The sequence below is a fragment of the Enhydra lutris genome, unplaced genomic scaffold (assembly GCF_002288905.1).
Source record: "Enhydra lutris kenyoni isolate GAN:26980312 unplaced genomic scaffold, ASM228890v2 scaffoldscaffold6, whole genome shotgun sequence".
NCBI lineage: Eukaryota > Metazoa > Chordata > Mammalia > Carnivora > Mustelidae > Enhydra > Enhydra lutris.
Genome location: NW_019154090.1, coordinates 38,341,758 through 38,485,936, shown reverse-complemented (window position 1 = coordinate 38,485,936; position 144,179 = coordinate 38,341,758). Strand labels below are relative to the sequence as shown.

The window sequence follows — 144,179 nt, the reverse complement described above, 5'->3', positions numbered from 1 at the left end:
AGGGTTTTGCCTCATTCTTGATCCCTGTCATAGCTGCATGACTGTGTTCATGACCAAAGAGGATGAGATTAGGGATGAAATTGACTGAGGGACTTCTACTCTTTCAGGGATTTTTTTGTCTGTTTAGAAGAATTAAAAAAAACAAAACAAAACTGATGAATGATACCTGGGGGGAAAAATTCTCTTTTGCCTCATGTTAAGGAATTCCTGGAAGAATAACAGCTCCATCAACATTGAGCCCTGGGAATTGTGAGAATTGAGATTCTTGTGCCTGATGTGACAAAGACTGCTGGGTAGTGGAATTAACGCACTCTGTTCTAACTCCTGCTAGGTTAATGATGTATCACAAGAAACAAAAGAGCCACAGCTTTTCTACTGTGGACTCCTCAGGTGCAATATTTCCATATGGTGAGATCCAAGTTTGGCCCTCAGATGTAATAATAAGCCCAGATTCTGGGACACAGTTCCCAAAAGCATGAGCCTTGTGAGTGAACTCACTGGTACTTGTATCCCAGGAGATACCACAGAGACTGCCTCACCCAGCTCGCTACCTGAGGCAACAGACTTCACCCTTGTAGGTTACAGGTTGCTTCCTGCCTTGCACATGGAAAAACTCAGTGCCCAGAAAATGTTTGCTATTCTCTAGAACTTTCCAAATTCTTGACTTATGTCAGCTCCTCTAACAGGACTTGGGGATTGAGGTTCAAGAATATTGTCTACCCTCAAACTACAAATCAGTTAGCTTAGCTGTCATTCCATCTAAAACATAGGCTTGTTTCATATTTGGTTACATGAGAGGACATCATTCCCATTCTAGGCTTGTCCACTAGAGAGGATTACCTAAGGGATATGCAGTCCTTCTGTTCTTCTTAGAAGCTCCCAGCATTTATCTATCCCTGGATTAAGCCAGATCATCAAAAAAAGGAATTCCTGACTGACGTTGTCCTGACTCCTTATGGAACAGCTTTTACTGTTTTCTATCAGAGGCAGCGTCCTTTGAGTAAAGCTAACACTCAAAAACTCCTTGTTGTACAACTGATGTCTTCACTCACCCACTAATCGTGGTACCTTCTGTGTATAAAGCCCCGTAAGAGAAATAGTTCCCAGGCCTTGTACCAGGAATAGTTGTTCCCTTGTGAGCAGTTGGTTTGTTGTGATTCTGGACACACATGAACCACCTCTCTGGTTATGGAATGAGGAAGCTGAGAGACGGGGCAGCAGGCTGCCTCCAGCATGGATACACAAGTCAGGCGAGAGTTTGTGTGTTAATCTCATGCCTGTCTTTACCTTATTTTGTAAGGTCCTATTTTTCTTTCAGTCTCATTGCCTCACTTTTGAGGTTGTTGAATTATTGGAATTTTTGCAATCTATTCCGATCCCTTAGGGAGTAAAACGTAAATGTGAATCAGGTATTCTCAGTTGCTTTGGAGGACAAAATGTATATAAATTACTGCTTTTCAGAGAACTAGAATATGATCAATAAAATTGACCTTAAAACCATTAATTACTGTTCTGAATATGATGAAAATGTAAGTTCTGTGCCCTCAGGAGCCTTTGCTATCTTGTTCATTCTGTACTTGCCATTGCTAGTGCTATGTTTAGCAGGAGTAGATGCTCACTAAACATCTCCTGCAAGATTTGACCAAACAGGATCTCTCTGCACTGAACAGTTACCACCGTCACGGTCTGGAGATCCTGAGATGCAAAGAGAGTCTGTGGCATTCTAGTACTTCCTCTGCCCTCGTCACTTATGGGAGGACACAATTGGCCCTTCTAATGCTCTCCTGTCTCCCTCTCTGCAGACTCACATTTCAAGACTCCCTCCCGGTGCAGTGGCCGGACAGTCCGTGGCAATCGAAGGTGGGGTTTGCCGCCTGGAGAGCCCGGTGAACTGACTCTTCAGGCCGAGCGTGAAGCGTCCAAGAGACATTTCAGAGCCTGAGCATTTCGGGGGTTTTAAACTGAAGTTGGATGTTTTATCTTTGCCATTTTATAATCCCTCTTGCAGCCTCGTGAACCGCTTGCGACACTAGTGCTGCTGTAGTTAGCGCTCAGTGACCTGCGGGCCTGAGTGTGTGCGTGTGTGTGCGTGTGTGCAGTGCGTGCGCTTGCTTCTCCCTCGATGAAATACAAACTCCTTATCGTGTAACCTAAGACCAGGAATGATTAAATCACCTTTACAAAACGTGTGCTTTACTGTTTACAAGTAAAACCTAAAGTTGCAAAGGAAATGTTTTTGATTTCATACAGAGGTACCAGCTGTCGTTGGTGTAATGTGTCTGAGCTGAAGAGTAAATCTCCTTGTTTAAATGAGTTGACAGTGGTAGTGCTCCATTTAATAACAGTACTAAGTGATAAAGTGTTTTTATTTGTTAACCAGTTTAAGTGGATCCTGTGCTAACTTAAACTGTTATTCTCATCCCTCATATGGGGCATTTTTCTTTAACAAAGAATGGTTTCAGTGAAACAATCTAGCAGAGAATTAAGGTCAGAACCTTTTTAAATAATAGTCTTATTGATAAAGTTTGTACTTCTTTCCTCAAGCTTTTCTAAGCTTAAATACTGCATATCTTCGAGCTATATGTACTATATTATGAGAGAATATGTAAAGAGAACATACAGGAATGCACAGTCCTTAATTTGTGTATAATGGAATGTTATTTACAATGTAACACTGTAAATAAGAAAGCAAAATTTATGGGAAAATTCAATATTATCTTTGTTTCTTGTTTAAATATATTTTTAAGATAAAGGCACAAAAATAAAAGAAGCGTATTACTGAGTGTAGTGTGTGATTCCTCTTCTCAGACTAATAAATTATCTTTTGAATCCTAGATTGGAGAGCCATTTTTTATTTTATTTGTAAAAAGTTACTTCTTGCAGAAATCATACCTTTATATATTTATTTTTTTGCTATGGTTTTGATCGTTCAAAACCAGTCTTTATGCAAGTTAGGCTGGACACTAACAAGATGAAAGTTGAGCTTTGTTCATGATTGAGAGGTCAGTATCAAGATCCTAAAGTTTTTATTGCAGGTTGATAAAGAACATAAAGGGGAGGAATAAGAACTCTCTGCTTTGGAAAATTGTAGTGGCAGCTGAAAACCCAAGGGTTTCAGTTGATAAATTGTTTCTAAATGTTATATTTAGTGATTCTGGAGCCACATAAGGAAACCAAGACTTTTCTTTTGATTTTGTGTGTAAGAAGTGGCTATCAAGAAGATACTAAAGATAGCCTCCCTCAGGGAGAGGAAGTTCCCTGCACCATATAATCATGGCCCTGGGCGGTAACTGATAAAGCCCCAGATGAAATTATACACTCGACATCGATGTATGGCCAAATTATAAAGGAAAGACAACCAAAATGGAGTGGGTGTAAATATGAATGATTTGGGAGTTGCTGATTTATATTCCTTGTACAGGCAATTACATTTGTCTCGCTGTGTTCCTGTAGACAGGTTGGTGCCGTGGTATCTGTTTCTCATTCTTAATGAGGCTGAGAACTTAGTAAGCGATGGGCTGGCTGGTGGGGAGCCTTTGGCTTCAAAAGCTTTCAAAAAGACCTGTTACCTGTTGGCAGGGTTTTTTGAGGAACTGGACTGGATCACATAAAACTATCAGGACACTTTGGAGTCTGAAAATCATCTGACCTACTTCACCAGGAATGCCATTTCTTTTCATCTTCTTTTGACTTTATTCTACTCATATTTAAAAGTTTGGGCTTGTTTAAGACCGCTTTATGAAGAGTTTAAAAACTGGTCAGTGTAAAAGAGGCTTTATTCTCCAATTCCTAATTTTTTTTTTTTTTTAATTTAAGGAATAGTGTCAAATCAGGAGGCAGAAAAAAAAAAGTGATAGAATCATGGAGGCAAAAACGTAATGGGTGGTGTAAGTTCCTTAGTGATCAGTTCAGATATTAAAGAGCAGATTCTGGAACCAGAGGATAATCTACCTCATTTCACACAAGAGTAGAAAGGGTTGAAAGATAAGAAAGTAATTTCATTCCCTAGTCTGCCTTATATCATCAAGATGCTGAAGCAGTATTTTAACATGGATGATCTTTACTATAGGCCTATTTTCTGCTTCTCTTTAAGCTCTAATGGTTGGATGCTTGGTTCTCTTGAGTATAAGTAAGCCTGGTCTGGATTCCTCAAGGCTAACCCTGTGATCCTGCTCTGGGTTTGGCAACGGGAGTTTTCTGGAAGTGGCCAGGAAATGGAAGGCATGTGCTCTACCTGCAGGAACCCGCAGCACCCGTGCTGAGTGCCGAGGCTGAAGGCCTTGCCTGGGCCCATCCTCCTCTCTTGTCAGCTCTGCCTCTTCTGTCTGCCTCCTGTGTGTCTGATGAGGGCAGGCCCTTCCTCCTCTTTTCCTTGCTGCTTTGAATTATGAAGTTGAAGTCTGACAGCAATGTCTGTTAGAATTGTGGACAAAGTATGTATAAATAAGTCCTAAATTCTAGTCTGTGGCACTTGTCTATGAGCAAAATAGATGACTTTTAGCTCATAGCTGTGGGGACCTCTCTTTAGCTGCTCAAAAGTCTTTTTTGCCTAATTGCTCACTGTGTCCCATGTTTGAGAGTGATGATGGTACATTGTTCACCTGCAAATAAGTGGGGTTATTATTCTGTTCTGAAGCACAGGTAAGAGGGGGGAGGGAGGAAAGGATGTTGTGAAGAAGGGAACATTTAGAAAAGTCCTGAAATTATTCTTGAATCTTGAGATTGTATTAAATTATTGTAGAATTTTAAAAAAAATCTGGAGCACTGGGTGTTAGTATACAAACAATTATGGAATACTACATTAAAAACTAAATGATGCACTGTATGGTGACTAACATAATAAAAAAAAGAAAATAAATTTAAAAATCTGGTCATTGTTTTAAAAGCAATTCATGCTCACTACAAAAAATCAAAATAGATAAGGAAAGAAAAAAAAAACAAAACAAAAAACCAGCCCAACAAAAATGAACTCAACCCCACTTTCCTAGAGACAATATTTAATAACACTTTATCTTGTATCCCTAGACTTTTTATGCATGAATTTTCTATGTTTTTAACACCAAAATGGGGTTACATAACCTGCTGTTTTCACTTAAGACTATCCTAGAAGGATGTCCAGACTTATAAGAATTACCTCATTTATTATTGGTTCGGCTACTGCTGTTCAGTACATATATTCTATCCTTAGTGTTCTATAGAAACCTATCCCAGGGCTAACCGTATAGTCAGCTTCTGTTTTTTTCGGCCACAGGTCCACACAGTGAGCACCGTGCCAAGGTCTGATTTGCCAATGAAAGCCAGCTGAGCAGGGGTCCTAAAGCAGACCACTGTCATTGTCCATCAATCCTCCAGTTCAGAGTGCCCCAGAAAACATTCAGTGGCTAACATCTGCACCTCTATGCCTGAGGACTTGTTCTGGAACTATAGAAACCTGCACTGTCCCTGCACACAGCAGACCAGAAATGCCCAGGAATTAGCATGCCCCAGAAGCAACTCTCAACCAGTGATGAAAAGGAGTTGTATTAATATGCTCACTCCCTTGCTTTGTGGGTGGCATAAGTCTGGGGTACGTGTTTTACCTTGTTTTTGAGAGATTTCCCACAGAAATTAAGCTTCAGTTCCCCTCTGTGGTAGTTGACTTATTAATACACCTCATGTTGGCCTTCTTCCCTTCCTTGTACCCTTCTTCGTTCCCCTATTTGTGTGTCCAGTGGTCATCTCCCAGACAAACTACTTGCACTTGCCACCTTGTCACAGGGTTGCTTCTTAAGGACTTGAAGCTAAGAAACATTCCATTCTCCTTGGCCAGGAGGCCTTGATGGGCCTTTATACCCTCTTCTGCTGAGAGGGTGGACTCACCTGTCTGCTTGGGCCCGGTCTGGGAAGAAGATGTGTTCCTGATGAACCATCTTTATCCCTCATATCTGATTGAACATTCTCCAAGTGATAAGACTGGATGTGGCACAGAAGTGGAAGGAAGTTCACAGGTTGGTCAGTGATGCCAGGCACCAGACAGCTGGAGACAGGTGCATACTTTTAAGGAGGTGGGGAAAAAACAAGCTGAAGAGCAGCAGTCCATCAAGGATTGAGGGACTCCTTCAGGGAAGGAATCTGGAATTGTGTTAATGGTACTCGGAAGAAACCATAGCCAAAGGTGTGTGATGACTTTAAGAGATCTGAAGAAACAAAACAGTGGTAGCCAGTGTCCCCACGTCATGAACACATCTCCAGGATGACCACACTGTAACAACCAATATGGCACCCACTTTCAGAATATCGTCTCTCAAGCCTGGGTATCCCCAACATAATTTTATGGTGAAATTTTAAAAAAATGCCTCCCAACATTTTTCGAAAACAAAATGCTTATTAAGTCAAGCACATCAACTTTTTTTTTTTAAACATAAACCCTACAATTGTTCAACATTGTGAATCCCTTTGTGCCAAGAAGCCCAGTCTCCCATCCAACTTAAGGTTCCAGTGGTTAGTCGTGGTGTGGAGGACTGAAGGGGGACTATGAGTGGAGCTACTCCTCCCTCCCAGGAACACTTGCCCAAGAAAAGGTTGAGCCCAGAAGAAATGAGTCCATGTGAATATGATTAAGTTGTTTTACTTCAGCTACATCCTAAACCGTTCCCAAATCCTGATTAAGCAGGGATGGAGATGAGTGGGTAAACGCAGTAGGCTGCACAGGTTGGGAATGAGTGAGCAGGAGGTTGACAGCATAAAAGTAATCCTTTCACATTAATATTTGCTCTGGAGCATTAAGAATTCTTAAGGAGTACACACTGCTTTTCCCCAATACTTAATTTGGGTTCAAGTTTATGAGGTATTAGTCCAAATACCTATCATCAGAGACCTACAGGCTGACGAAAGTGACCAGGCAGTTTTTCTTTGGCCACATAGTGCTGCCTCTGAAGTGTATGGCCACAGGAAGGATTAAATCTAAAACTGGTCTAAAACCTCCGAGGCTGTGCACTCAGCTTCCAGAAGCCCATCAGCCAAGCCCAAGGTGGTTGGTTCATTGTGACCAGTTGTGGAAAGCAGCCGAGAGAGCAAGCACAGTGGTTTCTCCTTTACATGGTCGATCCCCGAGCCTTGAAACCACAGTGGCGAAGCTGGAAACACTGGGCTAGTGTTTCTCGGCCCTGATGGGGATTTCACTGATTGTCAGCAGAGCTTCAGAACCCGGACAGAAAAAAATAATCAGTTCCTTTAATCACTGCTGTTGCTGTTACGTCAGGGGTCCAAAAGGTTGCTCCTCAAATGGAGGAGCCTTGGAAAATCCAGCAATGCTTACATGATAGAAGATCTTGTTTTTCTCATAGATTAAGAAAAATATGTTCTTTTTTTAAAATATAATTTTTTCAGTGTTCCAAGAATCATTGTTTATGCACCACACCCAGAAAAATATGTTCTTTTTCATTGATAAGCATAGTTAGATTTTAATCTGTCCACCCAAGTTTTCCCCCAAAACCTATTAACTAGTAACCTTTTCCATCTAGTTAATGGTAACTCTATCCTTCTGGGTGCTCAGGCCCAAATTCTTGGGGTCATTTTTTTTTTTTTTTTTTGATGTATCTATTGTTGCATAACCTCCCTAAATCTTAGTAGTTTTGACAAGTATTTTGTTTTCTCACAGTTGTGTCAATTAGGCTGGGCTTCACCTAGTGGGTTTTCTGTGACTCTTGTCGGTAGTCACAGGTGTGCTGTGTTCAGCTGGAGTGTGAGCTGGGAGCTGGGCTCGATGAGCTTCCTTCCTTTTCTATGCAAGCTCAAGGTCTTTCCTTCTGCTTGTGGCCGCTCTACATGGTCTTTGCATGCTGCTTCTCCCATAAGACGTGGCAGCTCAAGTTCCCAGGAGCATTGAAAACAAAAGCTACCAGGCCCTTTTAAGGTTTAAATGGTCAGAACTGGCCCAGCCTTACTTTTGCCACATGTATTGCTCAAATCAAGTCACTGGGCTCAACCCAGATTCACGAGGGGACTGCATCAATGTATTAATACAGAGACAAGGCTCTTTGGGGGGCCACCAAATTGAACTTCTTGAATCTGCTTTTTCTCCTATTTTGGAACAAATCCATTATGAAATGCTATTGTCCTGAATTCAACCACTTCTCCCCCTCTCCACCCCTACCATCCAGATCATCTCTTCCCCAAGTTACAACAACAGCAGCCTCCCCACAGCCGCAGTTACATGCCCACTCAGCAGCCAGGAAGGAGTCTGATCATGGTGCTCCTCTGCTCAAAACCTGACAGTACACCTTGCCCCACAGTCCTTACAAGACCCTGGGATCTGCTCCCTGTCATTCTCCAACCCACTTCCCGTTATAACCCTTGCTCACTCTGCTCCAGCCATCCTGGCCTCCTTGCCCTTCCAGCAGCCCAGACCACCTCCCATCTCAGAGCCACTGCACGTGCCTTTACCTCTCCTCCTTTCCAGATGGATCCACATGGCTTGCCCCTCCCTTATTTCCTTCAACTCTTTGCTGAAATGTTACTGTTTCTCTCTTTTTTAAAATATTTTATTTAGTTAGTTAGCTAGTTAATTGTCAGAGAGAGAGTGCACACACAAGCAGGGGGGGTGGCAGGCAGAGAAAGAAGCAGTATCCCCACTGAGCAAGGGGCCTGATGCTGGACTTGATCCCAGGATCCCGGGATCATGACCTGAGCCCAAGGCAAATGCTTAACTGACTGAGCAACCCAGGTGTCCCTATATGTTACCTTCTCAATGAGCACCCTTCTCACCACACTCCTCCCACCACTCTGTGTCCTGTCCCCTTTCTGCTTTATTTTTTCCTTCTGGCACTGGCGTTTCCAGTCTACCATATCATTGACACATTTGTTTGGTTTAGGTGTCTCCCTCCATTTGCAGGTACACTTCCTGTTGAAAACAGGGATTTTTCTGTTGTTCATACTATACTTCCAGGACCAAGGACAGTGCCTGGTACATCATAGGTCCTCACTAAATATTTGTTGAATGAATAAATATTTGTTGAGTAAATAAATGGTTCTTCATGGTGACATGGAAGAGGCACTATGGAACAGTGTATTAGTTTTCTATTCCTGCCATAACAAATTGTTATAAACTTAACAGCTTAGAACAACACATATGTATTATCTAACAATTTTGTAAGTCAGAAGTCCTCAGCTGGATTATTTGCTCCAGCACCTGAAAGGCTAAAATCAAGGTGTTGGCAGGGCTGCATTCCTTCTGGGAGGCACTAGGGGAGAATTTGTTTCCAGCTCATTCAGGTTGTTGGCAGAATTTAGTTTCATGAGGTTGTAAGAATGAGATCCCCCTTTCCTTGCTGGCTGTTGGCTGAAGAAAGTAAATATAGGGGCGCCTGGGTGGCTCAGTGGGTTAAAGCCTCTGCCTTCGGCTCAGGTCATGATCTCAGGGTCCTGGGATCAAGCCCAGCATCGGGCTCTCTGCTCAGCAGGGAGCCTGCTTCCCTTCCTCTCTCACTGCCTGCCTCTCTGCCTACTTGTGATCTCTGTCTGTCAAATGAATAAATAAAATCTTTTAAAAAAAGAAAGTAAATATAGCAAACCTACATATATATGCTTGCTCTTTCTTATCTTGACTTCTTTGACATAAAAATTATATTAAGTAATAATGATAATGATTTATCATTGCATTTGCAACATTTATAGATGTAATATGTGTGACAATAATAGCACAAAAAGAAAATCATGAGTAGGGCTATATAAGAGTAACATTTCTGCCTCTTGCTGGAATTGTATAAATATAAATCTGAAGTTCATTCTGATAAAGTGATACATATGGGAATCCCTATAGCAACCACTAAGAAAATAACTAAATAGTGGAAAAATTATTAAAGGAATCAAATGACACTAGAAATAATCACTTAGTGCAAAATAAGCAGTAAAGGAATAGGAACAAAATAGAAATGGAACAAGATAGACATATAGAAAACAAAAAGTTAATCTACACTCTAATAACATTAGATGTTGTACTAGTCAGGGTTCTCCAGAGAAATAGAACCAATAGGATCTGTAAGTGTGCTTGTATATAAATGATTTTTCATAAGGAACTGGATTGTACAATTATGGAGCCTGGCAAAGCCAAATCTGCAATGTGGGCCAGCAGGCTTGAGCCCCAGGAGCCCCAGTGGTGCAGTGCCAGTGTGAAGGTCAGCAGTTTGGAGACCCTGGAAAGTCAATGGTGCAGAGGAAGTCTGAAGGAAGTTTCTTGGAGGGCTCCTTCTTGCTCAGGGATTCATTCAGGATTTTAACTGATTGGATGAGGTCAACCCACATTCTGGTGGGCCATCTACTTTATTCAGTGTTCACTAATTTAAATGTTAATCTCATCCCCAAACACCCACTAAATTGACACATAAAGTCAACCATTACAGATGTGAATGAATTAAACAATCCAATCAAAAGGCTGAGAGTGTCAGAATGGATTAAAAAACAAATTTCAATTATATGCTGTCTACAGGAGACACACTTTAGACTCAAATATACAAATAGGTTGAAAGTAAAAGAATGGAAAAATATATCATGCAAACAGCAACCATAAAAAATCTGAAGAGGCTATACTAATATTAGACAAAATAGACTTGAACACAACAGGTATTGCTAGAGATAAAAGGGGAATTTTATAATGATAAAAGGATCAATCCATGAGGAATTCATAACAGTTATAAACACATACACATTTAACAGCACAGCCCCAAAGTCCATGAAGCAAAGGCTGATGCAGTTGAGGGGAAGAATAAACAAGTCAGCAATAATGGAGACTTCAATACCTCACTCTATATTGGATAGAACAATTGGGCAAGAGGTCAACAAGGAAATGAAATACTTGCACACCATATACACAAGGCACACCTGACAGACACCCACAGAAGGCCTTACCCATCAACAGCAGAGTACACATTCTTCTAGGATGTACATGAAGCATTCTTCAAGATGGCCCTTAGACTAGGCTATAACACAAACTTCAAGTTTAAAAGGATTGAAATCAAAGCAAGTATGTTCTCTGATCACAATAGAATAAACTTAGAAATTACTAAAGGACAGAAACAGAACAAACTCAGCAATATGTGGAAGTTAGACAAGGGGCTACAATAATCAATAATCAAATGACAGGCTCAGTTGGTGGAGTGTACAACTCTTTATCTTAGGGTTGTGAGTTTGAGTCCCACATTGGGTATAGTGATTACTTAGAAATAAAATCTTAAAAAAACACACACAGGTAAAATAGAAAATACTTCAAAATGAATTCAAGACATAACATACAAAAAACTTATGGGATTCAGCTAAAGCAGTTCTTAGAGGGAAATTTATAGCTGTAAGTGCCTACATTAAAAAAGAAGAAAGATATCAGATCAACAACCAAACACTCCACTTTTAGACATGAGAAAAAGAAGAGCAAACTCAACCCAAAGCAAGTAGAAGGAGGAAATAATGAGGATTAATTAATAGAGAATAGAAAGACAATAAAGAAAATCAATAAAGCTGAAGTTGGTTCTTCAAAAAGATCAGCAAAATTGACAGATTGTTAACTATACAGACTAAGAAAAAAGAAATGACTCAGATTAATAAAATCATAAATAAAAGAGGAGATAGTGTTATGTAACTGACAGAGATAGGACATAAAGGGAATGTCATAAACAACTAAATGCCAACAAGTTACATAGCTTAGATAAAATTGACAAATGCCTAGAAAGATACGCACTACCACAACTGACCCAAAAAGAAATAGAAATTCAAATAAACCAATAACAAGTAAAAATATTAAATTAGTAAGCCAAGTCTTCCCAGAAGGAAAGTCTGGGACTAGATGCTATGTCAGTTAATTCTACCAAACATTTAGAGAATTAATACCAATTCTACACAGACTTTTCCAAAAAACAGAAGAGGATGGGAACCTCCTTAATTATTCCATGAGGTGCAGTCACTCAGCCAGGCAGCTCTCCTCAAATGGTTAAACACTGAGTTTTTTCCCCTCTTGGTATATAAATACCCAGGAGAAATAAAAAATATATCACACAAAAACATGGACATGAATGTTCACAGCAGCATTTTTTTTTAGTAATTTTATTTTTTTTTAAATTCATTTGACAGAAATCACAAGTAGGCAGAGAGGCAGGCAGAGAGAGAGGGGGAGGCAGACTCCCTGCTGAGCAGAGAGCCGATGCGGGGCTCCATCCCAGGATCCCGGGGATCATGACCTGAGCCAAAGGCAGAGGCTTTTAACCCACTGAGCCACCCAGCACCCCCATAGCAGCATTATTTAATAGTCACAAAGTGAAAATAACACTAATGTTCACCAACTGATAAATAAACAAAAATGTAGTATATATCCATATAATGGAATATTATTTGGCAATAAATATAATAAAATACTGATAAATACAACAACATGAATGGACTTGGAAAGCATTATGCTACACAAAAGAAGCCAGTCACAAAGGACCACATATTGTATGATCCCATTTATTGGAAATGCCCAGTATAGATAAATTTATAGAAACAATCTATAGACTAGTAGTTTTTTAGAGCTGGGAAGGATGGGGGATGGGGAAGGTAAAGTGGTGATAAATTAAGAGTGTGGGGTTTCTTTTAGGATTAATTAATGATGTGCTTTAATTATGATGCTGAATGCATACCTGTGTGACTATAATAAAAGCCATTGAATTGTATACTTTAAATGGGTGAATTTAAATTCACCCATTATTTCATTAAATTTATGATAATGTAAGTCATATCTCAGTAAGTTGCTAAAAAAACAAAAAAAAATAGATATAATTCAGGAATAAATACTGGTAAAGAATACCATACCCTATCAAATTCTTCACTTTCTTGGTGGATCACTTCCAGTTTTTCCAAACATTTTTCACATGTATAATTAGAAATTAAGGTGCTTTTAATCTTTAAAAAAATTTTTAAAGATTTTATTTATTTATTTGAGAGAGAGAGAACACAAGTGGGGAAGGGGAGAAGCAGAGGAAGAGGGAGAAACAGGCTCCCCACCAAGCTGGGAGCCTGATGCAGGGCTTGATCCCATGACCCTGAGATCATGACCTGAGCCAAAGGCAAATGTTTAACCAACTGAGCCACCCAGGTGTCCCCCAAATTAAGGTGTTTTTAAATAACCACAATAACTGGGCCATATTATTACATCTGAAACATTTTACAATAATCCTTTCATATCATTAAAACTCTGTTAAGTGATCAAATTTCTAACTGCAGTATATAGTAGTTTGGGCTCAGTCATCCATAACAAAGTACGGTAGCCTGGGTGGCTTAACCAATAGAAATTTATTTTCCTCACAGTTCTGGAAGTGACAAGTCTGAGATCCAGGTGTTGATGGGTTTGATTTTTTCTGAGGCCTCCCTCCCTGGCTCGTAGGCGGCCATCCCTATCTGTTTTGTTTGGACGTTGTCTTCCCTCTGTGCATGTCTGTATCCTAAGCTCCTCTTCCTATAAGGACACCAGTCATGTCAGATTAAGGCCCATTCACATCACCTCATTTTACGTTAATTGCCTCTTTAAGGGCTATATCTCCCAAAACAGTCACATTCTGAGGTACTGGAGCTTAGGATTTCAACAAATGAATTTTGGTGGGGAAGGCACAATTTACCCATAACACATTGTAAATGTCATTTAAAACATATTTTCTTGTTTGAACGAGGGACTCTCATAAAGGAAAAATGAAAACCCCACAGTTTCCTATTGTTAACATAAATTACTTCCAACTATTGCCACTTCAAAGTGTACAAATATAAAACTAAATTTGAACTTCTTCCGCGTATAGCTCATTTACAATTATAAATCCAAGTAGACTTCCAAGTGAACACAACAAAATCTAAAATCAGAGTTTATGTTAACAATGATATGATGGTTATATTACACTGTTTTGGTTACTGTTTTACCTTAAATCATTATGAGATTTTATTTTGGTTATTGTTTTTCTCAGTCCTAAAATTTCTATGTGATATTTCTTTGTACCTTAAATTTCTTTGCTGAAACTTTCTATTTTTTATTCATTGGTTTCAAGCATGTTCATAATTGTTTATCAAAGCATTTTTATAATGGCTGCTTTAAATTCTTTTTCAGCTAATTCTAACATCTTGGTGTTGACATCTATTGATTGTCTTTTGTCATTCTAGTTGAGATCTTCTTTGTTCTTGGTATGAGTGGCATTCCACTGAAACCTGGATATTTTGGTTATCATTTTATGAGTCTCTGGATCTTACTTAAATCTTGTGTTTTAACAGGATTCCTCTTTAACAGGTCGCCATTTTGGTGGGAGAAGTGGGGTGTTCCCTTGTTACTTGCCAGTTGGAAGTAGAGAAGTCTGTTTTCTCTACTCAGCTCCTTTGACCCCTCTAGGGGAGTGGTTCCTCATTACCCCTTGGTGGAGGTGGGAGTTCAGGCTCCCACTAGGGCTTTTGCTGGCATCCTGCCTACTGGGAGGGGAAGGGGCTCTTTACTCCCTGGAGGAGATGAAAGTCTCCTTTCTCCTTTGGCCTTCTATGATTCCACTTGGCAGAGGGGGTCCTGGGATGCTTGTAACTGCCTAATGAGGGTAAAAGTCTAGATTCTCCCCATGACCTTCACTGGAAGGAGTGGGGGTGCAGTTGCAGCCTTTTTGTTTCTCATGGTGTTTGGCTGGAAGTAGAGCCATTCTTGTCTAAAAGTTTTCTGTTCTGATAGGCTGCCCCTTTCTTGGTCCATTGGCCTGAGAGAGCAGACTTTTCCTGGGGCTCTTTTGTCTGTGTCCATTGGTATTTCTGGGTTGCTGGCTTCTCCAGTAACCAGTCTGGGATAGATGAGGCAAAACAAAACCTCAGGGAATTCATCACCATGTTCCTCAGGACTCACGGTCCCAAACTGGCCTGCCTTATTTTCTCCATCTTCCAACTTTTCCCATGTAAAATGCCCCATGTTTTTAGCTGTGCTTAATGGAAGGAATAAGGGAAAGTGACTCTACTCCATCCTTCCAGAAGCAGAAATCCTGATTTTTATTATAGAAGCCTTTATTTGGAAGCTGAGTATTTCACTAGTTGACTTGATTCTTTTGATTTTGAACTTGACAGCCCTCACTTGAGTTGCTAATACGCATTATACTTCCGTTTTGACAATAAACTTGTTTTAGCTATCTATCCATTATTTTTCTAGCCAATCTACTTAATAGATAACCTGGGAATTTGCAATGTATCCATTTCATGAAAAATTCCTGGTTGAGGGTTTACCACTACATTTACTGTTGGCAGAGGTTGGTGTGTACATAGATTGACCCGTGCACCACCTCTGCTCAACCCTGAACAGAAAGATAAGACCACAAAGTTTATTTTACTTTCAGCAATTTCAATTCAGAAATTGATCACGACTCAATTTCTCTCACTTACTCTTTTCCAGCTACCTGTAATCTTCATTTGGCATCAACATTACTACAATCACAAATACAAATACAAATACAAATGAAACTGCCCAGCATAAATCAGTTGCAAGTTGACCCTGACTGAATATGTTTGTATTCACTCATTTTAGTTTGTCACCAGAATGAAAAATTCTTGAACTGCAAAATCCATTGAATTCATGCATTCTGGAGGCTCCATCTATATGGACTGGTAAACTCCACTTTGAGAAACTTAAATCTACACTATTTCCACATCAAGCTGGTTAATAAGAGTTACTAATGTACTACAGGCTAGCCTGAATGTGGTTGTTAAATATTGAGGCACATGGTTGGGGACAGAGAGGAGCCATCTGACTGGTAGAGTAATGATGATAATGATGATAATAGGTTCATTCTTTACTCATCTGTATCATTCACTGATAGTCCCCCTCCATATTCCTGGACACTACCATGTCCAGTGTGATCCAGCTGATTTCCTGTTGCCATATTCTACAGTTACCATACTGTGCATCTCTGTACCTGGGAGTTTCCTCCAAAATCACAGAAGACTACTCTGTCCATGACACACCAGAAGTGTGAGGACATTAACACATCACAATAACACAAATGAGCAGCCTTCAATTCATGATTCTTAGGAACTGGTGTACAAAGAACCCAACTCCTTCACCTTTGGCGTGGGATATCACTGAGGCTTGTGTTTGCACCACTTCCCAGAATTTCCCTCTGGTATTTCCAGCTCCCAATAGTGGTGACTGCCTTGCTAATGCATCCTTTATTGGCTGCATTCCCCTTCCTCATCTCCTAGCAGCACTATCAGTGTTTCTTGTACCTTCCAAATAAAGCCCTTGCACTCAGATTCTTATCTCAGGATTTGCTGCTGGGTGGAAAGCACCTTATTAAGTGCTTTTACTTATGATATCTTATTTGACCCATTTGACCCATACAATTCTGGAAGAGAGGAAGTTATATTCATCAGGGCCAGCAATTGAATGTGAGCCCCGTGTTCTGTTACCTTCTCTCCTGTATCCTGAGAACAGTACCTGGAGCATTATAGAAGTTTAACAAAGAATTGATGAATAAAAGAAGAAACTGATGCTCCTATAAGTAATTTTTATCAAATTACCAACTAGGGAGCCAGGGCTTGGTCTTTTGACTCCAAGCACAGCGCTCTACCCACTACACACTCACATCCTGTTCTTAACCCTGCTGTCTCAGACCTGGTTTGCAGAGGAACTTAAAGATGACTTAAATATGTCAGTATCATTAGCAGCTCTAAACCATAGCGATGTCAGTGGTTTCAGAGTTGGTGGAATAGAAAGATCTGTGAAGACATTAAAGATATTTATGGGACAAATGGCCAAGTCTGCTTGTTTGTATCACACAGATATTGGGGGTCACATCATTCCCATGGTGACCATCTGGAGATGTAGGGCCCCATAAAATAGAGGCAACTAGTTTTCTCTGCTCCAAGGTAGTTAAACACATTCTAGCCCAGCCATATTTTTATTTTGTTTTCCTCATCAGCAGTGTGAACATATAAAAGTCACTTTGCTTGGAAGAACCTTGTTTGATATTCTATCTTATGCTTTAAAAAAATTATTTCATATCTCCTTTAAGAATTCTAGTGAGTTCTACAATAAATGGACACTTGTAGATAAAACCATGTTCAGCAATATGAACAAAGAAATAATATCTATTGCAGTTAGCTATCAGATTAGATATTAACTCATTAATCCATTTTTACTTAAATCATGCATCTTCCCCCAAGTGAATGGTTATGCTGTGAAGCCATTTTGATTCCTGAGCACTGCTTTCCCTAAACTCCTTAAAGTCATCAGGCACATTAAAGGATATCCAATTTCATTGGTCTAAGCTGAGTGATCGCAATTCATCAAGGCATGAAAAGTCTGTCCAGTCTTGTGGAATATCATTAAATGGTTCAAGGATGTTTCTAATCTTAATGATGGCCAAGGGGGAGCAACTATTACGATGATGAATGGGAATGAATATCTGGAGAAAGTTCAAGGCATGTTGTACTTACAAAGACTAATACACGTTGTTTATCTAAATCATCCAACTGATTAAAGAAACACACAAAGCCCAAGACAGTTAAAAGCAGAGAACCAAATAGGGTTTGACCTACCCTGGTATATTTATCGCTGACCATGTCATGCGTGTAAAATGTATTGCTCCACCAAGATGCTGTGTATATAAATCGGGAGGGTCTTTTGAGGCTGATGTTGAGTAATATAGGCTGTCCAGTTTATTGCCTGGCTAAATATTTATATAAAATGAGTTCATTGATGGTGCGGAAGCCTCCATAAAAGGAGTCTTTCAATGTTACTAACTGATTAGCTACAATGCCTAAGGCTTAGGAACAGCTAGGTGGTGGTGACTTTGGTACTTCCGCTCCCCAAACCAATTCCTGAGTTGCTCAGTGTTTTGAACCCCTGAGCTGAGTTGGATTTTGTGTGTGTGTGTGTGTTTAGCCAAATAAGGCAACACCCTCTTGGTACCAAGACCAGTGTGGAGTCTGCAAGGAAAGAGGAAATGCTTTTTGGTATACACCTAGAAGAAGGCTCTTTGGAACCATCTTTCATTGGGAGAACATATCTATTCAATGCACACTTAGCTCAGGGTAGTTAATGCTGGGATAAATGGAGGAAGCCTCACTTTATATCATAAAGGCCAGAGAATGAATCTCTTGTTCAGGGGATTGCTTTTGGCTGATCTTTCCCCGGGCAGGAGGAGGAAAAATCAACCACATAGGTGACTGGGAGAATATTGGGCCATGGTCCAAAGGCTTAATCATAGTAGATATCTTTAGTAGGTCTGGGAGTTGTAGGTCATTGGGCTGAAATAGGGCATCCATTGCTTAAAGGATTATTTAAAGATAAGAAGCTGGAGTTGTTGAAGATTTAGAATTAAAGACACTCTTTACTTGGATTCTGAAACACCTAATGTTTCTGGTTTTCCTCATACCTCCCTGGCTTCTCCTCAGTATCCTTTTATGGCTCCTCTTCTTTCCCACTGAACATTGGTGGTCCCAGGGCTTGGTCCTAAGCCCTTTTGTCTCCATAGATCATTTTATCTCATCTGATGGCTTTAAGTATCGTGCCTCCCAAACCACCAGCTTGAACTGCACTTAAACTGCAAACTACTGACTTGGTATGTCCACTGTGCCACCTAATAGAGCATTTCATAATATGTCTAACACAGAGCCCTTAGTTTTTTTCTCCCCATCCCGTGACCCCCAAGCCTCCTCCTTCCCCAGAATTCACCATTTCAACTGATGTTCTCATTTACTCATTAGCTCATATACAAAATCTACAAGTTACCTTTGAGTTCTCTCTTCCTCCTCTGCACCACACACATACCCTTGAGCTACAGCATGAGGAGCTGGCTGACTCAGAAGGATGCCTTCTTATCTGGTCTTGGAAGATGCAGGAGGTAGGGCACCCGATGAACAGTGAACTACTCCAGGTCACTTCACGTTATTTTTTTCTCTCAATGGGCACAGGTATTTCAGTGGAGATACCAGTTTGGCCCATCTCAAGGGTCAGATATGTAGACTTCAAATCCTGCGTCTTTGTTTACAAAATTAGGCGTCTCAGCCTGGCTCATAATCCCATGGACAGGAGCTCAGGGCAAGCTGCTGTGTGTCAGGTGCACCTTTGTTATCTGTCCATCTTTGGCCACTAGAGGCACAAAGGATGGGAGGAGAACTGACAAGACCAAATCAGCTCCTGCCCCTCCCCTGACGGGCGTGGCACCATTTATCTCCATCTTCTGGCATCTTTCTTTCCCTAAGGAATGTCTTCCCTTCCTAACCTTGCTCCACTCCTCAGCTTAGTGCTATTGAGAAAACATGGCTTGTCCTCCCTCCACAGATCCCAGGCCAGCACTTTCATATTTCTTACTTCATTTTTCATAATCAAACATGTTATAATGAAGAATGGAATTCTTTATTGAAAGGATGGTGAAAAACATTTCTTTCTTATTATTGGAACTACAAAAGTGATATACTTGAAATACTAGACTTTTTTTAAAAAAATCAGATGAGGAAGAAAATTAAATTCCTTTACAATCCCATCACTGAGAAATAATCACAACACTTAATGTTTTAAAATGTTTTCCTTCCATTTCTTTTTTAGTGAATTCATTTTTGGGAGGGAAAAATGTACCAAAATTTATATGGAATTGGACCTTTTTGTGAGTCATTATGCACAAACCTCCTCTTAGAAAGAAATTGGCTTTCCTGATAAATGCAGAAGGAATTTTCTGATGAATTCTTTTTTTCTTCTCCTCTTCTCTCCTCTCTTCTCCTCTCCTTTCTTCTCTTCTCCCCTCCTCTCCCCTCTCCTCCCCTCTTCTCTTCTTTCCTCTCTTCTTCTCTTTTCTTCTCTTTCTTTTGAAAGGGAGAGAGAGAGGAGTGAGTGTCAGAAGGAGAGGGAGAAAATCTTAATTATGCAGACTCCATGCCCAGTGCAGAGCCCACTGCAGGCTTGATTTCACAACCCTGAGATCATGACTTGAGCTAAAATCAAGAGTCGGATGTTTAACTGACTGAACTACCCAGGCGCCCCAGTTTTCTGATGAATTCTGATGGGATTAAGACCATGTCTGAGAAAGCAGTTATTCATCCTCCCAGGTGACTCTCAGCTGACATTTCTTTCTTTTGGTATCTAGTCTAACAATGATTATCTAACCATTTCTTTTCCGCACTGAAAGGAAGTCTTTGGACTAACCTGATGTATATAGTTCTTTTCCCTGCAGCAAGATTGCCATAAAACTCTGACTCTTAATCACATTTGGAGCTGAGTTCACCAGTTGCATTTGGAAACAAATTTCTTCCACCTTCATTTCATTGAAAAAAAAAAGGTCAATTTCATGGAGCTAAAATTTATATATGATAAAATATACCCACTTCAAATGTACAGTTCAATGATTTTTGGCAAACATATATTCCTATGTAACTGCCACCACAAGCAAGATGTAAAACATTTTTATCACCCCCAAAAGTTCCCTAATGCCCCTTTGGAGTCAGTCCCCCTTCACTTCTGGCTCTTAGTAACCACTGATCTGTTTTCTGTTTCTGTTACTACAGATTAATGGAGTTTTTCTTTTTCTTTTCTTTTCTTTTCTTTTCCTTTTTTTTTTTTTTTTGGTCTTTTATAGAATTTCATATAAATGGAATCACCTGGTATGTATTCATTTGCATCCAGCCTTTAAAATGTGTTTGAGAAATGCACCCATGTTTTTGTGTATAGCAGGAAGGCACCTATTTTCTCTGCTGTAGAGTATTCCACTAAATGCGAATACACAAAAAATTTATTTCTCTGATCTATTGGTAAGCACCAGGTTGTTTTCAGTTCCAGGCTATTAAGAATAGTGCTGCAGGGTGCCTGACTGTCTCAGTCAGTTAAGCATCCCACTCTTGATTTTGACTCAGGTCGTGATCTTGTGGTCATGGGATCCAGCCTATGTTGGGTTCCTTGTCCAGCTTGGAGTCTGTTTGTCTCTCTCCCTCTGTTCCTGCTTGCTTGTTGTCTTTCCCTCTCTCAAATAAATAAACACATAGATAAATTCTTAAAAAAGTAGTGCTGCTAAGGATATTCATATTTAAATCTTTGTGTAGGTGTATATTTTCCTTTCTCCTGGATGAATACCTAGGAGTGAAAATCCTGAGTTATATGGTATTTTACCCTTATGTAAGAATATAAGTATAAGAAGTTGCCAGACAATTTTTCAGAATGGTTGGGATCTTCCATTTTTACCATGACTACTTCTTACCAGTGAAAAGGGAGTTTAACAATGAAAAACATGGATATGTTGTCTTTTCTCTTTGGTTCCCTTCCTTTTGAAACATATTTGTCTTTCTTTTTCATTTCTGTGAAAGAGAAATATCCAGAAGAAACAAAATGGTTATCTGATCCTGAAGATAAAGGAATTGAAGAGAATGCTAACGAATTCCTAACCTAAGAGGGGTGAATTTTCCCTTCAGCCTGCAAAATGGTCCTTCAGACTACATTTGAGACCCATTTTCAGATGTGGAGATTACTCAGTCCTCCTAGCTCAGCCCCAGGTGACTAATCCTTTGCAGATTTCCCTTGGTAGGCCTATTAAATGTTTCTTTGGCACCACACTCCCTTTCTTTAGAACACTTAGCATGGTTTATAGTCATTTATATTTGTGGAATTCATTGATTAGTGTCTTTTTTTCCTTACTTCATGAAACAAGGAACCAAGCCTCTTTAATTCCCCTGACTCACAGTAGAGCTCAAATAAATATTTTTTAAATGAATGCACAAGCGAATGAAAGAAATGGAAAATAGGCTAACAGAATAAGCCTGCCGAGCTAACAGTTGTTACTGTACAAAAAATGGTTAAAATGCATGGATTCATTGACCGCCAACTCCCTAAAAAAGACCATAGCTATATTCTGCTGATCAAGCAAAGCTGTTTGTTACTTACTGCAGTAAGGTAGAGCACCACCTTGACAAAGTCTCAGTAGTACTTTCAAAGGGACAGGTCCAGGCTGATACGTGTAGGGTTTTAGATCTGGGTTTGAGCAGTTTCAGGCAGACCTTTCAATGTGGGTATTCCAACTGGACAAAGTTCACAGGAAGGTAAGGGTTCTAAGAAGTAAGGTATGCTTTGATAACCAAGTAGGTCTGTCCCACAGAGCAACTTGTTGGCCTGAAAAAGGGGGCTGGTTGAGTAGTCCATTGTTTGAAAATAAGTGGATGTTGGGGAAGCTCCTGGAGCAAATATTGAGGTTATTTACTGACAAGAATTTCCTGGAACAAATAGTAAAGTCTTCTTGATGTAGGCTTAGTTCTGTTAAGTTATGGGGCTGCTGGCAGCTCCCAAAACCCAGTTCCCTACGACTAAGTATAGAAAGGCAGATTACTTCTCTGACTTTTGTATGCTGAATGAGGAGACTATGCTTCACAACAATTGCTCATTGTTAAATCTGGAAAAATCTGTAGGCATGACTGGAATACTAACTGCTGCATTCCCACCTCTTGAATTTAAGCCATGAAACTTGTCATTATATAAAATACTAACATCTCAACAGCACATCCTGGAACCAAGATATGGATTTGTGAGGCTTCGCTCTTTTTGTCCTTTCTCTAACTTTCCTTTATTTTTTTGATTTACAATTGCTTTATGAAACAACACTTTAGTTTCCCTGTCAAGAATCTGGTGGGAATGAGGAGTGAGAGGACATACCAAGAGCATGTTAGTATAATATCAGATGATTCTAATGAGCTTTGAACATTTAGGAAGCTGTAGCAGTTAAGGTATGAGTAAGGTTGCCCATAATATCAACATAACTATTTTGCTGCAAAGTGGGGAACAGCGAGCTCTCTATAAGACTCTTTGGGGATTGGGGTAGAGGGTCTCCTTGACCAAGAGCTTAGGAGGAAGGAGAGCAGAATGAGTTACACAGAGGCATTTAAGAATAGCTGAGTTAAGTTGCCATATCCCCACCAATCAGATCCCTTGCTATATCACAAACCATTCACCTAGTCAAAATGGAAGACAGATGGCAGTCTATAAAGCATTCCAAAGGCACCATCACCATCACGTTACACATAATTCGTAACCAAGTCTCCATGCAGTGTTGGAGGAAGCATGCTAGGGCTTGTGCGATTCCCCAGCCACATGTATGGTAGGGTAAGGATGTAGGAAAGTTTTTGGCCATGGAAAGTAAACATCTCACCTCCAAAAGGGCAGAGTCCTGTAAACACTATGAAACAAAGACTCACTATTGTGAACAGAGCCAAGAAGTTCCCAAAAGGGAGGGTGGAGTTTGGGCATGGCTTTCCTTCTCTTTCCTGGTGTAATATTGTCACATCATCTGGGGGTAGTGTGTGCAGAAGGGAGCCTTTAGAAAGTTGGCTGTGCTATAATTTATAGCACCCCTCAGCAACTAAATCTTTGCTCTCTGCTCTACAGCCTAGCAGCTGTAATTCTTCTCTCCCTTTTTAAGTTTTGTTTCTTATAAAATATACGTACATAATCTAAAAATTAAATAAGCCCCCAAATAGCAAGGGCCTTACCACTCCTACCCCCAAGTTCTGCTGCCCAAGACCCACTTGCTTTCAACCATTTTTTCTTTTTTGTATTTATCTGTTTGCTTATACTCTTTCTGGATTATTCATATTAGGCTCTATGTGTTGACTTCCTGCTATGTTAAATTAGGACACAGTACCTTTGCACACTCCCTCCCCTTTTCCTCTCTCCCTATTCTCATAATGACATCACAGTTTTTAGCTAAATCAGTTGTCACTATTTATGTTGCTATGGTTGATAAATATGGTTTCCCCCAGAACCAAGTAGGGAATTGTGATTATCTTTCTTGCCCACTGCTTAATTTTATTGTTTTCCACCTGCAGAGTTTTCTGGGTCCTACCTTTATTTTTCCCATCTGATCTGTCAAACCACACCCCCCCCAAAAAAGGATAGCTTTTCCAAAAGCTCAAACGTATCAGATAATTTGTTCTACCTTCTTTTTCTGAAGTCTTCCCTGCTGAACCCTTCTGTTCTCCTGTTTTGATGCAGTCTTTAGGGCTGCTGCAGGGTTGTCATCCTGGAGTATTTTTCACCATTACCCTGTGACTTCCCTTTTTGGCTGCCTTGTTTTTTGGATCCCCACATCTCCCACTTTCTTGGCTTACTCTCTCCTTTTGTAGGATCATCTTCTCTAGTGGTTTCCTAAAACAGAGCACATGGGAGGCACTTATATTTTCAGTCCAAGGATGCATCTGAACTGTCTTTATCCTCCCTCTTATAATAATTTATAATTTGGATATATGTAGATTCCTGTTTGAAACGCAGTTGCTTTACTAGCACACATATTGCTGTGACTAGTACAATGCAAATTTCATCTCCAATCTTTTGTAAGTGATGTCTTTTTCCCTTCTCTCTCTCTTTCTCTCTGGGATAGTTTTCAGGATCTTCTCTTTATTTCCATGAGTCTCACAGTACTGGCCACTCAGTGAGCCCTTTCAATCTCAAGACACACTCTTTAGTTATGGAATTTTTCTTTTGTTGTTTCCTTAATAATTTCTTTCTGTCTCCATTCTCTAAGTCTTTGGAATAACTCTTATTTGGAACTTGGATTTCCTAGATTGGTTCCCCAAGATTCTAATCAACCTTTATAAAAAATATTTTTCTATTTGTTCTACTTCCACGCACTTTATTTTCCAAGTCTTCTGATTTTTAAAAATTTTAACCACGCTATTTTAAATTTATAAGAGTTCTTTCTTATTATTTCATTCATATTTTTTTTAAATTTCTTTTCAGTGTTCCAGAATTCACTGTTTATGCACCACACCCAGTGCTCCATGCAATATGTTCCCTCCATAATACCCACCACCAGGCTCACCCAACCCCCCACTCCCCTCCCCTCCAAAACCTTCAGTTTGTTTCTCAGAGTCCACAGTCTCTCATGGCTTGTTTCCCCCTCCAATTTCCCCCAACTCACTTCTCCTGTTCATCTCCCAATGTCCTCCATGTTATTCCTTGTGCTCCACAAGTAAGTGAAACCACATGATAATTGATTCTTTCTCCTTGATTTATTTCACTCAGCATAATCTCTTCCAGTCCCATCCATGTTGATACAAAAGTTGGATATTCATCCTTTCTGATGGAGGCATAATACTCCATAGTGTATATGGACCATATCTTCTTTATCCATTTGTCTGTTGAAGGGCATCTTGGTTCTTTCCACAGTTTGGCAACTGTGGCCATTGCTACTATGAACACTGGGGTACAGATGGCCCTTCTTTTCACTATAACAGTATCTTCGGGGTAAATACCCAGTAATGCAATTCCAAGGTCATAGGGAAGCTCTATTTTTAATTTCTTAAGGAATCTCCGCACTGTTTTCCAATGTGGCTGCACCAGCTTTTATTCCCACCAACAGTGTAGGAGGGTTCCTCTTTCTCCACATCCTCTCCAACATATGTTCTATAGACCAGTGGAATGGAGTAGAGAGCCCAGATATGAACCCTCAACTCATGGTCAAATAATCTTTGATAAAGCAGGAAAAAATATACAGTGGGGAAAGACAGTCTCTTCAGTAAGTGGTGCTGGGAAAATTGGACAGCTATGTGTAGAAGAATGAAACCCGACCATTCTCTTATACCATACACAAAGATAAACTCAAAATGGATAAAAGACATCAATGTGAGGCAGGAATCTATCAAAATCCTAGAGGAGAACATAGGCAGTAACCTCTTCGACACTGGCCACAGCAACTTCTTTCAAGATGAAGAGGTGGGGGGGTGGGAGGTTGGGGGAACCAGGTGGTGGGTATTAGAGAGGGCATGGATTGCATGGAGCACTGGGTGTGGTACAAAAACAATGAATACTGTTATATTGAAAAAAAAAAAAAAAGATATGTCTCCAAAGGCAAAGACAAAAGCAAAAGCAAAAACAAAAACAAAACAAACAAAAACCAAAAACAAAAGCAAAAATGAACTTTTGGGACTTCATCAAGATCAAAAGCTTGTGCACAGCAAAGGAAACAGTCAACAAAACAAAGAGGCAACCCATGGAATGGGAAAAGATATTCGCAAATGCCATTACAGACAAAGGGCTGATATCCAAGATCTATAAAAAACTTCTCAAGCTCAACACACACACAAAAATAATCATGTCAAAAAAAATGCGCAGAAGACATGAACAGACGCTTCTCCAAAGAAGACATACAAATCGCTAACAGACACATGAAAAAATGTTCATCATCATTATCAATCAGATTTGAATCAAAACCACATTGAGATACCTTACACAGAATGGCCAGAATTAACACGGCATTCATAATTTTTTATAGTTTCCTCTTCTTATCTCATGGATGCAGCATCTCTCTCTTTTTAAAAGATTTTACTTATTTATTTGAGAGAGAAAGAGAGAGTGAGAGAGAGAGAGTGCATCAGATGAGGAGAGAGGGAAAAACAGGCTCTCCACTGAGCAAGGAGCAAGATGTGAAAGCCACATTACCCAAAGTGCTGAGTGTGGCACTGGTGGTACATGAGTTGGTTTTAGGGCACAAATGGGCAAACATTTTCCTTATAAGTGAGAGTGAGTCATGTTCCAAGTATTAAGATCAATAATAGTACAGGAGGGATAGAGACAAGGCAAAAACTCCAAAAAAAAAAAAGTACTCAAATGATTGATGTTTGGGAGACAGTATAATAAAGAAAAGGAAGGCATCTTTTATTACATTAGGAGAGAGAGTAGAAAGGGGACTCCGTGTGGAATTGATGGACAAAGTAAAGGGGCGGAGATGTAAGGTGGGGAAATTAGAAGTCCCTCTCTGTGTGTTTGGAGGGTGGTCAGGGGCTAGATTATAAAGAACCATGTATTTTCCTAAGTATTATTTTAAAACACTGGTTCCATGGTTGTACAGTGTCAGTAAGAAATGATTTGCATTTGAATTATTTACAACAACTAAGAAAGGATATAGACTGCCTTTCTGCTGTCACCCAGGAAGCTACTGGTGTGTCTCCTGCTCCAACCATCTGCTCCCATCCAGCCCACATGGATGCTGGATGTGGTATGCTGAATGAATGTAAATTTATTTTAACCCAAATCTCAGAAAAACCTTAATCAGGTTATAAAATCTAAGTTAATACATTCTCAATGAGTATGCACGTGATAAATTTTAGATATCTTATCATTCTAGATATCCCTGTGTTTTCAGCATCTACACAAGTTAGGTAAACTCTGGAACACAACATAGCAATTCAAGTGTTCTATAACTGCACTGCCCAATGCAGTAGCTACTATGTGACTATGTAAAGTTAAAATAATTAAATAAAAAAATGCAGTCTCTCAAACTAGCCACATTTCAAGTGCCTTCTGGTCTCATGTGACAAGTGACTGCAGTATGGCATATCAAGATATAGAACATTTTTATTACCAAAAGTTCTCTTAGATAGCACTATCCCAAGGTTGCACAAAGCCTATTGTTTTTCATTGAGCTAGAATGGATATATATAACATATTAGATTCAGGTGTACAACATAATAATTACATATTTGTACAAAGCCTACTTTTAAATTTAAAAAAAATCTGAAAAGTAACCACCACCACAATCATGACACAGAACATCTCCATAACCCCTCAGATTCCCTCATACTACTCCTTCAGAGGCACAATCCCTCACCACCCCAACGCAGAGCTTGAACTCACAACTCTGAGATTAAAACCTGAGCTGAGATCAAGAGTTGGACACCTAACCAGCTGAGCCACTTAGGCGCCGCAATATATAACCTTTTGAGACTAGATTCTTCTACACAACTTAATGCCTTCAAGTTGTATCCAATTTGTTGCACGGACCCAAGTCTTCAGTGCTGAAAATATTCCATTATACGGTGATTTCACAGCTTTTGATTCTACTCACTGAACGACATCTTGGTCATTTCCATTTTGGAATTTACGAATAAAGCTGCTAAAACATTTGCGATTAGGTTTCTGTGTGAATATAGGTTTTTATTTCTTTAAGGTAAATATCCAGGAGTAGGTTTGCTGGGTTGTATGGTAAGTATAGGCTGAATTTTACAAGAAACTGCCAAACTTTTTCAGAGTGGCTATACTATTTTTATTTTTTAAAAAAAGTTTTAAAAAAATATTTTATTTTATTTTATGTATTTTCAGTGATCCAGAATTCATTGTTTATGCACCACACCCAGTGCTCCATGCAATAAGTGCCCTCCTTAATACCTACCACCAGGCTCACCCATTGCCCCATCCTCCTCCCCTCCAAAACCCTCAGATTGTTTCTCAGAGTCCACAGTCTCTCATGGCTTGTGTCCCTCTCTGATTTCCCCCAACTCACTTCTCTCCATCTCCCAAAGTCCTCCGTGTTATTCCTTATACTCCACAAGTAAGTGAGACCATATGATAATTGACTTTCTATGCTTGACTTACTTCACTCAGCATAATCTCCTCCAGTACCACCCACGTTGATACAAAAGTTGGGTATTCATCCTTTCTGATGGAGGCATAATACTCCATTGTATATATGGACTATATCTTCTTTATCGATTCATCTGTTGAAGGGCATCTTGGCTCTTTCCACAGTTTGGCTACTGTAGCCATTGCTGCTATGAACCTTGGGGTACAGATGGCTACTATTTTTCATTCCCAACAGCAGAGTGTGAGAATTCCAGGAGCTCTGTGTCTTTGTTAACATTGATGTTGTCTCTCTCTCTCTCTCTCTTTTTTGCCATTCAAATACATATATGGTAGTTTATTATGGTATTAATTTGCAGTTCCTTAATGGCTGATTCTGTTTTGGTTACTTACCACCTTTATATTTTCTTTGGAGAGAGGCCTATTCAAATATTTTGCCCATTTAAAAATTAGATTGTTTTCATATCGTTGAGTTTTGAGCATTATTTATATATTCTGGTTATAAGTTCTTTGTCAGATACATGATTTGAAAGTATTTTTCTGTATCCTTCTTTTCTTTTTTTCCCCCTTTCTTTTAATAGAGTTTTTTATGGAACAAAATTTTAAATTTTGATGATTCTGATTACTATTGCTTTATAATAAATCTTCAAATTAGATAGCATAGTTTCTCCAAATTTATTCTTTTTCAAAATGGCTTTGGCTGTTCTAGTTGCTTTTCCATATGAATATTAGAGCCAGTGTTACTCTGTCTACAAAATAAAATCCTACTGGGATTGGGATTGGAATTTAGTCAAATCCTTAGATCATTTGGGGTGAAAATCAGCATCTTGACTATGTTGAATCTTCACATTCATGGATGTGGTATATATTTCTTTTTTTAAAAAATATTTTATTTATTTATTTGAGAGGGAACACAAGCAGAGAGAGGGGCAGAAGGAGAGGTACAAGCAGACTCCCCACTGTGTGAGGAGCCTGACACAGGGCTGGATCCCAGGACCGGGTTCATGACCTGAGCTGAAGTCAGATGCTTAACCAACTGAGCCACCCAGACACCCCTGTGGTGTATCTTTCTATGTATTTAGATCTTTGTTGCTTTCTTTCATTAATGTTTTGTAACTTTTCTCGTATATATTCTGCACATATTTTTTACCTTTCTACATAATTATGTCAGTTTGGAGCTATTATAAATGATACTTTTATCTTTTTATTTCTAATTTTTGATTGCTAGGATGAAGTAGTATGATTGATTGGGGTTTATTTCTTTCTTTTTAAAAATTTTGTTATATTATTATTGTTGTTTTTAAGTAAACTCTTCCCCCAATATGGGGCTCAAACTCACAACCCTGAAATCAAGATTTGAGTGCTCTACAGACTGAGCCAGCCAGGTACTGCTGATTGTTTGTTTTTAAATGTTGACCTTGTATCCTGTGACCTTGGTAAGTTCATTATTAGTTCTAGATCTTCTCTTGTAGACTATTTGCATATTTCAATATGCACTATCATACTACATGTGAATGGGCGAGCCTTCTTTCTAATATCAGGATTTTGGCAACATTCTGAGGGATCAGATGAAAATTTCACGTCATGTAAAACAAAGCTGAGTTTTCTGATCTCTTTCTTTTTCATTTCTATTTTTTGATTAAAATTCCTTTTAGATTATCTATATGCTTTTCCTCCCATGCCCCTAATGATAGGAATAAATATTCTCTCAATAAAATGGTCTCATGGTAAGAGTGGTTTTGGTGACATAGTCTTCATACCAAAATCAACTTTTCTAGATGTTCTCAAGGATTTATAACTTCATACCCAGACACCCCCTTGAATAAGTTATTCCATAGAGTTACTTAGGGGTAAATATTGCAACTTTAGCACTAGTAATGAGAACATGAAACTAGAACCGGACATCCAGGTGACCCAGAGGCCTCCTCAGGGGCCTCTGATAATGGGATGGAAGAGTATCAGTCCCAGGAATGAGACAGTCTGAGGAGCCAAGAAGGAAGGGGGATGGCATTGCTGTCCCCTCAAAAGGCATCTGGCACCAAACCACGGCTGGTATCTTCCAGACATAGAGGTTCCATCATTTGTTTATAGGAAAATGGTCCTCCCACCACTGGCTGACCCCTGCTGACCCCAGGATTTTTCAAACAGCTTAGCCCACACAAATGACAGGCTGAAGTTAACTGTACCATGCTAATTGAGGACTGTCAAAAATACCAACAGGCAGGAGGTGGCAGGACATGGGTGTTTAGCACGTCAGAGTTGCTGGCTCTCGTATGATGCACTTGATCTGTTGTGGGTCCAGAATTGTCCCAGGGAATAAGGAGGAAGGTGAGAGAACTATTTCTCTTGGGGGCCTTAGCTCACATGCTGTATGTCATTAATCTGGCAACAAAACAGGAAACAACATTGGTGCTCAGAGCCAAGAATAAAGCTCAGGCGCCATGTCCAGAAGCCCTGAAGACAAGACAAAGGGAGTCTTTTAATTAGGACTGACCAGCCGTAATAAACCTATGGAAACAGAACTACATGCTTTCTGGCACGCACACACTACACCACCCATACAGCAGTATCGGTAGCTAAAAATTCACATCGTTTGAGTGAAAGAGAAAAAAATAAGCCAACTTGAAATTTATTAGGTCCCTAGGGATGGGTTGACTTACCGTATTTCTTTTTTAGCAATGCATAGCTATGACTAGACTCTACCAAATTTAATCTCTCTACCTCTTAGGCCCTATTTCCATCATGGGGTGGGGAGTGGGGAGGTGGGGCTTTCAAAGAGGGCCAGGGGTTGTTGGTAGGAACCAGGTTTTATGTTTTTTCAATAAATACTAACCACCATGGGGCCATACCTGAACTTTTAACAAGCTACAGCCACTTTACCATTTTTTTCCCTATGCTTTCCCAGGCTTATTGAGATATAATTGACATGTAACATTGTTTAAAGTATACAACATGATGATTTGATGATACAAGTGTATATTGCAAAATGATTACCATAAGACATTTAAGTGTTCTTGATGATACTGAGGCTGGCCCAATCCATCCACCTATCCACCCATCCACACATCATCCATCCATCCACCCATCCACACACCCATCCACTCACCCATCCACCCATCCATCCATCCACACACCCATCCACCCATCCATCCATCCACACACCCATCCACCACCCAAGCACCCATCCATCCATCCACACACCCATCTACCCACCCAAGCACCCATCCACCCAGCAACCCAGCCACCCACCCATCCATCCACCCATCCACCCACCCATGCACCCATCCACACACCCACCCACCCATCCATCCACCCATCCACACACCCACCCACCCATCCATCCACCCATCCACACATCCATCCATCCATCCATCCATCCATCCATCCATCCATCCATCCACCCATCCATTCATCTACAATTGCCCAGTACCTACCATGTGCCTGCCACCTGATATAGGTGCTCAGAACACAAAGTTGTACAAAAGACAAGCATTCCTGCCCCAAGAAATTCATAGTCTTAGCTACCCATTTTTTTAGAAGCCATGTTATTTTCTTCCTTCTTTCCTTCATTTGACAAATCCTAGTTATAGTACAGCCACTTTGTCTTAAAGTTTAAAGTAATTTTTATTTTTTCTTTATTACTAAGAAAATACAAGACAAATTGCTGTCAACCCTTCTGTATATATCCTTCAGACCAAGATTTCTCAATATCAGCACTACCGATATTTTGGGCCAGAAGAATCTTTATTGTGGAGGGCTGCCTTGTGTATTGTAGGGTGTTTAGTGGCATCTCTGGCCTCTTACCCTCTACCTCTTAGACGCCAGTAGCAACTCCCTTCCTACTTCCCATTTGTGTTATAATAATAACACAAGGAATAATAACACAAGGAATAATGAAAAATGGCTCCTGATCATTGCCAAATGTCTTCTAGGCCCTCACTGCCTTAGGCCATTCTGGATTCAGGGTGAGGTTTATTGACTGAAACTTATCATCTATTCCCTTTCCCCTTCAGGAGTCTAGATGACACTTATAAGTTATCAGCTTTATTAACTATTCAGTTTGAGGCAACTGGAGCCTGAGTGAGCCTGACTGGTTTCATTCATCCAAAGTAAACTGAGGAGCTGGAAGCAGAAAGAAGAAGCCTGGTTGGACCTGTCTGAGGTAAGAAAAACCCTACAGTCCTGCCAGAGCAGGTCTGAGAGGACAGGAAAGGGAGGGGCTCTGTTTTGGGGTTCTGAGAGAGAATGACCCTAATTGGCTGCTACTGATATGGTCAGTTAAGATAAGCTGGTCTCTCCGGGTTGGAAGGTCATTCCACAGCTAGGAACCTCCTCTGAGAAAGCCACACAGTGGGGAGGGAGTTCCTGCTTTAGGAGTCAAGGCGGGAGTTTGGGGTCATGACAAGAGGGGCTCCCCACATGGAGATTTTTTTCCTATGACTATATAGATACACATACACATTTTAAGTAAAGGCTGTTTTGAAGGCTGTTTTGTACCCTGTTTTGTGGCCTTTTTGGTATCACACCATGCGTGTGATAACAAAGGGTTTTATAACCCTTTTTCAGTTCCCATATCAACCCACATTAAATTATTGAAGAAGCATTTGAAACGGCTATTATTTGCTTGTACATAATGTAGTTTCGCCCGTTCACTTTTGACCATTGTTGTTTTCAAATTTCTTCTAATATGAACAGAGTTAAGCATCTGAGAGATTAGGACTGCAGTTTGTCACTGATTCTTGCCTATGGGCAAATTATTAGACATGGAATCATTGGTTTCGTGGTGTGTATTGCTATGCCCTTCTTTTGGAATCTGGAGCCCCAAATTATATGTAGCTTGAGGAGCTAAAGTAAGTAGGCATAATTGAAGAAAGAGTAATTTAACAGCTGCATTGCATATTTTTCTGCCTTCTCTAAAGCCCAGATGACTGCTTAAAGTCTGGGGACCCCAGTTTGAAAGACTTGAGCCCTGGGTTTTGATTCCTCCCCTCCCCAACAGCAGCCAACAGCTCCTGGGGCCCTGAGAAAGCTCTCCTCTCCTGTCTCTGGGCCACTTAACTTTTGGCATACCATAGTACTTTGCCCCTGGAACCGTGCTGTGGCCAGAACCACAGTTGTCTTCTGGATTTGGCATCCTTGATGAGGTTAGGTACATTTTCATAGACTTGGGCCCATCTGGAGAAGGCTATGCATATTGTAAATATTTTCAGTTTTCCATATATCATGATGTTTCGCCATCTGAGAAAGATCTTTCTCACAGCCCCTCCTTTGGTTAGAAAACTCTTAGAGACAGCAAAGGATAGGGCCAGGAACCTGTCCTTGACGTGCAAGCTAACCAGTCCAGAGTAACCCACCTACCCTACTTGGCCTGTGTATCCCAGGAGGCAGTATTTCTCTTCCTTAATCATCCCAGGGCCACTGCCATGGCCAGACAACTGGTGACCTCTTCTCAAGGTTTCAAACTAGCAACCCTAAACTGTTTACCTTGCTTTGCCTTGCCTTTCACAAGGAAACTCCAATAAAGGCTATGGTCAAAGCACACCCTTCATTCCTGTTTTCTGCCTTCTGACCTTTCTATCTTTCCTCTGTGACCTGGCAAGGTGTGCTGTGCCTCTCGTCTCTAGGATTTGTGAGTATAAGAAACTTTGGTGTTCCCTGAACTTCTCTAATGTCTCCTGTTGTGGCCACACCTGCTGACAGTCTCATAAAATATAAATCACTGTGGTGTAGGACCTGTCTTTAGGCTTTATGAAGCTGATTCTCTAGGCTTCTGGTCTTGAGTTGTGGGGACTGGCTGTTACTTGTGTGCTTTTGCAACAAGGAATCACAGCCTTAATATTTCCATTTTTGTGTTTTCAGCCTGAGGACCCCATAAGAAAGAGCTGCTGGGATTCACTCTTCTGCTCTAGAAGTTCCTAGAAAAGTAGTCTTTCAACAGGGGCAGATTTTTAAACACTAGTACCATTGAAATACTGTCTAGAAATCAAAAGCTCACTTTGTTCCAGGAGACTTCATCTTTTTTCTTTCTTCATCTCTCTCTTCCCCAACTTAAACATGACCCCAAAAAAGTGCCGTCTAAGTCGTGAAGCAGGAGACAGACAGATGGCCAAGGTTAATATTTGTGTTTGGAAGCATGGTCCCCATGGAATGGGCAGTAGCCCTTGAGCTGCCTCCAAGGTTTCTCTTAGCCAGTGTGTTGGCCAAACAGTCCTGCTCTTCATACGCATTTTATGGTTTGGGAGGGAGCTGCGTGTTTTCATGGGAAGAGACCGACTAGGCTTTGAGGAGGCTGTGGCAGTGGTGGGGGTCAGCCCCTGGGGTCCTGCTCCACAACCCCAGCTGCCCCCTTCCAACCCCTGGCAGGGTTAGGAGAACCCATTGGGTCTGGGGAAGCAGTGGAACTGATGGGGTTGGCTCAGAGAACAAACGCCCAGTGTTCCATCCACTCTGCATCCAGTGCCAAGGTCCATTCTCCGGAGACACTGATGGCTCTGTTCTGTGAGACAGCAGCCTTGCGTCACTCCACAGGGGAAAGGTGCGTGCTAGACCTCCCTCTTGCAAAACCTGGGTCCACCGGGAGCAGTGCCAGAACTCTGCCATTGGATCCATGCAGGGCTGCTCAGCTCAGGGAGGGAGCTCATTTTTCCAGTGGTGCTCTATGGAGGTCAAGGACACCTTAGATTCTTTTGGGGAAGAATGAAGTGGTGTGGTGTCAGCCCTTTGACATTGCCTCATGAGTGGCACTGTGGGCTCCCCACCATAACCATTGGTGGATTCCAGTGCCCAAAGGCATCATGGGTCAGAAAATGTAACTAAAGTAGAGAAAAAGTTGGCCAACAGAATTCTCTACGTTCTGCTTACTGCTTTAAAAACAAAAACAATCAAACAATCAAAACAACAAAAAAGGAAAACCTGTATGCATATGTATAAAGACTAAACAGAAATAAAAACAAAAATATTAACTCCTGTTTCTTCTTTTTCTGTATGGTAGTTCTATGGTCTTTATAATAAAAAAGAAAAGTGGAAAGGAAACAATCCTAAAGTTTCACCAATTTTTCAAAGGTTGAATCAGGAAGGTTATGTTTCTAGGAGTCCAGCCCGGCGAGTATGTATTGTAAACATGCATGAGCCTGCTGAAGGTGGTGGTGGGTTAGGAGTGGGTGGGAGCAGTTGGATTGGGCATGCTTACCTGTGTGGGGTCTAACCTCCTTACATGGAACTGAGTACAGTAGAATCCTGGAAGACTGAGGGCCTCTGCTATGCCTCAAGCCAAAGAAATCTTGGAGGCCTCTGGGGCTCTTTCCTGGGCCTGCCATGGCTCATTAATCATGTCTGTCCTGAGTGAGCCTGGAGTGGGGTGAATCCAGGGCCAGCACAGATGGAGAAGGGCCAGCACAGTGGACTAGGGGTGTGGGGCACAGGGAGCAGACAAAGCCCTAGGAAGACGGAAGGAAAACAATGGATGCTTGAGAACTTCTTGAGAACTTCTAAGAAATCTTTTCTTACATGGGGTATCAACCCCATAGTCTAATCTTAACTTTACTTCCCAAGAAGGCGGATGTTTCCAACTATAGCAAGGAGATCACTGAGAGAATAAAGCTTCATTCCAGAAAACACCCCATGAGCACTGAGATCTCTACTAGCAGATCTTTTTCTTAAATTCTGAGAATCTTTGATTCTAAATGAAGGATCTCTCTCTGATCTCTTCTGACCCAGCATCCCATCCCATTATGTAGACAACTATACCCTTCCCTTTGCCGCCATTTGCTTAAATTAATTGTACTAGTATGTCAGGGTCTGAAAAGTCTGATTCTAAATGTTTTATTGAAGGAAACTTTGGGTTTGAAAATCCAGTCTGGGCAGGTGTGTGTGTGTGTGTGTGTGTGAATATTTTAGATACTGTAAACTTGAGACCATCCCAAGACCTGTCTCCCCTGCCCCCCACAATGATTCTGATTCCAATGCCAATGTGCGGGGACTTTCCCCATAAACCAGCAAGTAATTCTCTGACACGAGTTGGGTGTCCTGCCATTCAACTCAATTCTAACACTGTCTACCCTGAGATGGCTTCAGATCCTACAGGCTGAGTCCCCTGACACTGTCACTTCGCCTAACTTCAGATAGGAATTACAAGTCCAGGGTGTTACCTGTATTTCTACTGATTGGCTATAAACCAGAGGCTCATATGACCCCCTCCTTGGGTTCTATTAATTTGCTAGAGTAGCTCACAGAACTCAGGAAACATTTTACTCACTAGATTACTATTTTATTACTACCTAACTCAGACACAGATGGGAGAGATGTGTAGGGCAATATATAAGGGAAAAGGTATGGAGCTTGCAAGCCCTCTCTGAGTGTGCCTCTCTCCCCAAATCTCCATTATTCACATACCCAGAAATTCTCTGAATCCCATTTTTTTTACTTTTTAATGGAGGTTTTATTACATAGTCATGATTGATTAAATCATTAGCCATTGGTGATTGATTGAATCTCCCGCCCCTCTCCCCTTTCCCTATGGGTGAGGGGGATGAGACTGAAAGTCCCAGCCCTCTAATTACCTGGCTGGTTCTGGCAACCATCCCTCAGCCTTATGTAAGGGTCCAAAAGTCACTTCATTAACTTAATAAAGGCAACTCATTACTTAGGAAATTCTAAGAGTTTTAGCAGCTCTGTGCCAGAAATGGGGACAAAGTCCAAATATATATTTCTTATTATAAATCATACCTCCAGAACCTGGAGATCAAGACCAAATGTACTTCCTGGCCTTCATAGATCTTGCTTCTCCCCCTTAAGATGAGATTCCTGCTAGTAACCCACAACCAAAAAGTCCACTGAATACCAGAGAAGAGAATATTAAACAAAGAAAGAATCAGCGTGGGGTTGGAGCAAGAGAGAAAGGAGGAGTAGAACATCTACAAGCAGAAGGGCTGAAAATGAGATCATTCCTGAGTGGAGTAACCACATGGGAACGTGCAGAGGCTGATGGGCTAAGGGGACCAACCCCAAGGCTGGTCCGGCTCTCGTGGCAGTTCTGTGGACACAGGGCTGCCCAGATGAGCTTGGGAACCCTCCCAGGTTCTGGATTCTGCAGAAACGGACTCTGTTGGTTGGGATCCCTGATGCTTTTCATCCTACAAGTGGGCAGTAACCACTGGCTGTGGGATCTGATCAGATGCTCTCCAGTAAAGGAAAAGGATGTCAAGTGGAAGGAGCTGGAGGCACAATTCACTGAGGCCTGAGAAGAGCTAGAAGCCTGACTGGGGAGCCCTGCATCTCAGAACAGGGTTGGGCCATCTTTAGAATAGGAGGACTTTCCTACTATCGAAGGAGGCCAGGGACCACAGTTGCTTGGCCCAGTTCTGCTGCCCCCAGTCCAGTAGGGAGAAACACATTCAAAGAGAGTAGATGGATTTCTTTTGTTTGTCCCCTGGTCCAAGTGTGGTCTGAGGAGGCTCCTTGACTTTTGGATTCAGAAACTCTCACGTCGGCACGCACTGAATTTAGCCTTGTCTCTTGAGCCAGAAAGCAAGTACCTGAGGAATGAAGCCCAACAAGGCCGGTTTCCCAAAAGCCAAACTGTGCCTCCCTCAGGCACTGCTGAGCCTCTGCTCTCCCAGGAGAATGGTAGATGAGCATGGCCCCAGCCTGTCTGGGTGCAAGTTCTGGCTTCCCCACGTGGGCCTCCAGGCATATCTGATACTGGCCTCCTGCCGGACCTCATTTAAGACCTCTGTGTGGGCGGAGAGGACTGGAAATGGAATTTCTCACTTTCCCCACTCACATGGGAATGCCACCAAGCAGGACTCTGCGGGAGGTAAGGGAGGCCAGCAAAGGGGCCTTCACCCCCATGGGTTGGGACCCTTCAGCAGCTCAGCATGTTGCAATATTTCCTCAGGAAAAGGCTCCATCCTTGGAGGCTTGGCTCAAGCAAAGCGCATGAAAGCAATTTTTCACTCTTCTCGAGACATTCCTTCCTGCATCTCTGCCAGCCACGTCCTCTAGCGTCTCCTTGTCCATGCCCCAGATGGCCAAAAGTGACCCAAGCCGGGCAGGCACCCGCCTTCAACACACACATATCATCAGAGGGCACCCTGTCAGAAGTATTTGACCCCTCCTTGTCCCTGTGTGTGATTTTATCAAGCAGGACATTCCAAGGGCCTCTGCAACCTTACATGTCACTTGTGCAATCTCCAAACTTGAAAGCAGAGAAAGCACGAGCCAGATATTGTCAACCCAGGGCCAGGAGTTCCACAAATTTGTCAGGCTGGAGTGCTTCTGATGTGCTGGTGAGGTGAACTTGCCTTGTCACCCCTGGCAGGGCTGGGTAACACTGGTCATGCCCTTGACTTGCACAATCCTGGCTGTCAGGCAGCTCCAGGCAGCACCGCAGGAAGAAGACTGTCTCCTTATTCTGGAAGGGTGGACTCTGGTGCCCCGAGGATCTGTCACAGACTCTGCTGCCTCTGTTCCAGGTTCCAGGTCCCCTCACCACAAAACAATGCTCTGTCACAGCTCATCTTTGATACACATGGCAGACATGACTAAGGCTTCTCTGCTCTGAAAAAAAAATCCTGGAAATAGCTTGAAGTCAAAATAACAAAAACAAACAACCCATCCAGACCTGCAATCCATGCCCCACTGGAAAAACAAACTCTGTCTGTGTTTTTGGGCAGTGAAGATTTGGGAAGGCCAGCCCGTGTGTGTGGTTCCAGAATACTGGTGGAGTATTGTAACTGATTGCCAAAATGGCCGCAAATTCTTCCTAACTTTGCCTGTTACTTTGAAGCTCCTCCCCGTCATGAGGCGAAGTCTGTTTCCTCACCTCTTGAACCTGGACTGGCCTGTGACTTGCTTCCACTAAGAGAACGCGGCAGAAGCGAGCATTTGTCAGTTCTACGTCTGAACCTCAAGGAGTGTTGAACACTTTCTCTCACTCTGGTGACCACCACGTGAACAAGCCCAAGCGAGCCTATTGGAGGATGACAGACATGTGGCTAGTCACCCTATTGCCTCACTGACAGCCGTTTGGCCACAAGACATGTGTCTGTGGTCATTGTAAAGCCAGCCATCAGCGGACCCTCTCCCCACCCCACCATGGGATCACAGACACGTGAGAGAATTTGCCAAGTCAGCTCAGAGGAGAAGAACCACTGAGCACATCCATAGCATTTTGAAAAATAATAAATGGCAATTGTTTTAAACTACTGTGTTTTGGGGTGGTTTGTTATGTAGCAAAAGCTAACTGATAAACCAGCTCAGTCCATCCTCAGGAAAACAGTGGAGAGAAGAGGAGAGAAAGGGACTTCAGAAGGGGGACTTGTCATGCCTCTGTGCTCAACCTTCCCATAGACACATTCTAATTCTACAAAGTTCAAATATGAGCCCTTAAGGTGCACAAGGGACTTTGCCGGACTCCATAGCAGAGATAACCCATGAGGAAATACTTGGGAATGTCTTGGTCTAATTAACCAATAGTTACTCTATAGGGGAAATTTGAGTTGGTTTTTTTTTTTTTTTTTTTTTTTTTTTTTTTACTTTTTGCATGCTTGTACTCCCTGATATTTTGGTAACAGATACGTTTTGTGTTTTTGTTTTTTTTTTTTTTTTTATAACAAGAAAGATGCTGATTAAGGGCTATTATTTTAAAACTGATCAAATAAAAACCCACAGCCTACTGTTTTCATATTGAGCATGATTCAAGAATGGCTCGATTACCCATGTGTTGCCTGGTTGTGGTGCCTTCTTCTGCAGTCTCCCGAACTAAGCAGAATATTAATGTTCAACCATTTGTAAGTGGTTGACAAGCTGCCACTTGTGACTTTGGGGAAACAAAGTTACTTTGGCGAGTTATTCTATATCATACCCTCTGTAGATTACTTTTGAGGCTGTTGTTCTCTGCCAAAAGATCACATCTAAGAAAAGAACGAAGTTCTGAGATACATGGAAACTAGTTCAACATGGGCAATGGTCAAATGTCGAACTTCAGTAGGGACGAGGTATGCAGGCAAAGTTTGAAATCAGGATTCTGGTCTCCGAGTCTAGGAGAAAAATCACCAACTCTTATTGACAAAGTGGCTGGTGAGTAAATAAAGAAGGTGACAAACAGCGGCACCAGGAGATGTTGCAATCTGCAACGTGTTACAGATTAGCTGGCATCGTCCTCGCCCGGGATACCAGTTTTAGGGAAAGGGGGAGAATGTGGCTTGATCTGTAGCTGATGATATCATGTGTCTAGTCACTGGAGATCAAAAGAAAGCTTGCCTGTGAAACACTGCTAATGAAATTGGAGCAAAGGGTAAGCTCTTCTCACGGGTGTGTCAAAGGAAAGTTTTTGCTCTGCATCAGGCCAGTCCGATGTGAATCACTGTACGTTCTCTGGGATGTGGTCATGGCCATGTGACCTCACGTTCAACTCTAACAGCGCTAACTCTGGAGATGTATCAATTGTCTGTAATCAGTCCTTTTAACACCTAGTGATTTGGGGATCTAAAGTTTCTTTTCTTTCCTATGATGTATGTCTAGAGACTGACAGGTACTTTGTTTTGCATTTTCTTCGAAAGTCCCTGTTGCACACATGCGCATGTGTACTTGTGTGTGTGTGCGTTTGTTGGTGGTGCTAATGAGGGGATTGTGGAGAAGTGATTGACTTTCTTATTCTCACCCTATAAGACCAGATTTTGAGCAGTTCACTTGGGATGACTCAATATATATATTTTTTTTCCTGAAAACAGAAACTAGTATGTGGAGGGTGACTTGATCTGCATGTTCCTGGGATAACTCTGAGGAGTGCTGAGGGTATGATACACTCAGCCAAGTCCAAGAAGTGAATGTCACATTCTCTGCAGTAGGGAATTAGCATGAAAGAGGACAAAACATCCCTAGCATGAAACCCCATTGAAAGGAAAATTCTACTGTATTCTGGCACTTGGAAGAAATTCATCATGGTAGGACTTTTCCTGTGTAAGGGCAAATTCTTTCTTAAATACAGTGGAAACCACTGGCCTTGCTTAGCTCCCTTCCGTTAAGTTCCATGTGCCCGAATTTCCATGGAATTCCTATTTATAACACCACAGAGGTGCTGAAGAGCTGTCAGAACCACACTCAAAGCTTAACTGAAGCATTCACGTTTCCTTTCCTTCTGGCCTCCGGTTACTGAAAACATTTGCTGAAAATTGCTGTCCCACTCAAGAACTGTCAAAGGTAATTGTGTTGCACAAAAGTTACTGAGAAGCATGAAGTAATATGGTTACCACCTGGCGACTAACTTCCTAGAACCTGTCCGATGAGCCGCAAGGCTGGCACATGTGTACACACCCGTTTCTGTCTGAAAACCACGACAGCATAAATTTGTGAGGAAGACGTGTATCAGAGGCCTCTTGGTGGCAATTTATGGTACAAATCCCTATGTAAAGGGCAGTTGTCAGGTCACCAAATCCAATGAGGTCTGAGGTTCTGGTGGCGGGATAGCGCTGTGAGGGGAAAGATAGATGGGGGGAGAATTGGGGGCTTTGAGAAAGTGGAGCTGTGTGAAGCAAGTCGCAGTACTCACTTCAAAAAGCAAGGTCTAGAGTTGGTGATTCTCACAACTGGCAATGACCTTGGTGTCTAAGAAAATGAAAATCAGAGACTCAGGAGGTTGGGGGTGGGGCTTGAGAGTCTGAGTCTCCCCACCTTGGCCTCTGGCCTAATATGTGCAGGTCCAGAGGAGCAGGAAATCTCTTTCCCTCTGAAGATTTCCAAGAGAATGAAATCCTTCTCTTTCTCAGTAGCCATTCTCAGAGTCTCACATCCTCCTGGAGATGGTTTTGCCTTAACTTGAACTTAGAAGACCCCAAGAAACTCTCCTAAAACAGGTGCCTTTTATTCTATGGCAAAAACCTCACTAAACCCCTAAATCCACTCATGGATTTCCTTGGGAGCATCTAGTTCTGTCTGAGACTGTCTTTTGGGGTCTGAAATTGTGGCTGTGAGGATGTGAACCTAGTGCCTTCTTGTCAGCACCCTAATCCAGTAGTCAGGGTGTGGCTCAGAAAAGACACATTGGAATTAGGAATTTCCAGCCATGGGATCTGGGGTCCACATTGGAACGATCCTGACATTGTTATAAAATCAACCAAGACAAGGAGGACTTGCTCTTTTTATCTTTGGTGATATTCGCAGTTGAGCTTTTGAGGTACAGAAAAAAGTTCTCGCTTCTCAGGCAGTCTCTAAATTGAAACTAGGGATGGCTGCAGAGTTTGTGGGGCTCAGCACTCACTGAAAATTCTCAAACAGCAGAAAAAAAGCTTTTTTTTTCCCCTCTCTTTTGTGACCTCTATCTCTCTCAACCTCCCATGGTATTTTTTTTTTATTTGCTATTTTAATATCACACTCCCTCAGGCATGGGGAAACTGGCTGGGTGAGGGCAGACCTTCACAAGCACTCAGAGTGGAGCCTGGCCACCAAGTATGTGAGGCATACACGACCAACTCCAACTGTCCCTGTACCTGCACCAGGCCCACAGCGGGGGGAGTGGGGGGAGGGCAGAGGACACAGTATCCTCTCCGTGGGGGTCAGGGAACAGGTGGCCAAGAACCCATGCCAGGGAGGTGAGGCAGTGCTGGGCATGCACCACTGTCCTGTGGGACTTCATTCCCAATACACAAACTCAAAGATAAAATTATTTATGTGTTAAAAATGGTAAACATATCAGGAAATCCTAGTGTGAGGCTCCTTTCTGAATTCAAGACCCTCTTGACTTGACTGGTCCTGGCTGAAGCTTATTTTCTCTCACTGATTTCAAAAGCATGACATGACTCACTGACCATCTGAAATCTTATGCCTGGAGTCTTCTTTCCTGATGACTTTTTGATTCCCATTCTTTTCTGTGTAATCTGCTTCTAATTCCTGGAAGCTTTTAGGATCTTCTCTTTAACTCTATCTTCTCTTCAGAAATGTCTCACTTCTGCACTTTAGCGTGAATTTTTCATCATTTATTGTCTAAAGCCCTCAGAGAACCCTTTCGGTCTGGAAACCAATGTCTTCTGTTCTGGAAAATTGTCTTGCATTGTTTCCTTGGTAATTTCCCTCCTTGATTTCTTTTTCTGTGCTGTCTTCTTGCAACTCCTGTTGCTGGATGTTGGGTCAGTCCCCTAATTTGCTTTCCTTTCTTTTCCTAGTTTCTTTCTCCTTCATCTTTGCCTCAACTTTGTCAACTGTCAATGAAATTAGTAAAATTTCTGCAATCATCTATTTCATTTTCAAGAGCTTTTTTCCTCTTTAATTATTCATTTTTCATAGCAAGCTGTTCTAATTTGGATACAATATCTTCTCTTGTGTATTTGAGAATACTAATATTTTCAATCTTTTTATTCATTCCTACATTAATTCTGTCCCTCCCTCTCCTTTGATCTTTGTTCCTATTCTTTCATGTTGGGGACTTTTCATAATACCTGGTGATATGTTTATGTGGCATAAAAAAAAAATTTGCCTTTTGTCCCATTTTCTTGGCACAGAACTCCTAAAAACCCTTGGAATCTCCTGACGGAGCAGAGTGTCTTTGGTATGCTGATGAGATGGCCTTTAGTTGAGGGGCTCCTAGATAGCTTCAGGAGGATAGCTGGCCTCCAGGAAGTTCCAGCCGTGATTAGAAGGTTAAGACTGTGAGCTCAACCCCCCGACCTCTGGAGAGAGGTAAGGGGCTAGAAATGGAGTTGAATCACCAATGGCCAGTGATTTAATCAATTGTGTCTGTGTAATGAAAATTCCATAAAAACACCGAAAGTGAAGGGTTCAGGGAACTTCTAGGTGGGTGAACACATGAAGGTGCTGGGAAGGTGGTGCCTGGAGAAGGCATGGAAGCTTTGTGACTCTCCCACCCCACCTCACCCCATGCATCTCTTCCATTTGGCTTTTCCTGAATTATATCCTCTGTAGCAAACTGGTAATGGTAAGTAAAGTTTTCATGAGTTCTGTGAGTTATTTCAGCAAATCATTAAACCTAAGGAGGGGGTTGAGGGCACCCCCAATTTATAGCTGGTGTGTCAGTAGTATAGATGGCCTGAAACTTGTGATGTGCACCCAAAGTGGGACAGTCTTGTGGGATTGCCCTCTAAGGTGTAGGATCTGACACTAACTCCAGTAGACAGTATCAGAACCAAATTGAATTATTGGACACCCAATTGTGGTCAGAGTGTTGGAGAAATGGTGTTGGAAAAGACACTGTTTTTGGTGCCAGGAGGGAAGAAAACCTCTCAGTCTACTCAAAAGTGAGGCACTATGATGGGATGCACTAAGACCACGGGTCAGGACACTTTACTATAGGGTGGTCAGGGAATGAATCACCAATTCTTTGAAGAATTCCAAAATGTCACTATTTGAAGGTCTTTTCTCTGAACTGTTTAGAGGGGAGCCTAAATCTCCTGCCAGGGATATGTTTGTGTGTGTGCATATGCGTGTGTAGGAGAGAGTAGTTCTGGAAACAGTGAGGGGAGGGAGGATTTGGGGTCAACAGGATGACATGGGAACTTTCTTTACCTGCTCCCCAAGTCCATTTACTCCAAAGAATCAACTGCCAGCTTTCTGCCGGGATGTGAGGGAAAGACTATTGACTGAAGGCACACACAGGGGAGAGGAGACCAATGGGCTTAACCACATGACGGGCAAATATCCAACAAACAGAGGGCTTTGCTCTCACCTTTCTTTTGAAACTTTCGTTGCTTATAAACACTGAGCAACTCAGAGTTTCTTCAGGGTGAAGCAGCTCTGTCCCCACTTGTCTGCAAGCAATTGGCTTTCTCCTTTCTTCATTTGCCAAGGTAATTACCAGTCTTCCATTCATCTCTCACCTTCCAAAAATTTGTTGAAAGCATTTACGGCAAATTGTCTCTCATTCTCTTTGACCTTGTTGATTAATTTGTTTTCAAAAATTCCTTGGCTGTCGTTATAATGAAATTTGGGTAGGAAGAAAAGGTAGTCATGGCCCAGTAGTTTTAACTGGAAGTTTCCTTTGGAAATCTTAATTTTTATTGGGGTCCAAACCCATGCACTTCTCTTTTAGGCAAATCCCTGCTGTTTACTAAGTAAACAGTAAACAATCTAGAGAAATAGTAAGTCTTAGTCTGTATCTCATAGTCTATGTATATTTACTTAAACACAATTCAAATAATCCTGGTTATTTAGTATTCTAGCTTTTGGTGGGTTAGAGGCAGAATTTCAGTAGGAAGTTAGATATGAATGTGGCTAGACTCATATATGCTATAGTGTAAAGACTAGCTGGCGGACCAAAAGGTGGCGGGACATGTATAATAACAAGTTAAAAGAATGCATAACAGTAGAACAATTTATAGAGGTACAAAGAGTCCTGTGCATTTCAAAAATGCATTGCTGCAATTAAATGTAATGCTGATGCCATCTTCCTATTACAAAACCTTCTATGGCTCCTCATTGTCTATAGATACAAGTCTAATGTTCTCCCACTGTTCCATCGATACCCAAGCATTTGAACTGTGGTACCAGCAAAACACCCTGCTCTATTTCACCTTTCACTGAAGAGGTGTGACTTTCTTACCAAGGCATACCCTTTCTTGCCATCGCAAATCATCCTTCAAGACCCATTTGAATTCTCAAGATGTATTCTCCCTCCCTTCTCTTCCTTATCCCCATAATTCTTGTTTAGAGATAGATCACAACACCTGTGAGGAATTTTGAACTTACATGTCTGCCTTACCTCTCCAGTTGGATCATATGCATCAAGCAGCAGGGGGCCGTTGTAATGGATTGAATGTGTCCCTCCCAAATGCATGTGTTGAAACCCTATTCTAAATGTAATGGTACTTGGTTGTGGGGTCTTGGTAGGTAATGAAGTCACAATGGTGGGGCACTTGTGAATGGGATTAATGCCCTTGTAAGAAGAGCCTGGGAGTGAGGTAGCATACTTTCTACCATAAGAAAATACAAGATGTTGGGCAGTCTGTAACGCAGGCAGAGGGTCCTCACCAAGAACCCAACCATGCTGGCCCCTGAGCTGGGACTTCTAGCCTCTAGAGTTGTGAGAATAATACCTGATAGTTATATTTGTTATATATCTGGTATATTTTATAAGTTATATAATTATATTTTACAATATATTTTAAACTATGGTATATTTGTTATAGCAGCCTGAACTGACTAAGACAGCCATTACTCTTGGCATAATGCCTTGCCAGTAAATATTCCTGAATAATGTTTGATAAACCCAATTGAAAGTATAATAATTGATGTTTCACATCATAATCTTTAGTCCAAAGGACAGGTCAAACAGGAATCTATATACTTCATTTAAGAAGAAAGCATATGTGTGATGCATTTTAAAAAGATTTCAAAAATAACAACAACAACAGCAACAAAAAAATGAAAAAAGAAAAAAAAGAATGCCATATAATGAAATCATAGAGTATGTGATGTTTTGAGATTGGCTTTTTTCCTCAGTATAATGCCCTTAAAAATACTAAAAATGAAACAAGAAATAAATTTGTATGATGTATAAAAGAAATATGACCTTTAATTTATCATAAACTTTCTTATTGATACAATAGAGAGGCACTGTTTTTCATATGGACAACAATCCTCGTATACCGTCAAGCTGTTTCAGTTTGATCATTATAGCTTATGTATGGAACATCAACTATGTCTTTTTAAACAGAGGCACTATAAAGGGATTGTGGTGGGTAGGGAAAAAGGTGAACATTTTTATTTCAGTATGTTTTGGGGAACGGCTTTGTGTTCCTTGACACAACTGACCTGTTCCCGAAATATTTGGGATCAAACCTTATCTTGCTATTGACTCGTGTTGTACTTTCAAGGTGCTTTTATCTTTGCTTCGGATTGATCTTTGATTAGGTGTGACTCCTGACACATTTGCTTTAAATTTCTCTCTCCTCCCCTGTCAAGTGGTTAATGATCTCAAAATGTCACACTGGATTCCACGGATTTCCCAGGAAGTCAAGTGTGGGTAGAAAAATAAAACAAATTTAACAATGGAGAATCACCTTACTGGTGTTTTCGACGCATATATGTCAGGCCAGCATCATGGGTATGTGAGTTGGGCAGTTGCATGGACCCATGCACAGTAGGGCCCCATGCTTGGTTGAATGCTCTGCTGTTACTATCTCGACATTCCTAATAATTTTATCTTGTGTTGCACAGGTGAGGTCTGACAGGGCAATGGAGCATGTATATGAGCTGAAGAGATACATACTATGCGTGGGTCTGTTGGTCTTTGCTGCCCATTTGCAGTCAGTGTTTGCAATGGCACATGATATGGAACTCTGGTAGACAGCGATGCATGGGAATTCCGCTCAGTTCAAAGCATGTATGTGTACAACATACAAAGCAGGCTGTATTATTGATATCCCTGGGAGGCCACATTCTCTCTTCAAACCAGACTTGCTTTGACTGCAGAAAGAAGAAAAGGGCATTGTAAGAAGCATGAATGATCAAGAAACCTTATCGTATCCTATATAACCTTATAGGCTGATAATGATACAGAAGGAAAGGGAAAGATAGGACAATGAATTGTTCCTTTCCTTCCAGTTCTTCCTAGCTCATCTGTAAGCCTAAAATAGAGACTGGCTGGTAGGATGTGAGTGTGTGAAGAAGTAAGATAAAAAAAAAAACTTGATTTAGCTTTGTGCAACATTTCTGCTGTTCTGATAAGAACAAAACACATAAGCATGTATGAGCTATGAAATACAAATTGTGTAAATTTTGTGATTCCTTGCACAAGTTAAATACTCTTATATTTTCATTTAAAGCAGCTATTATACAATATAAGGATGAATGGTAAAATTCATGCAAATAAATTATTCTCATTCTGCTTCATACTGGAAGTCCTAGCCATTGCAGTAGAAAAACAAGAGATAAGAGGCATTCTGACAGAAGAGGAAAAATTAAGACTGTCCCTATTTGCAGGTGACACAATTATCTATTTATAAAATCTCAAGGAATTTCTAAAAAAAAAAAAAACACCTCATAGGACTATAGTGAGTTTAACAAGGTTACAGGATAGGAGGTAAACAAAATCAGTTGTTTTCTATATACTAGCAGTGGACTACTGAAACTGATTTTTTTTTAAGAGTGTGATTATTGTATTACTTTGCTAGGGCTACCATAACAAAGTACCACAGACTAGACGGCTTAAATAACAGAAACTTTTTTTTTTTTTCAATTCTGGAGGCCAAAAGTCTGAGATAAAGGTTTTGAGCAGGGTTGGTTTCTTCTAAAGCCTCTTGCCTTGGCTTATGGGTGGTCATCTCCCTGCGTCCTCACGTGCTCCTCTTTCTGTGTGTGTCTGTGTTCTATTCTCCTCCTCCTATAAGAACACCAGTCATATTGGGTTAAGGTCCACCCTCATGACCTCATTTTAACTTAATTATCTCTTTAGAGACCCTATCTCTAAATATAGTCATACTCTGAGGTCCCGAGGACTTCAACACATGAATATTGGGGATAGGGAAATGCAGTTCAGACCTTAACAATCATTAACAATAGCTAATGATTATGAAATAAGGTATGGCTAAAAATTAAATACTTCATTTATAAGTCTTAAAAATGTGAAGAATCTGTATGTTAAAGACTTTAAAGTGTTACGAGGGAAATCAAAGATGTCCTAAATAAATGGGGTAGACATATCATGTTTATGGGTTATTATATAATTAAACATAGTAATATGTTGAGTCGACCTACATTGGCCTGTAGATTTAAGGCAATTTTAATCAAAATGCCATCAGGATTTTTTGTAGATAAGAACAAGATGTTTACAAAATTTATATGGGAAATTAAAGGAATTAGGATAACCAAAACAATTTTGAAAAAGAATAAAGTTGGTGAACTCCACATGACTTAAAGACTTGCCTTAAAGCTGTAGTAATTAAGACTGTGAAATGTGGGGAAGAGATAAACCTATATATCAACAAAACAGAACAGAGCATCCAGAAAAAGACCCACACAAGTAAAATCAACTTATTATTGACAAAAGTGCAAAGATAAATAAAAAGAGAGAGGATAGTTTTTTTCAACAAATGGTGTTGAAACAGAGATCCTGTTCAAAAACATGAACCTTGACCTCAGCCTCATACTTTATACAAAAATTAACTCAGAGTGAATCACAGATCTAAACATAAAATGAAAAACTGTATAAAAATTTTAAAAAGTGAAAATCTTCTTGACTTGGGGTTTCACAAAAACATCTTAGACAAAGGGGCGCCTGGGTGGCTCAGTGGGTTAAGACTCTGCCTTCTGCTCAGGTCATGATCTCAGTGTTCTGGGATGGAGCCCTGCATCGGGCCCTCTGCTCATACAGGGGACTGCTTCCCCACCCCCACCCCCCATCTGCCTACTTGTGATCTCTCTCTCTCGCTCTGTTAAAAAAAAAAAAAAAAGACATCTTAGACATGACAGCAAAACAGATAAAAGAAAAATACTGATAAATTGGAATTCAGCAAAATTAATCACTTTTGCTTTGCAAAAGACATTCTTGAGGAAATGAAAAGAGAAAACTATGGTCTGAGGGGAAATCTCTCAAAGACTCATGTCTGACAAACAACCTGTATCCAACTTGTATCTCTCCAAACTCAATAGTAACACAACTACCCAATTTTTAAAATGAGCAAAACATTTGAAGATATTCCATTAAAGAGGATACATGGAAGGCAAGTAAACTCATGAAAAGATGTTCAAAGTCATTAACTATTAAGGAAATTCAAATGAAGGACATAATGAGGAACCATGTATATCTATTCAAATGGCCCAAATGGAAAAACATACTGACAATACCAAGTGTTCATGAAGATGTGTGGCAACTAAAATTCTCATATGTTGCTGGTGGGAATTCAAAACAGTACAGCTATTTGGTATTTTCTTTCGAAGTTGAACATACACTTACCATATGACCCAGCTATCCCACTCCTAGATACTTACCCTAGAGAAATGAAATCTTATGTGCTCACAAAAACCTGTACAAAATTGTTTATAGCAGCTCTTTTCATAATTGTCCCAAATTTGAAACAACTCAAATGTCTTTTATAGGTGATAAACACACTGTGGGTATATCCATATACTGGACTGCTACTCAGCAATAAAAAAAAGAATGAACCATTCACATGTACACACAACAACAACAGTAACAACTTGAATAAATCTCATATTCATTATGTCCAGTGAAAGAAGCCATTTACAAAAGGTAATAGACTCCATGTTTCTAGTTACATGACATTTCAAAAAGACAAAACTATAGTGATAAGTGCTTACCAGGGTCCGTGAGGGTGGGGGTGGGAGTGGAGAGTGGACTACAACAGGTAGTAAGAGAGTTTTTTGGGGGTTGATGAAACTGTTTTTTTTTTTTTTTTTTTTTTTTAAATCCATAAGAACCTCCATTTCAAACTGCTGGGGTTGAAGAGCAAGGTTTTCGTTCAAGGTGAGTGTTAAGTACTCTTTTTTTCTTTTCTTCCTTTCTTTTTCTTTTTTTTAAAAGATTTTATTTATTTAGTTGACAGAGAGAGACACAGTGAGAGAGGGAACACAAGCAGGGTGAGTGGGAGAGGGAGAAGCAGGCCTCCTGTGGAGCAGGGAGCCCAATGCAGGCGCGATCCCAGGATCATGACCTGAGCTGAAGGCAGACGCTTATCGACGGAGCCACCCAGGCGCCTCTTAAGTACTCTTCGTTCAAAAACTTTTAATATTCTGCACTATGCGTAGTTCGTGGCATGAATTAGAAAAATCATGCCCAAATCGATGAATCCAGTTCATGAAATGGGAATTATGAATGAATATGTATTACCCACATATCAGTATTTTGATGCTGGTAGGGTTTACAGAAGAGCCGGTCGTTTTGAATCTGGCTTTCACCTGAAGTGAGTTTTGCCTTTTGAAGGCAGCAGAGGGATTTTGGTCATGGTCAAGTCTCTGGGGACAGACAACCAGATGACTGTTCAGGAAACAGGTTGGGGTGCGGAAAGTCCTATTATAAGCCACACCCCTTATTACCTTCCTTATAGCAGAAGTTGTGAGCCCTCTCATGACATCTAATCCCTGCTCTTTTCTGCCTTGTTTGGGACTTAAAGTGACAGGGTTCTCCCCGTTTTATTTATGGAGACAGATATTAGAAGAGCAAGCAAACAAGCAAGAGCTCCAAACAAATACATCTTAAGCACGAGGTCTGCACGTGTTGCAAATTTTCTTTCCTCACTTTTCGTGCCCAAACTCATTTTCAGAAGGGACCAGAGACCCTTGCTAAGAACAAAAGATAATCTCAGTTGTGGTATCACATGTGTTTCCCATGAGAAGGGAGATTCTCTAGGGAGGACCCCAACCTCCACCACCTCGCCATTTGTCGGACTGTCCTCTGGGCACCCCCTGGTGGTCGCTTAGGTGGAGAGTCTCTCCGTTTCTGGTCTCCAGAAAGCAGCTCCCTGGCTGGAATACTTCCATAAATCAAATAGAAACATTCTGATTTGTTTCTTTGGAGCAGCAAGAAATAACTGATCAGCAAGAGAAGAAGCAGCAGAAAAGAAAGTATTTTCTGACCCAGTAGTGTTAAAATGTAGTCATCAGGGCTAGGAGTCCTTGTGGTTTTCTTCTGTGGCATGAGTAAATCTCTTTGCCCCTCCCTGTGCTTTAGTTTTCTCATCTGAAAAATAAGAAACTTAAACTAGGTTATCTCTAAGGATGCTTTGACTTTAAACTTATCTTTTATCCAGTGTATGTATTTTGGGGGCTTCTACAGAGGTGTTGGAAGCCATTTCTGCTCCCTGACCTGGCACCAGCCCTGAGTAGAGATCAGTGCCTGGGAAACTGAAGACAATGTGAAGACATCCTGTAGGCATCTTTTTGACCTCTATCACTTAACCCTTTCCACCTGTGGAAGGAAAGAATCCTGAATATTTGAAAATAGATGATAATGATTAGGGCACAATTGATGCCAACTGAAACTTCATGTCTTCAAGAGGCTCTCATCCAATCACAGTTAAAACCCACCAGTCTTCAGAAAGACATAAGGATACACATTTAAATCCTACAGTCCCGAAAAAAATGTAGTACGATTCTCTTTCTACACTTTGGGGTCCTGCCCATCATTTTAGGCTTCATAAGTCCTGAAGCTGAAACTTGTATTTTAAAAAATACATCTCACATTTACTTATGTCTTACAGATAATGAGGCCATTGATCCCTACAACATCCTGTGTATTTTTAAGCAACTCACTCAGTTGCTCGCACCTTCTATTTTCCTTACTGGTGAGTCGGGGATATGAAAGAGAACACCCATGAGGACATGTTTTGTAAGGGGGTCACACAAATATGCATGTGTGAGTGATACTGAAGCTGATTCACAGCCAGATCCCAGAGATGTACTTGGAAGTTGCAACATTTTCCTACGGAACGTCAAGCAATTATTTCACATGTTTCTTGGCTTAAAATTAGAATGCCTCTTTAGTGCATGCTGTCTTTATTAGGAGGAAGACACATTACATTTCTTAGAGAAAAACACACCCTAAAAGTGACGAACGGACTACACTGAAATCCAGACGACTCACGAGAAATACTGCATTTCCCATCAATTTGGCTATGAAAAAATAAATTCTGTTGGGAGAAGAGGACAGAGAAAGGTTTGTTCCTTCTTTCAGAAGGAAGCCTCCATTCAAGGTGCTGGCACTGAAGAACAAGGTTGCCTTTCAAGGTGAATGTTAAATGTTCTTTTAAAAACTGCTTTTAATAATCAACTAGAGGGGCGCCTGGGTGGCTCAGTCGGTTAAGCGTCTGCCTTCAGCTAAGGTCATGATCTCAACATTCTGGGATGGATTCTTGCACCAGGCTCCCTGTTCAGTAGGCAGTCTGGTTCTCCCCTTCACTCTGCCCCTCCATCCTTGCTCATTCTCTCTTTCTAAAATAAAATAAAATAAAATAAAATAAAAAATAAAAATAAAATAAAAATAAAAATCAGTTTGAGGAGCGGTCCCTGGCTTGTTTAAGAAAAAACAGGTCTGAACTGATGAATCCAGTTCATCAAATGGGAGTAATAATCATAAGGTATTTATAAAGATCAACTAAGAGAATAGGTATTTTAAACACCTAAGAAAATAAAAGACCAAGAAGTCTTAGATTCTAAGAGGCGTACCATGTCTGTGTTTTTGAAAATAAAGGATACAAGGATTTCAGCTGCATGGAGGGAAAGTAGGTGCTGAGCTTTGTCTATGGTAATGCAGTGGAGGGTGACCCTGGTTCTATAGTCTTTTATCCGGGGGGATGAACTTTTTCTATTTCTGTGGTGTGATTCCAAGTTTCCTGTCCTGTTCCCCTTGAGCTGCTGTATTTCTGAAAAGTGACTTCCCTCCCTTTTGAGCCAGTCCCCAGTTCTCTCAGCACCTGTCTTTTCAACAGGTCAGCCTTTGTGTGTCTCCTTCTTTACATGAACACACCCCACCCCAATCCCTCTTCACCAGCTCATCCTTGGGACCGAGGAATGGGGACTATGGCTCCCCTCTTTTGGCCTCTATCCCACGTCAGTCTGGTTGCTCCCCCAGAGTGCCTGCTTCTCCTCAGAGTCGTCCTGCCACAGTGCTGGGCATGTGGGGAAAAATGCTAGTGACAAGTGGCTGTGTACCTCTGAGGACTCCTTTGATCCTAGGGGGTTGGTGGGTGGCAGGGAATCTTTGCTGAGAAGTGGAAATGGTGATGCCTTCCCTCAGAGCACACCTAGTTGTTCCGGGAAGCCAGGAAGGATTGTGGCTTGGCGAAGCCTTTTCTGCCCTACTTTGTCAAATGTTGTCTCTTCTTCCTACAGTAATCCTGGGAACTCTTTTCATCCCAGGGTTTTATTCCAAATGGAATGTTAAGAGGGTTCAGATGCTGAGAGACAGCTCAGGGCGGTGGGGGTGGGGAGAGGTGTGAGCTTGTCCAGATCTGTGGCTTTGCCAGGACTGTTTTTAAGTTGACACAGGGCTAAATAAAAAGCCCCTTGCTTTGATCTCAGGGACTTCCTGGGTAGACTGTCTGATTAGATAAAGATCACGTATCTCCCCCACCCCCCATCCTTTAGGAAGTAATCTAAGCTTTGCAGCCATTCCTTGTCTTGCACTCCTGTCTCCTTCTCCAAGTCTGGTTCTCTCTCTGTCTCATTGGGTCCCTCCCTGGGTCTTGGGTTTTTCTTTCTGTTTGAGCAGGAAAAGGAGCCTGAGAAAATAAGGCACTTCTTCCCCCTTTAAGCCTTCTTAAGTTGTTTAGAAACAAAGCAAAAGCTTTGTTTGAGAGCCTCATATGGACCTCGTCTGGTCCCGGGCATCAAAGGGATTTGGTCTCTGTTTGCAACATGGTCAGCTGCTGGGATGCTATGAAGTGAGCGAGGTGGCAGGTGGAGGGTTTGGAGACAGAAATACAGTCAGTCCCTGAACCAGGTTCATCCGTCAGGACAATAGGGTGTGAGGTGAATGGTGTGTGCGGGGTCTCTTCTCTTAGAGAAACCTGTAACTCTGTAACCTACACCCGGACCCTCAGGAGATGCCCCAGAAACTGTCTCTGACAGTGAGGAACTGGCTTGCTCTTGGGATTGGGACAATTAAAAAAAAATCCTTTAATTGAAAGAGCTGCCAAATTAAAAATCATCTAGGCTGGGTCATAACTTTCCAGCTTTGTTCGGGAGACTCTCTTTAAGACATTAAAAAATGAACCTTTGTCAAAGGGTACATGCGCTTTTAGTATTTTATTTAAACCTCTGTGCCAATCACTGTCCTGAGTGACACTCACAATTTACAGAATATGAATGTTAACTCCTTAAATCTTCATGACAACCACAGGAGCAGCAGTACCAAATGAAGAAACTAGAACACAGAGAAGTGAAGTATCTTGCTCAAGGTCACACAGCTGGCATGTGGCAGATTACAGATTCAAACTCAGGCCATCTAGCCCCGAGAATCTGACTTTGCTGCCCAGCCCCCTCCCCCAAACACACCCAAGCTTAGAAATTCACTGAGAAAATACATGTGGGAAGAAAGCATATACATTTCTGAATTCAGTAATACTTTTAAATATTTTCATCCACATGAAAAATAGTCACACATGTATGTGGGAGGCAGTTGAATGTAGAGGTTCATTCATCAATTTCATAAACAATTTTTTGAAAGCCCACTGTGCCTGCCTGTCCCTGGGCTAGGTGCTGGACATCACGCAGAGTTTGAAATACATGAGGTTCCTGCATTCCAGCCGAGGCTTTAAGGCCAAGGGCCTGGACAGGAGATGGAGGATCCCATGTGCACAGTAATGCTACTGAGGGTTTTAGATGCTGTGGGACCAGGGACCTGTAACTTCCTGGAACAGAACATCCCTCTCCTTGGATCCAAGGAGACAATCCACAAGCGACAATCATCACTTACCCTGGGAGGAAAAGTGACGTCACTTACCCTGCTCATGGGGATCCTTGCCTGGTCTGACCACACTTGCCATAAAAAGTGTGACTGCATTTGTCATAAAAATTCATGCGGTTTAGACACCTGTAGAAGAAACTTGCTCATTTTTCTCTCCAGTATCTTCTTTCTTTGTCATGGGCTCTTGTTAGCTGGGGCACCTGGCTGCCCAGATAAAATCTTCCTCCTCTCTTGTAACTAGTTGAGGTCAGAGGACTGAGTTCTGGTGAATGGGATGCAGAGAGAAATGTGCCTGCAACTTCTGGTAAGAAGTCGCAGGCACATTTCTCTTTGCATCCTTTTTCACTGGCTGGAATATAAATGTGATGGCTGGAGCTTGGGTAGTCATTTTAGACCATGAAGTGGAAATGGCTTGAACAGAATTGTGGAAGAAACGGGATCCCATACTTCCCTGGGGCTGTCTATGGCCAGACTTACTTATCACAACGACCTTCTATTTATTTAACGCATGGTTACCTTGTTTGATACAGCCTCCCTCTTAAATAAGGTGCTTAAATGATGTGCTCTTACTCTTATTTATTTGAATCTTCCTAAAGCTACCCAACATCTGTCCAATATACTTCCTTTCTTCTTAAATTAACCAGAGTTAAATTCTCTTGGTTTCAGCCTGGAGTCCCTACTGGCATCATCTGTCGCCCTTGGGTTTGTAAACACAAGATGATACCAATGCTTTTAAAGTTAAAATATCTCCTGAAATACAAAGCTAGTATACCACACAGAACTCTGTAAGAAAGTCTGAATTCTCTTCAGAATTTGGGGAGTATTTTTGCTTGGGGCATACTCTACTATCCTTTCCATGGGTTTATCTTAGTTCTGGGAAAAAAGACAAGATGCTGTGTTTTTTCCAGGGCCCATGACGCCTCAACCTTTGCTGGGGGTGTGTGTGTGAGGGGGGCTCTCACTGCAGGGCATGGTTAATGGGGCCAGGGTCCGAGTTATTGGTCACTTCCCATGGGAAGGGAAATTCGGGCCCTTTGCTCTGCAGCTGCACCTGCACACGTCTCCCCACCCCCACTCTCTGCCCCTGACTTTGGGGTCCAGGGTCACCCCCTTGAAGCAGGTTAGGTAGATCCTCTAGGCTTCAGTCTATAGGTGGGGTCTTCAGAATTGTCAGTGCTCTCTTCCCTCCCTGCTCACCAGCAGAGTCTGCACAGTTTCTGTGGACCCTGGACTGGTCAGAGAGCTCCCTTCCTTTGACCAGACTTCAGATACACCATTGCCAGGTACCCTGAGACAACAAGATGCCACACCCCTCTAGGGACCTCTGTTGTGTCTGGTGTGTGTGTGTGTGTGTGTGTGTGTGTGTGTGTGTGAGGGGGAGGGGTTACTCTTTTTCCTGTGGCCACAACTTAACCCCGTCATATCTCCAGGTGTCATAGTAATCTTAGAATTCTGAAAACCAATGCTGTCTTTTTTTTGGACAGATAAATAGGCTAGAGTGTGGGATACATTTTTTTTCCCCAGATTTCCATTTCACCATCCTTCTCCTCTTTTCTTCTCTCTCTTCTCTAAACTGTGCCTTGCTGAGCCCTCTTCTCCCACTTTCCTGAGTGACTGCACTCTGTTAGGATTAAGTGGGGCTCACTCCTCAACCCTTAGCCCCTGGAGACCCAGACAAGATGTGGGTCAGTGACCCCTGGTGCATCTGAGCTCTGTCTTCTATAACTTCCAGTTTCTGACTAGAAGCAGAAACACCTGGCATGCCAGGCCCACATCTGGTTCATCCAGCAGAAGCCGGAAGTTGCTCATAGTCTAGCTGTTCTTACTCTGTTTGGTTTTCGACATTTCAATTTTTCAGGGGAGCAGACAGTGGGAGAATTCTGTGCTGATGAATACTGAGTCATCGGTGACAGCAGTGAGATAGACCCTCTCAGAAGGACCAGTGGGAACAGGAGCCTGACTTGAATTTGGAAGGTGCTCTGATGAGAATCAAAGCTTACTCCCTCAACCCCTCCCAGATGCTGGTTCCATGTAGGAAAGGTGGAGGCAGAGGGGACAGAAGTAAACAGACAAGCTACCTGCACGTCTGATGTCCAAACAGTGAAAGAGGACATGTGGATTGGAGGCCAGCCATTCCCAGGTTTAAATATGGATCTACTACTTGAGCAAGTAGTAAGTCTTGGGCAAGTCTTCCTACTACCTGAGACTTGGGGTCTTCACCTGTGACATTTTAAAAAAGGTGACTGAGATGATTTCTGGATCCAATGTCTAGCCCAAAGGAGATGCTCAGTAAGTGGACATTTCAGCCTGAGATGGGAGTCAGTGGCTCCAGAAGGGGCAGGTTTTGTGCCGTCTTCGGCTCCTCCCGCAGATCTGTGGGCAGGAACTGCAGGGGTGGGTGGCAGGAGCTGTGGCTTAGCAAGGCTGTGGGATGGGCTTCGGGCTTTCTGTTCAGTAGATGCTGGATTTGGGACCATGTTCCCAGTGCAGGGCTCTGTCTATCCCAAGCTGTGCACACAAGAAAGAAAGGAGGACTGAATCTGGGGAAAGGGAGCGTGTGTGCTTCTCTTGGGAGAACCAAGGAGGCTGCTAGCTGGAGTGGCTTCACCGCCTGGGAGTTGGTGAATACGCGTGTCCCACCTTCAACATTACCATCAACAGCCAATGGAGGTCTGCCCGTCATCCTCTGTGTGTGAGCTCATGTATACCTAGGGGTGTCAGACTCATGACCCTGTAGGATGCCATCCAACCTCATTATGTTTATTTTTTCTTTCTGGTTTTTTGAATTTTTAGTCCTTAGTTTAAAATATATCACATATACAGAAAATAAGGTAACAATTGTTCATTACCCAGTGCTCAGATTTAACCAGGATTAATATCTTGTGGTATATTTTGGGTTTCCTTTTTTTAAAAAAATAAATAACATCTTACTTCTTATGTTTTCCACCTTTTCCACCCACTCGCTGTCATCCATCCCCAGAAGTGACAGTGACCTTGAAGTTGGTGGTTAGCCTTCCCGTGCATAATTTAGTACTATGACCTGTGTCGGTGTCCAGACATAATATACTATTGTTTTGTGAGTTTTTAAATTATTGAAAATGTGTAATACTTTATAGATTCATTTGAAATTTACTTTTTTGCATATTACATGTTTATGACACATCTTATGTCACATTATGACAGTATGCATAGCTTTGGATCAGATTTTAACACCTGGATGGTATTCTATCTTATTAACACATGGTTTATGTGTCCATCCCACTGTTGGTAGACAAGTTGTTTCCAATTTTTGATGATATAAAGAAAGCCATCGGGAGTGAAATTGGTGACTTCGGCTGTTGGTGACACAGTATCCACTGTACTAGGTATAGTCAAGTTATCCCCCAAGTTTATATTCCCATAAGCAGTGGCAATAAGAATTTCTGTTTTTTGGGGCACTGGGTGGCTCAGTTGTTAAGTGTCTGCCTTCAGCTCGGGTCATAATCCCAGGGTCCTGGGATTGAGCCCTATTTGGGCTCCCTCCTGGGCGGGAAGCCTGCTTCTCCCTCTCCCCCTCCTCTTGCTTGTGTTGCCTCTCTTGCTGTCTCTCTCTCTCAAATAAGTAAATAAATAATATTAAAACAAATGAATTTGTTTTATCACCATCTTGCCAATGCTATCAGACTTTTTTTTTTCCTAAGTGAAATGTAGCAACTTTGACTTACTACTAACTGCTGTCATTAATCACATCCTCATCTGGTCCCGTGGTACCTATCACATTGTATTATAGCTGTTTGATGTAGTCACCCCACTGAGCCATTCATTTACGACAGGGTTCCTGTCTGTTCCTATTTGTGTCTCCAAGATCCAGCATGGTGAATTGTGACAAGCACAGAGTAAGGGCTCGGTGTACCTCCGTTGACTTAAATCTAAAGAAGAAGAATATCGAAGAATGGTTAGTGTAGGGGCAGAACCAAGACTGATCAAAGAATCAGAACCTTCAACCACTCCTGGATAGAATGTCAACCAGTATAACTACTTTGGAAAGCTGTTGGGCAGCATCTGCTAAAGCTGTTCATGCCCTAGGACCTGATAATTCTACTTCCAATGGAAATGTTTGCAGACAAGCATGAAAAGATGCACCCTGGACCATTCACGGCAGCACTGTTTATAAAAGTTCCAAACAGGCAACCCCCCAAATGATAGAAAAGGTAAATAGAGACATGCAGACTAGACAGTGATGAGAATGAATGACCGATAACTGCAAACAGCAGTATGGAAGACTTTCTCAATACAATGTAGAACAAAAGATGCCAGACCTCAGAGAGCATATGCTGTAGGATTCTGCCGACGTTCGAAATCAGGCAAAACCAATCTCGGGTCATGACACTGATTACTTTTGGCAGGAAGTGGTTATGAGTTGGAAGGTGGCATGGGAGTGACAGGAATGTTTTAGTTATTTTCTGTTGAGGTAACATTTACATATGATGAAATTCAATTTTTTCCCCTAAGGGTCCAATTTAATGGGTTTTGACAAATGCAGCAGGTTGTGGAGCCACCATCATAATCGAGACATAGAACATTTCATCCTGGGGAGCTCCCTCCCAAACTTTCTGTTCTCTTTCTTGACTTTGCTCATGAGTGTGTTTGCTTTGTGAAAATTCACCGAGCCACAAAGATTATGATATGTGTACATTTTTCCAATTGTATATTATATATCAATCAAAAGTTTGAAGGGTATTATTTGTTTGTTTGCTTGTTTATTACAGAATATTAAAAAAAAAAAGGCAGGATTGGCTCCAAAGCACAGCAGCTGGCTACAAGATGGCTGGTTGTGTGGCAAAAGGAACAAACGAGGAGCAGTGGGGAAGGCGACCGGAATGGTGCAGTGTAGAAATCTTGAAGAAGAGAAAATAAAGTGAGTTTGCTTTTATCTCAAGCTTTGGTTTAGGGTTGTGGGTCTCTCTGGTCTTCCTCCCATGCAAAGACCTCACCTTAGTTATATTGACAACAGGGGCAATGAGTTACATTAGAAGTTCCAAAGAGGATTTTGTCCCAGGAAATCCTGGCTTTTCTCTTTGCCTTCCCCGCCTCCTTGTCCATTTGTTAAGCTCTCTAAAGATAAAACAAAACAAAACCCAAGCTGGGTGTAGAAGGGAGCGAAGGAGGACAGAGCTAGACAAAGTGAAACTGCATGTCTACTGGTGTGAAATTTGGAAGCAGTGCTTGTTAAGGTCTGTTACTGCTCCCTTTCACTAAGGAATTAAAGGTGTGCTTCATTTAGACCATTCCCTTCCATGGCGAATAAACTTAATATGTAGCCATGACCTTTGTGAAAAATAAACTTAGCTGCATAGAAAAAATTCCTTTTTTCTTTTTTAAAAGTCAGGCTTGAAATTTTTATATCCTTTGAGTCACGTTCTTGAAGCAACTGGCTGGTTAATTCAAGAAATGTTACTTTCCTAATTCAAACATGACATTTTGAAAATCATCCATGAATTACATGCTTCAAGAATGAAAGGCTTTTCTGTGCCATTTAGAAGTTGTTATTTTATTTTATTTTATTTTATTTTATTTTGAGGGCAATTATGAATATCTGTGGGCATATTTATTATTCCCGGAACAGATAGAAAATTAGCAAAGTCATAAAATTCTTACCCAGCTTTGCTTTTGCAGCTGTGTCTCAATCCACCAATACCCCTGCTGCTAAAATGGTTGAGGATGATGTTCTTTTTGCCTTTCCAGGCAAGGCACTGATCTTTGTATGTTGGCTTTCCAACATGGAGATGGAGGTAGGAAAAAAAATATATCAAAAACAAAAACCGAAAAACCCAAACTGTCTCTAGGCTTTGTTCTTCCGGTGCAACAAAGAGTTGCTAGTCCCATAAATTTGTTTCCTAAGAAGTCTTACCTTCTGATCCCAGAAAGTGCCCCTCTTCTCCTAATCCCGTATGGTAAACCAACACTAAGCCTCAGAAAAGCAACAGGCTGTAAGCTTTCCGTCTTAATTTATACTACTGTGTTCAGGGATCTGTACACATGGAGGTATGTTCCTGGGTATACCCACCCAGTAATTACCATGGCAAGCCTTTAATTAGTCTGAAATAGTGCAGGCATAATGGTGACAACCCACACATTTTTCCATTGGAAATTGTAAGTGGATGACAAAGGGAGAACCCCATCCTCTTCCCTCCCCACACATAACTTCCTGTGAAGCTTTTTCATGATTTTGCATGTCAGGCCGGAATCCCTGTTCATGGGGGTACCGATCAGTGTCACTCAGTCGATTAGAACAGGGCTACTCAAAGTGTGGGTGGTGGAGCAGCGCTGGTTTGTAGTCAGCAAGGAGATGAATTAAAAAACGAGGAGAAGGTGTTCAGCAATTTTTAGAGGGATCTGGCAGGGTCATTTTCTGTCTGTTGGATCTAATTATAAAAACTGGGGACTTATCAATTTGTTTTTTAAAAGCTTGAAAATCTGGTAGAGTGCCAATCTCTGGTTCGAATGAGATTGGATCTTCTTTCTTGGTAGAGCTATCACCAACAGCAAAACCGCCTCTCCACGTGAGCATGATGAAAATAAGAGTGAGCTTATATTTGAATGGCACTCAGTAAGTATCAAAGCATAAACTTATGCCTTGGTTTGGGACTCCCCTGGAAGAGAATCCAGAGAGAACGATCTGAGTAGATAGCACGCTGGAGAGAGGATCCCAGTGAGCCACAGAAGGGGAGTGGCGGAAGAAACACGGGGATAGAAAGGAAGACAATGAATGGTGTGTTAGCAAGCGAGTTACCTCTGTGGGTGCCTGGAGCTCAGTCCTGCTGGGAACTCTGAGAATAGTACAAAATATGCTTCAGAATTGCCCCAGTGGAGGGTGAGGAGGCTGGGGCATTCATAAACATAGCTCCTCTCAGTCAGCTGTTAAATGTTCCTGGGGGGGACTGTGAACTCCCTGGCACTTCATTCTGTTTCTTGTGCAAGCCAAGGGGCCCCACTGCCCAGAGAAAGTGATGAGGCTAAGGCTTGTCGAAACTTCCAGTTGAGAATTGGGCTGGTGGACACAGATGTGTAGGAAGTGTGGTAAGTGCCAAGTGAGGTGCAACAATGAGTAGGTAAGACAGCTATCCAGTTGATAGCTAATAAACTGAGGTCTAGTTTAGCACTATAATATAATGTGGAAGATGGTGAGGGGCTGGCAAGCCCCTCTCTTCTTTGGTCACCTACTTTGGGACCATCCAGAGTCCCTTGCGCTGGCTCTCATAACCAGGTGGTCTACCTCCATGGCAGACACAGGCTGAGTGCTCACATAGCCTATCTTGGCTTCCCACACCCCCAATCCCTCAACTAAACTCTATTTCCCCATTGTCCTTGCAGAAGAGTGTGGCATGGAACAGAGCCCTGGAGATGGAGTGGAAATGATGTATAGTACATCTCTGCTTGACCTAACCTTTATGCTCATCCTGACCACTCTCTACTCTTTAAGCAGGCTGGAATAGAGAGGACTCCCAGGTTGTCCTAGAGAGTCCCAGCTTGAAGATGGCCAAGCCACAGCATGGAAGGAGTCTGGACCCCTGGTCATCACTTAGCGGAGAGACACTTGGCCAGAAACAAATCCAAGTTTTACAGTGTTAAGTCGCTGTGATTTTGAGGACTGCCTATTACAGCAACTAAGTATTGCAATAAATAATGCAACATACAGTGTGTGATCAAATAATTTGTTTCTCTTTATATCACTTATCATTATCTCAGTACGTATTTATTTTTTGGCTGTCTGCCCTCCAACTCGGATTTGTATACTGTCGTATCTCCGGCGACCGCTTACAGAATGACAGAGCTGTGCAGAATATGTAGAAATAAAGCCAGACCCTCTGCGCCCAATGTGAGACATTGTAAGGGTTGATGTAGGGACATTTGGCAGATCTGAACAATCTGAGTAAAAGCAGGGTGAGTTAGAGAAAAACAAACAAACAAAAACCTAACATCCTGTGAGTGTCGGGAAGACTTGGGAAGGGCGTAGAACAAAGAGGAAGGTTACGAATGTTGGCTTGGTGGTTAGAAAGGACTGGCTTCAGCCAGCTCTGCCATTTATGGAGCAATATGAGTTTGGGCAAGTTCGTTAACCTTGTTGGGCTTCTTTTTCCTCGTCTGTAAAATGAATGTGATGTACTCTGCCTGCCTCCCATGGTAAAGGGAATAGCACTGAGGCATAAAGTGTGAGCTCAGGAAAGAATGGCAAGGATAGTACTATTCATTGATCCCTGATGTTAGTGAGGCTGGAGAACTCTAACCTCCTGGCCGCTGAGCTACCCAGAGAGAAACACTGCGAAGACTATAATCATGGTGGACGGTTGTACTGGGGCCAAAGAGAAAGCTCCGTGTGTCCAAGTCATATTCCTCAACTTTCCCATGTGCGGCCACTAGAGGGCCTTGGGCATCTCTGTTCTCTCCTATTGGCTCGCTCAAGGCGGGGGACCCAAGAGGTCCAGTGCATTACTAGAAAAGGAGCTCTTTTTTCCAGGGAGAATCGAAGGAGCAAAAATTTGATGAGAGGCTTTTGTGGAGTACTTGCTGAGGGGTGATAGGTGCTAAAGGCAAGGGTGCAGGCAGCACACTCTGCTGCAGGCGAAATTAGCCCTTGAGCACATGATCTGTTTGCAAGGAGGGAATTCTTGGGGTTACCCTGGGCCTGGCTTGAGACCCTGTGCTGAAAATAAGATAAGATTGCATTGTCTTATCAGATACCCAAACAGAGGGGTTCTGGTTTTCTGAGCACCACTCACTGGCTTCGGGACTGAAAACTACCTTATCCTGATAGAGGCAGACCATAGTTCAGCAAATTTCCAGAGGTATGGCACTAACCTGGTCAGATATAGGAGACTAGGGATGTATTCAGTAGGCAAAGAGCCCAGGGGCTCTCCCCTGCCCCCAATCCACCTCATCTTCCAACTTTCATATTACTAGGTCAGCAAGGTCTGAGATGAAAAAGGCAAAGAGCCTGTTGAAAATATTGCTTATATCAGTCATTCTCACTTTAGCAGGAAAGAGCTCTGTTCCTTTTAATCTTCCATGATAAATCCTTAATAAAGATACCTTAGATATAACTCCAAAACTTACCACTCTTGTTCCTCTGCTCATCACTCTAAATATACTGGTCTTCAGAAAAACCCAAGCTCATTCCTAGTTCCTTGTTTTTATTCTTACTTTTTTCTAACCCTAAATGCATCCACTTCCCCCTCCCTGTTCCCTGCTTTATGAAATACCAATCCTCCATTAGTCCCAATAGGTATGTTTTCCCATAGTACTTTGCACTTACCCTTAAAAAAACATTTATCAGAAGGTGTTATCGCACAAATTTTTTCCTCTCATCTCTCAATTTATCTTCTCATGTGCTTCATCTCATCACTGCTTGAATACCTGTCCCAACAGGGACTCACCACCTCAAAGGCAATGCAATCTGTTGCAACCAACTATCTTTGCAAAAATAGTTTTCTTATTATTAGTAACCAAATCTGCTTCCCTGATACATAGATGTATTGATTCTCTCCCTATCAGTTCACTTGCTTAAAATTCCTTTAGATGTCGATAAGGCTTCTCATGCCATAATTAGAAATAGCTCTTAAATATAGATATTCTGAGAAGGAAAATACAGGGGTAATTCATTCTAAAGTGTAAATGATTGATAAGAGCTTTTCCAAAAGAACAGATTTTATTAGGGGAACTTAAGAGTGGGATCAAGAATACCCAAGACACCACTAGGACATCAACAATTTGATATAATAGAAAGAGCATTAGGCTAGGAAATGAAAGATGGGTCCAGTGTGATACATTTTTTTCCCTGGGTTTTGGTTTTCTCATCTGGAATAATCTGCGTGATGAATAGTTCTACTTACTTCTATCATTGCACAATTTTGTCTGGAAGCAGTCCTGCTCATCTGGATTGTCATTTCTTCTTCTTCTTCTTTATTTTTTTTTGAAAGGCATAGATGGGGGAAAGGTAGCGGAGGGGCAGAGAAAGGGGGAGAAAGAGAACCTTAGGCAGGCTTCAGGCCCAGCATGGAGCCTGACACAGGGCTCGATCTCATGACCCTGAGATCACGATCTGCGCCAAAATTAAGAGTTGGATGCTTAACCAACTGAACCACCCAGACGTCCCTCCTCTGGACTGTCTTAAGCCTTTGCTCTAGTCTGCTTTTCTTAGTTCTTTCTTAGCTCTGAGTGGGCAAAAACTTACCTGTGTGTCAATGAGTTCAGCCTCCTGAGGCCTGGCTTGACATTCTTGGTGCCAAAGGTGTCGTGAGTTATACCACCCACCATCAAGTCAATCAATGAGCCTTTTATTCCCACCTGGTCTGAACCTCCCTCTCTCCTGCCTCGACGCCCTGGGCTTGTTCTTTACGGTATTTGCATTATAAATATTTGCAGGTAACACATTTATTGCAGGTAACACATTTTATTATGATTTTATGATATATTCTCTTTTCCTGGAGTTTGCAAGTAAAGATTGCATAAGAACAAACTCTTTGTTTGTCCTAAGTTCCACACTACATAACCAGGTCATATTACAATTGCTTGATGCACAAGACTCAATGACTCAATAAATACTTTACAAAAATAATGTAGTTTTTCCCCCTTTCTTAAAACATAAAAAATTAGAAATTTTATAGATTTGAATCCCCCTACTCTTTTTATATGTATTTGCTGGCAATATATTGGTGGAGAAAAAAAAATTGTTAAGACAGTATTAGAATAAAATAGATGAAATGAGGTCCATGTTCTTTTCCTATCTATTTTGCTTTTGTTTTTTTCTTCTGCAAAAGTGCTATTACCTATATTTATGTCTGACCTTCCCACAGCCTTCTGAACCTCCCACTAAGGCATGAGCAGAACTTCTGCCATTCTGTAGCCTTTTAGTAGAATTAGAGCATTATGTTAACATTGGCCTTTTATTTTAAAGCCTATTTAAAACCAGTCCTCAGATTTGCCCCTAAAATCCCCATGTGCCCTCCTCCTGCTATCCAATCTTAGGCAAGGATATTCTGGAAGCCAAGACTCCAGCAGGTTGCCTCAGGACTAAAGAACATTTGGTTTAAGGTGGGATTTTCTTGTTTTTGAGACACTTCCGTGGAGTTATTTAGTTTAAAAGAAAAAATTACTCCCAAATTCCCTTCTCTTCCACCTCCTTGAGCCCCTGTCTGAACTCTCACAGAAGTGATTAAACAGTTTCACAACTCCAGCGAAAAGGTTATGCTTAAGTCACATTCATATTAAATAAGTTATATATAAAAACTGCTTATAACGTTTACAACCCAGTCTTTCCCTCTTTGTTCCTCCAGGAAACGCAGGATCTGGGTGTGCACTGAATCCCACCCACGATGGCTTCCAGGTTCTTCTTCTGGCTCCTTTGTCCCCATCCTCCTGCCAACATCGCCCCTCGGAGGGATTCCAAGGAGCTCTGTGGGCATTTCGGATGGCAAGGTGGCTTCAGACAGCCGTCACCCGGGGCAGGTGCTCACTCCTAGTGTGATTTATGAAACATACCCTCGTAGTGTATACAAATATCTATGGATTCGGATAAGACCGGCCCCGCCCTGCCCTGGCAGCAGATCCGCGCACTACGTTTGTGTCACAAATACCGGAGCGGACATCTCCTTAGTACTCCCTGGCCTCTTGGAACTGCTTGATGTAATCTTCGTCTGAGGGACTCTCAGTGCACTTCTGCCCGTTGTTGGGAGGCCGGGCCTCGTTGTACCTGCTCCAGTCGCCCTTGCAGATAATCCAGGGGAGGACGTCCACCTTGTAGTGGAGCTCTGCTGAGAACTCGGTGCTGATGAGGTTGGGGGTCCCCGCCCCTTTGCCCCTGGTGATGAGCTGCATATTGTCGCCATAGCAACAGTGCTGGGCGGCCAGCGTGGTGCTCTCCAAGGACAGCATGGAGCGAATGCAGTACCGGGCCGTGGGCTTGTAGATCTCCAGCTTCTCCTTGGGCCCACTGGCGTCCTTCCAGCGGAAGTCCTTGCGCTTGATGCGGTCGAAGATGTCCGCCGTGCTGTAGGCCACCTCGGTGGGGTAGGAGCAGGGGCAGCTGGGCAGGTCGTTGATGACCTTGTGCATGTACTTCTTTAAGAACTCACTTTTGCAGCCCATCCAACGCTCGCAGCTGTCGGTATCTGAGAAAGACCACAGAGAACCCCTCTCACCATATGCAACAGTGGTGGCAGATTCACACTGACCTCAACTCCTCCCCTCCCAGGGGGAATCCCTGCGGTCCCCTGGAACCACCAGCCCTCGCTTTGGTCATGCTCACCCCTCTTGGCCTTGGGAACTTTATTTGCAAGGCAACCTCCTCCCCATTTGATACCATGAAAAATTTCAGACACAGAAAAGTAGAGAGATGAAACTCCAGCAGTGACTCCCTGTCTGCCATCACCTAGATTTAACCATTACAATTGCTTCGTCTGTCTTATTTCTTGAAAATATATGATATGATTATCCCTGAATTTTAGGAGGCATCTGAGGAAGAAAGGGAGGTTGCAGGATAACTCCGCTAACACCTATAACAAAATGAACACTAATTCAGGGGACAATTTTGAATCTCCTCTTTAAGTATCTGGTAACAAGGTGGAAAGTACCTCAAAGGAGAACTGGTAGTCCCTGGTTTTATTTGTGCCACTCACTGACTGGATTAAGCTAGAGCTGGTGGCCTCATCTCTTAACCACAGGCACCAAAGAGTGACAGTCCTTGTAAGGAAATCCATATGATGAGATGTCTCAAAGAGGAAGGGGCAGGTGGCCCCTGCTTTTAGGGAACTTAACAGCAAGGCCCAGAGGCCACTGCCCTCTAGGCTTCCAGCCAGAACCTGCCCCTGGAGGTTGTCGTATTTGGGCCTTACAGTATTAAAAGATGTCGACTTCATTGTCAATTAATTAATTAATCATTGAACTAATTTAAGACTGAGGTGGTTCCAGTTTGTTAATGTGGATTCCTGGCTTTATTTGGAAAACCAAGATATGTTTGTGTGGGTCCTGCCTGCCCATGGGAACGACTGGCCCCAGGAACAGGCCACTCGTGTATGCCAAGGTTGAGCAGAACAAAATTTGCTGGGGTTGTCTGGGGCTGGGGGACATGTTTGGTGTCACCGGAACGGAGGCTCTAGGGCAGGAAGTCTGTTGGTGTCAGATCGCGGGACTCTTCTGTGCAGTTTAGGCTTGTTCCGAGGGCAGTGGGGAGCTACTGAAGGTTTTGGAGTGATAGCTACTGGCTGAGCTGAACAGGAAGAAGATACATTCAGTGCTGGTATCAGTTGTCAGAGTCCAAGTGGGAAAGGACCGAACAGGACGGATCAAGTGAACTCAGAGAGTAGGGCCACTGGGCCTGGGTGGGCTTGAGGGAAAGGGAGGAGAGACATTAGGAGTGACTCCCTGCTCTGACCCAGATGCCTGGGAAGCTGGTGGTGCCCTAAGAAGGAATCAAGTGGCCAGGATGGGGGCGGAGTTGGGGGCAGGTTGGAGGAGAGCGCAGGCTTCTCTCAGTGGAATGAAGAAGAGAGAGAGAGGAGGCATCTCTCAAGCACTCAGAAAGGCCCAGCCTAAGAGGAAGAGTGTGGGATCTTGTGTTCAGTTGTCTGCGATCAAATCTAGCTCTACCGTCTACTAGCTCATGCCCTCGTGCAGGTATAGTCTCCCTCCCTGTGCTTCAGTATACTCCTCTCCAAACTGGGGATAAAAAGGATGCCCGTCTCTTAAGGCACAGTGAAGATTAAGCTGGAGGAATGCAGGGAGCCTGTGGGCCCAGGGTCCTGCCAGAGGGGATATGCCAAGGCTCAATTTGGGCCTGAGCTCTAAGATTCCAGCCCTGTGAGCCCCTGACTGAACAGCAGTGAGAGAATGCAGGCTCCCTCCTGGGAAATGTGTGTCTGCAAAGCCAGGGCAGGCCTCCTCCATCAGACAGGGTGTTCAGAAGCAATATTCAGTGAGGCTCTAGAAAATGGCTTGGTTATCATAATTCATGTACCCACAGAACATACACTGACTTATTTTTATCTATCAAACTTGGTAGGTGTTCAGTGTGATGGGCATGTTCTAAATGCTCTGCTAATATGAACTCATTTAATTCTACAATAGCTCCATAAGGGGGCCCTGTGACCTCCTACCATTCGACAGATCAGCTAACTGAGGTGCTACCAGGTTTGGCAAATGACCTTGTGCAGATCAAGCTGTATCCCATCTCGGTGAGGCATCTTCTGTTTGGTCTTCTCTCTTCTCATTCCATGTTTTCCCTCCCCCTGGAAGGTTGTCCTATGTGGACTCTATCGGTGGACCCCTAGATCCCTGACTGCTCTTTGGGTTGAGCCAAAGGGAGGACCTGGTCAGAGACCAGGGTGAGAGAGGAGAGTGAGGTCAATGTATTTGTCCCTGTGGTTCCTCCTTCACTGTTGCAAGTTGGCTACACCTTTCAGAGAGCCCAGAATGGTGGCGGGTAGTAGCCCTCTGCACACAGCTACCCTCGTCCCTTCAGGCCAAGGGGCGGTTAGGGCTCCCCATTGTTCTATCCAACCCCTTCTTGGTGTCCAATCTATCCGGCTCATCAGACCTTCATAGAATGCTCCTCAATTACCTGATTCCAGTGTGTTGTGTTTGTTCCTGCCCAGAACCTGACTGACACCCATCCCTACTCATCTCTGTGTGTCTTTAGTCCCACCTCAGGTGTGGCTTTGTGCAACTGAACCTATCCTCCGCAAAAAAGCAAGCAGCTGCCTGTCTGTAGGGTATGCAATAGGAAGAGACCTGAGAAGCTCTCTGCCCTCAAGAGACAACTTTTGTTGCTCTACCATTTAGTGTAAATTTCTTGCATTTAGTCTCTAATTTCTTTTGGGGGTGTGTGTGGTGGGGGGGAGGTAGTAAAAGCATTGTGTTTGCAGAAGGCTCGTGCTAAAGGTAGTTTGTGTGTGTGAAGGACTGAAGTGGAAGCCCTGGGTCACGGAGAATTTCAAACTGCCTCCTGTTTGGCTGAGGCTGATGAAGTTTCGGGTGGCACGCGGTAATGTGGCAGGAGTCTCACCTCTCTGCAATACAGAATTGCATCCCGAAGCACATGAAGCTATTTTTAAAAAGGAAGTTTTCGCCTTGCACCTAGCTGTCACTTGTCATTTGGCTTGGTTCATGCAGACTGTGTTTGGCTTAGCACTTTCGAGCAGATGAGTAGCAGAGTATGCCAAAGGTTTATGAAAAAATATATGTGGTAGAGGGAGGCAGGCATAATACAGAGAAAGCTCCTTTTCTCTCCTTTCTTCCTTTTGCTACAGAACCAAGACCAGCATTTCCTCACTTTTTGGGGACACTCCGTGAAGGCTGTCAGAAGGGGCGTGAGGCCCCACTGGAGACTGAATCCATACTGAGGGGAGAGCTGTCCCACTCCTGTACCACTTATCGTGGAAGCTGGGTGGCAAGCAAGGCGGACACAGAGGGTGCTCTGCTCGGCCCAGCCTGGGGCAGGAGGTCTGGGACTGCTCTCTCTTGCTTAGAGTATATTCTGTGAGCGAGAAATTCGCTGGGAGTACTGGACCCCGTAAGAGGAAAATGAAACACTTAAATGGATCCTAGGATGGGATGGCACTGCAAAAGCATAAGGAATCTCCAAAATATTAAATCAATATTTGGATAAAAAATGGGGACAAAGGTCTCCTTACCGACTTCAAACAGTTTGGTAGCATTAAACTCCTCGCTTCCCGCCAGCAGACTCACTTCGGTGGCGGCTGTCCTGAAGGTGTCTTCAATTCCTAAACACAGACAGGAGCTCATTTTTCCCTAGTTATATGGAAAAAGTTACCCCCCACCTCCCTAGCAAATCAAGAAACAAATACACCTGAACAAAGCCTTTTTTGTATTCATCACTACTCATGGGCAGGAACTTGCCAGCAGAGGAAAGAGTGAAAAGCAGGTAGTAGAGCATAAAATATATTAAAACCCCAGATACCATTTGCAGCATGAAATCAGATCCAAATGTGCCTGAATGGGTCTTAAGGAACTCATTCACTAGGCCCAGAAGGGGGTTTGGGGCAGTAGGGGACACATGTCCATCTGCAAGTCTACCTGTCTGGTGGTGTCTGGGTGACAAACTGGATTAGAAGCAGGGGTTAATATTTTGTCTAGTGGTCCATACCAGTTTTAAGGACTCACTGACAGGGTTCAGATCGTTACTAGCCTGTAATCCTGATCAAGCCACTTAAACCTTCAAGTGCCTCAGCTTTCACATCTATAAAATGGGGAGACATAAGTGCCCCACCTCATAGAGTTAAATGCACTCAAGGAATTATGTGTAAAGAAAGAATTTACAGAAGTAAGTGGTGAGTGTTAGCTGATAATTTCCCCAGGAGTATTTTGAGGATATAGTAGTCCACAGCTAAAGAGCAGATATCTCACATTCTAGGATGTCCAGCACTGCCCTTGATGCTTCAAAGAGAGTAAGCCGGGCTTGTCATTACTGGCTCGGACGGGCTGAATCCAGTTTGTCTCATACTTCCCGGTTCCCCTCTCCTTCCCCAAACTACCACTCCCATCCAGCCTTCCCTCACAAACAGGAATGCCGTGTTAGCTGAGGCATCTGAGGAGGCCGGGGTGGTGGAACATGGAACATGGTAGTCTATGTTGGTGGAGAGCCTTAGTGGCCTGGGAGGCATGACTTGATTTCTTTAAGGGGCTCTCTCTGGCTTTACATGAAGCTCCTTGAACTTATTTATAGGGTTGACATAGGGGACAAACTTTTACAGTGTAATCACTGCCACGCCAGGGACACTGCCTGCTCCATGACTCTTTCCAGTAATGCTGAGAATCACCAAAACAAATAAAGAAAGAGATCCTGTTTAAAAAAAAAAAAAAATCCTTCATGTCAAAGGAGCCCTGAAAAAGACTGGGAGGCCCAGGAACTGAGAGGCAGAAAGGATGGAAGAAGGGCAGGGTCACAAGAGAAGAAAACGCAGGAGCAGGCCTGCTAGGCACGTTGCTCTAGGTGGTGAGAGAAAACAAGAAGACAACATTCAAAATGGTTGAAGAGAAATATTCAGAATGGTGGTCGCCAGTGGGTAGACTTGGATCTGGTGCCAGCTTGGGAAAAGAAAACAGCAGCAAGCCCCCAAGCCCAGACACTAAATACTGTCTGTATCCATGAGTGGCTGAACCCCGTATCTTTCCTCCTGGTGGCAGTGGACCAGTTTAATCATTAAGAACATGGACCTTGGAATCAGACTGCCTGAATTCAGATTCAAGATTGACCTCTTGCTGTTTGTGTGACTCATGCAAGTTAACCCTGTGCCTGTTTCTACAGCTGTTGAGTGGGTACAATAATAAAAATCCACTTCATGAGGCTATTGCAGGAATTAAATGAAGTAAGGTACATGAAGACCTCAGAAATCTGCTTGATACTTGAGTCCTCAAAAAATCCTATTCTCCATCATCTTCATTATCATCTTTTCTTCTTCTTCATACTGTCTTTCTCTTCCTTCTTCATTGTTTTCCTGTCTTCCTTCTCTTCTTATCTCTCATCTTATTATTATTTATGGGTTTATTTCCACCTATCTAAATCCTATCACATCAGATGTCCAACTCAGCTTCATTATGATTAGCATGAGAAAGATCAGGAAAATCATCCTGATGGTTGCTCCACTTCCTGAAATCCACCCACATGGCTGACATAGAGCCCAAACAGCCACTTGTTAAATTTCGGCCCTGTTTTCTACATATGCTGCTTTGCTAACATATGCATGCCTAATCTGATCCTTCCTCTCTACCCCCAGAAACCCTCTGCTCTTTCACTTTTTTATTTTTTTAAGATTTCACTTATTTATTTGAGAGAGAGAGCCCGAGAAGGGGAGAGGGTCAGAGGGAGAAGGAAATTCCCCATTGAGCAGGGAGCCCGACACAGGACTCGATTCTGAGACTCCAGGATCATGCTCTGAGCTGAAGGCAGTCACTCAAATGACTGAACCACCCAGGTGCCCACCTCCACTTCTTTTTTGTTTCAAATATCAGCCTTATGGTCTAATGACTGAGTTGTAGGAGTAGAAAGAGGAAGTCTGGGGGCATCCGGTTGGCTCAGTCTGTTATGCGCCACACTCCTGATTTTGGCTCAGGTCATGATCTGAGGGTTGTGAGATTGAGCCCCTGCATCAGGTTCTGTGTTGAGTGTGGAGCTTGCTTGAGATTTTCTCTTTCCCCCTCTGCCACACTCCATTCGCTTGTATTCTCTCTCTCTCTCTTAAAAAAAAAAAAAAAGAATAAAAAAGTAAAAAAAAGTAAAAGGAAGTCTGTATCAACCTCAACACCCAAACAACAAATAATCCAAGTCAAGAAATGGGTGGGAGACATGAACAGACACTTCTCCAAAGAAGACATACACATGGCCAACAGATACATGAAAAAATGCTCCATATCACTTGGCATCAGGGAACTACAAATCAAAACCATAATGAGATACCACCTTATACTGGTTAGAATGGCAAAAATTAACAAGACAGGAAACAACAAATGTTGGCGAGGATGTAGAGAAAGGGGAACCTTCTTACACTCTTGGTGGGGATGCAAGCTGGTACAACCACTCTGGAAAACAGTACAGAGGTTCCTCAAGAAGTTAAAAATAGAGCTACCCTATGACCCAGTAAATGCACTACTGGGTATTTACCCCAAAGATACAGATGTAGTGAAAAGAAGGGGTACCTGCACTCCAATATTCATAGCAGCACTGTCCACAATAGCCGAACTGTGGAAGGAGCCCAGATGTCCTTCAATAGATGAGTGGTTAAAGGAGATGTGGTTTATATATATATACAATGGAATATTACTCAGCCAACTGAGGGCTGCTGGAGGGGCGGTGCTGGGGGGATGGGGTAACTGGGTGATGGGCATTAAGGAGGGCACATGAAGTGATGAGCACTGGGTATTATATGCAACTGATGAATCACTGACCACTACATCAGAAACTAATGATGTACTTACTATATGTTGGTTAACTGAATTTAAATTAAAAAAAAAAAAGAAAAAGGAAGTTTGGGCGTGTGGGGATCAAACTTTCTGTCTCTGAAATATCTTTCAGATGAGGCCATTCAGAATGTGCCATTTGTTAGAAGAATCCGAGATCTTATTTTAAGCTGGTATTCTACCTGGCAATGGGAACACATGTAAATGCAAAACCACAGGCCAGGGGTTGGTAAATTTCTTTGTAAAAGGTCAGAGAGTAAATATTTTAGGCCTTGTGAGTCACATGTGGTCTTGGTTGCATATTTCTTCCCCCTCCTCCTTTTTCTTTTCCTTCTCCTTTTCCGTCTTCTTGACCCTCTAAAAATGTGTATGCTGTAGAACAACAGGTCACACTTTGCTACCCAATTGCTACAGACAAACACAATTATTTTTTACCCCCAATACGGCCTCTCACCAAGTTTACAATTAGTTTAGTTTTCAAAACCCTGACAATGCAGTTTATTTTTATTTTTATTTTATTTTTTGCTTCTGAATCTCCAGATTTTAATGCATTTGCCCAGAGTAGGCAATGCAGTTTAAAGTAGTAATTAACTGGCGGCACCTGGGGGGCTCAAGGTGTTAAGGGATTGACTCTTAGTTCAGTTCAGGTCAGCGTCTCAGAGTCCTAGGACTGACCCCAGCAGGGAGTCTGCTTCAGGATTCTGTCTCCCTCTGCCCCTCCCCCCCATTTACTTTCTCTCTCTCTCTCTCTCAAGTAAATAAATAAATCTTTTAAAAAAAAGTAATAATGAACTGCCAAGTGTCCTCAGTTTCCTCCCACGGATCCTTCAGTAACTCTCATGCCTCGCTGACAGAGCTATCTGCGTGGTTTTCCTGTACGCGTCCGTGAAGCCTCTCATCCTGGCTTCCTTATTGGACTATGAAGGTCTCTCAGCATGTGTCTCTTCAAGGCAAAACAAATCCCGCATCAAAGGCCCAAGTTAACCATAGTCCCTCCTTGAAATTGCACAAGTACACTGTGGCACTGTGCTCTACGTCATGACTACTGCAATTGTGCTGAAGACTCAGGAAACCCATCTTTGCATCCATTCAGCTCATTACTCATCTCTTACTGTTTCAGTCTGGTCAGAATCCTTATTAGGGAAATGGCTGTCCTTTAAAAAGTGATTTTCTTTAAGGTTTAAATATAAATGAAAAACTCTCGCTTGAACTTGGAACCACTCCCCTGCATAAACCCACCTGGGCAGTTTGGACGGTCACATGTCCTAGATTCTGTCGCGGTACATGCGTAGCCACAAGACCTGGTCCGTTTCTGGTTGCCGTTCCCACAGGTGACACTGCAGACAGACCAGAGACTCCAGTCGCCCTCGCCATCTGTGGAATCTGGAAGGGAGTCAGGGATACGGTCACCAGCCGCTGCCCAAAGAGTCCCCAAATCCCCCTTGTCAAGGAGCCTTCCAGTTGTCTTCTTCCATTGTTCTTGCCCTTGGAGGAGACCAGATGCCAGCTGGAGTCAAAAGGCTTGTGGCTCCGGAGTTCATTTTAGGGATTAGCTTGGTGAGAGTAGGGACTCTGTCTGAGGTTTTGAGTACCGTGGTGGTCAGCACGTTGCCGGGGCCTGACCCTTAGAAGGTTCCCGGTAAGCGCCTACTGAGAATGCATGCATTTGTACAGTATGGGATCATGCAATACTATGGTACGTAGTTTCCAAAGATGACCACCATCACTTCCTTCCCTCCCCATACATACATTCATTGAGAGAGCAAGAGTGAGGGAGAGAGCGAGTGAGAGAGTCTATTTCCCCTTCCCTAAAATCTGAGCTGACTTCCGCCCTAGGAGCTTGGCAGCTTCCAACTTTCACTCTGGGCAATCCAGTCGCTGTGAAAGAAGCTGAGGCTAAACTTGTATATTATGGGTCACAAGATACTACACACGTGAGTGAAGCCTTGTTGATCCTTCTAGCCCTTTCCAGTAGACAGCTGAATAGAGCGGACGCATGAGGAGCATAGCAACAGCCTCGTGGGGCCCGATCTCCTGAGCCACAGAATCATGAGAAATAATAAACTGGTGTTGTCTTAAGCCACTGAGTTTTGGGATGGTTTGTTACACAGCAGTAGATAACCACTACATAATGGTAAAGCTAGAAATGACCCTTCAAGGTCATCACTTAATATCTATCCAATGAATATTTATTGGATAGCCCCTATTATATGCCAGGCTTAATTCTAGGTATATGGGAAATACCATTAAATAAAACTTCCAAGATTTTTGCCTTGGTGGAAATAATATTTTAGTAAGAAGAGTCAGGCAATAATTAAACAAAAAATGAGTAAGTTATTAGAGTAAGTACATTAGAAGCCAATAAATGGTATGGAAAAAAGGAGAAGTAGACCAAATGGGGGGGGGCTTGGGAGTGTGAGGGGTGTGAGGAAGGTCGGTATATTATCAAGACTAGTTTCTCTTTTTAAAAGTAAAGAAACTAATTCCTAGTGTGACTGGTGGTTGAGGGTGGGAGGACTTATCCAAGGTAATAAGGGTAACAGAAAGGAAAGCTGGGTTCCCAGTGCTGAGTCTTTGATCTCTACAGCATGACTGTCTCTGCAGCATCTCTACTCTGTAGTAATTTTCTCCTGGTTTATCCAGATCTTCCTATAGCCTTGGGGCCTCTGCCAGTGCCAAGCTTGGGGCAAGAGGCATGTGCTCTGCTGGGAAGGGGTCCTCTTGGTTCGTAACAGGTCGTGGTGATCCTTATTATGTAAGCCCAGCAGGAATGTAGTCCACACATGTTTCTACCTGCAGTGTGGGCTCTGTGCCAGCCTCCCAGGCTGTTGTTTACATGGTGCTCACTCAGAACACTCCTTAGGCAAACACAGGGCCGCTGAGTCTCCTCAGCCCATTAAATGGAGTTGTGGGGGGTGGTGGTGGTTCATGGTTGTGTCCTCAGCCCTAACCCAGAGCAGAGAGTTTGCCCACACCTTGACTGCCCCCAGGGCCCCTGTCCATTTCTCCTCTTTCCCAGAAGGAATCTTTTTCTATTTTGATCTTCTTCTAAGAAATGGTTTTCCAGCAACACAGCCAAGCCAGATGTTTGAAACTACTGCCTTATGTGAAGGAGTTTGGCCTGTTTGCCTAGTGTGAGCGTCTTCATCTCTCCCATCTCTTAGTAGGCATCAACAGGTAGAACTGGAGAGACAAGCTGCTTCCAGGGGGAGAAGCACTGGGTGCTCCCTCCAAGACCTCTGTGGTCTGGTTCCTCTTGGTCATCTCCCCAAGAATGTCAGAGATATGCCTGGAACAACTGTGAAATCACACTGTCGTCGGGGGAACATTCAGGTGCAGCGGGTTACAGACATACATGAACACACTCAACCACGTCCTACACATACCACCAACACCAGCTTTGTTGAAGGGAACAGCAACAACAAAAAGTCACAAATAATGATTGTAATGCCATTAGACTCATAAGGGGGGCGATGGACCAGTCAGAATAAGTTTACTGAGTACATAGGTAGAGTTCCTGTCACTTTTTATGGTGGGTATATAATCCAGTGATGCCAACTGGTGTTCCTGCTTGGCTTAGCAGAAGCAATGGGACTGCAATCATTTAGAAATCTCTTGCAACCTTTCCTTCCTGTTGCAGAAATATGGAGAGATAATTTTTGGAAATATCCTTGAACTTTGAGATTTCAGCATTAACCCTGTGATGAGGCTTCTACTGGAATCTTTGCACAAGGTAATTTCTGGTCTTGGTTTCTTGGAACTAAATTACTGAATGTTAATAGTGCGTCCGATTACGTGAAAAATGACTTCTATAATTCCTCTCCTCGTATCTACCCTGCGGTTACTGTCCTCTCCTGACCCCAGCCTGGGCCATGTGACTTGCCATGGCCAATGGAAAAATAGCAAATATGATGCAAACAGAGGCTGGAAATGTGTTTGTGCATCAGTGTTTGCCCTCTTGCTGTAGAGAACTCATCCAACACTATGGGAAAAGCCGGGGCTGGCTACCTGGAGGGTGAGGGACAGCTGGAGATAGACCCTAGCCAGCCACCTGTCCAGCTGCGGCCCCATTGCTGAGGGAAGCCATCCTAGACCTCCAGCCCCAGTCAGTCCAACCCAGAGCTGAAGAAAAGTCCAGGTAAATTGCAGATTCTTAAGAGAGAACCCATTTGTTCTTTTAAGCCACTAAATTTTGGGGGTGGTTTCTTGAGCAGCAAAAGTTAACTATTAAAAATATACCATAAAATTCTCCCTAAAATATGCTTCCTAGATGACTTATGGACTCTGGAACAATGAAGGGCTTATTATTCCAGTTAGTGGCTTTCTTTATGCTTTTATTTTAAATGCTCAAAAGCCCTTTATTTTCCAAACGTAAGATGTGGTCCCCCCAAATCAGGCACCGAACAGTTCCGTCACCATGCGGCTGGTCGTTTCTGTTAGGCTAGTGACGAAGGGCTAAGCGTACATGTCAGCTCACCACCCTGAAGGCTCCATAGCCGACTGTCTTAGACGCATGTCCCAGGAAAGACCCTCCTCTTGGGGACTCTCTATTTGTTTAATGTGTGCGAAGGACAGAAGGCTTTGAGGGCAGTGTTCCTTTCTGCTCTAATAGAACAAGTCTGTTCTCATTTGCTCACCTGCCAGGGAACATGGCTCAGAGCAGAAAATGAAAGTGAACAGCGGTAATTGCTGAGATAACAACAATGACAGTAAAAAGCAGTCCCTGTGACATCAAAGAGCTCAGTGAGGGAAGAGAACACTCTGCAGTGTACTGGGCTGAGAGCTGGGTTTCAAGCATGTCGTTTGAAATTTTAAGGTAGTGATTAAGTAGTTTGAGCGCACTAGAGACTTTTGGGTCGGTTAGCGTCTGGGCAACTGGGGTGATTTGGTCTTGACTTGGTCCCAGGCAAGCTTCCACTGCTAATCTTAGATGAGAGTGGCTACCAATTACTGAGGGTCTGCTTTAACCAGCTTCTCTGTCTAAACATACTGATTAAGCTCCGATAATAATCCTGTGGGTAGGTGGAAACATCCTTCTTTTATGGATAAGGAAACTGAGGCTCAGAGAGGTTAAGGGTCTTGCCTAACGTCACGCAGCTCAGACCTGGCAGAGCTGGGACGAGAGGTGAGGTCTCTCTGCTCCTGCCATATGCTCCTTTATACCCCGGTACCCCGGCAGCTTTAATTCTGGCCCACATTGGCCTCTCTTTTTTAAGACACCCACTCATGTGGCCATAATTCAACATTACAAAGAAAAAGCCTTGACAAAAATCACTAGGAACTCTATTAACAGAGGCCTCTGACCAGTCAGAGAATTGTAAGGAACAGAGTTCCAAACCCAGGTTACAGTAAGCAATTGCCTATCTGATTTTATTTTGCAGGTTATTCAGAACAGTTTTGGGAATGGTATACCGCTATTTGACAGAAAAATATTTCTCTGGACTCTTCCTTTGTCCTTGATGATACCTTAAGTATCTCTACAGAAGGCGTTTCAAATGGAGCATCCCAAATACAGTCCAAAGCAGAGCCACTGTGTTCCCACAGTCAAAAATAGGTCTAACCAGCTTCTGTCGTGTGTTTTATAACATATTCTAAAGATGCCATTCTTGTCTATTTTTTTTTTCCCACCTGTTTTTTTTTTTGAAGTACTCTTTGGCCACCAACATTTAAATTCTGACTAAAGATGCTACCTTTAAAAATCTGAAATCAACATCCTCCACAAAGACCAGTTCCTGTGCCAGGTTTAGCATGCCTCAGACTAGCCAGCACACCCTTGTAGCGGGTCTGGAACCCCAGGAAGTTTGCGCTTCCGGAACCCCACCTTTCCAGGACTTCTCTCCCTGGATCCTTCCCAGCACCAGACCTAGGGACAAATACTTAGAAATTGTTTAATAGTTTCTCGTTGATTGAAAAAAAGAGTATTGAGCTTTTCTGATGCTACAGAGAATTCTGGAAACCACACGTTCCTTGTGAACCCATCAGAGAAGCAGCCATTCCTTCACTCACAGGGCCCGCTGCTGAGCATTTGCCACACAGAGTCGTGCTACTCAAAGTGTGGTCCGAAGACCAGCAGTACCGGCCTCAGCCACTGCATCAGAAGCTACACTGGAAAAGACCCCCAGGTTATTTGCATTCATGTTAAAGTTTAAGAAGGATTCCTTTAGGGGTATTATAAGGGACAAGATTTTCTTGATAAAGTAGCTGTCCTGGGATCTACTCCAATGATGAGGGAGTTACTAAGAGATACTCCCAAACCATAAAAGATGGGAGTTTCTCCATGGCCCTAAGCTGCTGTCAGATCCAGACGCAAGACCCTCCACAGGGATTCTAGGCCTAGAGAGCTATGGTGAAGGTGGCTGAGGCAGCCACAGTCATGGTCCCAGGAGAACTGAATTCTATCCTCAAGATAGAAATGGACGATGTTCTTCATGTTCATGAATTCACCAGAGTGTATTCTGTAAGGGCTTTAGATGCAAAAGTTGTTTCTAGTTGTGGTCTGCAAACTCTGGTGAGCCTGAGAATCATCAGGGGACGCTGGTTGCAAAAAGAAAGAAACAAACAAAGCAAAGAAAGACCGACTCCAGGTCTCACTCCCGGACATTCTAGTTCCGCAGAAGGATAGCAGCGTCTCTCAAGCTGGGCTTCACGCCTACTTAAGAGCATACTCACAGAGCTCTTAAAACCTGATGCTTGGGCTGCACCCCCCAGAGATCCCAATTTAACTGGACTGAAGAGAACTGGACTGGGCTCTTTAGAGAGAGTGAGGAACAACCAAGACTGAGGACCGTCACTCTGGAATAGTGGGCTCAGGGCACCAGAGCCCCCTGGAAGGCTTGTTCAAACACAGATTTGGGGGATCCAGCCCAGAGTGGTTGGTTCAATAGGCCTGGGGTTGGGGCCTGAAAATTTGCATTCCTATCACAGTCTCAGGCCATGTTGATGCGGCTCATTTGGGGTTCACATCTTGAGGACTATTAGTATAAAGGGAAGGGGCTGAGGCCAGGATTGGTAACTTTTAATTATGTAGTCAGGGGATTCTGATGGGGAGGGTCTGAGCTCTAGTCTTCAAAACCATGTCCCCTGTGTGCTGGGCAAATGATTAAGTCAGAAACTTGTGACACGTCGGCCTGGCACCCAGGGATCCTCTGCGTTTCCCTTGCTTAACACCACAGGACTTTCCTCTCATTTCTGTCTTCCCCGTTAAGCATGCATTTCCATAATCACTGCTGTCCTAAAGGATATGATTATTTTTGTTTCCCAGAGAGGCAGGACAACAAAGTGGTTAAGAGAACAGACTCTGGGCTCAGACTGCCTGAGAGGTCTCAGACTTGCCTCAAGGTCAAGTTGCTTCCCTTCTCTAGGCTTCAGTTTTCCCATCTGTAAAATGGAGTATCTGCCTCAGAGAGCTGATTAAATAAGTTAATATATGTGAGATGCCATGAAGAGGGACTAGTGCTTGGGAAGTGCTTTATAAATGTTGGTAATTATCCCTAGTCCTTTTCTCTTGGAAAATAGGTAAACTCTACTTCTTCTGGAAAAGGGGAGGTTTTACAAGCCTCCTGGCTAGGAGTGTGGGAGTTCTCTTTCTGCTCCCCTAGCATGTGATGTGTATTTCTACCATGGCACTGTTTTCCTTTATCACTCAACTTTTCTCCCTTGTCCATGGACAGGTGAGATCCCCTTTAGGGAAGACCTGTGTCTTTCTAATTTTGGATTCCCAGAGCCTAGCACGGTGCCAGCCATAAGACATGCTCTTAGAAAAAGGTCTCCCTGTTTTGGAAGTTGCTTAGTATTGTCTATTAGCGGCAGAAATGACTTTCCAGCACAGAGCTGGTCTTTTTACTGAGAGATGGAGGTAAGGGGGAGAGTATAATGGTGCGAGACAGGTCATTCCTGTCATATAACTGTTGTTCCTAAGACTGCTGATGGTGAAGCCGCAAGAACACCATCATGATGGAGGCGTATGTATGACCTCAGATATTCTTATAACACAAGGCAGGCTGCCTGATTCCCCATGAAGCCTTGCCAGGTTTCCTTTTCCTTGCACAACCAGGATGTGTTTCCCAGCTTCCTTTGCATCTAGGTGGGGGCTATATGACCAGAGTCATCAACAGAGTCTGAGTGGATATGGTGTGTACCATTTCCAGCCGGAGATGGTTAAGAGCATGTGTGCCTTTTCCAAGCTCCACCTGTCTGTCTCCTTGGCTGCCAACCAGATGTAGAGCATTCAGTGTGTAACTCAGGCCCTGGAAGTTGGTGGAACTCTAAGAGGGAAGGAGCCTGGATCCCTGAATGACGGAGTGGAGCTGAGTTTCCCCCACTCTGTCTCCCATCCCAAGTGAAAAACAGTTTTTATTATTTAAGTCACTGAATTTGTAAGGTGCTTGTTACCTTCCCTCCCCTCCTCTAAAAACTTGGGAAACTAGAAATCCCAACTTGGCATCTTGAAATTTATTGTCTTGAAGCCTTCCATTGACAGCCCATGAAGCACACGTTCCTGTGGGTTCCCAATGGCTGCTCTACTGCCAATGTCAAATGTAACATGGCTGCCTGCTCAAAAGAAGCAGCTGGACACCTATCTTTGGACTAAATTGATTTTCAGTATGAATTTTTACACTAAAATACACCAGGAAGTGGATTTGGTGATTTCCTCATTTTTAGAAATAAAACTAAAACTTGGGGGTGGGGGAGGCAGAACCTCAAAGATCTCTAACTAAAAAAAAAAAAAAAAAATTCTCTCCTAGGATAATTGATATGATTTTAAAATTATAGTCTTTCCAGAAAAATGTGGCTGCTGGTGCCTTCTTGGGGCTTCTGTGGAACAAAGACTTTATGAGGTATGCCTCATAGAAGACCCAAAACCACATACTGTAAACTGGGTTTTGCTTGGCTCCATGTCCATTAGGTCTCAACATCCTCATTTATTCTCCCCACCAATTTTATATCACTGGGTGGTAAACTCACCATATTCTGGCTGCTCTTTGGTTTCAAAAGTCCGGTGGCCTGGGGCTGGATGGTCCCACCCCCTGGGGGGGTTGAGGAAGTTGCTGTCATCTGAGGTACTCTCGTACTTATAGTCTTGGTCCCCGCTGTTGGCCCTCGTCAAGGACAAGGACCTCTGCCACCAGGCCCTCCAGTCGGGGGATGGGACTGACCAGCTGGGCTTATTCTCTGGATGCTGATCTTTATCTGCTTCAGAGTCAGGACCGTCCACCACCTCTATGGTGACCTGAAGAATTCAGAACAGGCCAGAGTCAATGAGGAGTCTGTAGCCTCCAAACTAGGTACCCTCGGAAGAAAGTCTAGGAGAGCAGAGGGAAATGATGGATGCATCTCTCATGGAGGAATGCTGAGACTACATGGTGATACAGGATGGAAAACACCCAGAGATGGCACAATGGGCCCCATGACCAAATAGGACTGATGTACATGGGCCTCAGGCTGGAAGGATACTGGGGTTCCTGATTTACCGATGACTACGTAGCTGGGAAGTCTTTAATTCAAGCAGTAAACATGTACTATATGTGTCCCTGAAGTAACACAAGAGTAATTATAATAAAACCAAACACTTATTGAGCACTAAGTCTGTACCAGGCATTGTTGTAAATGGTCTACATATATTAACTTATTTAATCCTCATAACAACTGTATAAAGTTGGTACTGTTAATTGGCCCCTATGGTTGACTATCTGCAAAGATGGCCCCAGTAATTCATCCCATCCTTGCAGGTGTGTGCTACATCTCCCATTAAGAAGGGATTTCCTCTCTTTCATTCTGGCCTGGTCTTGTGACTTACTTTGTGCAGTAGAATATGGTAGGAGTGACACCATGACAAGTCTTATGAGGTCTTACAGCTTCCATTCTCATTCTCTCGGAATGTTCCTACCACTAGAGGTAAGGAAACCTTACACATAGAGACCAGGTGAAGAGAGAGGCCACCTGGTGGAGAACTGAGGTACCTCAGGTAAGTGGCCAGCTCCAGGGCCCCAGTCATGTGAGCTGGGACCACCTTGGATGCTTTAGCCCAGCTGGGTTACCAAAGCGAATACCATGTGGACCAGAGACCAGCTCTACTGGTGGAGCCCTGTTCAAATTCCTAACCTCCACAACTGTGAACAATCCAATGGTCATGGCTTCAAGCTGTTAAGTTTTGGTAGCTAGGCAGCAACAGGTTAGCTTTTCACAGAGAAGTGAACAATCTGCTTAAGGTCACACAGCTGGTAAGTGGCAGATGTGGATAGTCTAGCCCCAGAGCCCATGTTCTTAACAACTCTGCCACACGGCCTCTCAAAAAGTCACAGAAATACCATCCCCTCATGCAAGCAAGGGCCATGAAGGCCACTAGGGGCTGATGGGGGCTGGCTGTCACCACATGTGTGGAGGTGTGAGCACAAGGTCCTCAAGGTCCACAGCTGTGACTTTCACTCATCCCATATCCGGACCCTGTGAGCAGGCTCCTCAACCGACCCTCAGGGTCAGAACAGAGAATTCCAAAGCCAAGGATAGAACTTGTTCTCGGATTTACAGAGCCTCGTTTTGAAGTCATGGGGCTGGAAGAATGCAGTTTCTTGGCTCTGAGAGACAATCAACGTTGAGAAACTTGTTTAAAAAATTTAATAAGAGACTCACTGGGTTCCTTTGGACATCACATAGTCCTTGCAACACCCCCTGGATGAGCTGTGTGCAAATGAATCAGAAACACGTGCTCTGAGTCATCAGCGCAAGCTGTACTGGGCAGATGCATTTCCAGTTTCGCCCTAAGCCGACATCTGAGAGAGTTGCTAGGATGCTCCGCCAAGTTGCACCAGGCTGTGCCCATCCCTGAGACCAACAGCCCCTTCCTTGTGGGCTAGGAATAGGGAGACTGGAATTCTCCTTGCTTTGACCTTCCAAGGAAGTTGCTGGGCCAATGCTGGACCTGGGCTGTGGCATTGTGTGGTCCATATGCAAGGTCAAGAGTACTGCCATCCTTCCCAGAGAGTCCTCGGGCTGCAGCCAGCCATGTGAATCTTTTTTCTGGTGTGGGATGCCTAGAAGGGCATCCCTGGCTTTATTCCCCACCACCACAATTCTCCCCTCCTGTAAGCATCCCTTGCGTATTTATAAATAATCACGGACCTTTTAGTAATCTTTCAAAAAGGAGAAAAAGGAATCATTGGTCTTGATTCACTGCCATTTGTTGGAATGGCTGGTTGCTGGAGAGTGCCTGGGACCCACACGCAGCTCTGGAGGGACAAGTGCTGCAGGAGTGCGCAGCTGGGTGGTGACAGGGCAATACTGAGCCTTTGGAGACATAATCTTTCTCCTCCGCAATCCGGTCTTCCTCTGCCTACAGACAGAACAACTGAGCGGCAGCAATAAGGCTATTAAGGGTCTCGGAGGAGAGACGCTGCCAAAAGCCAGGCAAGCCAGCAATTATGGTAATGAAATCAGTCTCTGGGTAGAAGATAAGGGGAACATGCCCAGCAGTTTTGGTATTCCATTTGTATTCAGACTGGAGTCAAAGGGATTGCCTAAGCAAGACGTGCCCTACAATTTCTCCAAGCCGGGAATAAAAACAATTTCATGTTTTAAGCTATTACCGTCAATACGATTTCTTTTTCCAAAACCGTTGCCCGGATCCAAACAAAATAGACTTGTTGCCTGGCCAGGCAAGGAGTAGCAAAATACGAATTTACTCCAAAAACTATATCGATGACTAAATCTCAACAGCTTAGAGGGTTTTTTTTTTCCCCCTTTAATTTCTGGCCACTGCCCCAATTGAATTAAACACAAAACAAAACAAAACCCGCCAAAAACAAAAAAACACACAAACCTTAGAATCCACCCTTCCCTACAATTCATAATGTGGAAATCTTATACTGATATCAAAAGAAGAACTCTAATCCTGAACCTGAAGTTTTATAGGCATCCAATTAAAGAAACTTAATGAGCACGATCAGTGGCTTCTCGGAGGGTGGGGATTAGTTTTATATGTCCTGTTGCTCTCATTCTGTTTACATGTTCGTTAGCATCAAAGAATGTGTTGATAAAGATGCCTTAAACAATAATCAATGTGATGAGCTGAAGGTGTGGGAGTGAATACAGCAGATTTCCAAGCCGATAAAGATGCTAGACTTTACCATCTTTTCTCTTCCTTCATACACATAACTAAGGTGTCTTAGCATATTTATTTCTTCTGGACTTTTCCATACCATGGATCAAGACAGCACAAGCAAGAGAATGCTTTCAAAAGACCCAAGTCCAACTTCTGGCAGGATCTTGTCAGTGCCAAAAAAAAAAAAAGAGAGAGAAAGAGAGAGAGCGTCCAAAATAGGTGCCAATTTGGGGAATTCTGTCCAAAATTGGGAAATGAAGATAAGATCCTACGAAGTGTTACTAGCTTCCTTCCTTCTCTTGATAGTTAAGACATTTCTTAGAAACAAACTCCTTACACTTAATCTGAAAAGTCTACCAGTTAATCAACTAATAACTCTGAAAAAAACAGAAGTCTTGACCTTCTCAGCTCAGGAGAATCTTCTAGAATCTTTTAGCTTGGTCCTCTAAGCCTTGAAAGCTATGGTGACTAGGTAGGCATGGGTCAGTATTTCCCAGACAGGAACGTGAGCCCTAAGGTGAAGTGATTTCCTCAGGAGCACAGAGCACCCAGGGACAAGAAAACAACCTCCAGTGAAAGGCCAAGATTACCCTCCCCCCTCCTTCCTTGACAATTGCTGCAGAAAGATAATCCCCTTCTCTCAGACTCACTGATGCCCCAGAAACTACTATGGCAACCCAGTTGATGGAGGTTAGTGCTCTGGGACTCGCAGCGTGCTGGCCCAGAAATTCTTACTTGTTCTCCACAAGTTATATTTGAAATTTAGGCACAGAAACCGGTGTGGAGAATTTATGTTCCTGAGGTGAAGAGAGCAAGGAAGGCACAGAGCCGTCCCAACACAAGTTCTTGGGATTCCCCATTATTTTATACACGTTTCCTCTGTCATTTCAATCCATGGTCATCACCAACCTGCACCTACTTGTTTGGGGAAGCTTCCCATATACCTGTCCCTCTTGCTAGGGGTTTCACATGGACGCTCTTGCTTCATCCTCACTACAACCCCCGCTTCTGTGCAGTATTGTAGGATAGAGGTACTCATGTATAGTATTACCATCCCCATTTTACAGACAAGGAAACTGAGGCATAGAGAGGTCCAGTAACCTGCAGGAAGCTGTTTATCATGGCCAAGCCCTCGGGGCACTTGATCCCAAGCACAGGTCAGTGGGCTCTGTTGTTCGTATTCTGGACAATACACCCCCATAAGAATCTCCACCATACAGGCTTGTCCTCAGAGGTGTGTGGGGTCATGTTTTGGGCACAGACTCCCTGGTTCTTGGTTGGTCAAAGTTGCCATTCTGAAAGTATTTTAGAGAGAAAGGAGGAAGGGGATAAAAAGTACAAGCCCATATATTTGTAGCCCAGGGGCCAACCCATCTGATTGTATCTTGTGGCCCTCCAGAGGCTGGCGGCCGTGTAAATAAGTCTGCGCAAGGGGGAAAAAAAGACCTCTAGATGACTATTTTAAATCTCCCTCAGTGGGAAAAGAAGAAATCAGTATATTGGTTGAAATGAATCCTGATCTCAGCTCGATCCAGGAAAGAAATAATTGGTTGTGAACAGCTACTGTGGTAACGAATGGATGGAGAAAGCCTAATAATGAGTTTATTTTAGAGACTTTTGTTTTTGTTATCTGACCATCAGCTGCAGACTGAACACCCAGCCAACAAGTCTCAAGTTCGAGTCTAACTTTTCCTGGGAGAATTTCCTTTCTTTCCTGAATGACTGATTTATTTATTTTTAACAAATTCCGACTTCTACTATTGTTTCAAATTTAATACGGAGATTGGGTTCGGGAGTTCGAGGCTGTTTCTTTCTAATTTGTGCCTTGTTGTCTTTTCCCCACTCACTTCCACGGCCCTAAGCCGGTCCTGCCTGGCTTAGAGGGGAGGGGGGTTTAAAAAAGTCCCCCAAACCTGGGCTTTTTAAAGGACTTCCCTTCCCCAAAGTTAAGAGGTCTAAGAGGGAGGTGACCCCTTGCGCGGGCTTGGCAATGTCACTTTGGAAAGGTGTGGGTTATTTGGCGGGAGGGACAGCAGACCCCAGACCCAGAGCGTGGGAAACTCTTTCAGACACTGAAGGGGATGGGGTGGGGTGTTCAGAGAGAAGGTATTAAATTCCTGTTCAGCTCCCCAGCTTCAGTGAAGGACAGCTAGGTGGGGGCAAGGGGCAGGTTGCCAGGGGAGGGGGGAGACAAGGCCAGGGGCCCTGGCAGCGGAAGCCCCGTCACCTGTCTTCGCTCTGCTCCCCAGGGAGAGAAAAAGCTTTGACGACCCTGGGGGATCACGAGCTGTCTGCTTGGCTGAACCGCCCCGTGTCAAACCAGTGCATTTCAACAAAAGAGCAGTGCTGTAAGGAAGGGGTAGGGGCTGCCAAAACAGAACCCATCACCCCCTTTTAGAAAGCACCTCATCTTTTAAAGGACCACCAGGGAACTGGTTTACTCAAGTGCAGTGGTGCATGGGGCTGTGGCGGCCAGCGCTGTGTGTGTGTGTGTGTGTGTGTGTGTGTGTGTGTGTGTGAGCGTGTATGTGAGTGTGTGTGCTTGTGTACGCACACTCACACACACTCACACTCTGGCCTAGGCTGTGGCTCTCAGGGAGAGCAGCTGCTTCCTTCTTTCTCTGAACATCTTTCCAAGTGACCTTTGTGGTCTTGCAGAAAGAGAAGGCCAGAAACACAGCTCAATTTTCTTTTCTTTAGGGCCAACAGGTCATCAGATCAATAACACTCAGTCAGCTCCTGCCCCTCTCAATGGCCTGCAGGAGGCTAAACAGCCATGGGGATTGTGCAGAGCAGGAGAGGAGTGGCTTGTCTAGACAGTGGGCAGAAAGGTGGTCGTACCTTAGACTTCATGGACTTTGCACAATATTCTGATATTTGCAGCTATGGGGAAACCTATACTCTTGGGAGCTATGGGGATCTTTGCTGTCCAAAGGCCAACTCAGGAAAGGAACGAGGACATCCAGGAGCGCCCCTGTTCTCTTCCTGCCCTGTGCTCCAAGGTCTCCCTTTCTGAACCTGTACCTGAAGGCGAACTTTTCGTTCCCGGGCTGGGAGGGTGAGGTGGGATGGTGGTTAGACGGAGTGAGAACAAAGCACTGACTGTTACTTTGCCCCTGTTGTAAGTCTATGTAAACATGTCTCAGAGGGGACACGGTAAAGAATTTCCACCTGTACCATCTCCGCAGTCATGCCTTACTGACAGTGCACAGGGAAGCTGCCTTCGATAAAAGTCCAAGAATGTTTGCCAGACTCTCGTGTGGGACCTTCTCATAACTCACCTCCATTTATTTTCTGCCCTTTTGGCTCATTCTAGTTCTCTCCATACCCACTAACTCCAATAGCCCTTTGCCCTCAGGAAGCCAGGTGAAACTGTTCCAGAGCATTCTTTACTTCCCATCCAGCTAAACCATACAGATGAGGATGATTTAAAATGACCTGTAACCCCCGGTGCTCTACTGACCTCATGCACAGATTGATCCATTGTGTGGGCTGTAGAAGGCTTAGCACTTTATGGGTGCCCTGCCCTTTTTGGGAAAGGAATCTGGGTTTCTTAGGTCTGAGGATCTCAACCACTGTTCTTCTCTGACATTTAGGTCTATGTTTTAAAAAGGCCCAAGTGAGGTCTGGGGATTCCTAGGCTCACGGAATTATCTGCGAGAGGCAGGGGATTCTGAGAAATTCTGTTCCAAATTTGGTTCTTAGGTAGAGCCCCATGTACTTAGTAACTTTCCAATGAGAGGACACTCCCTGCAACCTTCAGTTCCCCTGCATCCAGGCATTTTCTTGTAACTTCACATAAGAAATTCCTTTTTTTTTTTTTAAAGGTTGTATCTATTTATTTGACAGTGAGAGAGAGAGAACACAAGCAAGGGGAGCAATAGGCAGAAGGAGAGGGAGAGGGAGAAGCAGGCTCCCCACAGAGCAAAGAGCCTCACGTGGGACTCGATCCCAAGATCCTGGGATCATGACCTGAGCTGAAGGCAGATGCTTGACTAAGCCACCCAGGAGTCCCTACATTCTTAAATCTACTACTTTAATAGCTCAATACTCAGCATTAAATCCCACAGTGACATTTCCCACCTGTGGGGGAAAAACGTGAGCCACAGCAAGCCTAAAATTGCTTTGGACATGGCCTAAGCTCCCTTGGAGTGAAGGTGGCCTGGTCCCGAAATCATAAAATCTATAAAGAAGGGGAAAAAAAATCACTTCCTGCAGGTAAAGGCCCAATGGGGAGCACTGTCGAGTAACAGTAAGGAGAGGTCTGCACCTCTTTTTGCCAGTCCACACCTCCCCCAAGTGGATCCTTTGTTCTTTAGCAGAGAGCCATGTAACCACTTCCTAGAGAGAGAACAGTGAAGTGAAAGGCCTGTTTTTCCAATTAATCAATTAGAACAATGCAAGACTCCCTGGAAATGTTAACAGGTGCCTGCAGTGATTTCTGCGCAAGGGTCGTCAAAAAGTGACCTCTGAAACATTTTTCATATCTAGACCCTTACCAGTATCCTGTTCTATTTCTTCCTGTCTATTCAAACCTGTTCACAATGGAACAGAGCATTTTCCCCTCCTCTGTCTCCATGTTCCCTTTGGGACTGTCTTGGGTGGTAGCCGGGACCTCCACACCTATGTCATTTCCTGGATAGAGAAGGTCTTACATTTCTTACTTTCTCATAACCCTAACACAGCATTTTATACACAGTAGGGGCTGGTCAACATTCTAACTGGGGCGTATTCTCAGTGACATTTGTTAGCCACTATGACACTGGCGTGATGAGCAGAACTCTGACCAAGGAAATCTGATCTGGAAGGTGTCATGCAGAGAACGTTAGTCTGGAGAGAGGGAGAGTTAACTTAATTAAGGATCAACTGCTCTGAGGTCAGGTTCAGGAACTTTTGGCCTTGTAAGCTAATTGGAATTTGAAGCAGAGAGGAAGAATAAGAAAATGCTGCCCTTCCCCAAATGCAAAGAATGGAGAAACAAGTTCAAGGTGGACAGGAGCTACAATAGAGATGAGATTGCCTTGTTGACTAGTCCCCTTCCTTGGCTATCATGGGCATCTCTGGGAAGACACAGAGGGAAGTACAAGCAAAATTCAAAATCAGGAGTTTGTCTGTGAAACATGGATTGGTAGGGTGAGTGTTCTCAGGATCCCAGGAGCCTAGATTTGAGCTTCAACCACCATTTACTAGCCGTGTAACCTTGGGCAAACCAAATAGGAACTTCTTAAGTACCTGCTGCTTTACTGATTATGGAAAAAGGATGTGGGCTTCATCTCCTTCAGAGGGTGTTTGGAGTCAAACCAGATCAACATTTGCTTTGTAAAGCATGTCTATTTCAGCATAGAGGAGGGTTGTTATTTTTAATCCCAGGTACCCTTTCCCCTAACCACCTATTTCCTTCAGCTTCATCCCAGCCCATCTTAGTGGTACAGACTCATGTCTCCCCTAGCTACTTCTGTTCTCACCTCCCTTCCTCTCACCCAACTTTTTGAATCAGACCTTTACATTTTAGAGCAACTGAAGTGTTGTCACCTCCTGAAGGAGTTGCTGGTGTCCAGGGCAAGCTAAGAGGGATTTGAGAGTGTGCCTTCCCCAGTACCTTTGAAATCACACTGTGCTTTGCTGAGTGAGCTTCCATGTTAAATTGGCCCTTTTCTACAGCTACCCTATTTGTTAATTTCAGGGCATATAATTTTGTTTTGTTTGGGCATTTCAACATCTCTGAGAGCAGGATGTATTGCAATCATTGCTGTGTCATACTTGAATTATCAGTGTTTTCTTTCTTTAGTCGTGCATCAAATAATGGTGCATCTCCCAATGAAGGCTGTCACACAGATGTAATAAAACACTGGTCCTACAGAGATAATCTGATTGTCAACCAGATTCATAAAGGGTTAAGAATAAAAGTGCGGTAAGGCAGTGGTTGCTTTGGCATCAGATCAGGACACAAAGAGATAGGTTGTTTCTTTTTCTTCCACCTTTCAACTCTCAAGCATTACCTGGATATTTGGATTCTGCCCATTGATGTCAGCTTTGGAAAGATCTGGAAAGTTTGGGAGATCAAGGAGAAAGGATCTGGGGCCATCTCTTTGCAGTGAAGGGTGCCCAGGCTCTTGCCGGAATCGCTGTCTGGGGAAGGGTTGGTGTGCAGCCTGGTGGTCCAGATGTTCCCCGGCTGCTTCTTTGGAGAAGGGAAAGCTCGTTTCTGATGCAGAGTCACTTTCCATGTGGAGGTTATTCTAAAACAAATAAACAAGCAAAGGAACAAATAAATAGGAGGCACGTGATTTGAGAATACCCCCTCCCTTAACAGTCCATTAAATTCAAGAGCAAAGACAATGCTAGTGGCTGGAATTAAACCAGGATGGTATTCCCAATTCATCTTTACTTCCCTTGGTTTAATTACTCCATCTTCAAAAAGCCAAACCATGAGGGAACTTTTCCCAGCCTGCTGCTCTGGAATTTTCTGAGAGCTAAAGTGTTATGGGATATTTATTAAACATTGAAGCACATCAGCACAAAAGTGCTAATTTGAAGGAGAATGGGTATTCATTCAGAACTGGAATCAGAGGATGATTTCCTTCTCATAGCTTCAACTAATTAATCACTCTGGCATTAGTTACAGCCCCCATGTCCAGAGTTTGTTTCTGTGGTGCAGGTCATGGAACAAAAGATCTGACCAAACTGGATAAAATGTTTGAGCCAAATCATTGACTATAACCATCCATCCATCCATCCATCCATCCATCCATCCATCCATCCATCCATCTATCGGGTCAACAAGTGTCAACCACATTCTAGGCATAGGAGATAGAGCCACGGACAAGACCTGGGCCCTATTCTCTTAATATTTACAACTAATTGAGGAAACAAAATAATAAATATGACAAAATCAGATCAGAAATTGGTGACCAGTAAGAAGAAAGAACATGATGGAGAATGGCCAGGGACAACCTTAGACAGGTTGCTGGGAAAACCTCTTTGGGAAGGCAAGACCTGAACACCTGCTGCAACCTGGGGAGGAACATTTTCACAGAAGAAACAGCAAGTAAGACAGTCCTGAGCTGGGGATGAACATGGTCCCTTCGTGGGATGGAAAGAAGGCCAGTGAGACCGGTATGGAGTGAAGGAGGGAAGATAGTATATGATGAAGGAAAAGACGGGGATAGCCAAAGAAAGAGTGACATGAAGGCATTTTGAAATTTAATGCCTTTATTCTGAAAAGAAAAATTCAAGTCTGTTGTTTTTCCCAGCTAGTAAAAAATGTCTCTACTTAGTTGTCATTTGGGGAAAATTTTTGTAGTGATTGAAGAGTGTAGAAGTTGCTGGACTTCTTTCCCAAACCAGCCCTTCTCCTCCTCTTGTTCTCCCTGGACCTCTCTTTGGAGGTTTCCTCCATCTCTTCAGGGATGGCATTTTCATGTTTACTGGTGGAGGGAGATGTAGAGATAGAATTTCACCAGCGTTTGGGTCAGTGGTTAATGCTCTTGTTATTCTTGGGCATGTTTTGGGGTTTTGGAGTGTATATTCTAGCACACTGTCTCCACATGCACTCCCTGCCCCCACCGCGGTGCCTTTGACCCAGCCAAAGGGTTACATCTAGTATCAAAACACTCCTGACTCCAAGTACCAAAGGTCAAGAACGGCCAGAGAATGAAACATGTAGCAGATAAATATCTTCTTAGTTAACCTGAAGGCATGGATCTTTCCTATATCCTTTAAACAGAAATGCTGAGGAATAAAAGTGCTGGTGCAGAGACCACCTCGGTGAAGATGCCAAGAGGGCAAGGGACCACCAGTCACCACACCAACCCTTCCTCAGACAGCGATTCCGGCAAGAGGCTGGGGCACCCTTCCCGGCAAGTGCAAGACAGAGATAGCCTGTCTGCTCTCTCCTCTTTAAAACACGCAGTTAGAGAGTTACACAGCGGGGAGAAGCTGAATGTTCGTCATCGTGTTTTTGCTTGCCCTCGGCTTTTGCTAAAGAAATGTGGCCAAGGGCAGTGCCTTTGTTCACCTTTCCAGCCACCTCTCTGCCATGGTTTTTGTCTCCTGGCACATCCTCGTAAAGGGAGTTGCCCTGGCATTCCCTGGGCATTGCTCAACGCAATGAGGGCCAAATGTATTATGCCGAGACTGAGCCCAGCACATGGAGAGAGGAGGTGGGGAGGGGAGGAGAGCAGGGGAAGGAGAGAGAGAGAGAAAGGAACATGCTAAATCTTCTCTCAACATAAGAATTCTGTCTATCATAGTCCAGGGGGAGAGAACTGAAGGCAATTGTTCCCTTCTTCTTCTTGCTGGATCCCCAACCCTAAAACATCTCCAGCAGCATTAGTGAGCATAGTTGGATTCTCATGGAGAATTTCTTGCAGAGAATTTGTGAGTGCAACTCTCAGAAGGGGACCAAGGCTTGCTTGCCAATTGCTTCAGGGATTTCCTGCAAATCCAACCCTAACTTTGTTGTAGTAACTGGGACACAATGCTTAACTGGGTTAAAAATGGAGCTCTCCTTCCTTTACCTGTGGTGACATAAACTTTCTACTCTTAAAACTCACATTTTAGGAGAAGAGATAAAAAATGTTATTTGGCATTTTGTTTAGATGGCTGAAAAAACAAAGACAATCTGATTGGTTTCTTGGTCTGACTCTGGAATTTCTCAGTAGGAGATTGACCACCACGGAGTGGTCCTGGCTTAGCCATGAACTAAGAAAACCCATTAAACTTTCTGTGGCTCAACAATCCTCCATGTAAAACAGCAGATAATAAGGAGAGTCCCATGTTGTCCCAGCAGGATGGTCAAGACAACTCAGTTGGGTTGTCTCTACACATGAAAAAAAAAAGAGAGAAGTGTAGAGTTAGGGCAATCGGCTGGTCAGCTCAGGCCACAAGCTGCTCTGCCGGGAATAGACTGGGGCTAAAGTATGTTTTGGCTTGAGTTCTGCACACAATTGTGGCATTTCTCCATTTTTTCCCAATCCCCCCCCCACCCATGTCCCAAACAAGCTTTGGGTTCATAAAGCATTTGGAAGATGGGAAGTAATAAAGAAACACTAATCACAATCTCTGAATATCTGAATTCCTCTTGCATCTTTATCAAAACATATTTAACTGGAAACCTTGGCTCCCTGCAGTGGCATGCCCCAAATTTCCAGAAACTAGACACCCTAGGATAGGGGAAGGATGTCTTACAACGTCTCATATAAAATGAAACTCCACTTTATTCAACAAATAACAAGATCTGGGAGTAGCCATTATTTTGAAATCTCGATTTTATATCTGGGGTGATAGGCAGCAGAAAGGCAGGAGTAAGCCTTTTCTTCATCTTTCCCTCAGAACACATGGCTCGTCTTCCTTGCAGAGAACCCCCCCCCCACCCCAGGTCTTGGTTGATGGCCATCCCTCCATCTAGATCAACGAGTTCACCCGCCGAGTGTCCTATTTAAGTTATGCTACCAGAGTGAAGATTCTCAGGAAGGGTGGGTCGCAAAACGAAGATCTCCCAATAGTTTGCGTTTTATTCAGAAAAGCAAATGCCCCTTCTGGAAGGCACTCTTTTGGGAAAGTCCAGGAGCTGAAGACGGGAAACCTCACCATATTTTCTGAGGTGCTGCACAATTCATTTTGTCTCAATTCACATGAATTGAGGAGGTCGGTTTAGCTTGAGAAAACATTTCTTCACCCACAATGTGTGTTTGAGCGGATCTTCAACCAGTGCTGCAGCTCCGGCCGCACTGTTCTCTCTGGAGTTGGGATTACCAATAAAAAGAGGAGCCGAAGCACTAACACTTGTACGGTTTACATACACGCTCTGCTCAACAGCTGAGGCAGGCATCTACAGTGGCCGAATTACAGAGCTACTGCTTGACACTCCCCATCCTTGTGAGTAAAGCCTGTCCCGTCCCTCTGTTATTTTACTACTATTTTTATCTAAAATGGCGGCGGGGGACGGTGGGTAATAATAAAATGTTAGCAACAATGATAAAATAGTAAAGTGGGATGGGGTGCCTGGGTGGCTCCGATCATGATCTCAGGGTCCTGGGATCGAGCCCTGCATTGGGCTCTCTGCTCAGCAAGGAGCCTGCTTCCCCTCACCCAGCCCCTGCCTGCCTCTCTGCCTACTTGTGATCTCTCTTTCTCTGTCAAATAAATAAATAAATAAAATCTTTAAAAAAATAATAAAGTGGGAACCATGTATTTTGCCTTAGATGGGAGTATTGTGGCAGATATTGCAAATGCCTACCCAATTCTATTCCCCTATTCTATTTAATTATTTTTACTCAGTATTCGTTTCAGGTGGCAAGGTAGGGGGCTAAAACTACATTTCCCAGCATCCACTGCAGCTGGGAGCGACCACGTGATGCAGTTCCACCCAATGAAATGCACGTGGACTATGCTGGATGGGACCGCTGAGTGGGAGGTGGTCAGTTTACCTTTTGGCCTTTCTCTCTCCTACTTTCTCCCACCTGGAATGCACATACAAGTGCTTCAAGTGAAACGGGGCTGCTGGCAAGCATGAGGTTGAAGGCTAGTCTCTAAAGCTGACTGAACGGAAGGATAGGGGAGCCTGGGTCCGGGATGGCATGGTAGAGCCGTCATAGGAATCCTGGACGGGTGACCTCAGAACTTCTTTTACTGAAACCCCGAGCATTAATGTTACCGTTGACAATGCTGCAGCACGAGTGGCAATGTTCCCTGTTGTGACTCTAATATTAGAGCTGTGACTACCAATGGAAAGGGAAACGCCCCGTGTAGTGAAGTGACTCAAAGCTGGGCGCTCTGTTCTGGGCAATGAACACAAGCCGCGGGGGACAGAGGTACCCACAGGGCAGGGCGGTTAGTGAGTCAGTCATGGCGGACTCCACAGCGGCAGTCAGGCTACATATGCAGCTCTGCCATCTCTGCCCATCCCCAGACCTTTACAGAGTCTTCTCATTGTTTCAGCATCTATGTATTATATTTCTCAAATGTATTACTATAATGTAACATTCCTTTTATTTGTCTTAAAACGCTATCATTAAATTTCAAGGAGTTCGCTCTCACTCAAGAAAACCAGAGGTCCTTGGACAAACGGCCAGCTGACTGCAGAGCTTGGGCAGGGAAGTAAGTATACGTGAGTTTGGGATACTTTAATGCACTAGAAAATGGGGAAGCTTTAGTGGCTAATCGTGTCCTCTGAAAAGAACACAGGAGCCAGCTTGAAGGGTCCTCACTGCACAAAGATTAAACAATTTGGGTGTCAAAACAAAGTTTGTAGTTCACAATGCACATAGAATCTATGTAAGTCCATGAACTTAGGATGATACTCACAAAAGAAAGCATGAAAAACTATTGTCACCATTTGAGGTAGGGATTATAAAACTCCTTACTTGAAACCCTGATGTTAAAGAAAAGGTTTGCCGGAAGAAATGATGTTTGAGTTGAGACTGTAGAGGCAAGCAAAAGTGAAGTAGGTGAAGGAGGTGCAGAGCACAGAGCAGAGGGGGAGGTGGACCAGCAGACACTGCAATCCTGGCAAAGCAAATGGGTACAGACTCCCCGGGGCGTGGAGGGGCCTGGCAGAGACACCCAAAGGTGCCAAGGAGTGGGACCACTCTACAGTCCCAGTAAGACATCGTGGAATTACAGAATATAAACGTCAGGCCCAGCACAGAAATCTCAACCCCTTAGCCTTTGGTCTGAAAGCTTTCTGTTATAGTGTTGTGATTTTCTGCCAGGCCACCACTTCCCTGGTGGCATTTTCTGGGTCATTTGGAGGCTTCTGAAGCTATGTGGTGCCGGGATCTGCTCCCTCCTTCCAACTCTCAGCAGCTGGTCCTGAATGCCCCTGGGAAAGTTCTACCAACATGAACGGAGAAGAAAAAATGTCTCTCATCTGTAGACTGGGGACAGTTTCTAAGATGATAAGCCCAGATGCTTTATCATTTGTGTCCTTTCTTCCCAGGACATCACTGCCCCAACCACTGTCTCTGGCCACGGCATGGCAGGAGCTGCTCATTCTGGCCATCCTCGTGATGAACAAGGGTCGTCACAGCCACAAGGTCAAAGTGGTCACAACGTTCAGAGTTTCCAGCTGGCTATTTGGCACAGGCAGAAGGAGAGGGACACAGGGCAAATGAGGGTGATCGGCTCAAGGGGAGACAATCAAAGAGTGGAAATGGGAGATGGGTCCTCCTTTGGGAAAAGCCTGCTAAGCATTATTGTCCCAGTCTGTAAATAGGCACCTGCCCTATCCTGCAAACATCTCCCAAAGGCTGGTATGTGGGAGGAAATATGGCTTATCTGACCATTTCCAGAACTTCCAGAAGAGGCACAAATTGGTGGCTGGCTAGGAGAGTTTTAGTGCTTCCCCCCCCCCTCCTTTAAAAGGCTGTGGTAACCATTCCCAGATTAACACAACCAGGCAGACTTCTTGGAGGCAGACGGGATGGCAAATTTCTGGAGGGCAAAGCACACGCATATCTGCGATCTCAAAGCCCACACCCTCCAATTCCACAAGCTCAAGGGGCACCCAATAAGTACCAGTTGATGATAATGATGGCTACGGGCCTAGTTAGATTTCATTTTAATTAGGCTCAGGCTACAGGCCTCATTACCCCTACTGTGGCTTTTATGTGGGATTCTGAAGAAAAAAACAATCTAGTCATCGTCTATTGAAGATATTAAAGAAGATATTATTAGCAATGCTTTTGGTCTCATAGACTTTGAACAACAAACAACAGAGATTATAATTAATGTCGCTGCAGCCTCTCTCCTGAAAACATACTAACAATATAGCTAATTAGCAATATGTCCTCATTTGGGGCTGGACATCTGCATATTATTATCGACAATGCTTGTTTCCTTTTTCCAGATTAAAGGAAGCCATACTGCACCCAGGCACATGGCCATGCTCCTTTCACATGAAAACACTCCGTTTTTCTTCTACCCACGATAAACACACTCAGAGCTTTATCTGCACTAGGCATCGATTTTTGTCTGGAACGCTTCCACGCATCTAAAAATAAGTTCAAGAATGCCACTGGTGGTATTTCAAAGGGAAGAGCAAAAGTTCCCCGTTTGGGGAGATAAAAGAAAAAAAAAAGGGCACCGTGATTATCTTTACGCATGATTGGGGAGGAAGCGCTTCTAGGAAGAGAAAACCAGAATAAGCAGAACGAGTTTCAGGCAGTGAAGTCGGCTTTCTCAGGGGGGTGCACGTGCTCTTAGGGCTCGGGCAGACCATTGTAGGGGCGGCAGTAGGGGGTGATGGAGGGTCATTCTGTGAAGTGCTGGGAAGAAGTCAGCAGGACCCACGGGTGAAGATGCAGATGACCAAGCTGACCACCTTCTGCTCTCTCTCTGTTCCGGCGTGATGGTCTTTGCTCCCCTTCAGGCAGCAGGAGCAGAGACAACGTCAGTGGCTTTCTTTAACAGCAAGCATGAAAAGGCAACTTCCTGGCAAAGGGGAAAGGGCCAGAAGTCTGCTTCATTCTTGGCTGTGGCAGCCTGCAGACAACCCTGGGAGCGAGTGACACAGGTACACCACGTTTCAAGAATGCAGGGGTGTGGCATCTCGGTTGGGAATGGAGCCTTCTGTTGAAAGCCTGAAGAATGGCTGAGGAATCTTACGTTACAGGGGCAGAATGTATCGCAAGAATGTTTATTTTAGGGCTTGGGAATGACCCTGCCGATGATTCCAGGCGAGGCTTTAGAAAGCATGAAGAATGGTCAACTAGTTGCATTTGAGCAATGGTGCCATGGGGCCAGCCACCCACCCCTGTGCTTCTTCCTTAATGGAAGGCTCTTGGGGCTCGCTGGTAATATGGATGTCAACACCCCACTGGCTTGTCTCCGATTCTTGTATAAACAGCTTTGATCTTGGAAATGTGTGTGTTATTTGTGATTTTTCAAGTTGTGTTTTCTCCATTGCTGGCCAAGAAAACAGAGTGAGAGCTATCCAGGACCCATTCCCTTTATGTCCTGTGAGGCTAAAGAATGAATAGAAGTGAAACACAAATTATTCTTTCAGGTCTAAGAAAACATGTAAGAAGTAGAGCTCAAGGATCGGAAGCCAATTTGGCCAAAAGAAACCTACACCCATCATCTAAAACATCTCTGCAAATGTAAGGGGATGGAGAAACTATATTTTCCAGAACCTTCCTCAGAGGGAATGGTTGGAACTGTGTAGAAGTCCCACTTTGATGAGTCCCTTTTGGTGTGAGACAAAACCTTCTGAAGGGTAAGATAAGGGGAGGTTTTATCTGCTGAGAGGGCTGTCACGATTTGAGGGCAGAGCTAACCTTTTCAGAGCTGCAGAGAACAGGCCAAGCGTGGCCACCAGGGGGCCCTTTGGCCACGTGGGGGCTTAGCTTCCCCTCTGTGTCAAATTTTGAGCAAATATTTCATGAGTCTGGATTACTGAGGGTTTTTCAAGTTTGTAGCAAAGAAAACAGAGTGGGAACTGTCCAGGGCCCATGTTCCAGGGCCCAATTTGAAGAGGCACCAAATTATTAATGTGCCTAATGTGCCTAAATGGCCCAACTATCTAAGTCATCCCTTGACCAAAGTGGGAGGTTGTCAACCAGGACAAGGAGACGCGTGGAACGGGGAGCTTCCAAGGCCCAGGTCAAGGCTGGTGTTCTGCTGTTGAGAGGCAGAACCAAAGAGCATTACATGGCACAGTTAAGAGGCCGGCCTGGGGTTGGAGTGACCCTGGGGACCCTTGCCTAGATTATTTTAAGGAAGATGGGTTTCTTTTAACACCCAAAGTCAAGACCCTTCACTGAACCCTACCATAGATCTCTGCTCCAAGTACCTCCAAAATAGGTTTTAAATGGAATTGGAACTTTACCTCAAAATCCTGGAAAAGGGTTCATGGTATTGTGGGAGGGGCCTGGGCCTGGGCCTGGAGGTACGAGGCCTGGTTCTATGTCCTAGCATTGCCCCTATCTAGTTCTGTAAGCTTAGGCAGGTCACTGTACCTTTGTGCCTGTGGTTTGCAAAAATGTCTGCAAATACTCTCTTAATATCCATGCCTTGGGTAGCTGCTTCCCACACTGTTGTTGTGCGTGGCCACGTGATTTACTTTGGCCAATGAAAAGTGCTTGTGTATTGGGGCTTGTCTATTTTTGTTACTCTTTGTAATCCCAAAACCACCGTGTGAAGAGGCCTGGGGTAATCTGTTTGATGATGAGATACATGAGGAATGGAGACAATCCACCCCAATCAGCCAGGCAATGACCAGCCACTCAGATGGAGACCATCCTAGACCACCCAGCCCTAGGTGAATCAACCCACAGACTCATGAAAAAGCATCAGTGTTTGCAGTTTTAAGCTAATAAATTCAGAGTGGCTTGTTATACAGCAAAAGCTAATAATTTAGGGCCTCAGTTATTTCTTCAACAAAATGGGCATGGTGAGGTAGGGTGGGAACTCCAAAAAACAAAACAAAACAAAACAAAAAAACCAACCCTCCGTCTATCCAGTTCTGACATCGTTGGAACGGAGCCCTCAAGAGACACTAGTCCTGGAGAAAAGTATTTTCCAACAATGTAAAACAAACAAACAAGCAAACAAACATGTTATACCAAGTGCTTGAAAACATCAAATTGACGTGGGCAGACGAAACAAAAACCTGATGGTTCCAAGTATCTAAAATGTAACTACTATCTCCAATTGCTAGAACACCTTCACCTTCTCCACCTGCTAAGGCCAAGCCTGGTGAAATCTGTTGGAAAACAACCCCCTGCCTACTGCTTCCGTCAATTACGTGTGCGGCTTTGTTAACGGGCCTAATGCCAGTTTTTCAAAGATTTGGACCTGAGATTTAACAGTTCTCCCCTCTCACTTTCATGATGCACCTGTACAGCTCTGTGGGCTGCCAGAATCTAGCAAATGCCCATTTATTAGGGAACCCCTACTGACACTATAAAACAATTACAGAGCTATCATAGACCAACTGCAGCCTGAGGTGCAGAGAAAGCTGCACGCCATCAGGACTGGCTCCCTTTCCCACCTGCCCATACAGATTGTTCTTATTTGGGCTGCTGGTCTGTTCTCCCAGGGAAACTGTTTGATCCCTAGGCGGAGAGCTGGCAGACCAGGTGATTGTGGTCCCTCGGCTTAGCTTGGCTAACCTTTCTCTATAAATGGTTAGGGTGTTTGTTCCTTTAGTGGATTCACTCAAGAACACTTCCTGGGCACCTACTTTGTGCCCGGTGCTCTTTGGGCGGTGAGGCAGTTCAGTGGCCCATCGCTTGTTAAGGACAAATTATCCAAAGCTTGGAAATAAAGCAAGAGGATGTCTGCAGGTCTCTTGGTTCCTATCAGGGCGCAGTATGACAGGCCCTTTCAAGATGATCTAATTCTCTAGGCCAAGGTAGCTTTGTTTCACCTAGACTGAATGTTACATGCTAACTTGTACATTTTCATCCTGTAGAAATACAAATACAAATAGGTATTTTTTGTTTGTTTGTTTTTTGTTTTTTGGGTTTTTTTCTGGCCTGGTAGAAAGAACTCATTAAAAATTCTCATCATGGGGCGCCTGGGTGGCTCAGTGGGTTAGACCACTCACTGCCTTTGGCTCTGGTCATGATCTCAGGGTCCTGGGATAGAGCCCCACGTCGGGCTTTCTGCTCAGCGGGGAGCCTGCTTCCCTTCCTCTCTCTCTGTCTGCCTCTCTGCCTACTTGTGATCTCTGTCAAATAAATAAGTGAAATCTTTAAAAAAATAATAAAAATTCTCATCATAAGAAAAAAAACCTGCAACTATGTGAGGTGACAGATATTAACCAAACTTATTGTGGTGATCATTTCACAATATAACCATATATCAAATCATTGTGCACTTTCAACTTATGCAATGTTATATAGTAATTGTGTATCAATAAGACTAACAAAAAAAAAAAAGGGAACAATAACTGAAAGCTGAAAGCTTACTGATTTATTGCCCTATGGGACATTAACCAGTTTTATTTCTAACTTACAAATTTACACCCTTATGATTTTCTTAAGGAAGATTTTAAATATGTGTTCCTCAAGTCCTCTGACCTGGCGTTAGCAACTTACTTCCCTCATTAATTAGTTAAATTAATTTTCGACCTGTATTCCTTTCATATTTGTATTGGACTCATGTTTTTAACATTATAAAAACCATATTTGGAGAGTCTTTTTTCTTCAAGGACTCTAGACTATTGGGGAAGAAATGCTTATGCACACGCACAAAAATGCAAGGTGGAAGTGGAAAATTCCTTAGGAGTAGAAGCTTTCAATGTGAGGAAGTAAAAGGATCCAGACTCTTACTAAAGACTTCAACTCACCATGTATTGACCCTTTTACATCACCATATTATGTTCTTTTACTATCTCTGAAAGACCCATATGGGTCCCATGCAGCAGGAAGCTGAAATGAATATAGAGAAGCATGGTTTGTAACCAGGACTTCTCTTGGGATTTCTCCTCTGAGGAAGGGCCAGGGATGGGGCTGGGGTGGAGGGTTGGGAGGTGGAAGGGGTTGGGAGATGGGGGTGGGGTGGGGGTGTAAGGTCACGTGCCAGTGGGCACCCACACTACTTTCAACCATTTTATTACCTCCCTGCACCCATACAATTTCCTACTCTGACCCTAGAGAAAGGAGGCAACGCCCAATATTTTTCTCGATAAAGACAATTCTCCCAGTAGAATTCACTCAGGGAGGTGAGGTTCAGGAAAAGAGGACAGCAAGGTTCTCAGAAAGCTTTCTTTTTGGGGACAGTCATGAAGGGGGGCGGTTTGCAACAGAGAACATGCTTCCAGGTTTACTGCCCTCCCCAGCATAAACACCATGATGTATCAGTCTGAATCTGGGCAGGAAATGGACGGCACTGAGGTACTGGGTGGCCAGGGAGAGCTTAATAAAGGAACAATTTACAGATGTCTGATCAAAGACACTGGAAACCACCAATGATACTGCAGTACCCAGGGCCAGTAAACCCAGGGCGATCTTATAGCCCCAGCCCTGAAGAGGTGAGGAAAGAGAGAGGTTACCATTATCCAAAGTAGGAGGAAGAGCGTTGTGTGTGGGTGTGTGGGGACAGACGGGGCTTGCTAAATATGGCCATCTCCCTCTCCTCTTCCCCTCATCCGTTGCCCCAGAGCAAGGGAGCCTGTTGATGTAATACACGCAGATCAAGGACCCGAGGCCTAAACTGGGATGGAGGAGGGCAAACCTGGGTCTAGAGATAGACGAGAACATATAGGGCACACAGGACATGTCTGGAAAAACCAGGTGGTCACTTGTACCAGGCACTGGACGTTAAACTGAATCTTCACAACATCCATTTGAAGTAGCCATGAGTACCCGTATTCCAGAGACGAGGAAGGGGAGTCAGAAAAGTCCCTAGCTGGTAAGTAGGCTCCACAGCCCTGTCCCTCCCACTGATGTTCTGCTGTCCTAATTCTGCAACCCCCTTCCCCGGAAGGTGTTCTGGAGACTAAGAGGCTCTGCAGCCCCTTGAAGTCCCCATCCTCCCCCCACTGCGGCTTGTCCAGGGGTAATGAGGGGTAAGGGTTCCAAGGGGGCTGGCTCGCAGCTGACCTGCAGCACACTGTTGATTTCATCCTCAACTTGGCTCCCCCACTTTGTTTGGTGGGGTGTCCTGGGCTCCTTTTCTTAGGAAAACTCATACTAGCCCATTGCCCTTTGACTTGGGCAGTCTGATTTTATACATTAACAGATGTGTAATATATACTTAAAAATATATATTATATATAACTTGTATTTCTAAACATATTATATATTACATATAAAATTTACATTTATAAATTTTAAAATATATTTATAAATATATAAAAATTTATATAAAAATTATATTTTATGTATAATATAAATATATATAAATTTTATATAAATACATTTATAAATATACATATAAAATTTATATTTATAAATAAATATACATATAAATATACACACACACACGCACACACACATATATATACATACACATACACTGCACAAGTTGAGAATGAATGGGCTAGTATGAGTTTTCCTAGGAAAATAAGTCCAGGACTCCCCCTACTAAACAAAGTATATATTTAAATATGTATATATATTCATAAATAAAATTATATGTATATATATATATAGAGAGAGAGAGAGAGAGAGAGGAGATGAAGTAAGAATGGAAGGGCACATGGGGTGCCTGGGTGGCTCAGTCGGTGAAGCATCTGACTCGGTTTTGGCTCAGGTCACCATCTCAGGGTTGTGGGATCTGCCTCCCATGTCAGGTTCTGCCCTCAGTGGATAGTCAGCTTAAGGTTCTCTCCCTCTCCCTCCGACCCTCCCCCTTTGCTCTCTCTCTAAAAAAAAAAAGAGAGAGAGAGAATGGAATGATGCGTGGTACTTTATGCGAACATTGTGGCAGCTCTTCAGGGGGCCAGATGAGGCAAAGAACAGACAAAACAGGTCACCAAGAGCCTCAAACATGTGTTGCGCTGGATATTAGTGTCTGGTGCCATCGCATTTTTCCTCACGCCTGCTAAATGTTGAGGATGAACTTTGAACGTGGCAGGGGCCCCATGACTGACCATCCACAGTAGAACGTCTAAGGAAAATGCAGGCATGAAACAGTCACAGAATGAAACACGATGGAAACAAGAAGAATGAACCGAGTACAGCCACACCCAAGAACATCGATGAAGCTCACAAACATGGTAGCAAGCAAGAGAAGTCAGACACCAAATACACAAAACATATGATTCTATTTATATGAAGCTTAAAAAGTAGGCAGAATGGACTGGTGCTGTTAGAAGTTAGGACAGCGGTGACCCCGGGGGTGCTAGTGACCAGAAGGGAGCCCATGCTCTTTGGGGGGATGGGCTATGCTCTACTTCTTGGTCTGGGAGCTGGTCACACAGTATGTTCACTTTGTGAAAATCAATTGAGCACTGTGATCTGTGCTCCCTCTGGTGTGTAGGTGACTTAGATGCAGAACTTACATAACCACCAAAAACCCAAAAGAAAAGAAAACAGAGAAGGAATCGTGGGATAAACGGCCATTGGCAAGATCACAGATATTTCTTAAAGATGCCGTACTTCTGTATTATTGCTATTTTCTGAACAATAAAGGGTACAGGAAAATCCAGCTTTTGCAAAAAGAGGGGCTCCGCCTTGCCAGTGTTATTTCCTTGTGGCTCAGTTTTCTCACCTGTCAAATGGGGAGCATCTCTGCAGTAAACACAGGTCTTTTCTCCCCTTCATGATTCCTTTCTAGTATCACAGGTATCTATGTTTTCTCTCGGATGGTTCCCGCTCAGGCTCAGCTCCTATCTTCCCTAGTTGTAAGCACTCCTCCACCTCCGCCGCCTTTTCAGCAATGTCTTCTCTGTGCTAGCCTTGTCCAAACAGTCAACTCAGTGCCTCCAAAAGCTCCCCACAAGCTGGGTACAAGCTCACCACCTCTACTGTATGGATGAAAAAATTGAGTGGAGAATGTCACCAAAGTCACTTGGCTCAAAGTCACTGGGGCTTACACACCTGTGAACCCAGCTGAAGGTGTTAATGCTGGACGGTGGACACAGGAGATGGCAGCCTGCTGTTGGCTGAAGCCACGGGGAAGGACATAAGGAGACAGATCAGGACATGGAGAGAGAACCTAGAACCTAGAACCAGGCTGCAGCCTCTCCAAAGATGCCTACCCTTCAGGAACAAGGGAGTGGTCTGTGCTTTAGTCTTTTGAATTTTAAAGCCATTTTATCTCTCCAAGCCCCTCTTAACACAGTCTGTCCTGAGAATCATCACACCAGACTTGCCTGGCAAGAGCGGGGCACAAGATGGGTCTGGGGATTTGGCTCCCTATGTTGATGGAACATGATCCTGGGGATCCTTGGGGAGGAGGTGGCATGTAAGAGGGCTTCTCCCCTGGGCCTAGGGTATGGGATTCCCGACTCCCAGCCTGGGGCTCTTCCATTCAATTGGCTGCATCTGTGGCATTGCTCTTGTCCGCCACAGTTTTCCATGACGGAATCACAAAAAGTTAGCCTTTTCCTTTAAAACTGCTGTCCTACCAAAAAAATCTGGAAATAGCCTCTTAATAAGTGGATGGAGTGGTTAGATGGACAGATGAATGAACGGGATTTCAAAGCCCCATAGGTGTGGGCATAGCTGAACCACTCTACCTCCCTGAGAATATTTTACGGTCCTGGGATGTTGGGGGGATGAACAGAGGCTCTGGCAGAGGTGGGGGAAGTTTTCCCTGCCTCAGTTCCTGATTTGGTCTCCACTTGCGAGGCGACCCTGAGTTCTGCCCAACATGACATGGCAGAGGCACATGCCTCCCAGTGACGTCATGAGGAGTACCTGGCTTTACTCTCTGCCCCAACAGAGAATCTAGAGACGGCACGGGAGGGACCAAGGGGGACAGCCACCTGGGCATAACAGAGCCACCATTCAATACCCAGTGAGTATAGCAAGCAACGTGGGGCAGGAGGAGCTTGGGAAACAGGGACAGAAAGAAAACTGAAGGAGTCTTCAGAGGGGTAGGAGCCCAAGTATTTTGTTCTCTCACATTCAGTTTTGATTCTGGACAATTTCAGAATCTACTTGCTTCTCTTCAATGTCAAATAAGAATGCAAAGATGATACATAAGTATGTCTACGTATGTACTGATTTGCAGATATACATATTTTTTTTTAAGATTTTATTTATTTATTTGACAGACAGAGATCACAAGTTGGCAGAGAGGCAGGCAGAGAGAGAGAGGAGGAAGCAGGCTCCTCACTGAGCAGAGAGCCCCATGTGGGCTCGATCCCAGGACCCTGGGATCACGACCTGAGCCGAAGGCAGAGGCTTTAACTCACTGATCTACCCAGGTGCCCCAGATACACATATTTATAAGTACGGATACGTAAGCATACACACGTGTTCACCAAGCTCACAGAAAGCTGATAATAAGCTGAGTTACCAGTTTAACTTACTTGTTCTCGAAGTGTGGTCCCCAGGGTTAGCATTACTCATTAACATGAAAAATTCTGATTCTCAGGCCCCACCCTGCAGAATCAGTCTCTGGTGGGGCTGGGGGGTGGGTAGCAGCTTATGTTTTAACCGGCCCTTCCAGTAATTTGGACGCAGGCTGACATCTGAGATCCTTGGCTCTCACCAGGAGAATATGAGGAACAGGTGGCCGAGTAGTAGTTATGGAGCTATTATTCTGACAGTCACTTTAGCAAAGGAAAGACTTTCAGGAAATGAAGGCCTCTCAAATGGCTGGTGTATTTTTCCTGGGGAAATGTAATCAGGTGAATAGCCAATGAGTCCCAAGGTACCCAGTCCAGCTTGGGGAGACCCTCTGAGCTGTCACTCACTCCTCAGGGTTTTGTCCCCCAACCCCCGAGGGACGACACCCAGGGCAGAGCTCCTCACCCTCCTGGGTCCCTGGGTGAAAGAAGCTGCTGCTGAGTCAGGTGACATTAGAAGCCAATACAGGGGTGAAAACATAGGACCTTGAGGGTGGAGAGTGTCCTGGAAGATTTGACTCGCTTCCCAGGTATCCCCAGCATCAGTATGTTCTAGACTTGTCCTGCTCGCTTAGGTAGCACGTGTCCCGAATGGGGCAGCATAGGGTTTCTAACTGACATCCTCTTCACTGCATCTCTATCTCTGAATAAGCTATACGGGTCCATGGGGAGGGACAGGCTTGGGCCCTGATTGGCTACTAGATCAACTTTTCCAGCTCAGAGGGCTGGCAGACTCAACAAGGCCCATGAAGGGGCCCTCAGGAAGGCCAAAGAGAAATTATCCATCAGTATATGAGAGATGAGGGAAGACAGAGGAAAGAATTAGACCAAGAATTTCCTTCAGGTGCCCCAAATGCCAAGGGCCTATTACCGTGGTTTGGGGGTGGCTCCTCTTCAAACCAGAGAGCTCCCCTTTGCCCTAAAAGGGCCACACAACACACCCAACAGCTCGGATAAATCCCAAACTGTCCAACAGCTAACCTGCGATTTTCCAGGAAATTGCAGAAGGATTCAGGTATGAAGTTGGAGAAGCAAATCTATCTGTTCCCAGCCTATCCGCAGCAGTCACCATGAAAACCCAAAGTGCCTCATTTCAAAGGGAATCACCCCTGAGGAGCGTTCCTTTACCAGCTCCCCTGCACACTTGCTCCTTATTCCTCCAGGGAGATCTTCTGGAACACAGAAGCCTGATGGATGAATCCAACCCAAGAGGACGCTGTCTTCAGACAAACTCCACAGGCCCCCACCAGAAAGGGCTCATGCAGCAACATGAGATTTGCTCTCCTCCAGCAAATTTTAACCTTATTCTGTGAAAATGCCATTTGTTGGCTTCAGCTCAGACTCTCACCTTCACTCTCCAAGTCTGCAGATGGAAAGACTGGTTTTTAGGTAGAGCAAAATCCATTTTTAACCAAGTCGTGAGTCGTCAGTCACTAAAAGGCCCACATGCTCGCCCTTCCCAGCAGTCAAAAGAAAAGGCAGACAGTACACAGAAACCTCTCCCACATATGCCAAGTTCTATCAACTTCTGAATGACTTTCAACATCCTGACCTTTGAAAGCAGGCCCTAGAAGGTCAGAAGATAGACTTTGTTACAAGTGGATCTGTTCATAATCTGACCAAAGGAAATCAGTTTCTTGCTTTTCAGAAGACAAAGAAAGCATCTTATGACCCTTCTCTCCCGCACACCACTGCTGGTTCCCTCGCTCCCTGGCTGGGATCTTGGGTCTCAAGCCTAACTAACAGAAGATCCCGTTCCCTGGAATTCCTGCCCCTCCCCAAGGGAATTGCTCCCGTCCCAGGTCTTGAACAAAGATTCCCTGACGCATGTTTGATCTCTTCACGCTCCATTTTCATTAGTCCTTCACACTCTCCATCACTTGGAAAAATACAAACAGCATGGTTCAGTTTTAAGGTTAAGAACTGACAGTCTCCATAAACATTTTTACAATGGAAGCTGACTTATCCACTGCCAGGATTCGGTGTCTGCGGGAGGGGGTGAGGTGGGATGAAGGCACAGTGGGTAGTAGAAGCCTTCAGCGTCCGAACGAGAGAACAAGAACTGTGCATTAAGTGGGTGAAAGGGGCCCTTGTGAATTTGCTGGCAAAGAACTGGGCTATCCATCTCTGAATCATTAAGGCATCTCGGGGAGGGATGGGGAAACCCAAGGTGCAGGATACCCCAGGTATACATTCCTGACTTCCAGAAAATACAAAGCAATCAGCGGTCCTGAGTTGGGACACTATCATGCCATGAATATTAAAAGTGACCTAGGAAGAGCTTCTAAAATCATTCTCAGGATGTCTGAAGAAGAGAGACAGGGGATAATATAGACGGGGACAAGGAAGACCCAGAACTTAATCCACACTCCACTCTAAACCACCTCAAGTACTTAAGAGCTGAAATCGTCTGAGGAGAGCTGGGATTCACTTCGAATGGCATGTGGGCAGATGAACTTCAGGACTTTTATTCATTTACTCACTCAACAGGTAATTATTGAGAGCCAATGACTCAATCCCAAGCACTGGGAATACAATGATGAAAAGACAGACACCATTCTTGCCTTCAGGGAGTTTTCAGTTTCCAGCAGGGTTCCCAAACTTTGCTGTACCTCCCAATGCCCAGGTCATACCCCAAACCGTTTAAATCAGGGTGTCTGGAATGGGACTCGGGTACCCGTACTTTTCAAAGATCTTGGGGTTTCCATGGTGTCACCAAATTTGGGAATCACTTAGGATTCTTAGCTGTGCTGCCACGATTTGCCTGATCTATGAACACCAAAACATTGCCTATTTCTCGTTCCAGCAGCCCCTGCTCTGCTTTCTGAATCTCCATGTGTCCACAGGACTTTATCCTAATAATGTCTTCCAAACAAGTGCAAAATTCTGTGTCGCTCCCAGGGGAGTTTCTGGACTTCAAGTACTAGCCACATTTTTAAACACTGGTAGGAATACCTCCTATTCCAAACCCTAAATCAGAACACATTAGCCAGCACCTAATCTGATAATGGTATAAAGTATATGAGACCCAGGCCATCCCAGAAACTCTAAGTCTCCGGCTGCCATATCTACAAGGTCATTTCATGGCATAAATCCTGGGAGCGGACTCCCAGCAGGTTTAAATCACCCGATGTCTTTGTTAAGGTAGAAAAGGAGAACTTGCTTGATAAGCCCTTACCCTCTGTTCTCTCTGAGCTTTTTTATATCCAGTTCCCCTTCAAACAATCAATGGAAATCCATTATAGCCTTTCTTGGACCTGCTCCTGGATTTTCATCAATTTAGAAAGGAAACATTACATTAAGTCTTTTTCTGTAAGGCCCCAGGAATGTTCAAAAATGAGAATAAAAGAAAAGAAAAAGGAAAAAGGAGCCTGCTTTGAAGTTGCAATGAATGTGCCAGAAGAAATAAAACAAAACAAAACAAAAAAAGACACAAAACACCCAAAACCCAAATGATGGATCCTGAGAAAAATGTTGCAGAAGAAGGACTTCCCCTGCTTCCCGTTGTGCGTTCTTAAGCCTAAAGTGGTCCCCACTCCAACCGCCAGAGCCTGCCAGTTGGCCAACCCAACGGCATTCCAATAGAGAGATTAAAACCAACTTTACGATTGTGGTGCAAATAATAAACAGCCTGGCAGGGTTTCCTTCCAAAATGAAAGCTCATTTATTTTCCGAGGTGTATAATTTGGTTGTAAATGTTTCCTTTGGGCCAAAACATCCCAGATTGGGTTTTTGCCTGGAATGCATCACTGCTTTGCTGGAGAAGAATGGACTCCGTGTGGTCCTGCCTCATCCCTCCACTCTGGGCATGGAGGTGCTCAAGTTGGCCTGCTCTTGCTTCCCGTCTGGAGGCAGCAGTCTACTGGGCAGAACCAGAGGTGAGGAGGCAGGAGGCCCTGGGGCCTGGACTGGCTGCTCCACCTCCCAAGTCCTGGTCCACCTGTGAAGTGGACAGGTTCGCTGCTGGCCGTCACTCATGCCTGTTTCTGCACCTCTGGATGGTGGCAAGAGTGGAAGATTAGGAGCCCTGTTCCCTCAAGGCTTGGCTTTTCTTCCAGGTCTTTGTGTCCTCATTTTATTTATCTTTTCAAAAATCATCCTACAAAAATCCACCCAGCAATGACTAATATTTGGAGAAAGGCAAAGTCAGATTCTTTCCAGGGCTCATGGGCTGACCACACGTACTTGGGGCCAGAATTTGGCCCGTGGTGCATAGCCAGTCGCACCCAAATGCAAACAGCTTTCTCTTCCTATATAAGCAGCTTCAGTAATAACAGCCTCTTTCTACCAGTTTCGTGTTTATCACCTCTCTTCCTTACATCGTCTACTTTCACCCTGTCTCCCAGTCATATCTTCTTGGAAAATTCAAAGCCAGTGCTATGCTTTGTAGATAAAAAGATATTTACTCCACTTTCCCCCCCTCCCAAACATCTTGTGGGATCAGAGGAACGGCATCAAAGCCATCAAACGACATAAATTCCTTCAGGATCTCTGAAGTTGTCACTCTCACACAGGGTTTGGGGTGCAGGCAGGGGAAAGACGTGTGCCGAAAAGAGAAACAAAATTAGTGCAGTTTGTCCTAGGGAACATGAGAGGAATGCGGTAGAAATTCGTGTTAAGGGACCTGGCTCAAGTGGCAAAGTTCGGTGGTCTCACGTATTATGAAGTCACCTGCTGGGAAATGATGAAGCAAGCTTTGGCTAAACCTAAGACCCTTCTGAGACGGACCCTGAAGCACGATATCAGGCAAAATGTTACATAAAATAGCTTCCTACAAAGTGTAGACACCTCACTGCTAAGATGAATGGCCTACCAACTTGGCAAAATTGTATCAAATTTTCTAGTAGAACCTGGCCTGAGTCAGGTCATGCACACCAGCCACAGGGAGGTCACACTCAGATTTTTGGATAATCACCTGCTGCTGGACATCAGGCTGCTAATTCAAGTGGAGAAACAAGAAATGTTTTTAAAGGAGAATCAAGGGATTAAGTGCTAGCCTTCTGACAATCCAAGCACAAAGAAACATAGTAATATGAACGGGGCCCCACAGCCTTAGCCTCCAGGAACCCTGTAGCTAATTCCTTCAGCACTTTTTGCTGCTGCCATCAACTGCATGGCCCACCTGGCACTTGGGAAATCAGGTTCATACGGTCTTTGGAAACCATAATACTGATGCGGCATGGACAAGTCATAGAGAAAATTCTGACTTTCCTCTGTATCAGACTCACCAAAGCAAGGGATTCAGACAGGACTGCGGCATGAAGGTCATGTCTGAACTGTGGTTAGAGGGCTTTATTCTAGAATACATGCATCATACAGAGACAAAAGAGAAACCAAGATCTGACTTTTTGAAAACTCTAATTCTTTCCTACTTCACTACCTTATGTCAATACATCTGAGCCTCTGGGACTATAAGTCACTTCCTGTCATGGTCAAGTTACATCTCCTTTATGAAGCTTTCAAGACTTTTCACAGTTCCCAGGTGCAAACATGACTTGGCTGAAAATAATTTTGAATTCAGAATATTGGCTACAGTGGCCTGGACAGTGGGTTTTGAGAGATAATTACCCTTCATGCCTGAGTCTCTCTTTTATGTCACTCTTCCTCTTCCGAGGTTCACGCGTGCAAACACACACACACACACACACACACACAAACACACACCACATACAACACTTTCCTGACAGAAATGCCCGTGGTTCCAATGAAGGCATCTGGTGAAAGTGTCCTGGGTCACTAGAAACCTCTTGACCTGTGAGGCTACAAGCTCCATGATAACTTACTTCATCAGATGGTTAGAAGTGAGCCAGGGGACGGCAACACACAGACACAAGGTAACATTTAATAGCACGATGTTTCCTGATGCTACTTTTTTGGGGTAAGTTGGAAAGGTTAATTCACAGAGGAACAAAAAACTGCGGATTCAGGCCCCCCTCCTGCCCCCGACGGTCTTTTATTTATTTATTTAAAAAAAAAAAAATCTCTGTTCTACTCCCTTTTTTACCCTGGGATGGTTAAAAAAAAAAAAAAAAAGATTTAAAGAGTGGAACATTTATTACAATGCAGGGGTTGTTGAGTGACTATGAATCATTCCACTAGAAAATCAGGTTAAGTTCAGCAGTTTTACATTTAAAAGAAAAATACAAGGTATGAGTGGAGAAGCCCAAATTAGTCACTCCCTAGTCAGGGTGTTGGAACTTGGGAATCTAACGGGGGCTCTGTCATTGTCAGCTGTCGGCCAAGAGGTCAATTTTCTGGACTACTTTTCAAATCTCTACAATGAATGAAGGAATATCCACTCTGTCTTCCCAGGTCTAGTGAAGGCATTTTGGGAAGTACTAACTAACGGAGCACATTTCACTGAGCATGCGCTGTATATATGCAGGGCTTACACCACATGTACCGTGGGGTATAAAAGAGAAGCGCTACCATCTCTGCTCCCAAAACCCTCACTCTGTTTTGGCAGGCGGGCGGGGGAGGGGGGTAATGGGGATGGCTCACAGCCTCCGATAATTATGTATGAGGAACGATGGAATCCTCACCTAGCGGACGCACAATGCTACGAGGGTTCAGAAATGGCCCATTTCCACCTTGACAGTTCATAGAAAAAAACACTTTCACGATTTGTCCAGAATTTTCGCGGATGGAAAGTGGGAGCAAGGCAGTATTAGCCAAGTGAATGGTCTGAGCAGAGACGCCAAAGAGCATGGGGAGGGCACGAGGAGGAATAAGAGTCCAATTCGGCTGCAAATAAAGCCTATAAAGCAAAGGGCGAGAAAAGTTGATTAATTCCAGATACGCGGTTCCTCGATACCTGTTCTGAGGCAAGTAATAGGAAGGGACTCTGCAGGTTCTTAAGCAAGACAGGGCAATCACTTTTAAGGAAATTAATGTATTCTATTTTGAATAGACAAGAGAAACCGGAATTAAAAGTAAGGAGATCTAGGGAAGTGAGGACCCAGTTCACCACACCTGACAGGGAAGGGGAATGGTCCACGGGGACAAATCAGAATGGGCAGGGACCCATTTACACGTGGAGCCAAGTACAGAAGGCAACTTCAGAAGGGTCCTCAATGGTCGCCCCTCCTGCAATTCACACTTTCCTGCAATCCCCTTCCTTTGAGTGTGGGATGGAGGAAGGAACTTGCTTCTAACAAACAAGATATGACCAAAGTGACGGGATGTCACAGAGATTAGGTTACAAAGACCATGCATTTTGTCTTGCTCACGCTCTCTTCCTGGCTTTACTCATTTGCTTACTCTGATGAAGTGAGTTGCCATATTTGAGCTGCCCTATGGATGGGCCCCCACAGCAAGGAGCGCTGGACGCCCTCTGCTAACAGGCCCTAAGAACCTGAATCTTGCCAGGAAGAAAGCCGGAAACCTGGAAGCCAGTCCTCCCCCAGCCATGCCTTGATATTGTCCTGTCTGATAAACTCGATTGCAACCCAAGCTGTGCCCAAGTCTCTGACCCACAGAAAATGTGAGATAATAAATTGTCCTTTTTAAAGCTGCTAAGTTTTGGAACAAGAGATAACTTGTTATGATATATAATACATCTATCACATACATATAATACATATATATTATAGTGTATAATACAGGGAGGAAGATACTTAACTGGCATGGAAATGGTGGGGACAACTGCTCTTTGAGATTAAAATCCCAGCCTCATGGCCCAAAGTTGTGCATACTCTTTTTTCCTAGGCTTTGTTGATTTTAAAACTTTTCATAAAAAGGAACCTCTCCACCACCCCCTTCTTTCACTGTTTCCTAGAGCTGATTAAAGAAACATGACTTAATTTTCAATTTCAAGCAACTCAGGGGGGCATTCCAATAGAAAAAACGGCAGGAAATTAATGCCATACACTCCAGGCAAGGCAGATGCTTCTAAATCTGACATTTAGGTGAAACACACCTTTCCTTTTGCCCTCTTTTGATTTTGCACTGGTAGTTTGTTTTTAGGAGCCTGGGAAGGGGAAATTATTCTCTCAATATAAAAAGCTGTCACCGCACAAATGCATTCGTGCCACCAAAACACTCAAATGATAGTCCACAAAAAATTTGGCCAAGGGATGTTTAAGAAACCGAATTATTCCCTCGCTTATGTTTGAATTACAGTAGTATCTAGCAAAGCTAATATCATGCCTGTGAACTATGTAATAAATTTCCATGTTAGACCTTTTAAATGTGTGTGTGTGTGTGTGTGTCTATGAAATGTGATTACTTGTAATTAAATTCTTTTCACTGGTGTTCTTGTGAGAAAAACAAATTATAAAACTGCCTTACCACAAGCTTGCAGGACATAAGGACATAAAATGTCCAAACAAGTAACCACACTCTGTTTTTATTAGTTAAGGCTGCATGCCCCTCCCCCCCATAATGACATCTTCCAGAGTAGTGGGAAACAGAGACTCTGTACTTGAGCTTGACACCTTGGTGAGACCTGCAGTCATCACAGTGGTGAGGGACTGCTACCTGCAAATTGGTTCTAGATGAGCTGTTCTGAGTCAGTTCTCCTGCTCATGTACACTTTTCATTCAAAAACAAAACAAAACAAAACAAAAAACCCCCAAAACCAAAACAAACAAACAAACAAAAAAACTATGAGTTCTGCATTTAGTACAAGATTGAGGCATATTTTCTTTCTGTGTGTGTTTATCTCGCCTGTCTGTGAGTGAAGGGGCAGACAGCATGTAGTGTGCGTTTGTCCATGGCTGTGACCTTTCTAAACTACTAATGGGCTCTCTCTTTCTCTCCCCTGCAGGTGAGTCAGCACCTTCTCCATTGCAGCTGGGTAACAGAGGAACATTCCCTTCTCCAAATATCATGAGCACTGAGGCTCATCTCCATTCCACTAAAGGAAACACATCATCTGAAAAAGTAAACACATCATCTGAGAAGGTAAGTCCATCTTCCCTTCAAACATCTATTCCAGGAAAACAGTACCTGCTACTCTAACTGCAGAAATACTGTGAATTCTAAGTCCTGTATTCCTAATCAATGGGTTATAGCAACTTCTACCCAAACTATGTTTTGCTGATTGGTAGCCGGATACATATTCATGGTGCAAAGAGATGCTTAGAGGTGATGACTATGGCTTGAAACTGGGGGCATCCTTTATTTCTTCCTTAGGTTTTGGTGCTGGGGAAGGACTCAGTTTTTTCTTGACTACATGTCTTGCACTCTGTGAAGTGATGGGTTTCATGTTATTAATGGTCAGTTGTCAGTCATGCAATGAGACACAGCTAAAGGGGAAGCAGAAAGAAGACAAAAAGCTGAGAGCACAGGCTCAAGTGTGGTACCCAGAAATGGATACCGAGAGTCCTGGAAGCAAAAGTAACTTCTATCCATCTGATGCCCTTACATCAAACTAATCAGAGGAACAAGAGCCCAGAGGCCACCATTGAGAAAAAAGTGTCACCTCCAGTAAACAGAAGCTCAAAACCATTCCCATCATGGTTTCTCTAGGTTGTCCATGACCATAGGCTCTCCATCCCACACTGCTTTGAAGAACTCTTAAATGGACTCAACCTGACCCTGCCACCCTTCCAAGCCCTCCTTCTAGGACTTTCATTCTATGATAAACCATTTCTTCTCATTTTCAACTTCTTCTCTGACTATTCCTTCAACCTTCTCCTAGGTCTTCATGGTCCCCATAGCTGCTTCCTGACCATTTCTTCCCCTTCTTTCTGAAAAAACAAAACCAAAAATGCATAAGCATTTCAGGATGATGGCTATCCCAGTTGCTATGTGGTGCCTCTAATCATTCTTCATTTGTTGAAAATGTAATCTTCCAGCTCAGTCTTCTTCACCAATCTCGTCTGTCATCCTATTTGGTAATTTCAACATCTATGTAGATGGCCATCCCAGCTCCTTGACTTCTCACCATCAATACTTTCCTCTACTTCATCTCAGCTCCCCTCTGCCCTAGACCTTCTGTCAGCAAATCTACACAAAGATGCTCCCTATCCTATTAACTCATTTCCCTAGATTTTAACTCACTGAGATCTCTGGTCCTCTACCATTATCTCACCACCCTGCAGCTTTCTCTTTTATTTTCCTTCTTATTTAGCACATGTTCCTTCATATAACCATTTTTTTGTAACTCCCCTCAACACTCCTTGCCTCCTTCTCTCCCTATGATCTATTTCACCGGCAAAACTTCAGTTCTGATTGAACCCAATGATCCAACTTGTCTATGTTAGTAGCCAAGCAGATGGACAACGCGAAAAATAAAATAGCCCAACTTGAAAACCTACTCTGTTTTCCATGTTCTTAAACCTCAAATAAGTACTCAGTACTGTTCCAAAATCAATGACCCTTCCCTCACAATCTTGTCTTCTCTGGCATCCAAGATGGTTATTTCATATCTGCTCCATCCAAATCCCCTACTCTTCCTCATTGTTCTCACTGCATATTGCATTGAAGGAAGAGGAGCCATCCATGGTTAATTCTTCATGACAGTTGTATGGTTGACTTTTGTATTCTCACACTAGATCTACACTCCCATCTGCATAGCTCCTCCTTCTTCTCAACTATTGCATGGAATAGTTCTATCAAAGGCCAATTTCCACACATGTATTCTTGCTTTCTTGATCAATTTGCCTCTCAGCTCTCCCCTCTCAATCTGTGATTGTTAATTTTCTCCTTTCTATTGGATTGGTCTCAGCATCAGTGACACCATCGTACCTCTGATCTCAAAACAAATGAACCAAATACTCGCCCTCAACCCCTTGTCCACAAGTTTCCCCTTTATATCAAAGCTTCTCTAAGACTTACTTCTTCACCTTCTATTTGTTACTTCACCCAGTAGAGGTTGTCATCTGTTCCCATAATGCCTCTTAAACTGCTCTCATCAAGACTTTCAGCAATGGCCATGCTGCCCAGTTGAATGGGCACTTCTCTGTCTTTATCTTCTTTGCTCTCACAGTAACATTCAAAAGGACTCTTGCCTTACGGTAGTCTCCTCCCTTGGTGTCCATGACATAACTCTTGGTTCTCCTTCTACCACTTTGGTCATGACATCTTAGTCTCAGTTCCCAGTGCATTTAACCATTTCCCTGCTCAAAATCTTCACTTGGATGTCCCATAGGCATCTCAAATTCCATATGTCCAATATAGATCCACTGATATGTATGCCTCCCCCCCCTGCATAAAACTGGAAGTTATCAATTTTTCCACTCTGAAATATGATCCATCAGCCCGTCCTATTGGCTCTGTGTCTACATGGTGTCTTGCATCCATCCACTCCTCCCAACTCTGGTCTATGTTTCTTCTTCTCCTGCTGGATTATTTTATTATAGAACCTCCTAACATGTTTGCACCCCTCCAGACCATTCTCCACAAACCAGACAGAGCCATCATCCAAAATCTCTTTAATGGTTCCTTCCTTGCTAATCTCAGAAGAACAGCTACACCCTTTATCATGACCTAGAAGACTCCACCCTCTTGTGCAAGTTCTCAAACCACTTTCTCCATTATACTCACCCCTTTTCTCCAGTCTCTTTTCTATCCCTTAGTCAAGCCAAAGTTTCCCACCTCAAAGCTTTGGTGCTCATGATTACCTTTGTCTGAATGACTCTCTCCAACTAGTTTTTGCAAAGATGGCCCTGTCTTATTCTTCAGGTCGAGTCTTCAGTGCCACTTTTCCGACAAGTCCTTCCCTGGCCATACCCTTTTAGTAGGTATTCCCAGGTATTCCCTATCTTTGCTTCCTGTCCATGTCCATTATAATCCATAATAATTACTTTACTTATGAATTAATTATTTGCAATGTCCCTTTCCAGAGCAGAAGCTTGTACTCTATTGAATCTCCAGCATCTAGCACAGTGCCTGCACATAATAGGCAATATGTAAGTGTTAAAATAAATGAATGTGTAAGTGTTAAATAAATGAATGGAACCATGGAATGCTTACTATATAGTTGGGCCATGCTCTATACTTATATGTACATCATGTCCTTTACCTGACTGCAACCTGGTCTCTGAAATAAAACACCCATAATTCATGGTTATTTAATTTCCTTCCAGTTCTCATAACAACCTAAAAGTAACTGTACTATCAGAGCCTGGGCATTTTAGATGTGTATTTGCTCCAATTCTCTCCAGTAAAACAAAACCATGTTAAGGATGTCCAGGAATGGGAGGCTGTGTGGCTTCACAAAAGAGGACTGGCTTGGGAGTCAGCCAACCTAGAATGAGCAGTCTGGTCTTGAGGGAGTTCTTTCATTTCTCTGGGTTTGGGATTCCTCATGCAAGAAATGAGAAGTTGGGACTCAGTTTTCCAGGTGTCTTGCCAACAACAAAATTCTAGGGTTTGGTGAAAGCCTGTGACCCACCTTCTAAGTAGATTGCCTCATCTTGGTTGGGGAGTGTGTGCGTGTGTGTGTGGTGTGTGGCACAGAGCTTGGAAGAAGGGCAGGGACCTTGCCTACACTGGGTGCATATGCAAGCACCAGTCATTTGCCCATGGATCTTGCAGCACAAAAAGCACTTCGCTTAGATTGTCAGAACCAAGACACAGAACATTCTGGGGGCATAGCCAGAGCAATTCTCCTGCCAGCATCCACCTTTCCTTGAATCTCAAGGGGAGTCCACAGATGGCTCCCTGATGTTGCTCCAGGCTGAATACTTGGGATTTTGTGGGTGCTGAGTTTTTCTTTTAAAGGGAGTCTATGTGGCCAACAGACAGCCCTGGTCACTTGGGCAAGCTCCATCTCTGGCAAATTTCCATGGCACTTCCACTTCCACTGTAACCTAAGTGGTAGGAAGAACCCCAACCCCGAGAGTAGTAGACACATACAGGAGCCTTCAAAGTAAAGCAAATTGAGTTAATGGCTTGAGCTATCTTGGAGCAACAAGCATTCAGAGACCCAGAGAAGAGCTGCAGGCTCCTTGATTAGAGGGTAGCTCTTTAAAGCTGTGATTCTGTCTCTTAGTTTTCCCTGTGTTTGCATCCCTGTCCTTCGTTCACTTTAGGAAGGTGGGAACGGTGCTCTTCTTGGCTCCACGACGCACAGTTCTTGGCTTATTTGGGGCCATATCTTTCTGTACTTGAGTTCCCTGGATCTAGTCAGGCCCTCTTCCCTTTTCTTCTTCCCTCCTTTCCCCTCTTATGAACACATTAGGGCCAAGGACACTGATGTTCATTTTTGGGTTATCCCAGAGCTTTGCATGGGTCCAGGCCTCGGAGAAAAAGCAGTGGGAGAGGCACGGTGGGCCACGGACACCACACTGGACTGTACTTCAGGGTGACAAGGCCAGTGGCAAGAACTTGGAACAGAAAGGTCACAGGTGCCTTCTGAAAAGCCCGGCTCTCATTATTTCCACCTGCGGCTCAACAGTTAGAGTCACTCTCCTTAGGGATGCCGCGGCCTTTCCAAATATTTCCAGTTCCTTCCCTCTGATGTTTATTCTTATTTCAGGTGAGATTTACCTCATTTCATAGGTGTCTTGTGAATTGTTTTGCCTCAAAATCTCCCTGGGAAAACTGCAACCGTTTCACACAGTCAGTGTGTCTTCCTGAAGGATGCCAGTGAGCGGAGCAGAGAGAAAGGACCTACTCAGGAGTTAGCCTTTTTCCAGCCAAGTGTGGCCTGCTGAACCTTTTCAAGAGTAATGCATTAAACAGAAGTGGAAGCCTCAAGCCAGGGGCACTTGGCCACTCCTGAAAATGTGTTATCCCTTCTGGAAAGTTTCACTGCTGTAATAAGTGATCGCAGATTGAAAGGATCGTTCTGGATTGTTTGGTTTCGAGCGAGCTGGCAATTGTGACTGCAGAAGCCTCTTCCTCCACCACTGGAGTCAGACCCCAAGTAACGCCAAAGACATCCTGTATGTTCTAAGTAATTTTACTTGCATACTGGAGAACTGATTTCCGTCTTAGAAAGGTTCTCGTAGTCATAAGAACAACTCTGTTCTTTTCTCACTCAGTTCTAGTATCTGCAGATGCTATTAACTCCCTGGGATTTCCACACTTAGGGCTGTGTGAAGGAATGCTGTCCACGTGGGTCCTGGAGGACTGCACAGAACCGACCCAGGCTTATTCTGGTCTCAGTCCTTAAACAAATGTGTACTCCACAAAGGGCAACTTCAAATAAGTTAATGAGTAATGGGATATGGACTTTGCCATTTTGCCTGATTTTGGTGAGGTGGCCCTCTGGTTCAAAGTTGATCACCCCTCATTAAGGACTTTCCCAAGACCTTGCAGAGCCTAGGGAAAGGGCTGGAGCATAAAAATATAACTCAATTAGTAAAAAAGAAGTCACCACGTTGAATAAAAGGCTGTCAGACACATGGCTAGACTTTTAGGAGTGTTTGGGCACACGTAACCACAGTGATGGAATGTTCATCTCACAGGGCTCTCAAAGGTATTCTTTTTCTAAAATTTTAAGTTATTGCTTCTCTTTATTGTACACAGTGTCCTATAAAGAAGATATATGTCCACAATTGAGCTTTGAAAGAGGACCACGGGGCCAGTTCCTTTTAAAGGGAATGAAGTCAAGCAGTAAATTTGCTGGTCATTCTTTTCATATGGACTGTATCTTAGCCAGCAGTTGGTCTTTGATGTCCTAACAATAGCATGGGCCATGGAAGCAGGAGAGGATCCCCATAACACCGAAATGCATCCACACTCATTAAAATTTGGAGACCAGTCTGCAGGGTATGGCCCATCAGGGAACACAGGGATTGAGCACTGGGGCTTCCCGTTGAAAAATGGCCATCTCTTCGGTACTGTCCACCCTGCCTGTTGCATTCTTCACTGTATTTTTCACTGAAGTATGATACACATAAAGAAAAACGCACACAGGTAACAATAGAGCTCTGTGAGATTCCATAAACCGAATGGGTCTGTGTAAACAGCACTCACATCATGAAACAGAACATTAGCAGCACCCAGACAGCCCCTGGTGCCCCCTTCTAGTCATTTCCTTGATCAAGGCAACGAGGGTCCTCTCTTCTACCAGCACAGATTTGTGTTTCCTGGTTGTTTTCCATCAACAGCATCAGCCAGCACTCTCTGTGCCTGGCTTTTTTGAGTCAGCATTACGTGTGTGAAGCTGTACGGCTTCTGAATAGTTCTTGTTTGTGCGCTCTCTGTGTGTGCACTTACTGATGATCTGCTCTACTGATGATGGGCATTTCGCTGGTTCCAGTTTGGAGCTATTTAAATAGTACTGCTCTTGGGATGCCTGGGTGGCTCAAGTCGGTTAAGCGTCTTGCCTTTGGCTCAGGTCATGATCTCAGGGTCCTGGGATCGAGCCCCGCGTCAGGCTCCCTGCTCGCCGGGAGTCTGCTTCTCCCTCTGTCCTTCATCCAACTTGTGCTCTCTCTCTCTCAAATAAATAAATAAATCTTAAAAAAAAATAGTGCTGCTCTGAGCATTCTTTCTCAGATCTTTGAGAGCACGGATGAACACATTTCTGTGGGGTATATATCCCGGCTAGGACAGGTGGGCCAGGGAGTACATACATATTAGTTCAGTAGTTTGGAAAACCAATTTTCCAAAGTGTTTGTATCAGTTTATATTTCCTATAGATGCTCCCCATTCTTGCCAACATTTGGTGACTTCAGTTGTTTGTTCGTTTCCTTTTAGCCTTTCTGGTGGGATAGTATAGTGATTTCATATTATAGTGATTTCGTATTTTCAGTAGTCATGTATTTTTTTTTACCATTAAGCTGTATACCCATGTTCAATTCTGTGATGATCAACAAATTAATAAACTATTAAGATAATTGAAAGGAGACTTATCCCAATTCAACATTTGGGATGCAAAGGGAGAAGAAAGAGGTCACTGCAGAACATACTGGACGTATGAGAAACAGCCTACCAAAACCAAAACAAAACAGAGGATAAAATATACTGGGAATTCAGGGCGGTAAGGGGCTTGCGAGAAACAACCGAAAAAGATCTGGAACCAGAGTGGCCCACAAGCTGACTAGATATTAACAATGTAATACCATAGCTAAAAAAGGGAATATGATACTACTGTCAACTACGGGAAACATTTTAAAAATTGACTACTTGTTCTTCAGAAGACCTTGAGGAAACGGAATTTGTGACATACTGAAGAGAGGGAAAACTGGATTAGTTGCAAGGAAGAAATTCTTCTGGCCAGCCATAATCACTAAAAAGCGGAATATATAGCTCACGGAGCCTGTGGAACTTCTGTCCTCCAGGCACATCCCGTTTCTCTTGTTGTCTGGGAAAGGAAGGTAGGAAAGGGTGTCCCTTCTTCAGGGAAGTGGTTGCAGGCTTAAATGGTTAAGGCTCTGTGAGTGATGAAGAACATATTTGTGGGCACGGTTCCATCCCTACCATGGAGCACACGTTTTTTAAGCAATGAGACTGCACAAGGGAGGGCATTCAGAAGGAAGGCAGAAAGAGATGGACGTGCATTGCTTGACTCAGAAACAACCTTTGGTGGGCGGAATCCTGTGCTGACAGAAATCCACAGCCTTTTCCAGTTCTAATTTCTCAGAGGCAGGCTCCTTCGGGCCTGAGGCTGGCCCAGAGCCAGGCTGAGCTGCTCCACGCACACAGCCCTAGCTGATGGCTGGGTCCCACTGGAAATGCTCATCACATCCCTCTGGCATCTGCTTCGGGACGTGGCCGAGTGGTGGGTCGGGTGGGGAGGGGGTCTCCGTTGAAGCAGGAGGCCAGCTGCTTTCCCAGTCTCTTCTCTCAAGCTGTCCCTGCTCTTGCTTTCCTTTCCTGCTCCCACATGGGAGAAGAAGCCAAGAATAGCCTTTTCAGAAGCATCACTGATTGGCATGAGGCAGAATGTGTTGGCCACATGGAACTGGCCTGGACTGCCTCAGTTCTGTGCTACCTTGCTCTCCACAGGAGGTGCTCTGAGCAATCAGATGTCACACCTTGATTTCCTCACAACGCTTTGTCTCCGTTTCTTCAGCTGCAAAATAGAAACAGTCCCCATTGGGCCACTTTGCGAATTGAAGGGGTAAAGACATAATCTTGATGGCAGTGCCTGGCACAGAGGAAAGGCTTCCAGTTAGCTTTTGTATCAACATCACCTGTCCTGAAGATGAAGTCCAGAAGAATGATCCCATGAGGATGTCTATTCGTTGATAAAGCAAACAAAATGCAGAGAACTAAAGCGACTTGCCCCCAAATCACACAGCTCTATCATACCAATACGCATGAGTTAAACCATTCTGGGACATCAAGCATGGTCCGTGCAACATGATAAGGTCCTAGTGATGGAGCTATTACTATTATCCCATTTTACTGAGCAGGATGTGGAGGCACGGGGAAGTGCACAACTTCTGCCTATGGATACACGTGTTAGTGAAAAGCAGAAGTGGACCTGAAACACATCCAAAGCCCGTGACTTGGGTCACTCTGTCGGGCTTGGTGACGAGAGTTTGGGCTGAAGGAATGGTGTGGCCCCAACAAAGGCTGAAGCGTGCTTGTCGCCTCTGCCTTACCGAGCATCTTCATCATCATGAGAGGACAGACAGTGGCAGGTAGGCGGCTGGTTGTAGGAGTATGGGAGACACGTGGAAGACACCCAAACCCAGTCCACAGCTTGGCTCCTAGCCTGCCTAGATCTATTGAACCCCAGATGAACTGCGGGGCCGTGAACATGAGAATACATGCTTATTGTCGCAGCCACTGAGTTTGTGGGTGGGGGTCCTCTGTCGTGCAACATAATTGGGCAAGAGCTGAATAAGGCCTGACCTGTATTCAATGTTTTCTGGGACTTGCAATTTGCAAGATAAGCATCTAAAATGGTGCTTCTGGGGCGCCTGGGTGGCTCAGTGGGTTAAAGCCTCTGCCTTCGGCTCAGGTCATGATCCCAGGGTCCGGGGATTGAGCCCCACATCAGGCTCTCTGTTCCATGGAAAGCCTGCTTCCTCCTCTCTCTCTCTGCCTGCCTCTCTGCCTACTTGTGATCTCTGTCTGCCAAATAAATAAATAAATAAAATCTTTTTTTTAAAAATGGTGCTTCTTAAGCTGTGCTGTGTGTATGATTAGCATGGGGCTCTTATTAAAATGGAGGTCCTAACTCTTGTTTTGGGTGCGGGCTGAGATTCTTAGTTCCCTGAGGAGATCCCAGGAGATACCACAGCTGTTCTACCACTCTGGGTGCAAAGGCAGAGCAGTCATCCCGAGCCTCTGCTCTCTGAGCCACAGCTGTGCCTGGTGAACATCAGGGCAGCGGATGGATGAGGGAGGGCCAGTCCCTGCCCTCCAATGAGCACTCTAAGTGGGTTTCTAACCCTGAGCCCTCTCTCCTAACGTCTAGCATAGCCAGGAGGCCAGCTCATGTTAACATTTCCTTCAGCCCGCTTCACGGGTTAGGGATTAGAATCTCCTAATGAGATCTCCCCTTTTTTACTTTTTGCCCTTTCTACTTCCTGGAATCTGAAGGTTCCCAGCAATAAAACTGGCTTCCAATTCATTTGGGGCTCATAACCAATACCAGATTTCCAAGTCACAATGTAATTGAGTCCCCAGGCAAGAGATAGAAAATCTATTTCTGGTTTTCTTAATTTCTAGTAAGGGAGGGCAAGGGGACAGGAAGATAAAGGGAGCAATGGACAGCAGCTTCCAGAGGAAGCCAAGTCTTTTGCTGGGACATCTCTGCAACCTGGGTTTTTTTTTTGGGGTTTTTTTTGTTTGTTTGTTTTTTGTTTTTTCTCTGTCCAGTACCTAACTCTTCTTTCTACCACCATTACCTGGAGAATTGAGCCCTGTGAAATTTTTGTCCTTTGAGCATCCTGGAAAAATAGAAGAGTTCTCTCCAAGGAGACAATATATTCTCTCCTTTCTTCAACTTTCATCATGTAGTTGACTCTTGAACAACTGGGGTCCGAACTGAACGGGTCCACTTAACATGGATTTTCCTTGATTTTATTGATAAATACAGTATGATGTTGTAAATGTATTTTCTCTTCCTTAAGATTTTCTTAATGACATTTTCTTTTCTCTAGCTTACTTGATTGTAAGGATATAGTATACAGTATGTTTAACAGACAAAACGTGTGTTAATCAACTGTTTATGTTTGCAGTAAGGCTTCTAGTCAAAAGCAGGCTATTGGTAGTTAAGTTTCTGGGAAGTCAAAAGTGATACAACCATGTGGAGAGGGGGGTGGATGTCCCTAACCCCTGCATTGCTTAAGCCTTAACTGTATATTGTAGATCACAATCTACAAATGTTTTAACTGTAGGAAGATCTCATCCTGAGACTCAACTTCCAAAGATTCTGAAGGTTTCCAGTGGTGTCTATGGATTGTTATAGATCCTAAACATGTTTTGTGAGTGCCTTAAAAAGATTGCCACAATTTCCTAATTAAGCTAAAGATACACCTACCATGTGACCAACCCATTTGGCTCCTAAGTATTAACAGGAGAAATGAAAGCATATGTTCATGCAAAGACTTATACCTGAATATTCATAGCATCTTTACTTTAAGAGGCCCAGATTGGAAACAGCCTAAATGTGCTTCAGTGAATGAATGGACAAGCCTATTGTATGCATACAGTGGAATACTAATTGGCAATAAAAAGGATCAAACGCTTTTGCATAAAGCAACATGGATGAGTCTCAAAATCATTTTGGTAAGCAAAGAAGCTTGCTGTATTGTACATCCTGTATGATTCTACTTATATAAAAATCTAGGAAATGTAAAAACCAATCTCTGGTGACAGAAGGCAGCTCAGTGGTCTGGAGACTGCCGGAGAATGAGGGAGGACTCACAAAGGAGCACAAAGAAACTCTTGGAGATGATAGACTTACTCATCGTCTTGATGGTTTCACAGGTGTCAAAACTCATCGGATTGTTCCCTTTAAATATGCATGGCTCACTGTACATCTATTACACCTCAATAAAGCTGTATTTTAAAAAATAATAACACAGTTGCCATTCCTCCCCACTCCCCTTCCCCCCATTTTCTCTCCATCCCTATCTCTGAGAGGTAGTTGGGAGCCAAGGCATGTTTTTCATTTGTTTTATTGGCACTGGCATGAATATTTTATCTAGATGCCCGTGGGAGTAAGTTAACACCTGGGTGGCCTATGACATCATTTCCAGCTTCCCTGGATCCTTCATATAGATTCTGGCCACATCTTGTTATTTTTGAAAATAGAGATGTTGTGTCCAGGGAGAGGTGGCCTATTGCCTTCACAGTCTGCTTTCCTTGTTCCAGGTCACTTATGTGAACATCTGGGGATTAGGGTGCCCCAAACTGTGAGTCTGGCAGCCCGGGGCCCCAAACATGAAGACAGAAACTCTCCTATTCTGTTGACCCCGCAGCACCGTCCCTGCCAGGGGGTCGGGGGACATCGCTCTCTTACAGAGGTATATCAGTCACAGACAGGGCTCTATGCAAGTTGACTTGGTTTACTCAAATGTGCACAGGTCAGGCCAACAGGAAGAAGGAGTAGTTAACCTACTGTTTTTACTTCTACTCAGTTTACAGAAACAACTTTTCAGTGATGCATGCTGGTCGGCACTTGGGGAGTCGATGAGCAGCCGCATTTATCAAGGCCCTTGGCATCTGCCTTTTTTAGGCATTAGATGACAATCCTGTGCACCTTTGAGGACTTTCTATCACCGCTTATCCTCCAATCGCAACCAAGCAGGGAATCAGGCTCTGAGAAAAAAGACCAGTTATCTCTTTAAATGCCAGCAGTCTGAGGGTTCACCTGGCCCTGATCTTCCTCATTCCTACTATTTTGGAATTCCCCTCCTCCCAGCTGCTCTGGGAGCGCATGGCGTAGCCAGATTCTGTTGCTGCCCATAGCATGCACCTTTCTGAGACTAACAGGCTTCAGCTTTGTTAATGACAGCAAGAAGCAGCAGGTTCCTCATGGAAACTCTGCCCTGTACACTTCTTATACCATCACTACCGTCCCCATGGCCCAGAGCTTGAGTAGTGTTTTGTTTAGTTTGGGTTCTCCCACAAGGAAACTCTGAAACAAAGTGCAAGTAGTATATTTGGGAGATGACCCCAGGAAGCTTTGGTGGGGGAAGAGGAAAGAAGGCAGAGAAGGGAAGAAGCCATAAGGTTACGTGATCAAGCCAGTGATCATAGTGGGCAGTGAGTGGAACACTGGGCACTAGCATGTTGACTTTATTAGCATTGTATTCCATCTAACCTCTGGACTCATCAGAAAGAAAGAAATTAAGTTTTATCTTTTATGTTCACAGCTTCTTATGAAGCTTCTATGGAGTACAGAAAAGATTTAAATAAAATCCAAAATGAGATCTGTTTCTTAATAGCACACTCCTTTGCTATTTCTTAAACTCACAGGGTATCATCCTGGGTATTAAATCGACACCGTATCCCACCCCCTGAAGAATCTTCTGTCTTTTAGGAAGCGAATACAGACAAAGGAACACTCTTAGCTGTCACTGAAGAAAGAGGCTTCATCACCATTTCTTTTTTTAAAAATCAAAAAGTCCTGAGCCAAGGGTTGTGCTCTGAAGATGAGAGAGAAATAAGAGGACCACAGAAACCATTAAACACTATAAACTAAGACCAATGCAGATAATTGAATCTGGAGAAGATAGAGAAACTATTAAAATAATAGTCTTCAAGTCCTGCATGAGACACTTTTTTGAAAAGTGAGTGAACAGTGGTAAAAAATAGCAAACATAAAATTAAGATGTAGCATAAAAGATTTAAAGGACACATCAGACAGAAAATATTATAACACTGAAGATTGTTAAAAGAAATACTGTATGACATATGGAAGATTGTGGGATTCTTTCTTTTGGAGGCTTTAAAACCAAAATAGACTCTTCTTTACTGAATGGGTAGTTCTCAGGACTTCTAAGAGTGTCCCCCAGACTCAAAGATCAATGCCTATTAGAAAGAATGAACGAAGGGACTACACAAACAATAAAACTTTCTTCTGGTTTGTATAAAGGAAAATGAAATTAAGAAATAAAATTATAGTATTTCAGTTCAAGATGACAGGCGAGGTATTTTCATTTACTTTCTTTCCCTCTCCAAAGGGATGAAATAAAGGCAGATGAAATAAAAAAGGCAGATGAAATTAAAAAAAAAATCCATTACAGAGGTGTAAAACTGAGAGGGTTCACCTATGGGAGAAGGAATGATTTCTAGTTGACATGCAAGAAATGGTAACCAATTGAAAGTGGAACATGGTGCCTGGGTGGCTCAGTGGGTTAAGCCTCTGTCTTTGGCTCATGACCTCAGGGCCCTGGGATCAAGCCCAGCATTGGGGCTCTCTGCTCAGCAGGGAGCCTACTTCCCCCTCTCCTTTTGCCTGCCTCTCTGCCTACTTGTGATCTCTCTCTCTATCCAATAAATAAATAAATCTTTAAGAAAAAAAAAAAAGTCAGTTTCTTTAGAGGAATTCTTATAGTAGTATGAAGAATAGAGGCCATGTCAGTTGCCTTACTAGGTATTTACTCATAAGACATGAAAACAGGGGCACCTGGGTGGCTCAGTGGGTTAAAGCCTCTGCCTTCGGCTCAGGTCATGATCCTATGGTCCTGGGATCGAGCCCCGCATCGGCTCTCTGCTCGGCAGGGAGCCTGTTTCCCTTCCTCTCTCTCTGCCTGCCTCTCTGCCTACTTGTGATCTCTGTCTGTCAAATAAATAAATAAAATCTTAAAAAAAAAGACATGAAAACATATGTTCACAGAAAGCTTTGTCTGAGAATTTAAATGTAGTTGTTTTTTTTTTTTTAAATAATATCCCAAGCATTGGAAACAACCCAAATGTTTACCAAGGATGGATAAACCAATTGTGATATAGTTGTGCAATGGAACGCCACATAGCAACAAATTAGAGAAATCTACTGATACACCCACCAACACAAATGAATCCTCAAATCATTATGTTGAGCAAAAGAAGCCAGACACATACACAAAACTGCACAGGGTATGGTTCCATCTGTATGAAGATCTAGAGGGGGCAAACTGATCTATGATGACAGGAGTCAGACACTGGTTGCCTTCAGCAGGAGTGAATTGCCTATGAATATTCACTAGAAGACTTTCTGGGATGATGAAGACATTCTATATCATAATCTTGATTGTGGCTAAATGGGCATATACAATTGTCAGAAATGGAACTGAACTTTTAAGACTCATTTATTTTATTGTATATAAATTATATTCATTATTTAAAAAACTAAAAATGCTGAGAGAGAAAAAAGAGTGAAGAGGAAGAGGAGGGGATGAGGGGAGAAGGAGAAGGGAAGAAGAAAAAGAAGGGAAAGGAGAGAAGAGGCAAGGCTATAGAAGCTAGGAGAAAAAGGTGAGAAAAAACTGATTAAAGAGTGAATAAGCAAGAAATTACTCAACAAGAATTCTTAAGATGAAGAGAAGCATGGAGCTTCAGATTAAAAGTGTCCACTGGTGCTAACCAGAACTACCTAACTAAAGCCTTAAATCTAAACACAACATGATGACATTTCTGAAAGTTATGAATAAAGTGAAAAATCCTAAAAGCTTCTAGTTAAAAAAAAAAAAGTCATCTACAAAGACATAGTATCATGTTTTTGAGTGAAACATGAATAAAATGGGATTTTATCTTCAAAATTCTGAGGAAAAACAACATGGAACACAGCCAACTACCAAATTAACATTTAAGTATGAGAACCAAATAAAGATATGTTAAAACATTTAGGATCTCAGTGAGTTTAGCCTTTGATAAAACCTCTCTAAAATAAATTTCTGAGAATGTTTTCCAGCAAAATAAAAGATGAAATATGAGATTCGAGAAGCAGCAACAACAGATAAAGAAATAAGTAAATTTTACAGTTATATTTAGATAATTATTGGGAACATTAATGTAACTCCTAAGAAATTATTCCTAAGACAGTTATAATGAAAAAGAAAGAATGAAAGAAAGGAAGAAAAAAGAAACAGAAAGAAAGAGGAATAATTGGGTACTAAATATTCATATAATGTGATTAGAAGTTGAGATACATAGAAAGAGAAAAGGCATGTCAGATTCTTATGTGGGGGGGATTTAGGTTATAAATACGGATTGATTTTCAGCACTGATAGAAAAGTGTAAATTCAAATCTGTTAAAATGTTAAGACTAACAGCAACAGAACATTTTCAAAACTTGAGGAAAAATGAACATGGTAAATAATATTTAAATACTTATTGAATGTTCATGTGCTAATAAAGTACTTAACATGCATTCAGTGATTTAGTTTTTACAACAGCATGAGGAAATGGTTATATATCTAATTTCCAGAGGAGGAAATTAGGACATAGGCTAACTCTTTTGCCAAAGGTCACACAGAAAATTAGAAGGTAAAAGGCAAAATGAGAAAAATTATGGAAATTTGAGAATACTACATAAAATGGGAAAAATATCTTCAGATCTACCCATAATCACAGTAAATATAAATGAGTTAAATTCATTGATGTATTGCATGGAAAAAGAAATTTAGCTATTGGTTATTAATAAGAGAGATATTTAAAAGACACTCAACAAATCCCAGGAGGAAAAAAAAAAGAGTTGTAACGTTAATATCAAACAAAAAAGGTATTCAAGACAAAAACCAGTAAAACAATAAATAAGGAATTTCATCTTGATAAAATATAACCACCAGAAAGGATATTTTATGTCCCAACATCATGGATTCTAAACAAGTAAAGCAAAAATTAATGGGATTATGAGAAATAGACAAATCCACAACAGTAAGATAAAAATGAAATTAATTTCCTTGAGGAATCAGCAGATAACTAGAAAATAAATCAAGAGTTGGAGGGTTTTCATAATATAATTAACAATCTTAATCTGATAGGTCTTACAAAGAGATGTAAGATTGTACAGCATAAAATATACAGTCATGAAATATTTGCAAAATATGTTTGTACTATGTACAAACTTTATACTGAGAAAGTCTAATTTATCAGTATGTAAAAATATATGATATTCTGGAAAATGGAATTTATCAAAATTGATTAAAGAAAAGTTACATTATTTGAATAGACTACTGACCATGGAATAACATGGAATGTTAATCAGAGAGCTCAAGCAATGAGGTAACAAGGCCAAAAGGGTTTTATGAATGAATTTTAACCATCTCATAATCTTATTTAAAGTGCTAAGGTGAAAAAAAAATGAAGATTTTCAACTCATCCCATGATGAATATTGATGAGTATTGAAATGGATACTTCTAGTTTTCATACACACACCAGGAAAACTAAGTATATACTTCTATAGCTTTCCTAGATTCCAGAACTAACAAATTGGAAACTATAACAATAAGAAATAAAACCTTATCAAAATAGCAATCAAACCTAGGTATGATAGGACAAGAAGTGGCTATTCATTTGGACAAAAACCCAGAGCTATATCTTTATCTTAAACCTTAAACCCACAATAAATAAATAAATAGAACTTAAACCCACAAATAACACCAAAGTAGATTGTAGTTCTAAACAACAGCAGCATCGACAACAATAAAATTTATAAAACTGTTAGAACAAAATCTGTTTAAATATTTTGACAATCTTTATTTGAGGAACTCTTTCTTAAGTAAGGCAAGAAAACCAAAAGTCATAGGGGAGATGATTCAGAGTTGCTTACATTTAAAACAGAAAGTTTTTGCATGGCCAAAGGCAGCGGAAACAATAATAGAAGATGAGTGCAAGATTAGTCTAAACATTTACAAACCCTATGAGACAAAAGATCAATATGGTAGAGATTTTGCAAAAGATGGCCACAATAATTCCTCCCAACCCCGTACACATGCTCCTTTACAATGTTACTTTGTTGGTCTTCCAGTCAAGAAGAGTCTATTTCCCGTCCCCTAGACTCTGAACTAACCCATTGATTTGTTTGGCCAACAGAATGTAGATGAAGTTGTACAAGTTCATCAAGAGGTCTTGTAATTTCTGCTTTTACTCTCTTGTGGCTCTAAGACCACCATTTAAAGCCATGAAAGCTAGTTTCCTTGAAGATGAAAGACCTGAGAGAGAGCCTAGATGACAGCCAGCATCAATCATCAGACATATGAGTGACATCATCTTGGACTATCAAGCTCATGTCAAGCCAACACAAGGCTACAGCCACAGCTATAATTCTGGGTGAGTTCAGCAGAACTACCCCGCTGAGCCCAGAGCAAGTTGCTGACACACAAACTGATGAACTAATAAAATAATGCTCGTTTTTAGCTACTACATATTGGGGTGGTTTGTTATGTATAATAGCTAAGTGGGACAGTCATCCATAGTTTATAAAGAATTCCAGGGATAAGAGCAAATAACATGGTTGGAATATGGGCAGGCAAGTCACAAAACAAGAAAGACAATGCTTGTTGACCTGAATCAGAGCTGGGAGTCCTGCTGAGGAACTGGAAAAGGAACTTGGGCTCCACAATCCACCTGCCTGCGTCTGAATCCTGGCCCTGCTCACCACAGCGGCGTGGCCTTGGGCAAGTTACACAAATCTCTCTAGGCCTCAATTTCCTCATCTATGAAAAGGCTATAGAAAAACTGTCAATCCTACAGAACCATTGCAAGGAAACTTACTTGTATTAAGTACAAATAAATGTTCCTTTTGCTTCTACTGCTATAAATAGCTCAGGTGACCTCTTGCATCAGAAGCAGTGAGTATAGGGGCGCCTGGGTGCCTCAGTGGGTTAAAGCCTCTGCCTTTGGCTCGGGCCCTGATCCCAGGGAAGCAGGGAGCCTGCTTCTCCCCCTCTCTCTGCCTGCTTCTCTGCCTGCTTGTGATCTCTGTCAAATAAATAAAATCTTAAAAAAAAAAGCAGTGAGAAGCTAAGCTGTTTTATTGAAGGCAAGTAGAGGGATAAAGGAAGAAAGTTCTTAAAGATGGTAGTTAGGAGACAGAGAACAAAGATATTTAGTTACATTTCAGAGCTCGGTTTGCCATAATGGTATTATAAAAATATCAATTTTGTGGTTTATAATACTTGCTTCTATCTCACTGTCTTAATAAATGCTAGCTTTATTATTTAAAATTGGTAGAAATTCATGGTTTTCTTTTTTTTTTAAGATTTTATTTATTTATTTGACAGACAGAGATCACAAGTAGGCAGAGAGGCAGGCAGAGAGAGAGAGAGAGAGAGAGAGAGAGGAGGAAGCAGGCTCCCTGCTGAGCAGAGAGCCCGATGCGCGGCTAGATCCTAGGACCCTGGGATCATGACCTGAGCTGAAGGCAGAGGCTTAACTCACTGAGCCACCCAGGCGCCCCTAGAAATTCATGGTTTTAAATCTGACTGAGATTAGTAGAGAGGCGGCCATCTGAATTTCAAGTAAAAGAGGTATAATAATAATTATTATTGCTGTGGATTCTATATTTTAGAATGCTCTATCTTCCAGACTGCTTTCATTATATGTAATTATTTTATTACTATTATCAATTAAAGACATGAAAGAACTAATCTGAGTTTCTGATTAACATGAGACACTCATTTCAATGAGGAGATAAGATTTTATTCAAAAGTGAAAAAAGTTAAAGTTTTTTGTGCATTTTTATGCAGCTGTTGCAGACAACTGGACAATTTCTTGTAAGATATTTTAAAATACTGAAAGCAGTACGCAGACTGACATTGTTTTCATGAGCCACATTATTGCATGCTCAAAGCATTTTACTGCCACCTCCTAACAGCGTACCTACAGTATGGGGATAGTCACAGAGCTAAAAAAAAATGTATCCTCTAGTATGTTGAAACTACCCCCCAAATTGTGTTAGATCATGTTTATATATATATGTGTGTGTATGTATATATAACGTTATCGATGTATGTGTATATATATAAATATGTATATTCCTATTTAACACAATAAGACTGTCAAGATGTGTTTGAAAATTTAAATTGTTGAAAGGCTTTCTCTGTCTTACAGCCAGCATGAAGACTTTGCTAAGAACTTGGAATACAAATACCTTCAAAGATTTTTCACTATAAAGTAACAAAAACAAATTAAGCAGTTTCTAGCTGTGCACCCTTGGACAAGTTACCTAACATCAATGTTTTCATTTGAATCTGGGATAGCGATAGTGCCTGATTCACAAGACTTTTGTTGATATACATAAAGTGTTAAGAACAGTGCCTGACACATAAAAGACACTTGAGAAATCTTAGCTATTATTGTTGTTATTCTTACTACTATTTTATTGGGTGTCCTTGATATGTCCAAACCACCAGATCTTAAATAAGAGAGTATCTCTTTTTTAAAAGATCCCAAATACCCTACTGTTGGGTAAATAAACCAACCATTGTGCATTTCTAACTGCAACCTTGTATTTTAGAATATTTTAAGCGGTAATAACAAAAAAATAAGGTAGTATAAGGATTGGTTAACTTTCAGGTTACGAAGAATGAGTTTAGCAACTTAAAATATCACAGAGCCAAAATAAAATAAAATTAAAATTAAATAAAATATCCCAGAGCCAACAAACTCAAATGGAACTTAAGATGGGTTAGAAATGCCCAATAAGGGGAGCCTGGGTGGCTCAGTGGGTTAAGCCTCTGCCTTCGGCTCAGGTCATGATCCCAGGGTCCTGGAATCGAGCCCCACGTTGGGCTCTCTGCTCGGCGGCGAGCCTGCTTCCTCCTCTCTCCCTGCCTGTCTCTCTGCCCACTTGTGATCTCTGTCTGTCAAATAAATAAATAAAATCTTAAAAAAAATGCCCAATAAACAGAAAGAATATAGTGTCCCCAGTTTTGTTTTTAAGTGCACCTGCTAGTAGTGAATTCCATTTCCGGGGCTGAAAACAACATACTAATAAATGTCTTTTGCAGACCTTCTCACTTGGTGGAACATACTCTCTTTCTCCATTTGAATCGTAATATCTTTGGAGAGCCAAAGAAATAACTTTAGTTAGGAAGAATATAAAACTTTTATAATAACAAATTACAAAAGAGAATAAAGTTATGAACCAAACTGTTAAACTCATCATTCTGCCTGGATCAGTGCATAGAGTAGACCAAATAACCAAACAGTATTACAAGATAAGCTGAAACTGGGGGATTATCAGCTCCTTGGGACCCAAGATATTCCTAGGACCATTACTCCTTCTAGATCCCCCATTTCTTTTGCCCTCTTGGGGAAGTTCTTCAGCCAAAAGCCCTTTTGAGAATTTAATCCACTTCCCCTTTGCAGTTGCCACTTCCACCAGCTGCTTCTCTCATTACCTTACTGTTCAGGCAGAAAAGGCCAACCCCAGGTTATTCTAATGATAGCAAACACCTCATAAAGAAATCTGCCAGATTTACTTTTCCATAGAACACCATTTTTACAGCTTTTCATGAGCCCATGAGGAAAGAAAGCATCATGTATAAAATATGACTTCCAGAAATCTTGAAGATATTAAGAATGAGGTCTACAGTGTTAGACTGCTAGATGTACCATAGTCTAAAGAATGGGAGTATCTTCCCTTCAGTCTCCCCAGAGGAATCCTATCAGCCTGTCATTGTACCTGTTGGCCCACGGGAATTGACATTTTCAGAAATGTCCCAAATTTAAAAGAACTGCAAGCTCTGGGGTGTATATTTTTCCACTCCTGGTTTGGCATTTGCATGCAAGGATCACCTTGCTTTAGTCTATGACACCCTGGCAGAGAGAAAACTTGGTATAATTAAGAGTTTGGAGTGTATGAATGTTGGCAAATTTCCTAATCTCTTTTGTGCCTCAGTTTTTGCATCTATAAAGGGGGCATATTAACAGTATAGAACTTCGTTAAATCAATGAAATTCTGTAAAGTGCTTAATGCAGTGGCACACAGTAAGCACTATGGAACTATTTAAGTGAATTCTCTCTCTAACAGAACTCTTCACAAAAATTACACAAAATGTAAAAAAAAAGGAATTAGTTGGGGCAATGATTGTAAAGCCCCTTGGGAACAATTAATAATACTTATCTGGACATTGCCGAGTAAAGAGTTTTAGAGAGGCTGGTTTGAGGAAGAGATTTTTAGGAGTCAGAAAATTCCCAGTGCTTCCTAGGAAAATCCTTTTTGACTTCTACCCATGCTCCAAGTTGACAGCTGCTAACACCCTTAGACTCAAGGAAAAGCGTCTTCCAAGACAGCGGCAGTAAATTCCTACCTGAGCAATCCTTCATTCGGAAGCGATAATTGACCTTGTGTCTGAAGCCCCTTATCCCCTCCCTAAAGGCGACCCCCACCTCCTCCACCGTCGCCCCTCCTTGGAGCTGAACCGATCATCAGAATCCCGTTCCTAAAGCGACCCTCAACAGGAGCAGAACGCTGGAAGGCTTTACCAGAGGTTTAAAACCCCAGGTGACCCGGCCCCAAGCACGACAGGTGGCTTGACTCCGCGCCCTCTGAAAGGCTGGGGACATACACGGGAGGCACGCGGACTGCCTGGGCGCACAGAGAGTGTCTGGCCATTCTCCTCGGGAAATTATTTCCTGATCTTTGGCGTTACTTTCCCAAAGGGCGGACTCACGGAGGTTCTTCCTCTCATACCTAGGTTGCGGATATTACCCTTAGTTAAAGTCTCTCCAACCCTGTCGTCCCCTCTCCCCCAGAGTAACATTACTCAGCCTCTAAAGGGCAACCAGAGACTGGCAGCACCCTAAGGCCAACACACACACACACTCCACACCTCCTCTGCGCATCCCAAGCCTCGCCCCCGCCCCCCCAGGTACCCGACCTGTGACAGACCTGAAGGAGAGCGTCTGCCAGACTTCGACGCAGGGTTCAGCCTCCAGGCACTTACCCCCGCTCTGCCTCTGCCTAAGACAGGTTGCCCCCGCCCGGCTGCTGCCCAAACATTTGCTCTTTGGTGAGGCGGGAGACCCGCCTCCACGCATGCAGCGGGTGCTAACTCAGCACCCAGCCACCCGGGGCCCCGCAGCCACGCGCGCCCCTCTCTGGCGGCGCACTCACCTGCAGCTGGGTCCGGCTGGCGTTGCCCGCGGCCGCGTCCGGCCCGTCGGCGGCTCCCGAACCGCGCAGCACCGTGATGTGCAGCGTGAGCAGCAGCAGCCCCAGCAGCAGCAGCAGCTCCGCCGCCAGGCGCACCATCCTCTTGAGGCGCGCGGCTTTAGGACCCGGCGCGGCGGGCGGAGGAGGCTGCGGCGGCGGCGGCGGCGGCGGCGCCGGGGGAGGAGGAGTTGGAGCCCGGGAGCCCGGCAGCGCGGCTCCCGCCTCGGCCCCTGCCGGGGCCCCGCTCCCCGGGCCCGCGGGGCTGGCGCTGGGCTCAGCGGGGCGCGCCGGGCCGGGGGAGCAGGAGCCACCGCCACCGCCACCGCCGCCGCCGCCGCCGCCGCCGCACCACGGCGGAGCCACCGCGGGGCCGGGGGCGTCCAAGCCGGCTGCGGAGCAAACCCCGGCGCTCCCCGGCGGCGGCGGCGGTGGCGGCTGGGACTGGGGGCAGCCCGGGACCCTGGCCGGGCCAGGGACCACCCTGCGGGCAGGGGGCAGCGGGGGCAGCGGGGGCGGCGGCGGGGCGGGCGCAGCCGAGCCCCCGAGCGCACATGGGCGCCCCAGATGTGGCCGCGGCGCCGCAGCTGGAGCGGGAGCGGCCGCCAGAGGAGCGCGGGGAGGAGGAGGAGGAGGAGAAGGAGGAGGAGGAGGAGAATGAGGAGGAGGGCTTCAGTGGCGGCCCGGAGTTACCTCCACGCTTGGCTCCCCCGCCCTTGCCGCCCGGAGCCACTCACCCGACGAGCCACCTCCCCTCCTCCCCGTGCTCCTTCGGGCCGCGGGCCGCGCCGCCCAGCCGCCGAGTCCTAGGGTGAGCCGACTCCAGATGGGAGCCCCGCGTGCACAGGGGCTGTCACTGTTTGGAGGTGACCCGGGCGCCCCTCCGGGGTTGGCGTCCGCCTGCCGGGCTGCGCCAAGTGCGCGCACTGCTGCCGAGGTCGCTGTAGCGGGCGAGGGCAGACCTTGTGCGTACTGAGGCTCGGGGCTGTGGGTGGGTGGGGTGCCTGGGCGAGTTTGGAAATCTTTATTGACAAAGTGGAGTTAGGAGTTGTGGTGATGGAGAACCGAGAGGGTGAAGGACAAGCCAGGTGTCTGCCACTGTGCGCCTCTTGCCGAAACTGCCGTGCGTGTATACAAGGGGAATAACAAAGTGTCGTTCCAGAAGGGTCTTGACACTTGGTCCTGGACTGGGGGCCGCAACTCCCTGAGCAGCTCTGTTCACGCGCCCGCGGCGCCGGGTAGAGCTTGGGAAGTGAGGCGTGGGTGTGAGTCCGGTCGAGCGCGCAGGTGGCTCGGCTGGAAGCTTCTGGAGCCGGGAGCCCGCGGCTCAGGCGCGCAGGACGTAGTTGGGGCACTAGGGGTCAATCTCAGCTCAGGCAGTCGCGCGTCGAGGGGCTCATCCCGGAGGCGCTGCTCCCGGAGGGGACCTAGGGGCTGCCGTCTCACAGCCGCCGCTCCTGGGCCACCGCCTCATGACCGCGCTGCAGCCTCGGGCTCCCGCGCGCCGCTCATGCCTTGCTGGGGGCCTTGGGCGAGTGGAAGGGCTCCGGGGTTGAGCAGAGGGCGCGGAGTCCTAGCCTCGGATGCGAGATCGAAGTTGGGTCCGGTGGCAGGTTCGGATAACCGCAGTGGCAGCGCGCTTTTCCCTCCCTTTCGATCAGGGTCTGGCTCCCGCCTTCCCGAGTGGCTCAGAGTGGCGAGCGCAATGCACGGCTGGGGCCTTTTATACTGCGCTTCCCCCGCCTCCTACCGGGTTTCCTCCTTCCCTCCTTCCCTGTGCCCGCCCAGCCGGTGCCTCCCAGTGTGCGGAGCCCTCCGCCTAGGCATTCGCACGCGTCGGTTTCGCAAATTTCCAAACCCACCTCGTTTTTGAGGCTCCGGTGCCCTGGGGCTGATCCTCCCGAGTCTAGCTTAGGTGACCAAAATTAAATAAACTTTTTTCTCCTGCACGCCCCGAGTCCTGTTTCTGCCTTTCTCTCCGCCCTACAAACTTAAGATTCTAAAGTCAACTACCTTCCGACTTCACATCTTTACGCAAGGCACGTCAGCGGAGTCTTACCCAAATTAAGACGAGAAACCCTTCATCAGTCCAAAAGTTCCTCAGGTCACCGTGACATTTTGCAGAATTTAAATAGCAGTGGTCAAGATAGGGTGTAATGGTTGAGTTTTAATCTGTGTCCGGGGAAGGAAGGGCTGAGGCTAGTTGCCGCTTAGGAGATGCTGTGAGCATTTTCAAAATTCTAACCAGCCCTAGCATTTTATTAATGAATTGGCAGCTTTTTTAATAAAGCACTCGGTATCTTTCCCTTTTCAGTACTTTGGGGAAGGGTTGCAGGGGGGAGAAAGGGGAGATGTTTGGAGGGAGTGCTTGCTTTGGATTTTTAGGCGGCCAGTCCTGTCAGGCATCTCATTGAAATCTCTGGGCTCTGAAATGTCAAATAATTGTCAGTGAGAGCGCTGGGGGAGAATTTGAAACAATAGACCGTCCGCAGTTCAGATGGGAGATCAAAGAGGGGATCCCAGCAGTTTTCAGACCCCACAAGGATCCTCCTGTGTGTTTTCTAATTAGAGTCACTTGGAAAGGGGTGGAGGGCGGGAGAATCAGCACAATGATGAAATATATAAATTAAGATGGCAAACTAGAATCCTGAAGGCAGAGAGAGTTTAAGCCTGGCTCTACACCCCAGTTGTGCCAGATTATATGATGTGGGCGCACAGGGACAAATGACTTTCCTATTGCCTGAGGCAGGCTGGTCTAAATTAGAATCCAGGCTGCTGTGTCCTGTATTTCCATCACATACAGTCCCCACATGTGAGCCTCAATTGCCTCTCCTCTCATCTAAAATTAACATTTTTGGATCCTAAGGAAAAATAACTTTTAAAAAAATTCTGGAAAGAAATCCTTGCAGTGAGTGTACATTCTTGTAAACGTGTAAAGGGCGAGTTGGAGATCAAAGCCTTTGTGAAATGTTGTAAAAATTGTAAATTGAATTTTGGGGACAGAAGTCTTTATAAAATGTTGAACAAATGTATGAATGAATCCTATTAAAATCCTTTCACGCTGTGAGATCCAAATTCCAGGTGAGTTTATGTTCTAGTAATGGCACATAACCAGTATTGATGAAAGTCCATACTCTGTGACTAAAGTTGCCAAGCCAGGCTGCATTTTAGGGGTTAGGGAAAACTGGATTATAATTTTTGTGGAAAAGGAATTACAAATTTAATAGCCAAAACAAATTTGGTTGCAAGCACATTTATGGAATTGGACCAATTGCTAATGAAAGTTTTAAAAAATCCTACCTCCTTTTTCAGAGTTCTCAGAACAATTTATTCATACCTTGTTGTTATTATTATTATTACTATTATAATAGATTTTCTTTATTTGAGAGAGAGCGCAAGAGTGTGAGTGGGGGGAGGGGCAGATGGAGAGGGAGAGAGAATCTGAAGCAGACTGCGCTGAACATGAGCCCAACTCCCGGCCTCATCTCACAACCCTGAGATCATGACCTGAGCCGAAATCAGGATTTGGCTGCTTAACCGACCGAGATACCCAATACCTTTATTATTGATCTACTTTGCCCTAGTAGAATGTGTCTGTTTGCATATCTGTTTTCTCACCAGACCTGGATCACCATCTGTGGTAGAACATTTCAGAGCACATGTCCCCTCCCCACTTCCAGCATACAGTTTTCTTTCTGGGTTCACAGAGAACATGTTCAAGCAACATTGGGTCCAGGTGGGCTGTGAAGAGCTCTGGTAGTTCCAGGTCTGGCCCTAGAATGTCTATATATACTCTATTTTTCCTTTCTACATAAAAAAAGGACTCTAGGTGGAAGGAGCCCAAATCTCTGAGTTACTGCTCAAAAGGGAGGTATGGGACCAAAGGTGTCTGCATTTAACTATGCATAATGAGAAATAAAACTTTGTTGTTCAAAACCATTGTGACTTAGGGATGTTTGCTATAGTAGCTTGTATTAGCTGCAAGACAAGGACATCTGTCTCATCATCATTATCTTTCTAGACCTGAGCATAATGCTTTGCATGGAGTAGTTGCTCCACCAGTGTTCATTTAATGACTGTAATAAACGTGGTCTTTATATAGACCTTACTTAATAAGTTCGCTCTCCTTAAAGTATTCCTACTATAGGGGGCTGACCTATAAATATGAACTCTTCTGTCTTTTGATTGTACTACTTTCTCATAGATTTCATCTTGTATTGGTCTGTTTCTTTTGCAGACAAGCTTATTTGACTGGAATATTTGGAGAAAATAAGAGAAATCAACAACAAGCCAGAACACCTTGCAAATATTGTTGAAGAGAATCTTGTGGTCTATTGTGACAGGATTTTATTGTTGTTCCTTTTTTTTCTTACTGAAAACTGTTGCAAGACAGCAAAGAGTTGTATTAGTAATTTTTTTTTTAAAGATATATTTATTTAGATCAGAGAGAGAGACAGCGAGAGAGGGAACACAAGCTGGGGGGAGTGGGAACGGGAGATGCAGGCTTCCCACAGAGCAGGGAACCCGATTCGGGGCTCGATCCCAGGACCCTGGGATCATGACCGGAGCCAAAGGCA

At 43.5% G+C, this 144,179-nt stretch overlaps 2 protein-coding genes across 3 annotated transcripts in view; one reads left to right on the top strand and one right to left on the bottom strand.

The window, feature by feature from the left end:
* Window positions 1-2,772, top strand: part of LOC111141831 (taspase 1) — a 271,125-nt gene extending 268,353 nt beyond the window's left edge. For both annotated transcript variants that reach the window (XM_022494662.1, XM_022494663.1), the window contains one exon: window positions 1,803-2,772. In XM_022494662.1, the coding sequence (XP_022350370.1) occupies window positions 1,803-1,895 (93 nt within the window). In that variant the 3' untranslated portion in view covers window positions 1,896-2,772. The remainder of the gene's footprint in view (window positions 1-1,802) is intronic.
* Window positions 2,773-66,223: 63,451 nt separating this feature from the next.
* Window positions 66,224-139,704, bottom strand: LOC111141832 (isthmin 1). Its single transcript, XM_022494664.1, has 6 exons — window positions 139,567-139,704; window positions 92,745-92,984; window positions 83,613-83,877; window positions 75,888-76,031; window positions 71,366-71,455; window positions 66,224-67,846 (listed from the first exon to the last, which is right to left on the bottom strand). Exons 1-6 carry the CDS (start codon window positions 139,702-139,704, stop codon window positions 67,329-67,331), a joined length of 1,395 nt encoding a protein of 464 aa, XP_022350372.1. The 3' UTR covers window positions 66,224-67,328.
* Between the last annotated feature and the right edge of the window lie 4,475 nt (window positions 139,705-144,179).

Excerpts from the sequence above, each read along its gene's own strand:
- LOC111141832 (XM_022494664.1), bottom strand. The coding sequence starts at position 139,704 with ATGGTGCGCCTGGCGGCGGAGCTGCTGCTGCTGCTGGGGCTGCTGCTG. Across the intron at positions 83,878-92,744 it reads GGCAGAATCCAAATATCCAG|GTCACCATAGAGGTGGTGGA; the intron begins GTAATGCTTGAG and ends TGAATTCTTCAG. Across the intron at positions 67,847-71,365 it reads TACCAAACTGTTTGAAGTCG|ATACCGACAGCTGCGAGCGT; the intron begins GTAAGGAGACCT and ends GGTCTTTCTCAG.